The sequence below is a fragment of the Anguilla rostrata genome, chromosome 14 (genome assembly GCF_018555375.3).
Source record: "Anguilla rostrata isolate EN2019 chromosome 14, ASM1855537v3, whole genome shotgun sequence".
Classification (NCBI taxonomy): Eukaryota; Metazoa; Chordata; class Actinopteri; order Anguilliformes; family Anguillidae; genus Anguilla; species Anguilla rostrata.
In genome coordinates this window covers 17398253-17520148 of record NC_057946.1, presented here as the reverse complement: position 1 = coordinate 17520148, position 121896 = coordinate 17398253, and the positions used below count along the sequence as shown (strand labels likewise).

At 42.7% G+C, this 121896-nt stretch overlaps 2 protein-coding genes across 7 annotated transcripts; one reads left to right on the top strand and one right to left on the bottom strand.

The window, feature by feature from the left end:
- Positions 1–629: 629 nt before the first annotated feature.
- Positions 630–6118, top strand: uck1 (uridine-cytidine kinase 1). Its single transcript, XM_064308786.1, has 7 exons — positions 630–801; positions 1582–1741; positions 2449–2545; positions 2849–2991; positions 3138–3232; positions 3715–3763; positions 4379–6118. The coding sequence occupies exons 1-7, from the start codon at positions 643–645 to the stop codon at positions 4570–4572; spliced, it is 897 nt and encodes a 298-aa protein (XP_064164856.1). The 5' UTR covers positions 630–642; the 3' UTR covers positions 4573–6118.
- Positions 6119–6680: 562 nt separating this feature from the next.
- On the bottom strand, positions 6681–62340 carry rapgef1b (Rap guanine nucleotide exchange factor (GEF) 1b). Of its 6 annotated transcripts, none has more exons than XM_064308781.1 (26): positions 62052–62340; positions 34626–34771; positions 33985–34163; positions 32094–32250; positions 31408–31496; positions 31131–31283; positions 29192–29312; positions 28865–29045; positions 25534–26034; positions 22947–23149; positions 20723–20884; positions 16908–17054; positions 14913–15005; positions 13480–13568; positions 13215–13320; positions 11920–11995; positions 11291–11375; positions 10768–10860; positions 10002–10187; positions 9580–9664; positions 9399–9493; positions 9103–9181; positions 8827–8928; positions 8521–8618; positions 8120–8248; positions 6681–7996 (listed from the first exon to the last, which is right to left on the bottom strand). In XM_064308781.1, the coding sequence occupies exons 1-26, from the start codon at positions 62077–62079 to the stop codon at positions 7846–7848; spliced, it is 3534 nt and encodes a 1177-aa protein (XP_064164851.1). In that variant the 5' UTR covers positions 62080–62340; the 3' UTR covers positions 6681–7845. The 6 variants fall into 6 exon arrangements, with proteins under 6 accessions (XP_064164851.1, XP_064164852.1, XP_064164850.1 ...); XM_064308782.1 differs by lacking the exon at positions 62052–62340 and adding an exon at positions 60629–61120; XM_064308780.1 differs by lacking the exon at positions 62052–62340 and adding an exon at positions 53258–53619.
- Positions 62341–121896: the final 59556 nt, after the last annotated feature.

Sequence of the window (121896 nt, the reverse complement as noted above, 5' to 3'; positions counted from 1 at the left end):
TTACATCCTCTCTTGGAGTAATCTTTGCTTATTCACTATTGGGAAAGGAAAAGGAAAGAGCTCAAATAAATTATTTATTTGCTGAGCATTGGTACATTAGTGAATCAGATGAGATATCAACCACAAGTGTACCAAATGGAATTTTATATCCAAAACCTTTCGCATATGACAGTGTGTACTGTCATATGCAAAATTGCAGGGTCTACAGTTCTAGGCTTATGTACCTGCTAGTTCACTAAAGACCTAGATGCTAGATATCTAGATACTATTTATACAAACTTGCTGATGCTGCAAAGCTTCTTCTATCTCTTAAAATCCTAATTTTATGTCCCTTAATGCTCTAATGACATTACAAATAAATACTTGGCATTTTAATTTGGAAAGCAGCGGAATGGCAAATACAAGATTATTACTAACAAATGATGAAGTGTATCAGGCTCACGTTAGTTTTAATGGTACCGCACAGCATCGCGTCTGGGTGGCTCTCGTTATTCTCAAGGCATGTATATTTCACTTCAAAGACCAAGATTCATTTGGACAGCTTGCCAAGTAATGTACTTGGATGAGGATGTCAAAGATTTCTGGGAATTGTGGTCCATTTGTTCATGTCGCAAAGGCAAGACAGTGGAAACATTCTACGTTATGTCGCTAAGGCCTTTCTTTCCGGGAAGTTGTAAGGTTGCATTTCACATTAAATGTGACAGCACAACAATGGCTTCTGCTGGGCAGCTTTCAGAAAACGAGCGGCCGCGACACCGGCCTTTCTTAATAGGAGTGAGCGGGGGAACCGCAAGTGGAAAGGTGAGACACGGATAAGAAAATCATAAACAATTAACCAGTTTTCTAGTTATGTCATCCCAAATGTGTCGAGATACTTCCAAGAGAGATCGTTATCTGTTTTGCACTTGCATATTGGGAACAGTACGATCATCGTACCTTTGACAGGAGTTGTCACAATGTCTGTATATTGCTTGTCGTTGGATGATCTGTTAGATGATGTTACACATTGTTGGTTTATGCGTAGCAGCCGTTTCCAGTCACCGAACTTTGGCTTAGCTAACAATGATAGCTAACGTTAGCTAAATGACATGTGTCAAAATCAAGTTCAGCGCTATATCACATGATCCAAAGTCTACATAGCTAGCTAGCTAGTTAAGGTTGTCTTACAGTTGTTCGTTGCACTATGACTATTCTGATCATACGTCACATAAAAATAATAAAAATAACCCTAAAAATACTGTTGAAATCAACTTCAAATTAATACTATAAGCACTGCTGATTGGATTATGCAGCTTATCATCACGTGAGATTTCCGCCATTCATATTGGCTCCATTTGAATTTCTTTTCATTTAGCAATGAACATTTTGTATAGCTAGTTAGACCATCAGTAGTCCCCTGTACTAAGCTGAAAAATAGTATTTCTGCCAAGGTAGGAGGTGACCAAGGTCTGGTCTGGTATATCACAAATATCTATGATGTTCAGCTACATGTTATGACAGTCAGACATTACCTTACCTAGCTCTATACATTCAGGTTTTGATGTAATGGGTTTGTTCTGTGATTTTCTCTGTCCTTACCAGTCCACTGTGTGTGCAAAAATTATGGAGCTGCTGGGGCAGAACAAAGTGGACCATCGACAGAGGAAAGTCGTCATTGTTAGTCAGGACAGCTTCTACAGGGTCCTGACTTCTGACCAGAAGGCCAAGGCACTCAAGGGCCAGTACAACTTTGACCATCCAGGTATCAGGAATCTCACTTACAACCAATGTTTACTAGACATGAAAGCAGTGAGGTGTCATAGCATTAAAAAAACACACAAAAAAGACATATGGTATGTAAATTTCAATGAGCTGTATCTCAGTCTCAATCTCTAATCCATGGTCTGTTTTTCCAAGCGCATTCAAAATGTCCATGACACAGAGTATGAAATATTTATTAGAATTTCAGATTCTATAGAATATGTGCTGACTGCAGTGTGGTAGGACAGAAGCACATTTTTCTCATCAATGTGAATACGCCACTAAAGTAATGCACTTAATTAGCTCAATCAATAAGTTAATTGGTTGAATCAATTGATTTTGGAGTACTGGTCTTCCTTTTGGATCTGCTGTTCTCTTAATACATTCAGTGGCCACTTTATTAAGCACACCTGCAAGGTTAACGCTGATAACCTCCTCCAAATAGAGAATCATGTGGCTGCTATTCAATTTATAAAGCATGCAGACATGGTGAAAGAGATTTAGTTTTTGTTCAACCAAACATTATAATGGGCAAGACGCGTGATCTAAGTGACTTTGCGGTAATTATTGACAGACGTACCAAGCAAAAAAAAACAAAAAAAACATCCTTTTTGTTTGTCAGCACGCTATTATGTGTATTCGACTTAAATGTGGGCACTGCATTGTGCCATGTTACTAATTCTCACATTCCTCGTAAATGCTTTTCAGATGCTTTTGACAATGAGTTGATGTACCAAACTCTGAAGGACATTGTGGAAGGGAAGGTGGTAGAGGTTCCCACCTATGATTTTGTCACTCATTCCAGGTGAGGCAACTGGCAGAAAAAACAGGCAGGAAAAAAACACAGGAGAAAAAAGGGAGAGGGAGTACACCTGAAGTATTGAGGTCATTCCTTGACAGTATATAATTTTGGCCTAAAACATTTGAACTAAATACAAACCTTGCACAATGAATATTCTTTTATAAATTGCTCTTGGTAGTGGGGTTTTTAGTAAGTGAATAAATATTCACATTTAATCTGTCCATTTGTTTATATTGAATCTGGCATTCACAGGCCTGTCCCTATATTGAGTGACTAACTGTGTTGTGTGTGCGCGTCTATGGTCAGACTGCAGGAGCGGATCACAGTATACCCTGCTGATGTGGTGCTTTTTGAGGGCATCCTGGTCTTCTACACCCAGAATGTCAGAGACATGTTCCACATGAAACTGTTCGTAGACACCGACTCTGATGTGAGGCTCTCACGTAGAGGTAATAGCTTCATTTTCACCAATGATAACACGTGAAAGTTGATTGCTTTCATAAAGGCTGTGTGTACTGTTTATTACTTTCCAAATGTCTGTCTCAGTCTGTCTGTGTGTTCCAGGCCTGACTCTTTCTGATATTGTCATTTGCAGTTCTGCGGGACATGAAGAGAGGCCGAGACCTGGAACAGATCCTCTCTCAGTACACCACGTTTGTCAAGCCTGCTTTTGAGGAATTCTGTTTGCCGGTAATTAGAACTAAACTTCCTCTGGATACAGTACCTGCTTGTTGTGTATTTTTAGCCCTTTGATGGATGTCAAGCCTTATGGTAGTCAAACCAAGTACATTTAAATTAAATGGGCCAAAATGTCATGCAATTATTGTTATCAGTTACTTTTCCACATATGTTGGGTAGATATTAGTATCCAAATGGTCAACTATTGCCATTTACTTAGCATATTAGCGTATGTGCACATTTTGGTTTACATACACAACTTACATAATTACTCAAATAATTCAGGCATATATATATATGTATATACACACACACACTTATGTCACTGAACGGTACCACCCAGGACCTTCAGCTTTCTTACAAGTCATGAGCCCTGTACACTACTGTAGAATGCAACTGAAGTTAAATAATCAGGGCTATCCCTCGCATGACAGTAAATAGCAGAAGACACAAGTGTTGTCAAAATCAGTAAAGCATGTTTCTTTCATTTGAAGACCAAGAAATATGCAGATGTTATTATACCTCGAGGGGTTGACAACATGGGTAAGTAATTCTAGAATGAAAGTACAATTACAATGAAAGAAAGAAAATACCATAAAAACTTGAACAACTGTTTTCTTGGATAGTGAGGCATTTCCAAAATGTGCTTTTTTAAGTCAAGTCTGAATTCCTAAATGGTGATGACACGGGTGGACTTTTTTTGTCCACCAAAAAGTGTAACTTGCTAGAGAAGTCCTGACTTGTAGTTTTTGTAACATTTAGTGTTCAATGAATATTCAGATATTCATGAGAACAGTAATACTGTACATACGTTCAGTGTCTGACATATTCCATTATATCTGATAGGGAGGGCAGCATACACATTAACTGTCTGTGAAACCACATAAACTGAAAACAACAGGAACTTCCCTAAATTTGATCGTGAGATTGGTTTCTATTTTCTGTGTCTGTTGGAGCCATGGGTCTCCAATACACAAGTCAGATATTCAATTTATATTTGAAGATTGAAATATTGTAATCATAAATAAAGTGTAACTAGTACTGATAAAATTTTAATAAAAAGTAAGTGATTCAATGAATACAAACACTGTTGCTGTTATTAGAGCATTAAGACTCTGTCTCTTGCCTCCTGTGTATTCCTCCTCCTCATGCATTCAGTGGCCATCAACCTGATAGTGCAGCACATCCAGGACATCCTGAATGGGGACATCTGCAAATGGCAGCGTGCCTCGGTCACTGGGCACGGCCGCGGGGTGAAGAGGGCCATCTCCGAGCAAGGCGATATCCCCAACGGGGCCACCAACCCCGCAGGGAAGCGGGTCCTTATGGAGCCCAGCAGCCGGCCCCACTGAAGCGCCTCGCTGGGGGACTCCTCGACCCTGACCCCTCCCACTGATCGAGTCCTGGGCTGTATCAAATGCAGGGAAGGGGCACTGTGCTGGGAGAAATGGGGGTGTGGAGAAAGCTGAAAGTATAGCATTCAAACTGGTGAAAACAGTAGTTCCAAATCTTCCAATCTTATAGCCTCTTCAGAAGGAATCTCTGCATGGCCTTGACACCAGCCAACAGCAAGTGTGTGACAGAAAAAAAACATTAATTGAACAATCTGATTTGAAGAGCCACCATATTTATAGCTGCAGTTACTGTACGGGAAAAAAAGACTACAGCGGGGGATGTCAACAGATAATCAGACACCATGATGGAAATGGAAAAACACGTAGTAAACAATTGACATGCACTATATCACCCTGAGACCCTCACCTCTGTCTCACTTCCATCCTGTTCTTCCTGTCCTGTGCAGAGGTGACTGTAACTATGGGTGTTCTGTGTTTGATTATGCATCTTCATGGATGCGTGAGACTGCAAATTGGAAGACTTGGCTTTAACAAAGGCATAGAAGGAATGTTCAGTGTTAATTGCAGTGAGCTGTGTATCACAGATAGTACTGCACTTGACAAATATGCAGCTCACTGCAAACATGCGTAACAGTGAAAATTCCACTTCAGTTACTATTGAAGCTAAACCTGACCATCAGCTCAGCAACTCAAGAGTTGAAACGCACCAGGCTGTATATCTATCTGTTTAGTAAATAAAGCATTGAGACTTCGTTTTCCACCTGACTCTTCAGAAGATGGTGGTGAACACCTTCACATTGAATGTTCTGCTGTACAGCAGTTTTAACTGTTTTCAAAAAAGTTTAACGCGATAGTGTTTTTTTAAATTAATCTTATGAATACATTCAAATGTTAAGGCATGTTATATTGGTCTTTGCAAACATTTTCCTGGCATGGCTGTTAAGGAAAACATTGAAAAGACCTCTAGAGCTGTTTTTTTTTTCCACCAGTTGAATAACATGGTCCTGAACAGAGCTAGGTGTAATCCAAACTAGACAAGTTATAAAGTCATATAGCAGTACTGTGGCCACGGCCTGAGGTTCAGAAAAACTGTTCATGAAACATGATTTTGTGCAGAGCAGAACAGGCGACACATGCTCTGCGCCTGGTGAGAAATTCACTTCCTGTCTCAAGTTTTTGAGAACCTCAGATTTCCTAAAAATACATGAAGCCTCATACGTAACACGAGTTATAAACCCATTTCACATTGTGCCCATCCGAAGCCAAGAATTAGATTTTCTGTTCTATTTCCAATATTCTGCCTCAACTGAAAATGTGCTGAATCAGTCTTGCTTTCCTATGTAACATCTCTAAAATGTATATTTGAATTTTCCATGTGTATTAAGCTTGCTCACAGTAAGGAATATATATATATGAATGTTTGTAACTGCGTTTAACTTTTGTGATTTTTCTCGTTTGGGTATGTAATTAAATGAATTCGTCTCATGGGCTGAATTCATCACCTTGACTATTGTATTAATTTTCATTAAACTCTTATAATGGTCCCATGACTTATGTATCTTTATATGTACAGTATGAACACAAATCTACACAAATAATTGACCAAACCATACAGACTGTAATAAAGGAAGACATTTAGATTAATTTCAAGTGCAATGAACATTAACAGATACTTTACATAACAGAAACATGTTTATGGGGGACAAAAATGTATTTAGTACTGGAAAAGGATTTAAATTAACATGGCACTAACAAAATTCTTCTATCCCAGATATATCTTCAAGCTGCCTGAACCAGAGTGCCCAGTTTATGTTTTATGTTCATTTTTCTCCTTTTGCCTTTTCCACAAGAGCCTTCATTTATGTAAATGCCCAACACAAAATTCCACAAGTGCATTGCTGACAGATTTCTGTTGGTTTTGTGAGATCTTCCTGGGGTTCTGAAAGGTTTTGCCCATTATTATAGGTGCCAAATATGCTTTTTGTTTAAGCCTCCAATGACAAATACAAATACAGGTCCAATACCAGTTTCAAAGCTGCAGGTGGAAGAGGACACTGTGGCTCCCAGGTCAGGAATGAAATCAGTTCACACACGCGACTCAAAGATGTAGAAATACTGCAGAGCATTTTATTGGATTGCACAGGGTGATGTGTGTACTGGTAGAGCTCAATTCCAGAGGAGTAACAGGAAATGGATGCAAGTTACTGTATGCTACTCAAAATGGCTCTCAGTTTTGGAATCTTTGAGCCCTGTGAATGCCTGGCCCCACATTCATGAGGCATGGCAGAGTAAGAGAAGAAAAATACAGTCACTCCCCTCACACTCAAGGCCAAGGTGTACAGGCCTGGAACATGCTTCCAACTACCTTACCATACACTACTGTCAACAGCTCTTTCAAACCAGACTCTTGAAGTGAAGAGTGTCAGGTTTGACATTGATCACAGCATTTATTAATTTTTTTAAATTTCTATCTTTTTTGCTTTGCTTTTTAAGTGCGCCTTTGTATCACACTTAAGAGAAGATAAGATCTTCTGTTAACACCCTTTTAAAGAACAAAAGGAAAAACTGTACTATACATTAACCGTACATAATCGATACATAAAATGCTCCAAAACAAAACCTTTTTTTTTTTCTTCCAAAAATCATCTCACGTGATTATTCTAGGATATTGTCCCCACTCCCCACTCATTTCACTCAATTCCACACTTCTGTTCGTTTCACTCTGTGGCAGTGCCACCAATGGAAGTCGTCCTCTGACGGGTGTCATGATGTCACAGTCTGCGGCAGCTCAGTCTGTTTCTGAACACTGAAATGAGTGGAGGGGGGGGTGGGGGCAGGGATTCTCCCAGGATGGCACATACAGAGGGTTAAGGTTCATCATGGGAAAGAAAGCACCTTGTGTCATGAGCAAGTCCACAAAGACCAAGTACTCCTTGAAATGCACAGACCAGACGCACACTGAAATGGACAGGATGGGATGGCAACACAAATCTGCGAGGGTCTCTTCTGAAAGCTTTTTTTGTGCTCTGCACCGCACCTCCTCCTCCTCCTCCTCCTGTCCGTGATCCGAACCCAGGCCGGGACCTGGAGCGATCCCAAACGAATAAGGTTTAAAAAAATAATAATAAAATAAGAGTTCCTGTAAACTGTAACAGACAAAGGTTCCTCAGTCTCTTAGCTGCCGTCACAGTTTTTAGATTCCTTTGATTGTGTCTGTCTCTTGAAATGAAAGTCCAGTCCTTGTCTCTGAGGAAGGCAGAAGCTCTGCTCTTAGGTCTTCTCCTCCCTCTCTGTTTTGCGGCGTGTGATGTTGCGCGGTTTGATTTTCAGGGACAGTTCCCACAGCGCTTCCTCTGCGAGGTGGTCACTGAAGTCGTTGAAGAAGGAGACGATGTCGTCGTTGCGTTTCAGCTCGTAATGCCTGGACGAAAGGAAACAGAAGGACACAAGCATCACCACGAGCACAGGCTCAATCTCACGCAAGGCAAACTTCATGCGTACTGCAAGAGCACCCTCGTCTCACGGGCCCTGTCTGCACACGTACACTTGCTGGAAGCGCCTCATGCTGTCCAGGATGTTGAACTGCTGCCACCGTTTGGAGAAGTTGACCTTTCCATCGATGAGGTCAGGATTTCCAAGATGGACAAATGTCAAGTCCTGCAGGATGAGACCTCTGTAGACAGAGAGAAGCAGGAAGAGAGAGATTCATGACCATCTGAAACTTCTCAAAACAATATATCTGAACCACATTTGAACCCTTCCCATTTGTCTCAACGCAATGAAAACCACACAAAGTCTTGGTAACTATAAGCAAATTCTTGGTATTTATGAACTTGGCCTGATCGTCACTGATCCAGCAGTGCCTGTTGTAAGCTCTTCATCTACATCGGACAGAGAAGGTGTTACAGTGGACACAGGAGCTGGTGAAAGAGCATGCTCACTCACAGATAAGGTATACATGGAGGCTCAACATCTGCCAGTGCTGCCCGGTATGCCCGGAAAGAGGAGGAACTGTCAATCAATGTACAGTACTCCTCCAATCCCTGGAACAAAAGCGCAAGAAACAAAATAGAGCATCGGTCAAAACGTATCAAAAATGAAACACCGTGTAATAGTACAGATCCCTTATTGTTAAACCACAATGTTATCATTCAGCAAGCCTAATGTCTGTGGAAGACTCAGGGACCGAGTCAAGCTTTCCAATGGCAATGCAGTGTTCATATCAGTCACTGTGTAAGCAGTCCAGCTTACCTCTGAGGTTTGTTTTTGCCATTCCAGTCTTCGAATCGGGGCAGAATCCAACGCGGACAATATTGCCAAGTAGGAGTTAAAATTATTCAGCTTTCTTAAGTGCTGGAAACACAGGGAGGGAACAGTAGATAAAACTATTCAGAAAATGTCCTACTACCCGAATCACTGTGGGTGTAGCCCATGCAAAATGAACAGTTCACCTACAGGATTTCATTTCCATACTGCAGTTTCAGATCCATCGTAAAGTACAAGTACATCTACCATAAGGCAAATTACCTTCATAATCTTAATGAATTTGAGGAGCAGCTTCTCCCGATCCTGGGCTTTCTCCTGCTGGATTATTATTGAGCGCACCCTGAAGACAACAAGAAAAGAAAGGATTCTGTGTACAGTAGTGCGTACAGTAGAGCATAGGCCTGCTGGGTAGTGTGTACAGCAGTGCATAATCATGCTGGGTAGTGTGTACAGTAGTGCATAAGCATGCTGGGTAGTGTGCACAGTAGTGCATAAGCATGCTGGGTAGTGTGCACAGTAGTGACTATGTGCAGCAGAGGATGGAGTGTGCTGCTCACCAGTAGGACATGTTGTTAAAGTGCTCTGTGAACTGCGTCAGATTTGGGCTCTTCTCCTCATTCTGCTCCTTTGCCCAGAGCAAGACCTCAGGGATCTGCAAAGACAGAGGTTTCAGAACCCCATTCCCTCACAGGCAGAGCAAAGGAAAGCAGAACAGGCAGGGAGGATTCGGTCCCTTACCTCAATTTTGTAGAAAAGTTCTGCATCCAGGAGCGTGAGCTGATCAGCGACCTCATGGCTGCGGAAGTCGTGCAGCGTGCCTGGCCTGGAGACACACGCAACGAGATCAGCACAAGCGCAATTCAGGCTGCAGGGGCAGTACTCCACACAGCTAAGAGCTTACAAACACATTTAGTGTTATTGTGTATAATATGTCCCACAGTGTGTTGTTGCTTGATTTTGACAAACACCCAAACCACTGCACTTGATCTCAAAGCGGTTTCAAAACTGTTCCAACTATACCCCACCCAGTTTCCAACCAGACCCCACGCAGACTCAACCAATTTTCCAACTAGACCCCACCCAGGCTAAAGTCACACCTCAGCCAGACCCCGCCCAGGCTCCACCCCCCTGATCCAGGCCCAAGCGGACCCCGGGCTCACCTGGCAGCCACCCCGCGAGCGGCCAGAGGCTTGAGGGAGTTGGTGTAGCGCAGCAGCTTCTTCTGCTCCACCTTGTCCAGGATGTTCTTGCGCAGCACCCGGGCCAGGCTCAGCTCGCCGTTACACACCAGCCGGAACACCAGGTCCATCAGCTGCTTCAGGATGTCATCCGTCAGCTCCACCAAGCTGCGGGGCAGGAGGAGGAGGAGGAGGACAGGGTTACGGCTCCTAATGCTCCAACAGGGCCCGCATCAGCAGGGTCACCGGTCTGCTCAGATGACTGCAGTAACTCTTACTCAGGAACACCTGCCAAGCGCTCACACCTGACCTGCAAGCCTTTTTTTATTCCTCTGGATTTTACAGAGGTTCAGTTAAGGTGCCCTCTGCTCCGGTTTCAGAGCCCTAAACCCTGTCTGTTTATAGACAGCAGAGACATGTTCTACCCTCCATCTACAGCAGCATTTGCAGGAAGTGCAGTTTAAATATTCGGTTTCTGTATGAAAAAATGTGACTGAACACAAATGGACAACTGACAATAATAAATAACACACTCCACTGCTGAAGGTGCTGTACAATAATACTTCAGTGGGACGAGGCATGACGTTGTTTCTCTGGACAGACTTTGTCATTTGGAGTAATTCCAAACCAGGAATGGGACCAAGACTTGCCACACCCCCCACAATACAAGAACAATAAAACTCGTAAGACTTTGAGATGCTATCGAGAGCCACCTCTCTGAAACAGCAGGGGGGAGAAGTGCACTCACCACAGCTCGTCCACCACGCGCACCAGCACAAAGAAGGTGTTTTTACTGACTCGCTTCTTGAACACGTCTGGACTGTGGCAAAACCTGGTGTATGTGCGCTGGTGTTAAGGGGCAAAAACATCAAGCCTCCCACATCTCGCAAATTATCCTCCATTACAAAGACTATGCCTGGGAGGGCACCAGAGATCAGACATGCATATTTACTGCAACGGAACACAACCGCTTTGACATCTGTAAAAATGCAAGGCTGTTAAAAAAAGGTGGAGATGACTTTGCAAATTAGATTAGAGCCCTCCAGAGATTCAGTCAAACAGCTTTTCACAATGTTCACATCACAGCATTGAAAACGTGCTTTGAGTCAGACTAGAGCCCGGAGGCTGTCCAGGGCCTGTTTAACTTATTTAAATTCTTACGTGTGCAGCTGCTCACCCAACTTTATTACCTGTGACAAAGATTAATCAAGTACAAACAAGCAAGCAGTGAAAGTGCACTGCAGGATGTGGTTCTGCTTTGTTAAGGATATCTATAGTGAAGCTTTTTTATGAGATCTTCAGGGGTTATAAATGTCCTGTAGGTTGTCAGGAAGGCCTCGCAGTATAAGACAAGATCTGTAAGACAACAAAAACAAAAAAATAACCTATTAGAACTGAAATATATACTGACTGATTTGTGGCATGCTACATCATTTGAAACAGCAAAATCCACATTTAAAGGTATTACCGGCAATACCTTCAGTCAGGTAAAATAAAGTGTACATGCTTTGTCATTTATACAAGTATAAAGTTACTTCATTGCTCTAAAAATAACATGAGGAAAGAAATCTTAGTTGACAGCACAGGTTCCAGACAGAATTGATCTGCAATAGTACAATGGCAGAAATTACCCAGCTTTTTTTATTTCTGTGCATCTGACACCCACCCAGACAGAGAAGAAAAAGTACCATGCGGAAGCAGAACCACATTCTGTTATAATGGCACATTTAGAAATGCAACCCTGCCCCTCCTGCTGTGACTGGAGACAAAATTAAACCCACAGACACACATTAGTGAGAGTACAGGTCCACACACACACACACACACACACACACACACACACACACTTTACTGTGGAAGGAGAACAGAGACCATAAATAAATGAATGCAATATAAATACCTTTGCGGTCTGTCTCTGTGGCGTGGACTAATAAAATATCTCCTGAACCAGCTCGGACATCTGGACCATCGTCATTCTGAGAGAGGAAAGGACAGAGAGAGGGGGCAGAGAAAGGGGGGAGGAGGAGAATAAGAAAGAAGAAGGGGGAAAGAGAAAGAATGCCAGAGGATGGCAGAGAAAGAGGGGGAGGGAAACAAAAGGCAGTGAGTTCAGATCAACAGCACTCTGTCCGCATTAGCCCTCAGCTAAAGCACCTCAGACGGGGTCCCCCAGCCTTCCCCAGCCCCTCTCTCACGCTCCTCCCCCTGCACCACCTGCATACATTACTGGAGCCCCACACAGCCGGACTGGCATCTGCCACTGCAGGGAGTGTGCTGCTCAGGCAGGCAGAAGCCCCAGCCCTTTCACACTGAGACCCTCCGTCCCTTAACTGCCTTTGTTCCTGCACGTGTGCGCGTTTCTCACTGCGCACATAAAAGCTCGGCACCGCCTCAGCCGGGCACGCCACTCAAGCTGCTTCTGACCTTGATAGGCGTGGGCCAGCGCTACACACATAATCACTCAAGCCCGTCTGTCAGACTGCACCAAACAGGAGAGAGAGAGAGAGAGAAATAATTATGAAAATATGAGGAGGATGCAGTTACAGAGGACTGCAGACAGAGGGCAGCAGAAGATCTGCAGTGGAGGTGAGCGGGGGGGGGGGGGGAAGCTTGGGTGTAGCCTCCCGAAGCAGCACCCTCCATTGTTTCAGGCGGTTACCACAGAGGCTCCCTCTAGGGAGTCTGACATGCCGTGTGCTCAAGTGCACCTCTCAGCAAGGAACAACTGTTTATTTGCTGTTAGCTGTCAATTTAATGCAAATGTTTGGCAGACTCAAAGCAAAGGACTTGAGATTGCAATAAAACAGGCGACGACACACTTATTGCCAAAGCTGTTTACACTGTTTTAATCATCTTTCAACAACTATGGTAAAAGCAGGCAACGTGACAGAGTGACAAACTGGGCCCCTCCCACGCCTGGGCACAGTGCCATGGAAACCAACTCTTCAGCGTTCATCCCCAGGTGCTCAGACAGGCACAGCCGCACCAGACCTCATCCCCAGGTGCTCAGACAGGCACAGCCGCACCAGACCTCATCCCCAGGTGCTCAGACAGGCACAGCCGCACCAGACCTCATCCCCAGGTGCTCAGACAGGCACAGCCGCACCAGACCTCATCCCCAGGTGCTCAGACAGGCACAGCCGCACCAGACCTCATCCCCAGGTGCTCAGACAGGCACAGCTGTACCAGACCTACCTCCTGCTTTAGTGTTAGGCGGGACATGATCTCCTTGTGGTCGATGAGGGAGAGCTCGTCCACCTCCTCGTCACTCTGGCCCGAATCGGTAGACTTCTGCCTCCTGCTGCAAGTTTACAGGACAGAACAGAGTTCAGCACATTCATTGGTACAATGCTTGTTGCTGCTGTTTCTGTTGAATGCAGGCTCTGCATTTTGCTTACATGATGTGATATGTAATTTACAGCATGAAGGACGTGGGTACATTGTTATTGAGGTCTCTTACGTTTCCACGTCTGACGTCTCTTTGCTATTGGACGAGGCGTTCTGAGGGCCTGGGTCCTGGATGACGTCGTCGTTGGCAGTCGTGAGGTCCTGATGGTAAAGAGTGGCATGCTAAGGACGGAGTGCGACGCTAACACAGAGCCCACACCCACAGGTCACCAGGTCAACGGTTCAGAACTCAGAAAGCACGTGGGTTTAGGTCAGACAGCAGGGGGATAGCAGAACAAAGACACAGGTTCACAAGAGCGGACAGCAAGAAGTCATTCACCCAGTCAGGCAGCCAGTGACAGAACAGGCAGTGCTAGCTCACGTAGCATACTCAACGAGTATGTACGCAGGGAGACTGTGAGGAACCAAACACAAGACGCTCACCGTTGGGGTTACGCGAGAGAATGTGAATGAAAGACACCACACAACCCCATTCACATCCGAAAGGGCACCAACAGGACACCGTACCTGAAGCCAGCTCTGGGCTTTATCGCTACGCGTCGGAAATTAACTTCCCCGACGCAGAGCGGTCTGCTGAATAACCTTTGTACACCTCTTCCTATTACAAGAGTGTAAAGCCTAAAATCCCCAGAATTCCAATGGTATTAGGACTTCTTAAGAGGATCGAGATTAAAATATGATTATTAAACCTGGGGATTTCACTTGGTAGTGATCATAAAAACTGATATGAGATGTTCAATAAAATCATGATATAAAGCCACACACAGCTTTTGTGCTGCCCAATTTAAAAAGACGAATGAGTTTGGTGCTGTGGAGACACAACCCTTCAGCCTACTCAGGTCTCAGTACTGGATGCCCTCCATTTCTCACTGCAGCCTGCTGAGATCTAAGTACCCTGTTATTTACCATTTATTCTATTCCTCAGAAACCTTCAGTGACCTGTTCCTGAATGAATATTCCATTCTTCAATTTACACAGCAAAATTGTGCCATTTAACCTTCTTTGTGCCACGTTTCTAGTCCATGACCAAATCAGATAAGTTTAGAGTACCCTGGCTCTGAGTATCGTGTTCCCCCCAGCACCCTGCCACCAGCTAATTCCTGTACCCCACAGCGAAGTACAGAGTATACTGATCCTCACCGAATCAGCAAAAATTATTGTCATGTAATTTCATATTGTTGCAGACATGTGGGTGCTCTGTTGGCAGTGGTAATTACACATCATTATTTGTTATAATCCTCTGAGTGGAGGACCTTTGCCTTCTCAACATGCAGCTCTTGATGTGTATCGAGTGTGTCGCTTTGGAGAGGAAGGAAATCCACAGGTGAACCAAAACATCAACGGCACAAGCACAAGGTAGCATGCCAAGTAGCGCAAGAAGCACACGGAAGCCCCGATAAGCCGCCGCACGCCGTCGCCGTGGGCGACGCGGCACCGCATGCTCCCAGCAGCCTCTGCGCCTGCGTGGCATGCCCTCTTACTTACTCCGTGGGAGCGCAGCAGCTCCCCGTTGGCCTGGCTGGACGAATAGAGATTGACGTATTCCCCCTCCCCGCCCTCCTCGTTAGCGCTCTCGCTCTACGGGAAGAGAAGGGGGACAGCAGAGGACATGACGGGCGTTCGTGGAAGCGGCGGCGGTGGCGGTGGCGGCGGCGGCGTCACACGTGCATGCGCTCCGCAGCTGTGCGCCGCTGAGGGCTTCTCAGTGAGAGGCTGAGCAATTAAAAGGCCGTTTCGCAGACAGCGGCACAGCTGGCTGGCTTACTCTAGCAGAAGCCTCGAAGGAAAGAGCATTACAGCTTTAACAGCCCCAATAACGGTCACCTGTTCGCATTGGCCTGCATGTGTACACGCTGGTGACCAGTTTACATGAAATACTCATAAATGCCAAATGCTGGACAAGCAGTAAACGACCCCAATCTTTCAGGGCCTCAGTCCACAGACTTTTGCATGTTAATTCACACTTTCTCCAACCACAGGTGCAGAGGACTAGCGGAAATTACATAACGAATAACTGAAATGTAACGAAGACCACACAGCCTTATAGCACAGCTACTCTAGATGCTCACAAGCCAGCCCTGGTGCCCACAGGTTTCTGTTCCACCCCCAATCCCAGTAACCCAGTTTAGCAAACCATCCAGACTGAACAGCACCTCCCAGGCCAGGCTGATATGACTGTGACTTCAGTAGGTTACAATTTCAGTAGTGAATTTGTCATGACACAATTCTATCCCTGTAGATATGAAGTCCAATCAACCTCTAATATCTAAAGGTGATGGAATAATAGACTTTATTCCTCAGACATATGAATCCCGACCAGAAATAAACTATAATTCTAAGAAATGGAATTATTAAGGACTTGACAGGCACCCACAGATTAAACTATTCAAGATAAATGCTTCCCTAATGAATGGAGAACGCTTTGTTAGCTTTGAGTCATCTATTGTTCATGAAGAAATTACATTGAATCATTACTGCTTTGTGAAGTTGTGATTTGCCCATTTTTGATTTAAAAAAAGACTAAGGATCTCCGACAACAAAAGTCCTGCCAATATTGTGACACATGTATCTTGCCATTTCATTATTTCTTCAGACCGTCTTGTCCATGAAACATTTTATAACCAAGTCAAGGTTCTCCCCCCCCCCCCCAAATCATGAGCGCATTTTATATTATCTGGATTCCATGAGAAGTAGAGTACAGTACAATACACCGAAGGAAAAAGACTTCCACTGTCCACACAATTATACTATTTGTATAAACTACATTTACTAAAAATGCCCTTAGCAGTCTATATGTTTGTTTTCAGTCAATTCTTCATATTATGCTCTCACACTGTATATTGGTCCTATACTGTATTAATAGTCTTTTATTACCTCAAACAGAAAGCCATTGCAGAATGCACACTTCACCAGACAGATCCCTCTACCATACCCTAGGTCACATACACCCCCCCCCCCCACCTTTGGCCATATACACACACCCCTTTAAAGATGAGCCTCTATCTTTGGCTGTATACACACTTCCCTTTAAAGAGCAGCCTCTACCTTTGGCCACATACACACATCCCTTTAAAGATGAGTCTCTACCTTTTGCCATACACACACTCCACCTTAAAGATGAGTCTCTACCTTTTGCCGTATACACACTCACCTTTAAAGAGGATCTTCTACCTTTGGCCACATACAGGCCCCCCTCTAAAGAGTGCATACCTTTGGCCACATACACACTCATCTCTATGAAGAACCATATACCTTTGGCCACATACACACACTGCTCTAAAGAGAATCCTCTACCTTTGCCCCAGGCGACATACACTCTTTAACTTAAGCAGCGCCTCCTTGTCCTCATTGCTTGTGTAACACAAAATTTGCCAGGGAAAAGAACATGGACCGAATGACCTAAACTAATTTATATTCTATAACACTCCAAGGCCCTTCAACATCGCCCCCTATCTGTCACTGCACACAATTGGAGCTCACCACAGAGGGTTGAAGAGAGTCAGTGAGAGAAGATTCAGAAGGAAGGCAGACAGCAAAAGAGCCACCAGAGCTTTCCAGGGAACCGTTGGCCACGCCCCCAGGATCTGCTAATTGGCTTGCGTTGGCTGGCACCACTAGGTCCGAGCTCTGCGATTGGTGGACAGTGGGAAAGTGGGAAGAGACACATGAGAGGAAATGAGGAATGGGACCCTGGCTGTGAGACGGAAAGTCCTGGGAATAGGACCTGCAAATTGTCTTGTACTGGAAGAGCAAGGGCAGGGGGGAGAGGAGAGAGATAACAAGAGAGAAACAGAAAGAGAAATAGGAGGTGAATAAGGTCTGCAAAGGAAAAGCAGCATTAGATTGAGGACAAGATCCACCTCATCACTGGGACAGACAGCTCCCAATGAGACTTTACAATCCTCAGACAAATGTTTTCTGTCCATCTATATTTCAGATGTTCCACCGACACAAAATCACTGCAGGGATCCACAAAAATTCAGTGGTTTTCACCATTAATTCATCACTTACTCAAAGCACAGGTATTGTAAGAGGTCCCACATAGCAGTGGGGTAAAACAAAGTAGCCTTTAAGATGAATGAGTATAAGGTTGCAGAGGGCTGCCCTATTCCCTAGCTGCACACAGAAAGTCAGTTCAGCCTGGCCTCTCAGCAATCATGCAGACCCTTCCCCTGGACCCTGAATCCCCAGCCAAAATGGCAGCCTAACCCTCAGACTCTGCCTCAGGCTCCCCATAAAACCCAAAGACGGTCTCTAAGCTCTGCGCATTGCTCTACTGGCAACCTCTCTCAGATCTCTGCAAGACGCAACATGTAGAACAAAGGAGAGCCCACCATGATGCAGGAACAAGATTACCTCAAAGTATCTGCAAGCATACAGTAAATACACACACAAATACACACACATGCGCATGCACAGACACGCGCACACACACACTGAATCAAACAGCATAAGGATCAATACACAAGCACTATTTCTTTTTCACGGTGATGTTAGTGTGGAAGCAGGCCAGGGCAGTGAAAGCCGGAACCCGTGGGTGCGTGATGGGGCATGATGGAGGGCTGGGACTGGAGGTGATGAGGTCAGCCCCCTCACCCGATGCGCTCATTCCTGGCGGCGGAGCGCGAGGCGCAGGTGACCTGCTTCTGCAAGCCCCGACACTCCCGCTTTCTCTGTAACAGGCCAGCGACGGCAGGAAAACAGCCCCGAGCTCGCTCCCCTAAAACACAGCCACCGCCGTGTGCAAACACAAGCATAAACGAACAACACCAGCCACGGATTATGATGTTAAATCAGACGCATTTCTTTGAAAATTAGCAACGTCTTCCTGAACATCCCCCTCCCCCCTTCACAGCACCTTCGAAATATCATGCCCTGAGGGCTTAAAGAATGTGAAAATTCCTCTGGCATTCCAGGGGGTGAGAGTCAAGCATGAAATGCACTGAAAAAAGAGAAGTGAAGAAATCTGTTCTGCATTATGTCCATATGGCCTGCATTCCATACGATCCGTGGAGGAGCACGGATTAAGGCCCTCGACTGAGAACAGCGGGGCGGTTACCTCTGTCCCCTACAACCCTATCCAATGAAGGACGAGACTATGAGCACTCCGCGCTTTCACTAATCCTAATGGTGCCTATTTCCTCTCTTCATACTGCACTGAACTTCAGGATATCACATTTCAATAGACCGGAAAAATAAGCCATTTGGTCATAAAGCTCCCTGCAGCTGGTGAGCCCAAACTTGCTGCCGTATGTGACATCTGCAACACACAACATCTGAGACTTGCAACTCCGATTGTGCAAGTATTCAGAGATGGGGTGTTACAGCAATTGAGAATGTGAACTGTTTAGGCCTGCATACCAGAAGATAGCATGGTCACTTTGTATGGATATGTGGCATTGTTGCATTTTCCCACATAGGTTTCGGTCAAAAGGATGTCTGGGTAGAACATCGTGTTCCAGGTCTCTAAATATCTGTACTGCATAGGGCTTTAGTTCCACTGGAGGTCTTTAACTGCTGGCTGTAACTGCAGTGAGGCATTGGCTCCGTGCTGTACCGCTGGGTCTCGTTTTGACACAGACAGAGGGGTTCGTCTCGGACTCCATTCTCCACAGAGCTGTTTCTCTGTGGCATTTGTGTTGACCAAAAAAAAAAGGTGTCCTCTTCTCAGGCCGGGAACACAGTCAACTGGCCCTGTCCCTTTGGCAGCCAGCGACCCGATGCTGGCTGTTGGGCTGCAGTAGCTTGCGGCCGCTAGGCTAGACAGTCTAAAAGCCCCTGGGGACAATGAACAGCTTTGACTGTATTCCTCAGACAGAATTACTGGCACCTCTGGACCAAGTGGATAAACCTCCATGCATACAGCCCTCCCCCTTTCTTTCGGTACTCAATATACCATGTTGTCTAAACTAGGACTTGGTCAAAGGCTAGCAGCAGTCAATGCTATGGAAGCAAATGGTAACAGAACTAGAAGCAACAACTGTACTCTCCACGGTCAGCCACAGTAATCAATCTTAAAGCATAACATCTTTCCTGTAGCAACACAACCAAGTAAACCCTTCCGCAAACAAGAAGCAAACGAAGCCATGAGTACGATAGCTGACAGGTACACGATCTGACAGCTCAGGGGTCACAAGTGCCCACTTAAGCCGCATTTATGATTGGGCAACTCCTGCGCTCAAAAACAACTGCAGGCGTTTCAGCAGAAAGATGCAGAAGCACGCGGCAACGGAAATCGCCTTAAATGCATGACCCAGAAAGAACGAGCGGAACATCTCCGGCTGACCTGCGTCAGGCACAAGCATTTCCCCGTTTATAGCTTGAAGGTATGAAAAACACTCCACACCTTTATGGCTACGGGCGGGAGAAGCACACCCAGAGACCTGCCTGCCAGAAAGTGAGGAGTGGCAGATGAGGGGGGAGGAGCCCTAAGGAATCTAAAGCAGGATATGCTATAAAAACCTGGCTGGCTTTGAAGGGAATGGGTCAGCCACCCATTGGCTGAGGAGGGTGAAGCCAAATAAAGGCATGCTGAACCCTTGGGTTGCCATGTCAAAGGAGAGAAGGGGTAGAGGGAAGAGAAGGGAGACTGATTTGGGGGGGGGGGCATTGAAACTAGATACAAAATGACAGACACATCATGTTCCCTAAAAAGACATAAATAAAATTGTATTTAATCTCTTCAATGAAAAGTATTTCCAAAAAAGTACAATACATTTAGAGACCTGACAATGAAACAACAGCACTGTCAGACAACTATTTCTGAGGCTAGCTGGTACTGTAGGATAGAAGACAGAGTGTAGTGAGTTCATTTTGTGAGTCATAAACGTTAGACAACACTAAGACAAGCATGAACTTGTAGACTTCTGACTGCACATCACATCAACACCAGAACACAACAAAAACAGTCACTAGTCTGAGTCAGCCCAGAGACTCACCTACCTTGCTTTGACATATACTTCTAAGGTTCTCTGGAGTCTATTACAGTTAACTATGCCTCACAGCACACTCACACACATATTTGAGACTAAATTCAGAGCAGGCAACATGAGGCACACAATGGCACCCATGCCCAACCCTGGCTGACAGCGCAGTGCTCTTTATTTCATTAGCCACACAAAACTGGGTTGGCTGTGTGTTTTAAGACCTGGACTGGGGGAAGAAGAGGAGCACAGAGGACCACACGTGTACCGGCAGACAGGACCGCAACCAGAACGCAGGCGGGACCGTGACTGGGGGCAGGCGGGATCAGGCAAACCGGGCCGACCCCACGGGCCGGAGAGGCCGAGACTCACCGTGGGCGTGGCCAAGGAGGCGTGGCCGCTGAGGAAGGAATTAGAGACGGACAGGCTGAGGCTGAGCGCGGCGCTGGCCTCCTCAGCCCCCACCGCAGAGTGCTGGAGGTGGCAGGAGAGGGAGGAGGACGAGGAGGAGGAGGGGGAAGCAGAGTGCGAGGCCTGCAAGGGGAGCAGAAGAGAGAAAGGAAGAGGACAGGAGAAAGGGGGACAGAGAGAAAGAGCGAGATAGGGAGAAACACCAGGAGGGGTGAGAGAGAAAGAGAGAGAAAGAAGAGAGCAAGGAAGAGTTTAACTAAGCAGGAGGCCCAAGCAGAGTCATGGGAGATGTAAGTAGTAGAATCCAAAGAGGAAAACAGTGAGGAAGTGTTAACTAGGCAGTTTTAGTCAGATCGCAGACGCAGGTCCAGTGATTTATAACGTTACTGTATTAACCCTCATACAGCCCACTTTATGACAGGCAAGTGCTTTTGCCACCTCTCTACAATTCCCTGTAGACTAAGTTAGCAATGAGGGTTTAGCAAACCCAAAAATGACAGTAAACCGATACTTGCCCTTTTGTGGCAGAAAGAAAGTGGAGCTCAAACCAATATTAGCAGTATATATTTACTGAAAACAGCATTCAGCTTTGCTATCAATTTCACTGCAATTGCCACGAGTGGTGAAATTGAAAACTAAAAACTCCCAAATTATAAATCTGTCAAAATAATCAGAGGTCATGAAGTGGCACCAAGTGTCATACAGCAATTCTATACATTGCTACTCATTGAGATGCAATATACACGGTGCAGGTTTAGAACTCCACTCCATTCAGCAATGCATCTGTTCACAACACATTCCTTAAAGTCTGTCATTTTCTACAATTGAATATACTGAGTCCTTTAACTTATGGCCAATTCAGAAGTCCATCTCGTTTTGAGCTTGAGGTTCTGGCTATAAAATTTCATAAGATGTGAGACCTAAAAACATCAGATATGGACCATTCTTGCTATATATTTTTTCATGAGCCTGGCAGATTAAATTACTTCCCTAAAGCATGTAAGGCTGTAAATCTCCTAAATCCTATTACAGGCTTATGGCTTGTGTTTCTGAGGGGCAATGCAGACACCATACTCTTCAAAAACACCTGGATTAAACCTCATCAAATGAAGAACTTAAACATCTGGACAAAGATGTAGCCTAGATATTAATCCTGAAGTGGTGCACACGGGTGGAGCATGTCAGTTAAATGATATTAACTGATTTCAGTTCTCTGCAACTCTGTTAACCCACCCAATAGCAGTTTTAAAGTTCATATCTAAAGTTGCTTTTAAAGACCAAAAGCAAAACATCAATTCAGTTCTAATTCATGCATTCATTTTTTAAACTGTCGTTAAAAAAGAAATTCCTCATTCACACACATGGATTACACTCAAGTTTGGCCAGAGCTATGTGGACGACGAGTAATTCCATAATTAACAAAGCACCCTTGGTGGTCCACATAAACATTTTTAAACCAGGCAACCACCCTGGCCTACATAATGTGTAGAAAAATGACGCTCTAAAAAACCTGTTCAGCGTGAAGTTTTAGTTAAGACTTCGCTGAACATGCTGAGATTTAACCCATATGAACACTTTTGAGGCAAATATAGTCAATTCTATAAATGTTCTCACATGCTGGGAGTGAGCACCCAAATTATGCACATAGTTTAAGTGATATGCAGAGTTCAAAGGTGTTATTCAGACACCCACACTCGGCTCAACTGAACCGCGCAAACAACGGAGCTTTGAACCTGAGAGGTGAGTGAAGGTGAAACACAGCTAGCTAACGCACTACTCTGAAGACAAGGGAACAAAGCAGCCAAGCTTGCTATGCCTTCTCTCTCTCTTTGCACTGGGCCGGTGCTATTTAAAGGAGCACCCCGATTCTGACTCAAACATCCACAACGCATCAAAGAACCGCTATATTCATAAACATTGGGCAAAGTTTACAGCTGGGGACTTTTTCTAAAGTTTGTCACAATGCCTCTGCATCGCCGAGCGCTGGTTTCGTTCTGGCTGCATCTGCTCGTCATCAATGGAAACTCTTTGAGCTCTGCGAGTCACGGAAAAAGTTAAGGCGTGAACTAAAAACATCAGAGCGCACCGAGGAGTCGGGATGGCGGTGTAGGTGGGGAATGTGACCCTGCTGCTGATGTGGACGGTTGCGCGCAGCGGCCCCCGGGGGGCGCTGTGGCTCACTCACCAGCTGTCTCTGCTTGGGCGGCAGGGCGGGGGGCGGCAGCGGCTCGTGCACGGAGTCGGTGCTGCTGAAGGAGTCGTTGAAGCCGTACACCTCCTGGAAGCGCTTGTTGCGCTGCTCGTAGATGCTCTCGCTCTGGGGCGTCTGGTAGAAGACCGAGGGCTGGGGCTCCGAGTAGTCCTCCACAAACTGCATGTACTGCAGGACTGAGGGAGACACGGACAGTCAGCACGGGCTCCCACAGACACAGCACAACCAGCACAGGATCCAGCACTACACACTGAGGAGGACATCAGCACAGGATCCCACTGTGGGCCAGAGACACAGCGCGGCAGCCAGCACAGGCGTCCACAAACACTCCAACGCACAGCACAACCAGCACAGGATCCAGCACTACACAGTGAGAAGGACATCAGGATCCCACTGTGGGCCAGAGACACAGGTCAACACCGTGAAAAACACAACACAGCCGAAACTCACAGGCATAACACAGCAGCGGCGCTTCACAGGGTCCATTTGTGCGAAACCTGCTCGTACACGTGCTTCCAAACCCCGATTAGCACAGACCCTCGCTCACAGACATTAGGGAGGCTTATGTTGGGATTTCAGAATTTGCAAGATGGCTTTCCGCCACATTATTTGGTGAAATGACAACTGAATTGCAACACCAAGCGTGTAATTATTAGATTTAAAAGGCGTCTATCTGTTGTCTCCCTGTTGTTTCCTGTCACCTCGGCAGCCTAAACAGAAAGCGTGACTCGCTTCTCATACACAAAGTTTTGTAAGACCGTTTTACCCCATCAGACAGCAGAGCCAGCTTTGACCCAGTTGACAATAATCTGGCTAATGTTCAGACCACATCGTGACTGTAATGCTGAATTAAGGAGATTATGATTCAAAATAAATGCTGGGCAAAGTAATAGTAAAAAACATTCATGCATTCGGGGCCGTAAAAAGATGAATGTGAAGTGGAGAGTTTCTATCCATGTCAGTGGCTTAGTGCACCCCAGTGCATGCAGAGCATGTGGAGCACTGGGCCCACCAACTTTGCTGAGAAACACTGATCTTATCAAATAAACGGCTAACCTTCTGCCGCATAACAGGGGTACTAACAGAAAGACTTGAACATGCAATTCATTCACCCAGCAACTAAACGAATCACTTCTTAAAACTGAATGATGGAAACCAGACTTGTGTAATCAGTTTGTGCTTACTGCTGTTCACCAAGTAGAAAGAAAGCAGTTTTGTGCCGAACTAAATTGCAAAGTACAATGCTAAATGAAACTGTAAAACACAGCCTAGAAACCTGTCCAACGCAAAGTTTATATGATTCTTATTTTATCAACAGTTTTTTTCAGAGTTCCAACAAAGCCAGCTGCTACTCTTTGCGTCATAAGTGCCTTGATGAACAGCTGTAAGGTTGTTTAGACTAGCTGGCTAGTGATTACATGTTGTTACGACGAGTACAAAGCTCAGCTAGAACTCTCCACATCTTCCTGCATCAGCCCCGTCTGACTTTCAGCAAGATAGCAATCTCGCGATTAAGCAAGTCTGTGAGCACCTGTGAGTGACTGTACCAAAATGACATTCCATTCTATAAGCATCTTCACTACATACATGCATATCAACTTAAGATGTTAAAGGTATAGCCTAGTGTAAATAAAATTTAAATCACCAGGGGCAATGCATATAGTATTGTGGGCAAAAATGAGTGGAGTGGTTTTGAGTGACTCAGTGTGATTTATGTGATGCAGGGTGGAAAACCTGAGGCAGGCAGGTCTGCAGAGCCAGAATGGCGAGCAGAGCCAAACAAGCCTGAGCATTTATCCCTCCCTGCTGAATTTCTCTGAAGGCAGTAAGTTTGACAACACATGACATCATCAGTGCCCCTCCCCTCAGCTGCATCGCCCTGCACTCTGCGAACTTCATTTCCTGTGGGCTGAGAGAGCCTACTGCTCTCCTCACCCAGAGATCTCCCATACTGCACACGCTAAAGCACAATTCCACATGACTTAATCCCGCCTCCCCCCCTCCCCCTCCCCCCCTGCTGTTACAGCAGAAGAGCCAGCTGTGGATCTGGATCAGGATACTCTCTGTTCCCTTCCACACCCCACTGCCAAAGCCTAGCTCAGTCCATAACTTCAGTCCCCACCAGTTTGGACACCAATGCCTCCACCCACCTCAACTCAAACTCACAGAATCTCCCAGGGCCTTTATACCAAGCGCCTCCCCGTCTCTCCTTCACTCAAAGCCACTTCCCCTTCCCTATCTCCCTTGCTCAAAGCCACTCTTCCATCCCCATAACACAAAGCCACTTCCCCTTCCCTATCTCCCTTGCTCAAAGCCACTCTTCCATCCCCATAACACAAAGCCATGCCCCCTTCCCTATTTACCTTGCTCGAAGCCACGCCCCCTTCTCCATCCCCATCACTCAAAGCCACTCCCCCTTTCCTGTCTCCCTTGCTCAAAGCCACTCCCCCTTCCCATCCCCATCACACACAGCCACGCCCCCTTCCCTATCTCCCCAGCTCAAAGCCACTTCCTTTCCCTAGCGCGGGCCCCAAAGCTGGGCAGCTGGTGCTCCACTCACTGTGGCGGCTCTTCTTCTCCGGGAGGGGCGGGGGGCTCTCTGGTAAGTCGGCGCTGTCGCTGGCGAGGAACTCGGCGGCGAAGGCCCCGCCGTTGCTCTGGGGCAGGGGGGTGAAGAGGGGGAAGGGGGGCTCGGCCTGCAGGTCCTCCTCGCTGATGTTGTCGTAGTGGGAGGGCAGGCGCTCGTAGAAGACGGGGAAGAGGGCGGGCTGCGCGGCCGTGCTGCGCCGCTTCTTCTGCGGCAGCGCCGGGGGCGCGCTGATGCGCGACGGCTTCGAGGGCAGCGCGAGGCCCTGCGCCGTCCAGTACTCGGGGGGCTGCTGGGGGCAGGGCGCGCTGAAGCGGGGGTGCGGGACCTGCTGCCCGGGGCAGGGGGACGACGACTCGCTGTGGGACTCCGGCAGGGGGCTCAGGCACCCCCCCTGCACGGGGGGCATGTGCTCCATGCTGGACAGGTCCTGGTGCAGGAAGTCGTAGTCGGGATCGTAGCTCTCCGTGTTGTCTGCAAAGGGAGGGAGAGGTGCGATCATTAGCTCAAACCTGAAGCTGCCCTGCAGCATGCTGTACACAAACACATGAGAATCAGCATTGCCTGCTTCAAACGGCACACTTAAAACAATCACACGCACTGTGCCTGACAAAGAACACTCTGATCCTCCATAACAGGGATTAATAAGAGAAGCTCCAACGCAAACCCCAAACATCCTGCTCCATCGAAGACAGAACGAAGGTGAAGCAGTGTGTGCATATAATGACAAAGCCCAGCACCGTCCGGGAAACGCTCCAGAGAGGAACAGACTTCAGACCCCAGCTCAACTGGAATTATACAAAAACCTACCCGGGGCTTTTAAACAGCATGACACCAACTCTACCAGCAAGACCCAACAGAGAACAAATACTGCCCTCAATAATTATGCCTCTGCAGCTCACATGGTTTATTTTTTTAACCAACAGTCAAGTAACTCCAGTAATGAAATTGTAGCGTTCACAGACCCTGAGAAACCATTTTAAAAGAGGCAGACTCATGTACGCAGTTTTTTCCTGCTTCTCGATCGCACACAGAAACTCATTCAGCCCCCCTGAGAGGGAAGACACAGCGTTCCATCCTCCTTTCAGGATCACTGAATGATTTCTCCACAGGCTCAGTTTCCGTGACAACCGCTCACTCCCACTTTAACCCGCCCCCCCAAACTGCGGCCTCTGGCCGATGTATGAACTGTCCCCCCATTTCAGAGCCTTTCCCCCGACCCAGGACTGAAGGAAGCAGCCATTATTTTCCTCTTTCAGGGCTTGTTGGCTAGAAAGCTACCAATGGAAGCCTGTAGCTGGAGGAGCAGGAAGCCCATCTACACTCTGTATCTACTCACTCAGCAGTGCTGGGGAACAGGCACGCCTTTGTGAGACTTGCAGAGGTCTGAAAAAGCCCAGAGGGCCTACAAAGACCGAGCTCTTCACCTGCTGCTCCACAAGGGACATGACTGCACGGCTGGACAGATGAAGGCCACCAGAGCAGTGTATGCAGTGTGTGTGTGTGCTCGTGAGATAATACAACCGCTACAGGTATACTTTAACAAACCAACGCTCGTCAGTCCTGTAGCTGTCTGGTAAGAAGACGGACTTTGACCTTGTTAAAGTTTTTCCTCATTGTTCTCAACTACAGCTGCTAGGTGCTCCAAGTACATGGGAAGATAACAACTCACCTGAAGTAAGAATTTAAAAAAAGCAGGTGTAGTTGTAGTCAGGTGGTTTCATTTGGGGTGTAAAACAAAAGCCAAAGCCGAAAATACTAATTGAAAAAGTAGCAATACAAATAAGTTTAATAATAAAAGATTTTGTTCATTGAGAGAACACCTGTCATCAGTACCTCACCAGGTATGCTGGGCACTCCTCTCACTTTCACTGTGGCAGGAGATATCTTTCCCATGGTGCATCAGGGATACAGAGACCCTCACTCTTACTCGTATCAAACAAGTGCTTTCATTAAAGACTGTGCTGTTCAGAGACAATGGAAATCCTAATAATATCAGACTAATGGAGGTATGCCATGCATGTTTTTTATATTGCATACATACTGTATACAAAAGACTACTAATAAAACAACAGTACAAATAATATATATCAGACAAATGGAAGCATGTTTTAAAGAAACCTGATTGGGTTTTTGTAAGTAATTAAAAACTGCATTGGACAGGAGGATGATTGGCCAACTACCCTTCAAGGCAGGGCTGATATTCATTATGCAGCATGGATGCCATAAATCATTTTCATTTCATTGCACCGTCCACTAAAATAAACATCGCAGACATAAAAAAAAATTGTAAGCAGCCGACCGTAATAAAAAAAAATGTGACTTTTAATGTGCCGTTAAGCCTCCTCAACTCCATGACCTGCCATTCTAAGTGGGCTGCCCTGTGTCAATTACTGGAGCGATGAGAATGAAAAAGGCCATTCGCTTCAAAACAACTTAGTGTTAAAAATAAATACAATTCTGCTTGAATGCTAGCGAAGAGGAGAAATGGAATTCCCTTGGCTTATTAACCAAATACCTACCTAAATTGTGGAAGGATACATGCAATTGTCTATTAAGGTTTTGTATTTAAAATGGTTGTGCCACAGTCATCGGAGCCCATGAGGATATACATCATGAATACTGGCATGGGTTAGGGGTGTTCTTCAGCCCTAACACCCCCCTAGCTGTGCCAATTTTAACGACAAAATGAGTTCCTGTTCCAGATCGCTTTATCAAATTCTGCCGTTATTAAAGAAAAGCCCTTTAAGTAAAATCTGTCACAGTGGGTCCCTGTAATCGGACCAGGCTGTCTGGCATGCGTGCCCAGCGCTGGGGAGTGAAGGGCCAGGGAAGAGGCCAGAGCGGCAGGCTCCTCCTGCAGAGCAGCGGACGGGGTGAGTATCCGCTCTCTCACACACAAAGGCCCATTGTGACTGCGGCTGGGTCTGATTTCAGCCTGCTGCAGTGCGGACGCCCGTCTCCCCCACACGCCGGCCGCGCGGCTCTGCAGAGCTGCAGCAAGGACAAGCAGGGCCCCGGGGAACACGAGCACGCAAGCCCCAGACCAGAGGCGCGCGGGCGGGCGGGGGAAGGCGGACGCTGCGGAACGAGGGCTCTGTGCGCATGTGCTGCAGCAGGTGAGTCTGACTGAGAGGAAACGGGAAGTAAACACAGACTGTGGACATGCATGATAGGTGCGAGACCGAGCGAGAGCACGTATGAGGAACTGTCTGTGTAAGGACACAGCTGAGCGCTGGTGCAGGTGTGAGGAGGTGGAGGGGCGTGAGGGGCGTGAGGGGAGGGAGGGAGGCCGCCTTCTCACCCAGGGTCTCGCAGCTGGTGTTGCGGGAGCACTGCCCGCTGTCCTGCTCCAGAGAGGAGAGCTGCTCATCAGATTTGCTCAGCTTGCCCATGCTGTTGCAGGGGGAGAGGCGGGGGGACTCCCCTCCGTACGAGTGGCTCCCACCAGAGAAGCGCCGCTGCGGGAACTCCGTGTCGCAGTCCTGGGGTCACGTCGCCAAGGAAACGAGGGCAATGAGTGACATATCGGTCAGGGCAGATGTGGCGAGATTAATCAGAAACACAATAAGCATTCATCCAGACAGCTGGCTCACTGCTTCAGGCCAGTCCCAGCCCTGAGAGCTCCTACCTGCTTGTTAATGCCGATGGGGAGACTGGATCCGCTGGTGGTCCGGCTCATCGGGGCGACCACCGCCACCCGGGTCGGGGAAGGGGCCGACTGGCGCTTTTTCGGGGGCAGGGCGGGCGGGCTGGGGACAGACAGAAGAGAGCAGAGCTCGGTCAGAACAGCCCCAAGTCCTGACGCTCAGCCCTGACGTCATCCCCAGGCACACACACACACGCGAGGGCAGAAGTAAACAGGCAGGACTCATTCCTCCTCATATAAGGGCAGGGAGCCGCGCGGCGTCAGCGCTCCTGCGGCCCGGAGCCTGGAGCAGCATGCAGCAATCCTAGCATTCCTGGGCCAGGAGCGCAGCGCTGCGTCGCCAACGCTTCCCCCGCTCCTGACCGCGCGGCCCGCCAGCAGGTACTCCTGAGCCTGCGCCCTCACACGCCGCACCGCAGCACAAACAGGCGCCAGGAGGAGGGAGGGGGCGTGGGCAGGGAGTGGTCACAGGGGTCAGAGGTCAAACATGCACGCCTTTCAGCGCCGGCTGTGTTCCGCAGGGCGTCACCCGCAGACGGGCCACTCAGGGAAGCACATGCACGCGCGCCATTGCTCTCCTCCAATCAGGGAGCTCAAGTAGCAGAGGGGAGGGGTTGAGTGATGTCACGATGCACACCGATGACCCGCAGGGCCGACAGCAGCGGGCATCGTGGGAAACGTACTTCTCCCGCTGCGGCGCCTCCCTCTGCGGCTGCAGTCTGCTGGCGAGCCCCGGGGCAATCCCACAATCCCACACAGCATGGAAGGAAAGAGAGCAGGACAGCAGCTTTAAGACCGGGCCCAGGTGACAGGGCCCAGGCACTGCGCTGCAGCGCTCTCCTCCCGCCCCCCACCCCTGACGGACAGCTCCCTCTGCGAGGCTCGTTTCTAACGAACGCCCACGGGCCAGGGCAGGAAGAGGAAGTCAGGCTCCATTCGTGACACCGCGCTCAAAACTGCGCCTTCAAAGGCTCACTCGCCGAAGAACCGCGCTATTAATATCGCTGGACATTTTTGGTGCTCTGTTGAAGAGCTCTCGCAAAACGGTGATGTCAGACACCTTGAGCAACGCTAAACTCACTCGAGTGGCTTAGGTCATATTATTCTTTTCGCAACAAAGCCCTGAAGAAAGACAGAACTGCACACTCAATGAACTCACTAGGAACAAGAAGAAGTGGACATTTTGTACAGGTGTCAATGCATTATATACTGGTCTCTTGCGGCTGAATACTTGGAATATGCGTCAGCTGACAGAGATGAATATGAAGTACGAAGCGTCACCTTGATGGTAATGGCAGGCACAATAAACTAAGTTACTGAGTTCTCTCTCCCATGATGGTCAGCAGTGTCTCAATACACATCCTTAAGTCTGCCGTTTTGTTTAGTTTCCTTTCCCGATCCTCTTGGGGGGGAGAAAAAAAAAAGACGGAACCACATATTGTCGTACTCTGTCAGCAACTTCTCACGGAACTTTCTGAGAAGAGAGCTTCGGAAGCCAAAGCACACCTGACCAGTGAATTGCACTTCTGCATTTTGTCAAGAACTGAAGTGTGACAGAGCATGGCTGCATTAAATCAGGAGGCGCCACTACGCTACTGAAGGAAAAGAAATCATAGGCAGCCCACTGCAATCTGGTCATTTATAGCCAGTAACAGCAACATTTACAAGTACATCTCAGGTACTGGAAGATAAATATCCATACAATCTTCTATAAGCAGGAATAAATGGCGATTAATGGTTTTAACAGTTGAATTTTTTCCATGTTTAGCCTTTACATGAAAGCAGTCTTTTCACTGTTCCCAAGGCCACAGGAAGGAGAGCTTCCCCCGCAGGAAGCCCAGAGCTGTGACATCACTCGCGTGTGGTAGCGGGGGACGGCTGAAAGGGAGGGAGAACACGGCGCTTCATCCTCCGCCCTCACCTGAACTCTGGTATCTTCACCCCGGGCAGCGGGGGCTTGGGCGGGGCCACGTCCTCGTCCGCCGCGTCCGGATGGGCCTCCGCGGACTGGGCCTTGGGCGTGGTCTTGCTGAGGATCTCCTTCTCCCTCTCGCTGAGGGGCAGGTCTGCAGTGCTGAGGAGGGGAAAGACAGAAGTGCGCCTGGCTCAAACGGCCTGTCTGAGCTACAACGCGCCCCTCTCCAGTCCGCTGACTGAGACCTTTCCATTTTAAAACTGCCCCGGTCCCAGCGGCTCACCTCTCCGGCTTGGCCACTGGAGGCACAGGCTTCGCAGGGGACGTGGGCGAGGGATGGTCCTGTTTCTCTATGGTGAGCTTCACCAGCTCCTGCAAGCGCAAGACGAGCACATCTCAAACAGCGCTCACACCCGTTTCAAGAGCAGAGCGAAAGGATTCGAAGCAGCGAATGTGTGCCATTCCTAAGTCTGCTCCACAAAGACCAGTCAACACAAGATAAATAACAGTACATCAACAATATAGAGGCAAAGTGGTACGAAAATTATTTTTTCCAAATGTTATTTTAAGTAAAGCACTAACTTTATTTGTTTAAAAAAAAACAGAGGGTAAGCATGATTATTCCAGTGGAGGATGGGCTCCCCTCTAGCCGGGTTCCTCCAGAGATTTCGTCCCCGTGGGGATTTGCTCACCACTGTTTGGGTGTTTTTCTCCCCAATGGGGAGTTTTTACCTCACTTGTTTGCTTTTGGGAGTTCAGGACTGGCTTCTGCCTAACTCTCCTCCTGCTCTCTGTAAAGCATGTTTGTGACAGTTCTCTGTAGAAAGCGCAATATAAAAATAAACTGATTTGATTCCAGCCCAGTAGGTATTCTAAGCCCAGGGCAGTGGCTAATGTGTTGCTTTTTGAACAAAGTAACAGAGACCAATGTGACAAACAGACGAAAGGTGAGGAAGTGTTTGTCACTACCTTTACGCCGTCCAGCACTGCTTTTATGACCGTTGTGACCATTGAGATGGTCTCCTTGTCCTCCAGGTTGACGCCCTCCAGCATCACCTGGTCAGACCAGCGGATGAGGTTGGCCAGGCTCTGATACACACGGTTGTGGCAGGAGGACACCGCAGAGCTGGAAGACAGAGGAAGAGGGTTCTCAGAGTCAGCCTCAGTGGGACAGAGATCACTGTCATGAGCCTTCAGTCCACAAGGGAGCAGATTTAAAAGCCAGACGTGCACCGAGCTTCAGAGAAGCACTGTAGAACAACAGGTAGTACCAATAAAGTGTGTGTGTGTGTTTTTAGGCATTTTTTTCCCTGTGAGTATGTTAGAGATATTCACAGAAGATCGATTTCAGCCCTTTTAAAACAAAAACACACATACACATGTTCCAGTGAAATGGTATATAAATTACAAGTTGAATGCATAAGTATGGTTATACAAAGATGTTTCTTTTAGTGGGGACACAAATGTAGCCACCTAGTAATTATGTAAAACATCACTAGGTTAAGCACTAGGTTAGGTTATAATTAGTACAGGATTCACATAAAATATTTACAATGATTTATGAACAAAATCCGCTAAATGCAGGGTAATTAGCTGTTGTTTTTACTGAACTTACTCCAGAATGATAACATGACAAAAACTGACTTGGTCGATATCCCAACCAGTTAGAGGAAACAGGTTATTCTATTTACATATTCTCAAAACAGTAAAATAGAAGACTTGCTGTTCAGGCATTTTAATAGAAGAACCAGCTTGCCATTTAGGCAAATTTGGGGGGAACACTGTGTTTAAACTGGGTAGTGGTGACTACAAAGAGAAAACAGCCATCTTCCATTGCCTCTCACCCATCAAACAATCATCACTCCTTTTTTAGGAGAAAGGAAAGAAGCATTCAGCCCGCATAAGAGGGCAGAAAGAATGTGTGCCTCTATGCACGGAGCCCGCAGCTTTCCGGCAGCGGACGGCCCCTGCGCAGGGATTCGGGAAAGCACCGCGAGACGCAGGCGGGGTCCCGGCCTGTACGGGCACGCAGCAGCTGATTCAGGGCCCTGGAATATCCGCGCGGGCTTCCAGCTTTGTTCCGCACCGGGGCAAACCCCCACTGAAGAGCAGCATCCTGCTCATTCCCAAAACAGGACCCCACCACCCACCGAATTACATCAGGGAGGGCTGCTCTGGCTAAATGTCAGAAGGGAACACGTAGCGCCTGTCGTTTTCAGTCGACTCCTGTGCTACAGGTGTGAGAGCCACGTTGTGTGACGGCAGGAGATGAATACTGACAGGTTAAGCACGTTCAGTTTTCTGCCCTGTGAATGCCCCCATCGCCTCTGCATGCATAAAACCCAACAAATCAAGTTAATCTTCCAACAGACCAAAGCCCTGCTTAACTTTATACAAAGGACTTCATTGTATGCATGGCATTGTTGTGGGTTACCACATACAAAGAAAACTTCAGGTTTGTTGGGGGGGGTCCTCAAATTTTTGAGTAGCCAGGCAGGTGAGAATAGTATCCAGCTAGAGGATTGTTTGGTTGAATTAAGTTTTTTCTTTTAATTAGCAAACCTTAAATACATGTCTAAACGTAGCTGGCCAAACAGAGGTCTGTAGTCCTCCATTTAGCTGGTGCTTGGGTAACTCCTTGATTTGTGTGTATATCCATTCAGAACCACGTAATTGATACATTTACATGGTTCAGAATGGATATACAATATGTCTGTTACATAATGTAATGGTAAACTTACGATTAATTAATTGATTGATTATGAATATGAAACAATATCGCAGAAGCTGACAGCCGAGTCACACAACCGGACACAACCTTTGCCTCCCCCCCTTCTCCACCGGGCCATACTGCACCTACCTGTGCTGTATCCGTGGCTCCACTTGGACTAGTGGCAGGATGGCCTCCAGCACCTTGCTGGCGGAGCCTGGCAGCATCTCCAGAACCTTTTTGTCCACCACCATTTTGTCCACGATGGTTTTGAAGTAACGTAAGGCGCTGACAACTTCCTTCTCATGTTCCTCCAGCCGGCTCACCTTCTGCACTCAAGCACCAGTTAGGGGTTAGAACATTCTGGAACCTCACATTGAACACTGTAGAACTCCTCCAAAGATAAGCATCTACTACACTAGTGTCTATGACTCAGTCAAGTGTCTATAACAATTCCCATTTCATTCAGCTTTCTTCAATTAAGTTCTAACGCACTTCTAAGGCATAATTCCTCAAAAGCCATGGTCTGAGTTAAACTCAGGAAACTAGGGTACTCCCAGTAGAGTTCTCCCATTCATGGCCTGATTATTCCTTGGTGGGAGCTCTGTCAGTGCACCTGTACTGCAGCCAGCACAGTGAGTAGAGGGATCATGGGAAACACACTTGCAGACAATGGTAAAAAAAAAAAAACAAAGCAGGGAAGGAAAAAAATGAACAAAAACAAAAATAAGCAAACAGGGCAGCGGGACGGCCTGGGCGATAGGAAACTCAGTTTCCCACGATGCACACACCTTATTGACAGGTTTCTCTGTGGTTTTGACCGCCGGCTCTGGCTGCAGCTGCTTCCCTTTCTTGGAGGGCGTCCGCTTGATTTTGGGGGAGTGGAACTTGTCCATTAGCTTCATGGTGAAGGAGGAAAGGTGGGAGCGCTGGGAGTCTGTGAGTGAGAGAGAGAGAGAGAGAGAGAGAGAGAGAGAGAGAGGCGTAAGAAATGCATCATACTAAGAGCAGATGAAATTAAATTATTTAACAATAAATTTAAAAAATCATCCTTATAACAGCACACAGCTGGAAACCCCAGTGTAGTTTCTAGGAGTGTAAACCTCTAGCTTCACTCTGATAGAACAAGATTTTGATTCGTGGCAACAGTTCGATATCACAAATTTTGCTACAATTCAAAACAATCTGATATAATAAGAAACAATTAATACATAAGAACCAGGCTAGACAATCAATGTTACAATGTATATATACAACCAAAATGAGCTTGAGAGTAAAACCTTGACTGAAGAAAAATGGCACTAGCAGAGTGATGCGGTCGAGTTGGAAACATAAAAAAAGATGTTGGCAGTGTTGCTAGAGGGCAAACTGGCGTAAGATTATGGACAATTAAATAGTTGTTTTGCTATGATTCATAGCGACACGGATCGATTTTTGCGTATTGTATCGAGCGGATCGGATCTTTCCCCTTTGAACTGATACACTGTTCCAGATTGATGTATCGTTACACCGCAAGTAGTTTCACAGCAGATTAATTTATCTCCTCTTTGCTGCCATCTCAGAATGGGCTGTAGAGATTTAGAGATGCACGAGAGCAGCTCTGCCAGTCTGCTCCCTGGAGAATCTCACCCCACAATCACCGGACAGGAACAAGACAGAACAACGTGAGGATAAACAGAAAACAACACCTGAGTCAGGAATGACAATTTTACAGTGGAATTTTATCCATCTGTAGGGCAAGCTCTCATCCATGTAAGCCACTGGATAAGGTATTCTCTACAAAAAAGAGAAACAAAACACATTCTCTTTCTGACTCTCTCCCTCTGTGTGCCTCTCTCTCTCTTTGAGCTGTAGCTGGGAGAGGCATTAAAATCGAGCTTAGCTGGCACATGCCTGGCATCCACTGACCCCATCCCCTGAGTAAAGCTTGTTAACTGTCAGAAAATCAATGAGTGAGCAGAGTCGAATCGTGTTTACCGAGAACAGTCCCAGTATTACAGCCCCTGTAGTCTGCAAGCAGCAGTCACATTCGTTTACCGATGACTCGGTTCATACAGAAACGTGTGCGTTCTAATTAGTGAGGGCCACTGCTCACAAGGGCCAGAGCGAGCATTCACACACGTCTATCTGGATAACTGCAGGTAACATACATACCCATTTCGTAAACATAGTATGATACTGAGCATCTTTATGTGTATAAATAGCAAGATGTGTGCCTGTTCAAGACTGTGTAAGTCGTGCATGGTGGATCTCTCCATAATGTGTGTGTCAATGTATTTGAGCCTGAACATGCTTATGTTCATGTGTGTCTGAGCCAGAGTGTATCTCTACATGTGCATCTGTTTCAGACTCTGCAAGTATGTGTGTTTGAGGTGCAAGAATCTGTGTCTCTGGCCAAACAGAGTGCTCCTGCATGCTCTAAACCTCATCTCCAGCCCAGGCCAAACAAGGTCCAGAGGCAGCAGTGTCCAAGCCAGGCCTCACTCCACAAAGAGCAGTGTTCTTTCACTACCCAGTCTACAGAAAATACCTGAGACACTTTCAGAAGATCAATGAAGTGGGCTTTCTGAATGTTTGGGGGAGGTTACGAATCATCACATTTCTCTAGCTGCATGTTCCCCAGACCAGATGTCATTTCCACTCCAGCTTTGCCACTCTGTCATTTGTAATGCGACTCAGAAAGCCCCTTGTGGAAACCACAGAGCAGGAGGTGAGAAACGGGGTTATTTTCTATGTAAAAGAAATTCTCAGCAATGTCTTAATCATGTCTTCCTGCCCACAGCTACTCTTAAAGCATCATCACACATTTATTCTTATCTATTAGGCTATCTGCAGCCAGTAACATTGCAGATTTGACTATTGTTGTTCCTCTGTCGGCACAACTTCCTGTGTAACATCTGAATCATACCTTAATACCACGTACAACTGTTCTCATGGCAACTGAGAGACTGCCTTTCCCAATGTGGCCGTATAGCAGACAGAGACGTATTTACAACACAAGGGCCGGGACACAAAGAGGTGCAGTTCCTGTAAATGTGTGGGCGTGTGCTGGCTTGCAGTGGGGCAGCTCCCTGGGAGAGGGTGTGTGAGCAATGATGCAATGCCAAGCGAAGGCCTTGTGTTCGCTCCAGGCTGTCTCCTGTGGGAGGGCTGCTGAACCCCGCCCTCCACCACTCCCCTCAACCCCCCCTCCACCCCACTAACGAGCTGCCTCAAAGCCCAGTGTCCCATAGCAACCACAGCCATTTACTCTACCAGATGCCTCTACGCTACTGTAGCGCTCTGCTCTCAAACTTGAGTCCCTTTCAGAGACAGATCAACCGCGTGTATCTTTTTAAGTATTCACCAGCTCTGCCCAAACTGCATAAATAAGCTCCAGAGCCGCGGCTTTCCTTTTATTGCACAAGCTTGTCATCACATCACTTGGGGATACGGGAACAGCACAGCGGAGGTGCTGGTTCAGACATTCAGAAACTGTCTGCCTCAAGTCAAACATGCCCTCCTTTGCAGCGAACAGGATCACAGAGACTGCCTCCAGGCTAGACTTGCAGTAGGACCAACCCCTCTGCTAAGAGTGAAGTCATTTCTGACTACAGGCTAAATTAGTCACAGTGGGGCTTAGCACACATGCTTCAGTGGAACGAATTGAGCTCACACGACTGCCTAAAACGGGTTCAAAAGAAACAGAAAAAGAACTGTACCTTCGTGTGGAAGAGCGAGGCGGGTGCTGAGTATGTATTGTCAGTAGACATCCGTTTAATTTAGTGGAAAACATAATGGTGTTGTCGCTCACTTAAAGTGACACTATTAAACTACAAATATACCAGCAATAAAGAGTTTCTACGATAGATATTACCCTGTTTCTGAGAACAGGCCAATCTGACAAGCTACAGAACACTGACAAAGATGAAAAAAAAGCAGAGAAAGAAGTAAGCGCATGGGATTTCTATAAGGAGCAGAAAATGAAACGACTTGAAAAGCCCAAAAATACTCAACACAGCAGTCCACACATGGAAAGCTTAAGCCAGTACACCAGTATCTGCCATACAGAGAAAGCTACTAGATTTGGAGACATACTTTCAGAATACTTCCAAAATATGAAGACCTAGGCCTATTTATTTTCAAAATGGGTAAGATTACAATGGTTTAATTTGCAGTGGTTGGACAGAGCAAAGGAAGCAGGGAAACAAGCCTGACTGTCCTTCCTGTTTCCATTGGAATCAATGACCTTTGTGTCAAAGGCCTCTCCACTCACATAACTGATAGGAGGAACAGCGCAAAGACAAATGTGCATGTGTGGCAATGAATGCAGTCTAAAAATATCCACTGAGGCGTATAAAAAAAACCCCAACAAAGTGGGTGTGCTCAAGCAGGTTTGGCTGAGCAGTACGCCGTTTCACTGTTTTGCTTAGTTTTTAAACCAGTCTCAAATCTCCAGGGCAAGACTTCTAGATTCAACAATGATGATCTCATACTCCAAATTTGCCGCAATCGCAATATTTCAGTGTCACGTCTTACGCAAATTATTGAGACACTTTGTTTTATTAATGAGCCATGGTGCGGTAGACCGCTCTGTGAGAACGCCAGGAGTGCCATTTTGTTTGTTTTGTTCATTTTAATAGCAGGCACAAACGTGAACCACTAACTCTAGCTTCTAGGAGGTGAAACACCCAGCAACCACATAGACAAGCACACAAACGCATGCTGAAATTATCCCTACGGTGTACTGACTGATAAAGCTCCATCCACAGCTGGGATTTGGAGAAAACAGCCAGGGGTTTGGAGGGGGACTGTTAGACTTCACATCTTTGGGTGAAATGTCAGGGCCAAAGGGGTCCAGTTAGAGCAGATTTGGCAGGAGTGTGGTTTGCCAGATTTCTTCCTTACGGCACCCAAGAGAGAGAAGTCGCATCGGCGGCGCCACAGTAAACTACACAGTTTGCTGAGAAAACCCACGCGTTGCTTCACTGGGCTGGGGCAGACTTCCAGCAAGACAGGCCCAGACTTAATGTCAGAGGCTCATTATCCAATTAGGAGCATAGTTTCTATAGGGAAATTATTGCTCAATTAGCAGTAAGTGGGTGGGGGGGGGGGTATTTTATTTATTTTTTAAAGTGTGAAAATGCCGAGCACGGTTCTGGGGGGGGGGGGGGTATTTTATTTATTTTTTAAAGTGTGAAAATGCCGAGCACGGTTCTGAGAAGAGCACACGGCCCTGAGGTCTGTGGTGTGAAACACACTCGGCATTCGCAGAACACAGCCTCCTCCGCACTAGCCTTACGCCGTGTCACGGTTTGATGCTCGCAGAGCCTGTATTCTGAAACCACAAGACTGTTTCTCCTCAGCAAGGACTCACAGGTCTGCAACAGAGCCCCAGACTCACCCTTCAAACAAGGGCTTCTAGGGCAAAACAACAACCTCACTCCAGGTCTGTGGAGCTGCTGCTTCCTGTCCAGAGTGTCAGGAGGAGCGTGGAGGCCTGAGTAAAGCCAGGGGCTCAAGTTGTCTGTCATGCGCTGTTCACCCCCCAGGAACAGCCTGTTTATGTGGTGCCTGAGTGAGCACTCTGATGCTGAACAGGACTGAAGATGATGGGTGGCACCGTCTTCTCTGCCAAATCCAACAGGGAGGCCCCTCGAGGGCTGTACCTGGAAAAACGGGCCTGATTAAATGCGCTGTCTCTCGTTTATTACGACCTTAAATGAGCGTGCTCTAAATGAGCGTGTGCTTATTCCCTCTGGTTCACATTCACTGTGAGCCCATGTGCGGCATGCCTGCCGTTCACAGCTCATAAGCCAGCCTGTGCTACACAGCAGAGGAAATATGATAATGAGATGTGGCCAGCCTGGACACGGAAGTCATGATGACTCAGCCTCAAGAGAGCCAGGGCACCCTTACACACACTTACACACGCGCGCACACACACACAGCACATACATATATTAACACAGAAACACAGCACCAGACATAAACGGACACACCCAAACAGTACAGCAAAAAGCATGTTTTCTTTGAACAGTTCAATTTGAACGGCTTTTTACGAACATTCCAAATTGTTTGCATTAAACATAAACAGACATTGCGACGAGAGTGTTTGTACTCACAGCCGCTTCTGTGATCATCGATGATAAAAAACAATAGCTAGCTAGCGAACAATAATAACATTGGCTAGCGTTAGCAATAACATTATTGAAAAAACTGATCACACTTAACGGCATCTTCAATTGAAATACCCATCTGGGAATTGTTTGCGCAAACTAACTTTTCAGACCATTCGCTTATGTTTGCAAACGTTCGCGGCGAACACAAAGCTAACAGAAAAAAGTTTGAAATAGTTTGCAAACGTTCGCTGAACTTGAACGCACCTCTGCAATGGTATTACCAGTAACACACACAGATCTGAAGTCTTTGAGCTAAGATGATACCTATAACTGAATTGTTGACAGACTAGACGTGAAACTCATATGACTCCAAGGCAGACGCGTGGATTCTAAAATGCAACGTGATGTAAGATGTGACAGGAGTCAACTGAGGTCAGTCCTTCAGCAGAACTGGGACCTACTTCTCCTTAAGCATGACCAGGCTAATGCAACAGTAGTGATGGTTTGCCTCAGTGGTGCAGCAAGAGTGATTACACAGCACTGCCAAGAGCTTACAGCAGCCAGTTCCATGCAATGGCCATTTAAGCAGTCTTTCTGAAGGAAAGATGACGCTGAATGTAGAATATAGTCAGTGTGTGAAAGTACTGAAGAGTGCCTCACAATCTTTAGCCCACATTTATTTCATTTAGTAATACACTGCATAAGACCCCATTATCAGTCTCCCTGCCTTCCTCTCCACCTCTCTCTCCCTCCTGATTAACTCCACTCTCAGTGGGCTGTTGTCGCCCGCTGTCATGGAGACGCAGTGATGTCAGCACCGCTGCTTCAGGTCGGAGGGTGCGGGCGAACGGGGAGAAGCTGTGTAAAGTCTGACAGTGGGCACAGCAGCCTAGCAGCGGCCTCCAGTGCTGTGTGCTCTTATGGAAGTTACTGTGCAAAGCTACTCAGCTGCTGGTCAGCTGAGCCTCGAGTGGATCCACTTTGGAAAATGGGCTAACCCAAAATGCGCAAGGCCCGCATCCCCTGCTCTGCAAATGCGCTGCATTTCATTATTTAGGGAGCTTTGGGTCAATAGGACAGGCTGTATTGACCCTGCTGCTTAATACTGTGATTGCTGAACTCAAGACGAGGTAGACAACCATCTGATGTGTCCTTCAAATATTACACTACAAAGTTAATATCCTTCAGAATGCATTATTAACAATAAGGCTGAGTAAACTTGGCCTTCTGCTTACACCAGAATGCAGACTACATAAAGGGCCACTGGGGTTGATAATAGCAAGTTTAGCAACTCAGGAAGAATCTGTAGATTGGTTTGAAAAGAGACAGAAGTAACTAGAAGCAGGTAAAGTATGCAACAGGTTTCACTGTTATTTTTAACATTATAATATTCTTTTTTTACACCAAAATACACTTTTCAATTCAATTCAACAGAAATTACAGAGACCAATTCAAGTCTTTCAAAAAATATGCTGCAAATTAAGCACCGGAGTTTTGACTTCTGGGCAGCCACTTTATTTGATTTATAAGATATAACACTCAAGTGGGTTTTTAAATGGAAACACTGTCTGACTAAGTTTCCCTCAGTGGATTGAAATGGCAGGCTGTGCATAGAACTGTATAAAAGACCTGATCTCACATAAAGCACAAGGGAAAGACTAGCACATTTTAAACCAGAAAAAAAGCTCATTCCTCACAACCATTTTTGAATGAGTGAGATTTTATTAAAGTTATACTGCAGACGCTGTTGTTCAGTGGCACTCATTTTCCATAAAACTGGCAAGAGCGTCTGAAATGGGCACTTCTGCAGGCACAAGGTTTAAAAGAGTGTAAGTGAAAACCTGAGGTAGGTGAGCTTCATGCCAAGGGAACAGGTGACTGCAGCTCACTCTGCACACTCCTGGGGCACTCTCCTCGGGGCCCCCTCTTCACCACTGTTGCCATGCACAAGGGCAAAACCATGACAACAGAAGTTGCACTGCTGCTAATGTCATCTGCTGAGTAACTAAAGGCTGTGGTCTGAAATGTGATGAGGTGTCAAAACTCCAAACCACTTACAGCACCGTGAGAACGTGCAGATGCTTGCAGCTAAAATGGCAAAGGCTAAGCTTATCCTCCATTTCTCCTGATGGGTTAGGCTGGGGCCTTCCTAGGGACGGTGACAAACTGAACGTGGTGGCACAGACACTGAAAAAGGACAGGAAAAGGACGAAGCAGCTCAAAACTGCTCTCTAAACAGAGGCTCTAATCGCACAGGCACCACCACAGCCGGACAAAGCAGCAGGAAGTAAGGCGGCTGTTGTCATCACACCTCCTGATATACCATACGCAGAATGCAAGCAAAGAGTGGCTATAAATACTTGCTGTGCACCAGAGTGTCAAAGGGGAAAGATTCAGTTACACAACCGCTACGTCTCAATCTGAGCTTATGCAAAAGCACACATACCTGCAGACGTATTCTCAGGGAAACAGCTGCTAACCTGCCGAGCTGACCGGTATGCAGGTCCACATCAATGTCAACAAAAAATTATTTTCCATTAGAACAAATTACAAAAACCTACAAGCAACTTTAGATGTTGTGCATTTCGACACAGTCACTGACTGCTTGAATATCGAGCTCACAGGCAGCACAGAAATAGTGGGAAAATGCTCTCCCATCTCGGCCTCTGTAGCAATCTGGAAAGACGCAAACAGACCAGAGGACAAATGGACTGTTCTGCCTCTTTAGATGACCTCTGACCTTGGAAAAGACGGAATGCAGGCAAGGGACATGGATTAAGGGTTGTGCAATAAAACAACAGGAAATTGTTTTACCTCGTGCAAATTATCTGCACTACTGTTGCAATTTTTCCCAAATTAACAAAAATAATAGCGAAACCCTTCCACACAGTTCCCCCTTTTCAGCGTTGAAAGTGCGAGAAAGCAATAAGCTACAGTGGGACACAGAGGTGTAGAGGAAGTGATATTGTTGTGTTGGTGGATACAAATCGAGCGGCACGCCCTGCACCGCCCCCACTACATCCTGAGTGAGTCTTCCTCTGCTGAGGCTTCGCACTGTCCCGCCCACACTGCCCCCAAACACATCACCCCGCCCCACACGTGCGTACACAAGCCACCTCCCAATTCACAAATAAGAAAAGAATGTGTTGGCATAAACTTTGGGTTCTGTGCATCCGTTCCAGTAGGCAGCGAAGGAAATGTCAATTAGATGATGGTGTTACTCAAGCGAACAGAATCTAGTGACTCACTGGAGGTGACCAAATGGTAAAAATAACCGCAGATAAATCAATTATCCACATCACACAGATTGCACTTAGTGCCCGGAGTAGCAGTGCCATTTGAAAAGCAGTGCATGTCTATTTCTAGGTCTGGCGGTAGGGACTGGCGTGGAATTTTTAGTATGAAATTACTACATTCCCAATCAGTCAAAGCTTTCATCTCTGAACTGTGTGTGGGCTGAGGCAGCATTTTAAAATGGCTAGATTAATAAAAAGGCACAGGCTTACACACAATACTAAAACATGGGGAATGCAACACCTGCCATTTGATACAGGTCCATCAAATAACAAAAATAGGGTAAAGGTAGGTGTTTTGTAGAACTGGGGAACTCCAACTGGAGATGATAACAAGCTGATAACCAAGGTAAGAAAGTCCAGAGAACAAATCCAGTAAATCATGCAATTTGATTAAAAAAATGTTTGTTGAAAAAAAAACCCCAAACCATTAAACAAGCAAACCAGCACTCAATTAAGGAAACCGATTAATGTGGCCCTCCATCTTAAACTAAGATTGCACCTTGCCCTAGGGAAGTGAAGTAGATTCGAGATGAATAACACCAAGGACATAGCATCAAATAAATTTAACAAAAAAATGGAAAACGTCCCTGAGTTTAGATGACAAATTAATTAATAATAACTTGTACAGTGAAGAGTTGAGATGCATTTGACAAACATTCCTCTAGGCTGAGCAGGAAGGATGATATGCCCATTTACTCCAACTTCACCTATCGCCTTGTGGATTAAAATAAAACATTCACAAGGTTCGGTCTGCGTTACTATAAAAGGTCCTGGAGTGGTCAGAGACCATTCCAGAACAAAAGAGTCATTCCAAATCGTATTGGCCGCAGACATTTTGAAAAGGAAACATTCGACATTCTTGTCCCGAGCAAATACGTGTAAACTCTACAGTATATACAGCCAATGGACGTTCTAGTTCATCCAGAATTACATGAAATGATCAAACAAGAAGCAAATTCAGAAGCTTGCATTTCCTTCTGGGAACCCGCTATCATTCACCAAAGCTAACAAATTTGACAAAGGGCAAAGTTAAAAGGATTAGTAGGTGGGATCACGCTGGAGAGAGATGCTGCAAGGGAATCATATTTGAGGTATTTTGGAAAGAAGTGACAGCACAAGAGCAGAATGCAGACATAAAAGGTAGGCCCACTGAAGGACAACAACGTAAAAGAAATGAGACGAGGGGGAGAAGGTTCAACAGACCCAACATCTGAGACAGCATCGGCTCTAGGTGACCATGCTCACCATCACACTGAATAATACATGTAAGTATGAAAACAGAGAAAAACAGACATTTAAACCCAAAGTCAGCCTGCACCTTTGTGGGAATCACTGAAGGCACACACTGTGCCATCACAAAAAGATCCAGAGCGCGCTAAATCAATATGTGTTCTGCAGTGGAAAGTACAAACTAACAGGCCACCAACTGCCAGAGGCAGTGATGCTTCCCTCTAATGGCGTGTTGATTATCTGGGAGAGGGGAAAAGCAAAGCAGCACACTGAGCGCCTGGAGTCATGGTGCCACGTGCAAAGCAGCGTATGTCTACTGCATTTAAGGGCGTGGCACACGTAAGCCATGGCATACCATACTGAGGGCCAAAGGGAAAAACAACTGAAAAGGCATGCCAAATCTATTCAAACAGAAAAGAGCTCTCGTGCAACATCAAAGTGGACAGGTAGCCCCCCATTAAAGCGGTGCTCTTCACACTACTTGTTTTCATACACCTCCGTGTCAAATTATGATGACATCCAACAAGTTAAACGTATATTCAAATCGATTCTTTTCCACATGCTCTCCTTGTTTTTTTTTTGGCTCCATGTTTAATTGAAAATGGCACCAGGTCCCTTGACTCGTCTTTCATTTGAATGAGGAAAGCAAAACAGGACTGGCGGGCAGGCATCCTTTTAAAAATCTACTGCCATTTTATAACCATTGCCTAGCATATCTGAGTTGACAATGCAAGAATGAATGCATTCGTATAGCACTTTCCCAGACGCAATGCAGATGTGGATCTACCGTGGCTTTCATCCCCCAATAGCAGTTCCCTGTAACAGAAGAGCAATGGCAACAGACGGCAACACGCTGCGCTGCTTAATCCAAGACCTTAATTAAGACAGACCAAATTTTGTATGTCAGTCACACAACTTTTGAGGCAATCACACATTTATCGAGCAATCCGAGAGGATTTTCTGCAAGAAATCATTCTGCGCTGTCCAAACCACCAAGCGAGAAATTCTTCTTGTTGCGAAAGGGCACCGGAAACGGTGTTCCCCCGGGGTCCAGAGAAATACGGCTGGTGTTATGGGAACGCAGCTCAAAAACTGCTCTTACTTCTCCTCTGGCAGAATCAAGAGTGACTTCCTTCTTGCACCTCAGTCACCACCAGTGCTTGGGTGTAGTTATTCCAAAACTTGTCATTCACCCTCTCTGCACTCCTGCATGCTGGCATCAACCCCTGGATTGCCCTACAGCCTTTTCCCATTCTAAACCCTGAATGCAAAACTAGTCTAGTCCCCTGAATGCAAAACTCTATTGGGCCAGAGGGGAGAGAGGTGTGACACGAACAAACATAAACGTGCAAACTTATGATGTGCTGAGTACAGACACAGTGAGAGCAGTGAGATGAGGCCTTCAGACTATACATGTGAGGAACGTCAGTCTGCATTTTTAGGAATGACTTCGGCACTTAAAACCCTTTATGACTTATACACGGGGTTGAAGCACTTAAAATGCACATTCTATGATGTAAAGCCTTGTCAGACAGTGGGTGGTTTGTGTAAAGCAGTTGCCTCAGGGAAAGGCCACAGATTCATCTCTGGGTGTATTATAGCCATGCCCAAAGCATGCCGAATTTCACCCACCTTCTAGGGTCCCAGAGCACTTATCTGCACTGACACACATTTATTCACACACTCACAATCAGCCGAAATACAATGGTCTCCCTCGTTCGGCCTGGGCTGCCAAACAAACATCCCAAGCCCTCCGCACTGCCAAAGGGGTTATTAAAAGACATTAAGATAACAGCCTGAACAAAAAGGGCTTCAACTCAATTTCATGGCACATGCACCCATTCAAGGGATTGATGTTGTGACCCAAATCGCAAGATGCACACATCTTGTGGTTGCACACTGCCAGGCCTTCAGATGCTTTATGCTGCTTCACCTGCTCAACCACTGGGGTCAAAGCCAAGCTGTGATTTAACAGGAATACAACTAGTCTTAGATGATCAGGTCTGTGCCATCTAAACACAGAGAACAAACCAGGGAGCAAGAACATGCAATCTGAAGATCTGAGGCAATAGCTGGTTTAGACAGTTTTAAGGGTGGTGAGACCCTTTATGCAGATTCAACCACTGTACTATATTTTCATATTTAAAGAAATGTGATGCTTATCTAAGATGGCTTTCAATAGCAAAGCTTCAAAGTTAAACCCTGCACAGAAAGTTTCTTATAAATCAGTAGTTTCAAGTTGTAGCCATGACATATAAGCACACTCATACAGTGGGGCAGGAGTAATTAATGTGGAACCAGCCTTGTTCTGCTGAAACTCTGGGGGTTCAGAGCAAACAGGGAACAGCAGCGAGGGGCCATCCTCCCTGCTGAGATGTGATGATGCGCCTGGAAAAGCCAGCGCTACAGGGGCTGATGCCTCAACCGCTGCCATGGCAGGGCAGCAACAGTCATTATCAGGCTGGGTGAGCTCTGTCTAATGCCTCTTGTTGTTACTGTAGTTATTTTCACAGGGCAGAGTTCCCCCAGTGTAGATCAAATGTAAAAGCCTGGGAGGCGTTCACCGACTTCCCAGCAGGGAACTCCAAGATCCGCTCTGCAGTGGACCCCATTCTGGAGCGGGCTGCCTAGCATGTGCTGGCCCAGATGAGTGCAGTCCCCGCCATCTCCACACTGGGTGACAGTAGAGAGAGCAGGGCAGCTGTGAAGCCGGCAGGATGGGTCTAACAGAATGGAAGAGGAGTTCAATTTAAAACTCAGAGCCAAAATGGGGACCTGGGGCAGCGGGCTGCAATTCAACTCTCTGAATCAGCCTCAATTATGAGAGTGGGCAGCAGAGGAATGTGCTGATTTAACTGTCATTTAACACCCCAGAGATTCACAGATTGTTCTTAATATGACGTCGTACACATATTTGGCAGCCTCTGTAATGCCTAGCATGTTGAATACAGATGGTGAGGCAGTAGGATGGACTAAAAACCAAAGCTTCGTCAGACTGCAGAGTAACCTCAATGACATCCTCTTTCCATCCCAATACATTACTGCCAGTCAAAGCGAAACTAAAACTCATCAGCGGTCATCCACCACAGATAGTCATCTGAAAAGAGAAGATCCCCATGGCAATAGGGCTTCCATACCAATGGCTAATTTTCACTAGATTTAACACTTCATAACAGACAGTAAGTGCCAGTTTCCACATCATTCCCAGCCAGCTCACAGTGGAGGCTTCTGATTTAATTTCCATCACATTACTTCACAACATATGACCTACCATCAATTCACAGATCTATGTGCTCAATATCTTTTGCTGCTACATTCAAAGTGAAGACAGGATCGTAAACATAGCTTTATTGGAGGTGCTTGGTATGGGAGCTGCCTTAAGACATTTGCTATTTTGCGCCTGCTGGACTTCTGCCAGCGTTCCCTTTCACACAGCCCTCTCTCCTGCCATGGCTGAGAACAGTGGCAGCCAGTACTGCAGTGCCACGGTCTGCTCTCAACAAAGCTGGGCCCAAACTACAGTTAAGAGCCAGAGCGCCACACACTTCCTGCTAACTCGCTCTCCTCCAGTCACTTCTACCACCTTCTGGCACACCAAGGTGTGGTCTGTTCATGCCCCACGCACACGAATCCCCCTGGTAAGCTCTGCTAATGTTTCTTCAGTGATGGCCATGTCTCTCCATAAAGGCCCCTCTCAAAGGCCCTGTGGTACACACTGGCAGAGGAGACACAGAAAGAGCAGTTCACCATGTGAAAAGCTGGTCAGGGGAGCTTCTCTCACAGTCGCATTGTAACTAGTCCACCACTTTCTCCTCCCAGAACACCATGGCTGATCTACAGATCTCAAGTAATGTCTCAATATCCTTCTTCCATGCGCAGCATGCAGTGCCCTTGTGTCCATCAGGATGCTCATAAGCCGTGTGTGACTGCTGCGATTATCAGTCATGTGATCATTCAAGACGAGAACACTGGATAATAATGAGCTCTGCTACAATGCAAAATTAGATGCACGCTATGGACAGATAGGGAGGGTGCATGGCTGTACACAAGTTCTAATCTTAATAACTGATCTGACAGAGCCTGCAGACCCCACAGTCTGCCTTTAATTAACTACAGATGAATTTAAACTGGGTTTTGAGTAGGCTACTCCCTCCAGTAGTTAGTTATATATGTAGTCACATAGTTACATTAGTTACACATGACTTCTATAAATATATACCAGGCAAAATATTACAGGACATGTTATTATTGTAATTAATATAACCTTTTTTAAAATTACAATACTCTGCTGCTATATCATGGTGCTACCATGCTTATTTTTTCAGTTCGATGGAAGCCGTTTTAAAATTATGGAGGAGAAATCAAAACACATGGCTGTGGTGCAGCTCCCAGTATGCCTATATAACACTGGCCTAGCTATGGAAGTCTGACATCATTGCAGCCTCCATGGGCTTGGTCACTCTCACAGGTCCCAGGAAAGATTAATCAGCACCGAAGAATGACTGGAAGTGGGAAGCTAAATTATTTACTCTGCGAGGGCTCGGAGCCAGACTGCACTGCTGGAGTGAGATTATGTGGGTGGGACTGGGAGGGCTCACTGGGAGGGACAGCGGTATGTTCAAAATTCTCCCACCAACTGTGAACCCCAAAACAATGACCTCAAGGTCTGAGAGTCAGCAGGAAAGGCAGAAATTTATATGCCTTGCATCTTTATGGGTGAATTCAAAGGCTCCATCCATTCTTCTGTAACTAAGGAATGTTCTCTCCATCATGAATATCCTATGTACTGTATGCTGTTATCCTGCAACCTCTACACAATGCAGTTTGTCTGCTGCTGCATTTTTAGCCTGAACTTCCGCAAAAAATGGATTTAACATCTTAAATCATTAATACATATTAAAAATGAAACTGGTGGCATTTTATGAGTGAACACAGGTACATGACAGCCATGAGAATACAGATTAGCGTATTTTTATTTAAACCAAACTGAACTGAAAGTGAGTACGGAGACCATTAGCGCATGGTTTGACATGGGGGTCGAGTGGGGGAGGGTCACTATGCCTTGAGCAGGTGATAATTACACCCTTTACTGAGTGATACACACACACACGCAGTCATCGTCTGTGCGTGGTCCTTTGGAGGTGTCCAGTTGTTCAATAAAACAGGGCTGCCAGCCCAGGACATTGGGTCAGCAGCACATTCAGTCAGTGTGTCCTAGGGGAATTGCAAAGTTCTACTTCCTTATTCTATTTGAAGACTGCTTATTCCAGGGTCGGTGGTTCGGGTTTCGCGTCTAATGAACTCTGAGGACTGCTGGCGCATCAGTAAACTGTTCAGGGCATCGGAGCGCTTTTATACCCTCCAGACACACTAGCGTTTACTGCAGGAGCCCCTTTGAGTAAGGAGAGTTACAGGGACCTCCATTCCCCCAGGGATCCCAGCCACCACGCTGACGTCCTTTCCTTGAAGCTGCCCCTTCAGCTGTTGCCATGTCGTATTTCCAGGCTCTCCCGCCTGACTGGGGTGGCGGTGTGGAGCCGTGACCCCTCCGCCCTTCCTTCGGTGGGCCCCCTCCGCCTGCGCGCCGCGCCCCTCCCGTTCCTTCCCCCTAACAGCGAGAGGTCAGTGCCACTGCTTCCTGTTCCCTCCTGTCCCTCCCATCCTCTACCCAGTCCTGAGGCAGGCAGAGAGGGGGGAAGGGGGCCCGGCTGGGCCTCCCCAGCTCCGCCAGGTGGGACTCTGGCTTTTTCTGCTCCTGGCTTGATGACAAGCAAAGCTGGGCAGTGGGTTGAAGGGGGGGTGGGGGAGTAAAACAACATCTCACCTTTAACTGACCTCTGGCTGCATGCACCAGTTACAACTGGAAATAAGATTAAACATAAATCTTCAAAGCATAATTGGGTAACATACACACATACAACCTCTGGAGGCTAAACTGCGCAAGCTGCTTTGGAGTAAGGCCTACTTTCAGTGCATTTTCTTGCTTCAGACCACAAACCCCCTGATGCCCAAATAACAGCCACGGTAAATCAAGCAGGTCATCAGAGATTTCTGTAAATACCCAAAATACTCTTTGTGTACTCACAAACCAGCTAAACCATCCATAACATACACAAAAACTGAAATTGAGCAGTTGCAATCCAAAGATGTGAATTCACTGTGGGGCAAGAAGGATTCCAAACAGGTTGACTCTACTAGGGAGGAGGACTTCAAAATGCAAAAGTCACTCTTCAGTTACTCTTATGGAAGCTATCTGACATTTCATGTTCATGTAACCTTTTTTTTTTTGACAGATCAATGAGAAAGGCCTCTGCTACATTTGTTTTTATTTCACTTTCATTTTCAAATATTGACAAACATCCTGAACGCAAAAATTGCATTTGCCTTTTCTCTACCTGTCATAGACATGGATGGGCATGCTTAGAACATGGCAGTCTGTGTGGAAGCAGAGCTCACCAAACTGCATTCTGAGACCGGCTTTGTGAAAAGACCTATAATGCATCACTGTGCATAATGTTACTGTCCACCCCAAATGGAGCCCTCTCTCCAGAGAAAACCCCCCTGAGCCAGCTGGGGGCATTCAGCAAGCGGGCTACAGTGAACCCCTGTGCTGCGATGGAGGGGAATGGACAAAGGGGTGGCCGTGGGGAGCAATCCCTTCACATGGCAGGTAGACAGGCAGCAGAATCTTCAAACGAGGGCCCCGTCATTATTTTCCAGCTCCCAATGGAGAAATCAGCCTTGCGGTGCTTGTGCAGTCAAGAGTGCAGCCCCAGAAGTAGGTCACACGAGATGATGCATCGAGACTCTGGCCCTTCCTGCTCCCCGACCGAGAGGCATCTGACTGCTGAGGCTGAAAGCGGAAGAAGGGGGGCGTGACAGCCGTGGCGAAATCTGTCGCGCTCACCACCAGGACAGAACGACGCCCAAGTGATTTCACGCACTGACGGAAGGCACGGACGCCATGACAAAGGGAAAAAAAGAACCATGTTTAAGATAAACTGAAGGCACACCTGATTTAAGCAGATCGGGTTGCGTTTGCCTTTGTAAACTTCCTGCTCCTTGACACGATGCATGCAACCGCTACATGTAGGCTAATCTGTCTGCATCACTGTGCAGACACAAAACACTGAGGGATGCATTTCCAATGCCTTAAAAAAGCAGCGTGCTCAGGAAGTCTACGGTTCCAAATTGTGCTGTTTTGACAGTTCTGTACTTCTAGCCAGTCTATTTGTGAACTTCTTCTTTCGGTGGACGGTCTGCACACTGTGCATAGCATGGTTCAGATGGACAGATGGAAAAACTACAGCAGAACTAGTGCTGTGGTAAGGCGGTCAGAGTGCCTGTGGGCATGCATTTCCAAACAAACCATATTCTCAGTTTCCTAGTCTGAGGCACAGCTGTACATGCAGTTAACATATAAAATTAAACTAGTTAAGAGTCACCCAGCATTAGCCTGTGCTGAGTGAATAATGGATTTCCTGAATAATACAATCGCACAGGCGGTCTAAATCACTGCTAAACCTCACACCCTGGTATGTGCTATACTGACGCGAAATGTTAGAAATTCTGACAAAGAACTTTGTTCCTAAATGGTCTTTATGACCAGAGAGGTTATGCACTCAGAAATTCATTGGCTCCCTTTGGGTTCTTGTTTTGAAAAAAGAAAAAAAGAATTACCACACCATAATTAGCAATTACGCAATTACAGAGTCAGCACTGTAATTAAGGAGCTACACTCTGTAACTGTTACAAACACAACACAACTAAAGCTGAGGAAAAACCCTCCCTGGGCTAAGTGGAGATTCAAAAAATGGGGGGGGGGGGGGGAAATCGCTTTTTTTGTATTGCCTCTATTGTTCATATTGTTCTATACTATGTTTTCCTGTCGAACTATTGAACAAAATAGCCCCCATTCAATTAAACTGTGAGACAATAATACACTGGAGGAATTGACCAATGTATGAGGCAAGAGTTGTGATGCTGTGAAGTGCTGGGAACAAAATATTGAATTTCTAAACGAGTTTCACCATTCCAAAAAAAGTCTGCACACTGATTTGTTCCTGTCAGGGGTAGCCTATTTTTTATTTTTTTTGGAAGGGCGGCCGGCTCTTTTCTCCAAAGTGACATAAACTCAAAACCCCAAAAACATCTCAGAATAAGCCTCCCAATTGACAGAAAATTCTTCTTGAGGCAAACGTGTGCTTGACAGACTGTATATCATCCAAACACTAGCACCAGATGGGGATTCTGAAGGACAACAAAGTAAACAAAGTGTGCAATCCCTGCCACAATGCGCAGATCTACAGAATCCAACTCCAATCTCACGGATAACAGCATGGTCGACAGACTTCATAAGAAAATCTATGGACCTCTCTGAAAGAAAGCTTTAGTTGCCTCATAAAGTTCAACACAGCAGCTTTCTGTGAAGGATACTGGCCAACTGCCACTTCACTTCCTCCACTAGCTGGTTCCACCCTGGGCTACAACATGAAAAAATGAGCACTTTCATAAAAGCCACATTACAAAGTCTTATTTTGTCATTTTGGGTTTCTTTAACTTGAAATAAAATGAGAACTTCTTTGAGGGGTGTTTCTCTTCGAACAGAGACCTTTGTTTCTCACCATGTGCAGCAATGTAACAACTCAATGCTCTGAATATGAGTTTTTTGTGGTTTTACACCATAAACCAACACTGCAGTGGTAAAAAGTGTAAGAGAGTACTCTAGCAGAGCAAACCGCAGATGGGTAGATCTCTCTACGATCTACATGTATTCCTGGCCTTGGGTGACCTTACCTGCATCCTCCTCTGGCTCTCCCTGTAATGAGAGGTCTGTTTCCCCACATGCCTGCTGGCTCCTCCAGGTTATATTTCCCATTCAGACCTTGTCCAACAAAAGTTATACCCAGTCAAAACTCTGCTTCTCCCCTCCTAGAGTCATCAGTATCATGGTCATCTGTCACAAGCGCAGGGTCAGGGCTACTGAACGGCAGCTTCAGTCCGGTTACTCACCCAGTGCCCCATGATCCCCTGTCATTCAGTCTGACTCACAACAATACTAAAGGGAAGATACTAAAAAAGGAATGTATGAAATAGTCCAGGAAAAGAGAAGATTTACAGCTCTTGAGATTGGCAGTTTTCTCAGGAGTTCTGGCAAGCTCTGCGCATTGTGCAAAAGCCACTGAGAATTCCCAACCAGCCACAACAATTACTCAGTTATCTTGTCAATAGTAGGCCTTTCGAATGACGTCCAGAGAACTATCGATCAGGCAGCAGTGTCTAGGCAAACTGCAGGTCCAATAAGAAGCAGGGCTCTCTGTATCCAAAGCATTCTCAAGAGCACATTGTTGCTGGCATTCGCCATGTCCTCAGACAGACAAAGAAATGAAGAACCCTACAAAAAACAGGAGGATCAGGCAGGCAGCTGTAATTAGTGGTAGTCTTCCCTGTAGAGTGAGTCAGAGGCGTGGCTGGCCATGCCTGCTGCTACCTGGAAAAGCCACCCGCTCGCCACAGTCTCCCTCTCAGCTCCATCTGCAAGGCTCTGGGAGTCAGACGGTCGGAGCTCAAACTGTCCCTTCGGTTGGTTTTCTTGTATGGGCAAAACCTTCCCAGAACTCTCCAGCTTCTTGCGTGTCCCCGCCTACATCCAGCGTTTAAGAAAATTTTAATTACAGCACCTTTCAAAATGTCTTAGCGAGCAAAACATGTTTCGCATTCCAGCGAAAGCTACTTGCTCATTTCCACTAAACCTCAAATTACAGCGCAGCGGAGCATCCAGGCTTTCATTGGGAGCGTGACGGCCAGCGATGGATTGGCACTGGCGGTTCTCTGCTAGTGCGCACACACCCACCAATCACCGAAGACCAGCAGATGCTGAGCGCATGAAAACTGCGGCGGCGTCATCATTTAGGGTGTGGAGGAGAGAGACTCAAAGCCGAGCGATGGTGCAGATACCTACTTTTCCACATGTAGCGGTGCGCTTTTCCATCCACCGCCCTGCGCCGCTTGCCAATGCATAACCAAAAGTCATCGGCTACGCTACATTAGCTTCAAAATTTGATCATTTCTGCACTGCGTGTGCCTTTAATGCCTAACACAGAGAACAGCTGTGTTTCATTCTGTCAGCTGCTGCTAGCTTTTTTTCTTGGATACAGAAGACCTGTACTCTGGTTTCAGATGCACCTCTCAACCTATTAAGATTTTCACTGTACGTGTAGCCCAATGTTCCCAGGTCATAATTAAGATTGTCCTGACAGCTTTCTTTTATTATTTTAGTTTTACTTTATTTCAAAATAAATTACCTTTGTTACCTGGAAAGACATAAAAAGGACCAGTCAGATCCCCTTCCCCCCCCCCTCCCAATTTTGATGCATAAAAATATAACTACTCATTATCTCCTCTTACAAACTAGGCCCTATGAAAGTGAACTATGATTGATGGATGTAGACATTCCCTATTATCCTGAAAGCAGTCTTTAAAAATTTTTTTTAAAAACTTGTGACCCTGTCTGCCCTTGAGTCTTACTGTCAGGTATCTGAGCATATTTTAATGCAGAATGGCACTGTAGCTGAGAAACCCAATCCCCCAGCCCCAGTACGGCTGTCTGGTCTGTGCTTAATGAAGGATTAAGAAACACAAAAAAAGATTCATTGTTTTTTTCTACTTGTTGCAGCATCCCTGACTGCTGGCGTTATGCTGGGGGAACGGCCTCCAGCCAGCGGCGTCTTCCGACTGCTGCGCTTCATTTCAAAACGCAGCCCGCTAGCAGCACGGCTTTAAACGGAAAGGAAAAGGAGAGAATGAAAAAATGGCTGGAGTGCGCTCTGGATACTTTAAGTGTGAGGTAATGCTCCACTGGAAGAGAGCTCCCAGGTCACCATGGAACACAATGAGTATTCTACACATTATTTCCCGTCTGCACAGAATTTCACAAAGCGTGGCCCCGTCTTGCATCACACATTAAAAAACCAAAAAAAAAAATGAAGAGCTGTAAGAAAGGAAATGTGTAGACTGGATAAAAGGTCAGACGTGGGACGAAGACTCTGCGTCACGTTGATTGTGTTTGTATGGCACACACCTCTGCTTTTCTCATACCCAAAGTGCACAGGGCAAACTTCCCCCTGCACAGCTGAGAACCGGGCGCTAAAATAAGCAACAGATGGCATCGCTTCACTCAGGCCGCTGCACGGAATGACTCCAGACAGAGGGGGGGAAACGGGCACTAAATATAGCTCCTTTGCACCAGCACTGGGATCCTACGATGGATTTAGCATTGTGAAGCAATGGGGAAATGGATTTACATGTTCATTAGGACTGCTTGAGCAACCTTTCCAATCTATTTACACAACAGAAAATGCGGCTTACGTAGACGTGCATGCGCAGGATTGTTGTAGGCATGGCAGGTATCCCAGCAACAAAACAAAGCCCTGATTCTTCGGAGGTTATTTTCCACTATTCCTAATTTTCTGCAGATTAGGCTACATCATCTGAAATTAAAGAGATGTGATGACTCTACATGTGAGGTAGTAACAGCAATGCTACATTTACACCAGTTTACCTTGAGTATCTGTACTTTTTTGTGTTTGGAGAATGTAAAAAAAAAAACCCCAGGGTCTGACACCAGAAACTTTTCCATTTCCATTCTTTTACAACTACAGAAAGTGAAAAACAGAAAGCAATGCAGATATAGCACTGACAACTTCCCCTGGTCTATGCATCACTACTGCAAGAGGGAACTAATGACACTGGTGGCTGGAACACATTTATAATTAAAGTTAATATCCAAACAGGCCTCACCTGTTTACCAACCAACCAGCTCCTGCCCAGTGCACAGATCACAGATCTTCTGGCAGAGATTTACACACTACGTGTCATATCCGAGTATTTACCATATGTAGGCTTCATCTAGACTTCACAATCAAAAGAGTATACAAGGAGAAAGAGAACAAAAATAAAATAACACAAAAAAAGAACAGGAAAGGAAAGGACAAAAGGACTGGAGGTCTGATAAATCATATAGCCTACCTCCTGAGACACTTGGAGAAGGGCTATCATATTCCTTCAGTTTGATTCCTGCATATTTACTGAGCGGCTCCAGTTCTGCAGTACGGTCTTTTCAGAGAGACAAGGTCAGGCATTAAATTCAACTGCTGTGGTACAGAACTCACCTACTCTACAGTTACACAGCCACAATAATGATCCTCATTTTTCCTCCTTTTATTTCAAACAGCATCAAAGGTGTTGATTCAAATAAAAGTTTCTGGAACACCAAAGTGAGCAATGAATAAGTATTGCCCTTTCTTGGCATACCATCTTGCGTTTTGCATACGCTGATATGGTATTTGTATTGTGCTCTATTCCAGCTATTAGTCACTGGAAAAGCAGAAATGTCACAAGGTGACTCACCCACTGATTTCAGAAACCTTATAACATGATGCTTCAGTGTCATTTATTTAACTGGCTTTGGCCCATATTTTCAATTATTACTATCTTTAAATCTCAATGGAAATTTAGGTAATAATGAACACTTTTTCAATGTCAAATGTGCTTAAAGTAGAAGCATCAGCTTTTCAATGTGTACATAAGTCAACTCAGTTCACTCCACAGCTTCTTTCTGTGCCTCTCCCATCACGTCCTCCTCTCTGCACAGCCTCAGAGCAGATTCACGGACTTACTGTCTCCCATTTCCGCCCCCCACATCTGCATTAGGTCTCTCAGCATCTCAGCTTCTGTCTCGTCTCTCCCGTCTCTCTCTACTGACTCTGAGCAGACAGCTTTTACATACACTGCGCTCAGGTACCCGCTGGCTTCCTTGTGAATCCAGCCCTTTTTTCTGGGTCCTCCAGTGATGGGCCTGGCAGGCCTTTTCCACTTCTACAGTCAATATTCCTACTGTACAGGGGAAGCCTTGGGAAGTTGGCTTCACTTCCTGGTTTTGTTCCTTTTCGGGTGACACCAGAAGACTTGCGTGTATTCCTGCTGAACCACTCCCAATGCATCCCATGTGGGCCACTTTAGCGGAAAGAAAGAGACTTAGGTGGTGGGGGGGGGGGGGGGGTCCACATTGGCACATTCCCCACCGGAAAGAGGGAACAACCCGTTCAAATTTTATACAGGTGACAAAGCGGTACATGCTGATGACAAGTTTCCCTGTCTAAGCCCGCAGTGACAACAGAACACAGTGCCTGCCTCGATAAGAGACTTGTTAACCAGTGAGTGACGTCAATGTAAACATGAGCGGTGGTGCACTTAGACACAAGGGCTCGCTCCACTGCACGCTCAGTCCGGACCCCAGGATTAGCGCCGTCCACCACGCAGCAAACTGAGCGCCAGGTCAGAGGGAAGGGCCAGCATCTGCAGCCCGCCTCTGTCAATCAAACCTAAATCTGACATTTTTAAACGTCCCCTGTGCATACTCCAGCAGGCACTAATGTTATCAACTGAGACTCCATTATTTTGAATGATAAGAAACATTTTTCATTTCAAACCCAGTGAAATAAGGGTCATCCAGTTAATCTCAAACAAAGAACATTGAGTTTGCTACTTCAGACCTATTTCACATCATCTTGCCTTGGTGAATTTAGCAACAGTTCTTCTTTAGTAGCTGCATAACTGAAAATACATGCCTCTGCAAACTCACAAGGTGAATGCACATAAAGGAATGAGCCCCTCATGCAAGTAATAACCCTCCCCCAAAAACATATCTAAATTCATCAATATATTCAACAATACTGACAATTCAACAGTATAATACTGTTCATGATTTTAGGGGATGGAGAAGCAGAACCACTGAGTCACACCGATACAAGTCAACACAGTACAGGACATTGAAGGTTAACCAAATATCAAGATATTCAGCAACAGCCTTGCTCTTTCAAATTTTAGCAATGTGACACATATGAAACAAACTGTTCATATATTTGCTTAGCTCTGAAAGGCAAATTAAATCATCCCTTTTTGCAACTACATTCACTGAATGAATGAATATCATTAAACTGCTTGTCAGGCATTAACACGAACATCTTCCTCTCTCTCGCTGTGCAGTGAGATTCCGCACTGAAGCTGAACAAGTTATCCTAAACAGCCCCTCATGTCTGGACACATCTAGTCTGGGGGGGGGGGGGGGGTGTTCTCAAGGAATGCTCAACAGTGACATTTCTCAAGGGGCCACCTGCCACGCATTTGTGACCGGCCTTCCAAGTGAAAAAAGTGCCGACGACTTCAGTGCTGAAGACGCTCTCGTGGAGGGCTGCTTCAGGAAGAGGTCAGGCACGAGGTGTTCCCGCGCCGCCGCGCTGACACTCATCTGTTCTGCCTTGTTACTGAGGCCGCACATAAAAACCAGGGCTGCTCAGCCGGCCTCTTGTTCCAGCTCATTTTGCACAGTTCAGACTGACAATAGAAAACACGCCCGGAGGCGTCTGTTCCAGGATCAATGCGTGCATGTGGCAGCAGGCAGTGACAACAAGCTGACAGGTGACCCGGCACGCGCACGAGCCTCGGTAACTGGCCCCGCTCAATGCTAAGCACAGCGCAATTTACGACTGTCTTCGGGGGTTCTCACCAACAGGGTCACAGCGATCCAGTCTTATTGAAAACAACAGTTTTATATTCATTCAATATAACTGTAGCAGAGACAGTAGGAAGTGCCAGGAATGAATTTCCGCATTGCTGGACGCCGATGAGCTCTAAAAACTTCTGCTTTTGGGAACAGCAGAGCCGCATAAAGCTGCTGGACGTGACCTGGACAATGGCGACTAATCCCACATTGCCCACTCCCAGACAATGCAGGCTCTGTCAAAGTGACACACGCTGCACTTTACCATTCAGCCCATCAACAGCCCTGTGTCCAGACTGTCACTTATGCTGAGGGGAAAAAGAACTGCGGTGGGAGCAATGACCCTGGAGTCAACCCTCCTAAACTGGTAAATAAAGCAAACACTTGCAGGGAGTAGGCGATACGTCCAAATAAATCACGAGCAGGTCTGGGCTCTGGAACTTCATTAACCCAAAATATTTGACAAAATGGGCAATTAGGCAGATTGAAAAGAATGATAATTTCTGCAGAAAGACATAAACGGTACTGATCTACAGAGCTTGGTACAGCACATTCAACTAAAGCAAATGTCGATTTATCACATAATAAAGACCTAGACTTCAACTAACAGATTGGTCTCATTGAACCTCAGAGACCATCAGAAAAAAAGACAAAGTGAACATGTCCAACAGAATTGCTATTTCCACAGTGAGTAAATTCTCTGTGCCATCAGATGCTTTAAAATTGGAATCAGATGCTTTAAACAGGGATAAGGTTGATGTGAAGAGAAGCATTCATGTGCATGTTCTCCAATTCTGTGTCAATCCCAAAAGACCATTAAGCTGTGAGGCAAAAAAGGAAACAAGAAGCAGGAAGGCCAAAACCAAACACAACCACCACTGGGATCAGAGATGGTAAAAAGGACAAGGAGCACCGCAGGCATGATGCCTGCTTAATGCACTGGTGCGGTCTGAGACTCTCAGTGCAAGGAGAATGGAGAGACAGCTGGGACGTGAAGTGCTGGAGCAACTCAGGTTTCCTTAAGACAGCAAAGGGCCACATTCAGTTTTTTTCCTGAGAAGTCTTAGTCAGTTCACAGGGGCCATACATTTCATTTGCACACTTAAATGCAAGATGCCCATCTCCTTCTCCAGAAAAGGTTTATGATTTGCAGAAGACTGTAGAGAGAAGCATTGTTTCTACTGGCCTGTTCCATTCTTAAAAGAATAACAACTTAGTGTGCAAAGCAAAAACCAACAAAAAAAATGAAAAAATGAAAAAATAAAATGTACAGACAAATATGAAACCAACACTGACAACATTCTGCAAGCAAAAATGACCTGTTCTAAAACACATCATTGTTGTAGCACATGCAGTGTCCATTATTTTATGAATAAACACTAAAGAAGCCTCAACGGTACGGAGCACACAAAATTTTATCGAACCCACCAAACGAAGACAGTGAGGAAATGCCATTTCACTCAGAATTCCCTCTTGTCACTCATATAGCCAGCTGTGTATTTTCTTTAAAAAAATACTTAAGGTAATGTTATCCTTCATTTAAATTTTTTTTAAAAACCACACACACACATTTAAAGTCGTGCTGATGTGCTCGGCTATAGGCTTACCACATACTACTGAAACTCGCCACATTCCGTTTCATTGGCACCCCTCTGACCTAATGTTAGACCATCTGCAATTCAGCAGGAATATTCCATAATTGCAGCATTTTTTTCTCTTTTCAGCGGATTTTACGTAACGTCATTAATGTACTCAAAACTCAACCAAAAATGAGTGAGTCCTGTAAAGCCATTTCACTTAACCAGCACGGTAACGTTGTGTGCACACACAACTAGGAATCTGTTCGTTCACCAAGTCCGCGTGCTAGCGACTACCTAACTAACTGTAGATGTAAACGTCTACGCATCTCAAATTATTCAGTGAGTGTAAATATTATTCTATCGACAGCCAGAGCTAAGTAACGTCTCGGGCCAGCTAGTCTAGTGTATTTCGGTAAATATCTGCAGACGATATTCAACAACGTTAGATAACTAACAGTTAGCTACGCTAGTCAAGTAACTTAACGTAAACTTGTCTCACGGATGTACAGTTCGCCGTTAACTTCTAGTCAAGAATATGAACCATAACAACTAGAATACCATTAAACTAACCAGGCAAACAGATGAGTGTTTCAAAATAACCTTAGGTGGTCAGCATTATAATTAGAAATGCAGACAGCGAATTGCAGAGGGATATTTCGAGAATGGTTAGTTCATGTTTACTGGCCAAAATAACGCAAGCAATTTTATCAAGCTAGACTAATGTTAACCACCTTGATTCTGTCTTAAGAAAATCTTACTCGGTAGACTATTACAGTATAGTAACCAATCAACCTCTCAGTTAGCTGATAACGCGTAGTAGCCACCGTTAAACTAGGTAGCGATTCAATTTCTGGTTAGCTAGACACAATACACTAGTACCAATAACGGCAGTTGCCTAACATTAGAAAAAAGAATACTGCCCAACTACCTATCTAACGGTAAACATGAATTAGCTAACTAACTAAACATCAAGAAACAAGGACCAGTGCAATAACCAACTTCAACAACTAGACCAGAGAAAACGGTTGTCTTAGTCTAACTGGCTAGCTAGCTACCAAGCATTCATTAACCTGGCAACATAGCTAGACTACCTTCCGTGAGATGAATAGCAAGCATTCTTGCAAAATACAAGTATCAACTCGTTAGCAAATAGACTAACGTTATTCTAGATATCCAGCTAGCTAGACTATTTGACTAACGTGAGAGAGAACACTCCACGGGCCCCTGTTATATATTAGTAAAATTCCTAGCCAACTACATTTCGATCTTGTGACTTCAAGAGGGCAATTTAAATAGGTAACGTTAGCTAATATCGATCGATAGCAAAACGGCACTGCTACAGCAACTGAACTAGACCGCTAGCTACACACAAAACGGGGCCTACGAAATCCCCAGACTGGCCTGTCAACGCCACCGACACATTATGCCTGTAGTTGCCGGCTGTACTTACCTTGCTTGCTTTCAATTTTCCCCGACATTTCGTTCACAGAGACGGACTGGTAAAACAAGAAAACCCCCAATATACGCTGTTTTTCCGATACTGATACTTCTTCTTTTACTCCCGCATTATCATGCAACACAGGTGGAAAGCAGTAAATTCGACAAATATATAAAATCCGTTTATTCTCTCATACACATTGGCTAGCTACAGTTAGCTAGCTAGCTATCGGTAATTCAGCTTCCAAGTCCCAGTGTTCAATGAGGCCACAACAGCACTCCTGACCTGTGTGTGAACGTAACGCACAATACCACCCCCTTGTGTTTGGAATGAAACCTGTCAAGGGAAGGGTTCGGCAAGGTTTTTTTTTTTTTTTTTTTTTAACTTTCTTTTAAAATGCCTTCCGGCGACATATTTCATCAAAGGCGATTTCCAGGGCCCTGAACAGTCTCTCAAATATAAGTCAAATTCTATTTAAAAAAATGAAATCAAGACATACTAAATTACAACTTTAACGCTGAAGTTAGTTTAAGTTGGTATTTAATTATTTGTAATGGGGAACAAAGTACAAAGCCAAATGAAACAAAATTCAAATGATGATGATGTTCAGTAGGGGGCCAAACAGCGGGTACATAGGTACCCGATTGTTGTTATTACAGTTCCAAGTACACTGTGCTTGAATCCTATTGTTTTTTTCCCGGAATTCTTTCTTTCCTTCTTTTTTGCTCATGAAAGAAACCCTAAATCCTAGAACAACCATATTCAGCAGGTGGGCTGCTATGGTCCCCTACTTCTCAGTGAATGTATCACACATATATTGGCCAGACAGTGGTGTTACAACACAAAAATTAATGTATTGGTCCATAACTTTCATAGCACAAGTCAAACTGATACCAAATTTAATACCCACATTTGAGTGTTTGAGATCTACAACTTTGCCTTTGGGACTATCCATGTCTGTCATCATGATTTACCACCATTTTGTTTTATATGCAAAACAGTTTTTTAGCTAAGGATTTTTTATTATTGGTTAAATTTGCATCAAAGTTTGTATACAGCTACAGGAGACTGAGATACAACAACATGCTATAAACCAACTGAATCACACAAACCATTACGTTACGATTAATAAATTCTTTTTTTCTTTTCTTTTTTTATTATGGCAAACTACATAATTGTCAGAATTATTCCTTGGCGGTTATTTTGATTATCATGAAAAGTGGTAGATATGTTAATATGCATGGTTTAACTTACATGTCATAATTTCATTTAAAAGAGTAAAGAATAATAATCTCATAAGACCATGATTGGACAAAAGTTGATGCTATAATCAAATCACCTTCCAAAATCAAAATATAAAAGGATAAAATGCGTAACAATCTTCAGGACGTTGGCTTACGTGAGACAAATATTTCATACGCTGGCACCTACCACTGATTCTGAAGCTCACCCACTCTGGATATAGCAAAACTGTTTGTGATCCCACTGCATTGTCCTCCTAAACCATAGGTCACAGATAAAAACCAACCTGATTTTTGAAATTCTCATATGTTCATTAGCACACAAGCAAAAAAGTTTAGTGATATATTGAAACCTGGGCATACATTAAGCCAAAGTGTCCAGCTGCAGTTAATCAGCCGAATTGACAATGAGAAACTTTCAATACACTTTAATCAATTTTCTTCAAACTAAATACCTTATGTCTGGACTCTGAAGATGATGCATGAAAAGCCATTGTTAAATTGATTGATAGAAGGGACTAATATATGTAATATTCTTTCTGAAGCTTTCAACATAACTTGGACTGTCATGACACTCCTCCCCATATAACCCCCTCCACCTTCCTTCACATACAACTGGGGAGAGGCCTAGTGGATAATAATTCGCCCTTTGAAACACAAGGCTGTTCACTATCCCCAAGCTGCAATCTCCAAGAAATGAGCAGTTAGCTAACAAAAGGCTGCCAGTACAATCAGGATGGTTTTTATGATCCCACACATGGAAATCCAGTCACACTATGATCCTACCGCTTAACTTGCCAACTGCCTGTCCAATCCTCATAAAACCTTTGCCTATTTGTCTGTCTGCCTTGTCTGTGTTCCATAATGTTCTCTCTGTTTTGCAATTTGCACTTGGAACCCTATAATTGCTCCTTGCATCTATTATTATTATTATTATTATTATTATTATTATCCACCTGTAGCAGCTAGGTAGTATATTGAAAACTCATGAAACTCTGGATCAGATTTTAAATGAAACAACATGGGCTACAAAATAATCTTCATAATATCTTTCAGATTAAAATCAATTTTGTGGTATTGTTTGAATTTGAGTTATATTAAATTATATTCATATAAAATGACATGCTTTATTGCGATGGTGTAATTATTTGAGTTATGGTTGGCTTGCAGCCATTGCAGGAGGACATTATGTGTCAAAAAAAATGACTTCATCACTCGGCAAACACTGTAGACCCCACCACAGCTTCTGGGTGTTGGTGACACAGAGACAGAGGCTGACATGCAAAGTTAAACATGTGATTCCCCAGTGCAAACAACCACAGTTATTTCAAAGGAGTACAGCACGACATATGCATCTGGTGCAAACAGACAGCAGTGGCCTGCCTGAGGAGTCACTACCACGCAATCAAGGAGTATTTTGTTGACTATACCCTCTCTTCCAGGGTGACATTGGGGCCAACATTATGATTTTCCATATAAGAATCCAGACCACTGTCAGAACTGGCATGGTTAGGATATGGGGGAAATGCAAGCACAACATTTCACGTCATTTAGTACAAACGAGCCAAAGTTTTCACAGCAAGTATAGATCCATCTTAAGAGTAACTTTTTGTAGCTCGGTCTGCCATCTGGGTGTCACTAGTTATCATTTTTTATGATAAATTGTAGTTACAAGCAGTAGCAATGGCTTCTAGTACCAATACAGTTTAAGATTCAATTTAAAATTCTACTGGGAATTAACGCGTTGCGTGGCCAGACACCAAGTCATACTCTGGACCTATTAAATCCCTTATAGTAGTCCAATGCAGTGAGGGGTACTACTTTGACAACTTTGTCTTCACAAATTATGCACCATAGCTAGTGAATGATTTTCATAATAATATCAGAGACAGTTACAGGGACTGTTGCAGGTTTTAAAAGTAATAAGACACATGCTTCCTGTATGGCATTATTCTTGTAAAAATCATAATTTATTACAGTTTGTAGCTTGCTTGTATGTTTATGCTCTGCATAAATTGATATTTTTGATGTTGTCTTATGTGCATGTATAGTGCTTGGCACAAAAATGTACTATTCACAATGATGTACAATTCATAAAAATAAAGCAACTAATTAGCTTAAAGATGATAATTATAACTAATAATAATAATAATAATAATAATTACTAGATTATGAAGACTGTTACGCCCATATGTGCATCCCTCCATCCTGCTACCTTTTACATTACATTACAGGCATTTAGCAGACACCCTTGTCCGGAGCAACTTACACAACTTTTTACACAGCATTTACATGTATCCAATTAAACAGCTGGATATGTACTGAAGCAATGCAGGTTAAGGTCATCTGGTCGTTCTCGAAAATAAGAATTTTTCTTAAGTGACCTGCCTGGTTAAATAGAAAGAAAAGAAAAGCCTACACTCATTTTATAACATTTCAAGACAGTTTTGGTTGATCTGTTGTGACCATTTAAGAATACCATCTTCCAATATGTTATTTGGAGCTAATGTTCATTCTGGCTTATTTTTCATGGAATAAAATTACTGTCATACATAATAAATATCAGTCCCATATTCACAAAGAGCGCAAAACATCAAAATAAGAAATAGCAATTATGATAAAAATCTAATAAGACCAGTATTAACTGCAGTAATACTGAGCATCATTTAAATCATTCTACAGATCGCGACTCTATGTCCACTGTAAATCTACTATGATATTGTTCTGAAGGATGGTCAGGCACTTTATTGTTATCTGTGTGTTTAGTTTGAACCTGATTTAACATTTTTAAAACCTGTTCACTGTAAATCTGGCCCACTGGCTTGTTATTAATGTCCTTGTTGTGGTTGAAATGCTGTTTTAATGTATCATGCCATTTTACTCTGTTAACCATTCTGGAACAGTGCAGAAATATTCACAAAATAAATAAAATATAATATTTGTTTATTATTTATAAGCACAATGTGTTACAACACAAGGTGAAAAAACCTGTCACTAACTGCTCAGTGCCTGGGAGGCAGGGACTCCACCCATACAACCACACACCCTAAAATGTCAGAACTGTAAGAGCTGCTTCGTAAAAAAAAAAACTGGTTTAGCGCCTCCGACTTCGGAATGTGTCTTGGGGCTATGGATAAATTACAGAGAGCTACATCCCAAGAAACAATGAGATCTGCGGCAGTGTGCGTGTTGCAGCAGGAAAAAACATCATCAATACGTGCAGTTGAGGTAATTTCCGGTGCACACTTTACATGCATTACAACAAATCATCTACTGTCTGAGGAACCTCAATAAAGATTTCTAGTTTGATAATTCAGGTTCATCATAATTATGTACTGAATTCTTGCATACATTTCAGAACAGGTGTGAATAAATGTTACTTATCTTCAAAATGGATATATAGAGATTGGTATGTTTAATAGTAAGGAGGTGCTGTTATAGTGAGAATTGCACTTGGTTTCTGGTAAAGGAAATTTTTCACATTTAGGATCTCTCATGGGTATGTTGGTTAAAAGGGCTGGATTTGTGTCACAGAGGATTTAGCAGTACTTAAAGATGCATGCTTTCCTATTGGATTTGATCCTATTTTCTGAACCTCTCCTTTTCCCTATTGGTATAAATAACATTGGTATGACATAGCAGTGTGTTTTGAATTTAATGAGATCAGCATTCTGTTCATAAAAGCATTCATGAATATTGGCAATAGTGATCATTTTTAATAAAAAATGTTTTTTTTTTAAAACTCACAGATAACGTAAGCGAGTTATAATGTCATACACTTGCAAAAGTTGTACTGTAAGAATCCTGGAGAATCGTTGACATGGCTTCAAATGTAACAAATGTTAGACGTGCATCTAAGGCAGTATGTCATTAGTGCCATCCAGTGGTTTGCACTCGGAAAGACAGGGACATTAATTGTAGAACGCTAGGACATTAATAGTTTACAGCAGAGCAAACTGAATTAAAATGCATTTCAAATGAAGCTTAAAACTAGAGAAGAATGGTCTTCCAGCTCTATCTTCTTAACACTGCCACAAGGAGTGTTTGTCTGAACAGCATTACTGTATATTTTAGGTAATATTTTACTGTGGACCAGAGAGTATAACCAAATTCACAACCATCCAGGCACACAAACACGCACACACACACACACACACACACACACACTGTATATAGACAGTGTATATAGTTAAATTTGTTCGAATAGTGTACTTTAAAAGCTAAAAGATACGACACAAAATATTATACAGCATATGTTAAACAAAGTCGTTAAAGGCATTTAATGGCATTCTGAATTCTGCCTCATAACCATATGAAATACAAATGCGAGTAGAGGAAAAACAACCAATACCTTTGCTTTCAACTGTGTATATATACTCATAATTAATTATTACTTCTAATTAATTATATAATTTCTTCTGAAGCATATATTTTCAAATGAATGATAAAATGTTTAACATCTTTAATTTCCTCAGCATTTCTCAATCATGCATGTATTTTTATTGCTACATGTGGAATATGACAATGTTTTTGATGCATAGAAATGTTTTTCTATATTTTAATGTGTTCTTGAATGTCTAACAGATGGTGCAAAATGCCCCAGGAAACATGCATTAATGATGATGCCACAAAAATGTCATGACTGCCACAAGAGGTCATTAGGATGCTCAGGATAGGACCAGTGTAGCCAAACACATTGCTGTGCACCGACTGACAAAATCATGGTGTTGGCAAAACATTACTATGGAGTCGACTCATGTCAGACAACAGCCTAGCCGTCACGCATCGCTACCTACAATGAATTGCACATGCAATACTAATGGCTTAACAAAAAAGCCGCCATTTCCATTAAAAAGCAGAGAAAAGCCAACTGGGATTCTGAGGCCCAACGCTTCTGTTTCAAAGAAACCAAGAGCACTACATTACATTACATTTATTTAGCAGACGCTTTTATCTGAAATATATTAGATATTAGATGCGCTAGATGGGGTGCTGAAAAGTATGTGGAAAATATTTTTCTAAAATTTGAGGTGTTTAGGTGCAACTTCCACCACTGGAGGGATTGAGCAGCAAATAAAACTGAAGCCTTGATTTTACATCCCAAACAAACTAAGGGGGAGGAGGAGTAATCATCTGACCTTACTTTAAGTATTGATGGTTGTATATTTGGCTGTAAAAGACCTTGGTGTTACTCTTTACCCTGATTTTACTTTTGATGTATAAAGTGAAAGCGTGGCCTTCTTTCACTTATGGAACATCAGGCACTTCCTATCATTAGGGATGCAGAGAAATTGATCCATGCTTTTTTCACATCAAGGCCAGACAACTGCAATACCCTTTTATCTGGCTGCTCCATACCCCAAAGAACCTCTCGCTTGCTCAGAATGCAGCTCATCTATTTGGATTAAAACAAAGATGTATGAGCATTTTTAGCAAGTGCTAACTTCACTTCACTGGTTGCCCGTTAAGTATAGGGTTGATTAAAAGATTTTGCTCCTGACATTGTAAACTGTGCTTGAACTTGCAGTAATGCATTTGACAAACTTGTTTCTCTCTTACGAGCCTAAAACATTGCTTCATTCTCAAGACACAGGCCTTCTCGTAGTTCAGAGAATAACCAAGAACTTAACAGGTAGTAGACCCTTCTCCTACTGAACTTCACTTCTGTAGAGCGACCTATTGAAATATTCAAGGGAAACAACAACAAAAAAAAAGCTCTTTATAGTCAGGCTTATAATGACTGATAGTGTAGACATAGGGCAGTAGAAGATTGTCGTAACAAAGTAATGTGGGGCAGTACCCCCTAATCGATGTCACCTCTCAACAGCTGTTACCCTGCTTTTTGCAGGCAGGCTCTTGATATGTGGATTTGCTTCTTGCCCTTCTCATGACTGTGTACATTATATATCTCTGTCCTAGTTGTTGCGCTGCCACAGAAACTCTTGGCAGTGTTACCTGTTCCCTAATCTCTCCATGCAGCTCCACACTGTGCTTCCCTAATTGCCTGTTCTGGGTTTTGTCTCCCTCTCTTGCTGGGGAAAGAGCATGCTGCTCCCCCTGACGATGCTGTGCTCCCCACTGATCAGTTTAATGGAAACATTTCTGCCTCCTCCATTTTCAGCTCACTTGCCAATTCTATTATTTATCATTACAAATTAATGTTTGGAGGTCAGATGAAAGAGTGTGGTTAAGGTAGCAATATCCAAGAGGCAATGTCTTGAAATGACATGCAGACTTTGACTGCCCATTGCAAGGTAGAGAGGACAGAGTCCTATGGAAGGGCAGGGAAAGAAAAACACAAGAAGCAGTTCTCTGAGTAAATTGGAGGGGCATGGAAGGCCTTTTAGTGAAATCTCTATGGAGATTAAAATTTTTTTTTTGAAAAATCTATTCCGGGGTCTTTCCAAATCCCTTACCAGCTGGTGGGGTGTAGCTCCATGACCCTTGAAAACTCATAGCCAGTTCAGCGCACACAGGCTGTCTCTAAATATTGTGGTCTATCCCAGTATTCAAGCAAAAAGGATTCAAAGAAATAAAACATTAAATGGAATTCCCGTAAAATAAATAATTACATTGCTGTCCATAGTGTCTTTGCCCCTTTCCTCTTTTTCATCAGGTGTTCCCATATTGTAGAAAATTGGTACACAGTCGTTTTGAATCCATAGCAGTTGGCATTTTAAGTTTTGTGTTTTGTAAACCATGTATTTCTCTGCCTCAATTAAATGGCATCTGAGTTAGCCAAAACCTGGGATAATTATGCCATTCATCGCAGCGGGCTTGTTTGTTTCCTCTCCAGTCTGGAAGTAATGGGGACATCAGATGCAAACTGCCGTTTCATGTGCAGGTTTGAAGACTTGTGGTGACTTCAAACAAGCCTCGCCGTGCCTTGTGCAGGCAGACTTTGAAAAACACACCGTAATGAGCTGGATCAATCGCCGCAGAGCCCTGTGATCGGCTGGAATCCGAGGCTGTTTCTCAGCCAGCTGTTCATTCTCTAAACTTAGCTAATCATCCCCACTGAGCTTTTAGCAGCTTTGTTCAACTGTCACACCCCTCATTTGTTGCAATGTAATGGGCTTGGATGACTGCAGAATCATCGTGTCTAAGGGGTCTGTCTATGTCTATGTTGAAGATATATTTTGTCCACTGTGAATTAGCTGGAATGAAATCTCTGGTCTAGGTCCACAAGTCACCACCTTCACTGAAACTTTTAAAAATGAATTCTGTTCTCCTACTGTTTTATTTCCATACATAATTTGGCAGGATTTCAAAAAAATGATTAATTGGGCATGCAAATAAACAAATTAAAATTGGTGGTCTCTCATAAAACATAATTTCAAAAATTGACCGTGAATACAAGCATAAAATCAAAATATACATAGAACCAAGCCTCCGATAGTCTGTGAAAAACAACATTTGCATTTTAGGTGATTCCATCACACTTGCAGACAGTGACTTTCAATGCATGTCCACTAGATGGAGATCAAGAGCTTTCCGCTTAGGTGCTCTATGGCATTAAACAAGTTTTAAAAAAACCGTGCCCATTGATGACCCATATCATATGAGCAAACACAGAACTTACTCAAAAAATGGTCATTACATATGCAATCAATCACTAACTGACCTCATTCAATTAGAGTTTTGCATCAACATTCATAATACTTGTTCATGAGAGAAAAATTACCACTGCAATTCTAGAACTGATTGATGAAAAACGTTATGAAAAACTATCAACTTTCATACTTACAGCTGCTGCTGATAAATATGATGCCTACTACATGAACCATTTTCTGGTACCTGGCCAACAACGGGCTCAAGTTTTTATATTCTAAATATGTCACAGCAATATGCCAAAGTGGCTTTTGGGTACAGGAGTACAGATTCAGATCCATGTGGAACACATCTATTGCAATCTTCAGTGGGCCCATCAGTAAAATTTAAAATGTAATTCTATAATTCAATAATGGAGAGACTTTATATTTCACCCAGGAGGTTGGCAAAAAGTAAAGCAAAGCATGCCTTATAACAACAATGGCAAAAGTAACACCACCAACAACAACAATAATAATAATAATAATAATAATAATAACAACAATAATAATAACAATAATAATAATAATAATAACAATAATAATAATAATTATTATTATTATTAATATTATTATTATTAATAATAAATTAATATTAATATTTTTGAGCATAAGGATATGACCTTTCAATTGTATTTACAGTTGTACTGGTTCTATCAGGTAATTTTGCTTCCAGGAAGATGTTTTGATGAACAGCTTCTATGAAGCCCTTTTCTTATCAAAATTCAAGCTATTCCATTGAATATCTCAGGAAAATGTCCTCAAACAATTGTTAGCACTAACCAATAATAATCTCAAAATCAAAATGATTTAATTTCAATGACTGTGCTTGTTAATGCCTTGCCATGAAATATATTATCCAATTTAGACCTATTTGCAAAATTATATGTAATTATTGTAAATGCCTTGGTAATTTGTGGCCTTTTTTGAATACAGCAATTAGCTTAATAAATTATTTTAATAAACAATAATTAGTGGTTTCAATGCGTTTACACATACAGGAACATATATTATGTGTCAGCAGGAAACCTGCCGGAAGCCCTGATTTTCAAGTTGAAGTTATAAAAATAAGCAAGAAAACAGTCGAATGTGTGCCCAAGTGAGTACCAAATTTATAACAAATTTCCCAAATGGTGAATTCAGTGTGCTCATCTGAATTTTGTTCACAAATAGACACAAATTAATTGGCCTGTAATGTGATCAAGGTTTTTCTCTGCAAACTATTGCTTGTTTTTCAAATTGTTTTATGCACATTGGACCAGAAAATTATTTTGTAAAATATAATAAATGTATCCATCATGATATTAAAATTCAGAAAACCTAAATATTTCTCTTTTTTAAAAATTTCATTTTAGCTCAGTCAGATTTCAGAAAACCATAACCGTGGGCTGCTTATGAACACACAAAACTGTAGTCTTATTAGGATGATAAATTTTACATCAGATTTCATCATCAATCACAACAGCACTTTTCCAAAGGCATGGTGTGTGGTACCAGACTAAAGGAGATCATAATTTTCCCAGCCATTTAAAGTGTTGTGCTGTTGCATTAGTGTGGATGTGGTCTGACATGTGAATGTGAAATAGACATACTACCTTATAATCTGGTCCAGAAATTGCTGTGATACTTTACATCAGCATAGAGGAATTAAGAAGCTGGTCACAATGCACCATTTGAAGAGGCAAGACACACTTTTTCCTCAGATTTTAATCCTACTTTAATCCTAATTTCAATTTTAATCCTCTGATTATTGCAAATGGCAACTTCTGAATTCTGCACAGGATGATATACATATAAAACAAAACAGACTTTACAAAATGATGTACAGCAGTAGAACTGAAAGTCTTATACAGTTAAAGGTCTAATATAAGACAGCAAATTACTCAAAACACTGGTGACAAATAGAATATAAAACTAAAGACAATTCTGTAAATTTCTCACAAATATATGTGCTAGTTTTGAAGGACTTACATTTAAATTTTAACAAATAAAAGTTGTGATTATGAATTCAGCTATGAACTCACCTAATTTTCTCTCACTAAAAGACGGCAACAAAATTCTAATTTTCTAATTTTTTTAATGCTTGTGCTACAGTCGGAATGTAGAACACACAGAGACAATAGTGCTTTCACGAAAAGCTAATGAAGTCATGCCTGATTCCAGGCTGATTTTATCCCACTAGTCATGACTGTGGCAAAGAGAGAACTGCCTTTGTCCAAATCTTAATCAGAGGTTTTTGCATATTTCAATGAAATTTCCCTATAGCCGATATTTTGAAGGTGCCATTGAACAGATGGATTTTAGATAGTGAGAATAGTCAGAAGTTAGTTAGATTAAATATATTTGTGGTAACACTTTCAGAGTAGGACATGGCACATGTACATGTTTAAACCCCTAAATGCAGTTGACACTTGAAGTGATTATGTTTGTTGATTTTCAGTTTGTAGTGCATTAACAACAACACTCCGCCCAGAGCACCCTTCCAGCCACCGCACCCACCCACCGAACACCCCATCTAAACAGCTCCTCACAACAGCCCAAACCTCGCCAGCCCAACCCCATAGCATCCTCCACTCTCCTGACAGACAAAGAATGGCAAGACTTGTTTTGAGAATTTCACCCAAGGATAAGAAACCTTAAGAGAAAGATTCAAAAACTGAATAATTCCCTTGAACTGCTGAGGTCTTGTCGTTTGTGAAATAAGAAATTATAATTCTATTGCTTTCAGGTTAACTGAGTTAAAAATTACGGAAACTAAATTAGAGCTCCTCAACTGACTGCTACTGTGATGATATGACAATAATAAGTATGAGATGCATCCTTGCATACTGAGAAGAACCCTTGATTATTAATCTCTGCATAAAAAAATAAAATGTAAATATTTTTTTAAATAATTATTTTTTTCCAATTATTCTTAAATTTGGACTGCATAATTGCAATGGCGGACCCCTGCAGCATCCTGTCAATTCAGCAGGAAAAGTACATACACCCTCAAAAATGCAAAGTCAGCTGACCACTGCTTTTGCACTCTGCAATCCACCAGCTAAGCCATTAAAGCAACTGTGCTGGAGGACTGCACAACTGACACAGGCAGATTGCAGGTGCCTGATTGACTAGAATAGTCACTAATGTATAATGAGTTTGGGGTTATTGTGCTGACTAATACCCCAGGGGAGTCCTAGCCTCTGCAGAAGCAGACACCGTCTGGGTTCCATCCGGGGAATAAGACATTACGACACTGCGCACAAGTGCTTTAATCAGTTGAGCCACTCTGGAAAACTATATAATTAGCCTTAAAAACCTACAATAACAGGAAGTACCTTTGGAGATGATTAGGTTTTACTCTTTATGGGGTGGGGGGTGGGGTGGGGGGGTCATCTGCAGGACACTCTTGAGGAAGAACATCACTGTGAAGTTGACGACAACCATGGAGATGACTGTGTGATTGTTAACTAACAAAAATATGAAAACAATGTTAAGCCACCACACTGCAGTGCAAAGATGTGCCTCACAGTCTCAGATTGAACCCGATCTGTGCCAGTTCTAACTGTGGCTGGTAGCACCACAGGGCAACAAAAAATTGCAGATTCCTGATTGCCGACAGCTCAGTCAGTAAGGGGTCTGTGTTTCATTGCTCTCTAACAAGCCCCACTGGCCACTCACATGCCAATGGACTGTTTGGCAAAGCCGCATATGGAAGGTCTTCATGTCCGTTCTATGCAAGCTAATCTGTAGTCTACAGGGTGACAAGAAGCAAACTGGCGACACCATGTGTTTTGGAGCAGAACCATGGATATCTACACTCTCCCAAATCAGCAGAAGGGTTTGTGTATAAGCCTGGCTGCAGCTGCAGATAGTTGGCCATTCAGAATTAGAATGTATTCCCATATGTAGTCATTCATACCAACATAATTTAGCAGTCTTACTAAACTTACTGGTGAAAATTTTATAATCAGTTTGAACATGTATTGCTTTGTCCAATATTTTTCTACGTAAAATGATAATACTCATGCAAAGGGAAAAAAAACTATTTTTACTTTATTTCAAATGACTATGGTCACAGTGTCAGTACCACGTATGGTCAAGAAAATATTTTTCCTAGGGAAGAACTGGCAGAATTGTAACAATTCTCAGTTTTTACTGAATTATGTATATAAAATGCAGTCATAAGCTGTGAAATTTCACTGCAGAGAGTGTATACTTGTCTGCTACAATAAGTCATATTAAGTTTGTGGTAATCACAAATGGTTCATGTACAATTTACACATACCTTAACATAGTCCGATGTCACAGCTGTGAAGTATGTGTGAGACAGTTGTGACAGAGGTGTGATACAACTGTAACAACAACAAAAAAAACTGGATAAATAGTTAATACCTTCAATATTTACAGGACAAAAAATGCTGTTCGTTCAAAAGAACGTACTGTGCATGGATGTTTAAATCAGCAACCAATTAAGAAGGTCATGTTTTTTTATTTATTGCCAAACACAGGACGTGTGCAGGATTGGATGAGTTGTGGTTTTGTCATATTTTAAATACACTTATTTTGTCTATGTAGTCATGTCAATAGGGAAGAGTAAAGAAACCTTTTCCAGCCAATCCTGATTTTCTGTAGGCTTTACGTAATTTGTTGGCCACTAATCATGTGTGAGGTGGAAACCAGATTTTACCTTTTAATCTATACCCTTCTATATGTATGTTCTTTTTACATTGTATATGTGGATGTTACAACCATGCTGCATGGGGATAGATTTGCTGTCTCGTTTCAGTGCTTAGCAATGTCTATGAATAAGCAATACAAGTTGAAGCTATACTGATTTGTAACCAGGACATAAATGACCAAATAATAGTATTTACAACATGATGAAACCACAATTCATCCAGCCCCCCTCAGTTCAGTAAAGCCATGCCATTTTTGTCAATTAATGATGGACTTTTGTGTAATAATTTTTCTTTCTTTCGTTTGAACAACACTGAGTCATTTGCTATGCTATGATCTACTATGAACGAAATCACTGGCATTGTATGATCTTCCCTGGTTTTGTTTGTTACATAAAACTTTAAGATATTGTTGTCATTATTTCTTACTTATAGCATAGCACGTTTAAATTATTTAGCTATAGGACTAATGGGAAATTAAAACTGGTCCAAAATAAACTTTTAGGAAATGTTTTATTTTAATTCTGATAGAAGAAAATTCTAACAAATTTGAAGAATTGTTCATATTTATGAGATTCATTTGAACTCAATTTTTGAAGAAAAAAAAGTGACAGCCCAACTCTGCACCCACTGGAAAAGAACATCTTGTGAGAAACATCTTATTAATATATCATTATCCTCCCATTCCATTGCAGCAGTAGACTATTGAAATTGGCAGTGCGCAATGTGCATGGCTCTTAAAGAGAATTAAAAGAGGTAATTTGAATGGCTATTAATGAATCCAGCTGGACCACACCCACTGATAATGTATTCTATATAATCCAGCCCATTTTCCAGGTGCACCACATGCTTTTATCTGTGCACTCCTTGGGTATGGTCATGAAAACGCCAACATTCACAAGCCACACCCACTGCGCCCGCATGTTGTGTTATTTTCTGTGCTGTGGCATGCAACATTGATTCCACAAAATAGAGCCCCAAATGTTAATTCAATGTCATCAGACTAAAGAAGGTTTCAATCTTAAAATTTGTTTATAGAGGGAACTTAACTGGCAAGCTAAGTAAAATGCATATATTCAAATACTTACATACAATAATGCAACTAATGTTTTTTTAATGGTATTTTGGTGATCACGATGATTGAAGGCAAATCGCATAACATTTCAATCAAACCTGTGTTTCACTGAGCCTTATATTTCCATAATGCAAATCAGCTAGTTAACTGTAGGTTAAGTATAAGCACTCTCCTAAAGATCATTCTAACCACCCAACTTATGAAAGTTCCTTATTCTAAAACAATATTGTTCATATTAATAAGGTTTGGAAAGATTGGCCACAAACCCACTGATTATTATACTGTTATCTGCTTAGGTACTGCTGCACTCTGGATAAATTGGACAGTCCATTCATATTTCCCAAAAAAACATGCCTTTCTGTGTCTCTTGAGTGTTGCTTCACACTCAATCTACTTTTATCTACAGACCTTCAGGTGCACATGGTGAGTGCTACCTTGTTTTTATTTTGTAGGAGCTACAAGGCTTGTGTAATGGACATAGGAGACATGCACACAGGAAAAGTAAAGACTATGACAGCACACAGGTGGCAACAGTCTTACACCTTGACCTTTATGAGGAGTCCTTTGAATGAATGGAAGCATGCGAAGGGAATATATGAGAGATTTTTGGGGGGTTATGATTTCTGCTAGAGTGTTAGAGTAAAGAAATTTAAATAGAAAGGAGGTATGGAAGTGAGCAGGTTTGTACAGGAAGGAGGTGAGGAAGTGAGCAGGTTTGTACAGGAAGGAGGTGTGGAAGTGAGCAGGTTTGTACAGGAAGGAGGTGTGGAAGTGAGCAGGTTTGTACAGGAAGGAGGTGTGGAAGTGAGTAGGTTCATACAACAGGGATGAGTGAAAGTAAGCAGGTTAGTACAGGAGGGAGGTGTGGAAGTTAGCAGATTTTCAGGAGACAGATCAAACAGAGCACAGGGAATCCTTTGATCTCCTTGAGTGTAGGAGTGCAGCAGAAAGCTCAAACACAGTTTAAGATGGCAATAACCTTGGAATGGATTCAGGACTCTTTGTCCATTGCTGATCTGAAAAAGAAGAGAGGGATGGATCACAGGAGCTTAAACGATTGAATAAATGCAAAAAAATGACATTGGGAGGGGAGCCTTCTGTCTTACGCCCTCTGCGATGGCATGCATTGACTGAGTTTCAACTGCATTTTTTAACTGTGGAATTAAAACAGACGGCACAGAGATTACCCAAGAGGTTCAACCTAAGTCAGAGCATTCTGAGGACAAGACAAGGGGGCAGGGAGGACAAGGGGTTAAAGTGGACCCTTGTCAATATTGTATGAAAATGTAAAAGCACAATGCAACCTATCAATGCATGCAATGTGGATGTGGTCAAAAGGAAAAGAAATTGATGAAGAGTACATACACTTACATACAAACATCAAAACTCACAAATACTCTCTCTCTCTCTCTCTCTGTCTCTCTCTCTCTCACACACACGCACACACACACACACACACACACACGTTATTATTTTTATTTAATTTTATTTTTGCTGTATTGTGCCTGAAAGGTAGGGATTGTTGTGCTGGATTAAGGGGCTCTACAGGAAGTCTGCCCTGACTTTTGGGGACCTGCTTTTGAGGAGGCCTACCCCTGCAGCCTTCACAATGGGACTCGCTTTCTCCTCTTAGCTTTCAAAAGCAAGGGATAATTTCACCTTTCCAGGGGCAGCAAAGCCAAGTTTAAATTAAGATCCGTATGACATTTTCCTGGAGGTTTGCCACACAGTGCATACTGGAGGGGCCAGCGCATGAATTGAAGGTGAATACAGGTGGGCAGGATTTCCAGTCAGGCACTCTGTCTCACTCTTTCCCCCCTCACTGTGCTATTGAAGCCACAGGCCCTCCATACTGTCAATAGGTGAATAGATCAGCCGGGAGGTGGAGCAGGGCTCACTCTCTTTTCTTTTACAATGAAAATGTCACCCATTCATTCCAGCTCTTTATTCAGTGCCTGCCTCTGAAAGCCAGCTGAAAGCTCCTCAGGACATTCCTGGAGTGGCACACACATGCCGTTCTTACCAGAGCCTTCCACTTTGTTAATCATTGTATTCCTTCGTTCATTTATAGCCTATTGATTGCCATTTTCAAACCACAATATGTGTGTGTGTGTGTGTGTGTGTGTTTGAGTGTGCATACAGCAATCTGTGTTCTGCGAATACCTCAGTGAGCTGTTGAATAAAGAGGGTCAGATATTCCAGTCAGGCCTGCCTGTGTTTTTGGTTTCCGAGCTTGAGGCTAATTAAAATCTCACTTGCTCATTAGTAGATCAGCTTAAGCCCATGGCAATGGTTTGCGGAGGTCTACTCATGTCATGGAACCAGGATAAATATTCTATAATCACAGAGACCATCTGTTTTAATTATAAGCAGCACTACAAAAAACCGCCTTCTAGTGACCCTTTATTATATGTAACAATTGATTTTGAAAACCTCATAAGCTCTCCTGCAGTGATTATATGAATCCTTCAAAGAACAGCTTTAAATATAACCAGTACAACATTATTAAATATCAGGTACTGTGGGCTCATATGGAATATATAGCATTGGACTGCGCATATGATATATCAGGTAATTTGGATAACTATTTGTCATTGTTCTACTTTTCACACATAAGTTTTATCAGAATGCTGCTTAGTCAATTGATGTTTGCATTAAAATTGTTATTCCAGCAAGATATTTGGAATTTCACTGATAAATAAACATATCCTCATAGATTCTTTGACTCAGTACGACAGATTTGGAGTAAGGTAGAACAGCGGATAGTAGTCAACAGTTTTAACCTGTGTTTTCAGCCTGGGAGAAAATAAGAAATCATATTTGAATGTAAGTGGGTTATTTGATCACATGAGTGACATCCCTGTGAGATACAAAAAATGCAGGGCATGAATTTCACTGACGTCTGGCTGAAAACCACTTTTCAGTAAATACTGAAACTCACAAATTTAAATGATGAAAGTGACAGTCAAAAGAAATCCATGTAACAACCATAGAGATTATATTTATTTTCTTTCTGGGAGAAGTCAAATAAGTGCCAGAGTTTAAAAACCAATAGGCATAGTGTACAAAAGGGGCATACACACACACACACACACAAACATGCACGCACACACGGTACAATTTAAAGGCACCAGTTAACCAAGTGCGTATACAGTACCCAGAGAAAACCTGGTCACAAGAAGCAAATCACTGTGCAGCACAGCATCCCTTTGGGAAAATCCTGCACTGAAAATGTGAAAGTGACGAAGTGTTGACCTTAGCAGGAGGTGCTATACTTGGTAAAATGGCAGAACAAACAAGCAAACAAAGCATGAAAAACCTCTAACCAACAGGAAAGTTATTTATTCTTCTTCCTTGTTCCGTTTTGATTGACTCATTAACTATCTCTAGGCTTAGCTAATGGGGATACTTGCCCTAGAGACAATAAGTCTATTTTTCTGTTCTGTATTTGAGAAGTTAAAATTTATGCATACATACACCCTATGTTAACATTATTTAATGAACCTAAGCTAGAGGTATTATTCCTTCAGCAAGAAAGATAGAAATAGCAAGGAGAGAGAGAGAGAGAGAGAGAGAGAGAAAGAGAGAGCTTTGCCTTTATGAATTCATGAAGAATCTCAGAGATATAAGTGCAAGCACTGCTTTTTTCTTTAGTTCATTTCATGTGTAGGGCAAACTGTCACATGCAGAGCAAGCTGGGCCTAATCACTGTGACTGCTGGTAGAAAATGCAGGCTGACAGGCCATTACCAGTGCAAACCTGGCCTACCTGTAAAATGTGCTGCGTTCCTTCGCCTGCTCTAACAGGACTTAGGGGAAACCTGCACACCCAGAGTGCAAAACCAAGTCATCTTTATTGTCTCTCCTGCAGTGGAGTAGTGACAAAAATATAAAAACACAACAGGCGGAAACACGCTAATGCTGCCCAAAAGACCTGACTTGACAAAGTTACCATTTCTGACTTAAAGAACAGTTTTTGTAGTTAAAAACTACTAATGGCAAGAGCCAGTTTAAGTGCCCTTTGTTGTGCTCTTTTAATACAGTTTCCCTTCCAGTTATATAAATGGACCAAACATTGCTTAAGATTTCTGTGATAAGAGCTCATTGTGAATTCAAACCTATGACCTTCTGGTAATGAGTTCAGATCTTTTGGTATTCTGGGTTTTTTTTTGTTCTTGGTATTGATTTTATTGAAAAGACAAGTAACACAGAAAGATGCCCTGAATTTAAGGCTAGAGGAGACAAAATAAATCCTGTGTGTGAACTTGTTGACTAAAGTGAAAACATTCTTTGAAAATGAAGAGGACTGGTCACATGGTTACCGATCATCAGTGACTTCATTCCCCCCTCCATCATTGTGCCATTGAAAAGGAGACTGCCTAAAACTGCTTTAAATCATCATTAAGCTCTGGGATCCCCACTGCACACCCCAGAGGTCACCTCCCCACACCACAGTGGGACTGTGTCTGTCACAGCTGTCCCAAACTGCTCATCCATCAACAGCCGCCACGTCCACTTTGCCACCCCGATAACAGGGGAATTAGAAACAAGCCCAGAGATCAATACATTATTTAAGAGCCAGCGTGCGGATTGGTGATGAAAATTAATGAGCGACGTTCCGTGTCCATGTGCACCGCTATTGCTGACAAATTCTCTGGAAAATGCAAAAACAGCCCGCAGGCGTGTGCCTGCCGGAGAGATGCTCTCCCATCTATTATTGATGTGGGCCTTGACAAGCGCACCGCAAAAAAAGCGGAGCGTTAAAAAAAAAAATGTGCCGATGAAAAAGGAGCATCTCATTTCACGGCCCCCGTTCTGTGGGGTTGCACTGTTTCCTTCCAGGTGACAAGGCCTGTGATGAAATAAATACTTCTAAACTGGGGGCTGTCCCCGTGCACGCTCCCTCCAGCGGCACTCAGCGCGTGCCTCCCTGCTTTAAAGCACAGGCCAGTTCACCAGGCTGGCTTTCACCCTCCCCTGCCTGCGGCACACTCCTTAACCCCCCACTCAGTCTACACCACCAGTTGGTAAGCATTATGAGCAGAGCCCCAACCTACATCTCAGGTAAACATGAATGTACCAAGGGGGAAATATAAACAAGATAAATAATATAGATAATCAAACATAGTACATTATGTAAGACAAACTAAAAAATGGATTTGGGGGCTAGAAGTGTGCTGAAGTCTATTGCTAACCCACTCAGCTTTCCCCTGTCTGCCTAAACTAAAACAAACACATAAGGACACAGAAGGAAAGCAGACTGTCTGCTCTCCTTTTAATGACAAAAAATGAATAGGGAATTAGAATTACTGGAGGAAGTGTCACTGTGCAGCACCAACATAGTTGCACACTGCCCCCACTGCATCATGGAATTGATTTTAACAAGGACACACAGAAAAATATTTCTCAGCCATTAACAAGTGAAGTGCTGTTCTATGATGGATAGACACCGTCATATAATTCTGTGTGAAATTTTAACAGGGCTGATTTGTAATGTACTTAAAGAGCTCCAAGTGACACAAATCACCTGTGCAGTGATGGTGACACTATGCTTAAGGGGAAACTGCCATTGAAACATTGAGATGGTTGTGGAGGTCTGGCTCAATTGTAAATTCAAAATCAAGAGCAGTGCTAATTATCTTTCTCTCTCAATTTGGCTATACAGTGATTCCACAACATCTGAAAACCATTCCCCAGAACTGGAAACTGGTGGAACATGCAAACTGTGTCCTGTCTCAAATCTCAAACACATATATAAAACAATGGTAGGCATCCTAATGTAGGTAGGCTAAATGTTTCAAGTCTTCTCTAGGACTAGGAACCGTTGGAACCAGAACCGGAGGAACCCATTCTAAAATTGCAAGAACCGACCGGATTGAAACATGCTTCCCTTATTGATTCCCCATTTTTGCATCGCTATTTTAGAATTAAGTTAATCCAAAAAATCATTATCTCACTTTTGTATTCTTCCTGTGTTTGCATCTGTTGTGGGTGCATGTAACCGTGTGGTAGGGAGAGGATGTGTGTATGCACAACGGAGAACAACTATGTCAAGCAGACCAAAGCAATCAAAAGGGTGGATACAGTTTGATAATGGTGTAAGTGGAGAACATGCCCGATGCTTGGAAATTTCAGCAAAATAACTTGTAAAGATGGCAACATGTTAAATACAGTTAAGCATTTGCTGATACATGGCATTAATTTGGGGTAGTGTACCATCTTTGATGTGTGAAAAATCATTTTCTGAATCAGGAGCAAGAAACATAGCAAGATGAAGGCACAGGGTCATCGAGTCAGGCAGTTTATAAAGAAAAGGAACGCCAAAACCCAGCTTAGTAAATGGCAAATGGACTGCATTTATTTAGCGCTTTTATCCAAAGCGCTTTACAATTGATGCCTCTCATTCACCCATTCACACACACACACTCACGGTGAAAGGCTGCCATGCAAGGTACCAATCAGCTCCTTGGGAGCAATTAGGGATCTTGCTCAGGGACACTTCGACACGCCCAGGGCGGGGGATCAAACCGGCAACCCTCCGACTGCCAGACAACCACTCTTACCTCTTGAGCTATGTCGCCCCTAGTAATACAACTATTTAACTAACATACAAATGCAGTACAACGTGCTGGTCAATAACCAACACTGCTGATTTGTATTAATTAAAACAAGCTAAATAATGTTCTCAGTTAACATAGAGAATGTTTTGAGCAACGTTAACATTCAAACTGTATTATTGTATGGCATTGTTAAATGTTCGATTCTGATTGGTCACTCAGGCATTCTATGGTCAAATATTTCTGAACAATGACCACTGCTATGCGTAAGAGATCGCTTAACTTAGAAAGCTTTTCATATCACTCTGCATATCACTCTGAGTGGTTAATTTTCAAATTAAAAGAAGTTACTCCACTGTTAACACTGTTAGCTTTGTATCTTGCACCAATACTCTCATTACCCAGCACTCCTGTGTAGGCCTATATTATATGAGATGACAATGAAATACTTGTTTAATAATAATTTCAATTTATTTGGACTAATGAAATTACTTTTAATATTATATTATATATGTTTATCCTTTCTATGCTCTTTTACTACAAGAACTAAGAGTAATCTTGCACTAATAAATATATAAGTTAAAGGCATGATATTTTGCCATGCTACTGGCCATTGATCCAGAAATAGATGGTAGTGGGTGAAATATGCAGGCCTACATTTGCTCACACATAACACAACATGAGCTACATAAAGCATATATTTACTGGCGCATACAGAAGCCGAATAAACATACTGAGACTAATCGCAATTATAAAATAGTGTACTTTGTGACTGAAAACATAAATACAAATGAAATTATATAACATAGTAACACAACTAAAAGTAACATGTAAACTACTAATATAAACAATCATGATCTTCGTACGCTGCTGCTTCTACTGAGTCGAAGCTCTCCAAAGTGACGGTCGTTATCACTGTCGCTACTGTCACTCTCTAATTCCTTCAGTAAGTCTCTCTTACTTGCTTGCTTGCCATGATTTGGTTTTTGCAAGTATACGCCAATGAACAAATCCCTTATAAACAATAGATGGTGCACATGCAAAACCATCCTCCTGCAAGTTCCTGGTTGCACAATAAAATATCTCAGTGATTATTTTAGCTAGAAGGAAGCTGTAAATTCATTTTAAAACTGTGAAAATGATGAGATGAGAATATCAGGTGACTGCAACATATAACAGGGTTTCCAGCAAAGAATCGAGTCAGGATCGGTAGATCATAGAGAGAGTCAATTTTCCCAGGTAGTAGCTTACTTTCAGGGGATTTACTCAGAACTGGAATGTCTGATTGAGATTTTTATTCACTTTTTTAAGGTAAGACGTTGCTTATTTAGAAAGACATCACTTTTTGCATTTGAAATTGTATTTACTTATATTGAAATGCACGTTTTCAAGTGCTCCTGAAAAGGCATTCAGCTCAATGGGAAATAATGCATTGACTTTTTCTAGCCTATGTATTGCACAATGAGTGGATTTATTTGTTTTTGCTCCTGGGTTAAGTTGTTTATATAAATCCCAGGACAACAGGATTAGCAGCAGTTTGTCTTGTTGCAGACATTTTTTTTAGATTATTATATATCATAATCACCAACCTGGGATATCTATTTTAGCCCACCATTTAGACGGAGGGACTGCCTTGTTATTTATTTTGTTATCTATAATCGTTTTACTGCTCAAGACTGGGTTTTTTGCATAAAAGTACAAAGCATTTAAGCTTTACAACAGTATACAGGTTATAGTGCTTTGAATCAATGACCTATAAAAGCAATAATTAAAGCAGACACCAGTTGTTAGACAGCAGTGCCTAATTTAATGCCCATTGGGTTTTAAGGGTTTAACAGCAACAAAAACCAGCAAGGTTTTGACAGGAACAGTGAAAGAGAAAATTGTGGGGTGCCTTCATTCAAAGAAGCCTGCAAAGGAAACACAGAGGCATGGTGTTCACAGGTGCCTCTTCCACTATCTGGCTCTTGATAAATTGAGGGTAATGAAGACCATGGAGAGGGATGCACATGGATTCATTAGTCTTCACCCATGTTGAAAAGGGAAGGTATCTGCTTGTTGTTACACTTTTCACTTAGCAATAGCAATAGGGAGTATGCAGTTAGCATAAAGCATCTCTGCTTTGCTACCCCAGGATATGCCTGGCCATGGGACCAGGAATAATGAATTACAGGTGTCGGCTGAAGGAGGGGTTTGCTCTGGATAGGAATTTTGCTAGGATCACTGAGGAGATTAGATTGAAAGATAAGAAGGAAAAGCATGTTTCATATTTCTTTTTTTGGCATCCAATATGGGGTTGCACATATCCAATTCCAACCCTAATTTGGAATGACAAATTTTCTGCAACTGTAGCTGCGTTCATGCGTGAGTTCCACTGTCAATGTGGGAGTGTAAACATTTTGGTTCTCCTTTGAAACACGTGGTGTCTCCTTCTGCTTTACACATTGCAGGCTACAGCTAAGCATGTATAGAGTGGAGTCAGAGGAAGACCTTTCATATGCGACTTTAACATGCAGCCACGGGCATCCAATCAACCATTGGAGGCCATGCCCTGGGCAATGCAATTGGCAATTGTGCATTGCCCTATGAAGCTACCAGCCACAGATGGGACTGGCACAGTCCGGATTCCATTTAGCAGCCCCATGTTTCATGTTTCTAATGTAAGGAACATTCTTTATTAAGAGTGGGAAAAGGTAGTAGAAACAAGAAACTCAGAGGTCATATAGCCCCAAAGACTTAGCATATATATTTCCCCCATATATTTTACAGTTAGAAAATTTGGTGGAAATCAAGAGTATAACATAATTTATATAGTTTCACATGATAACATTACAACACACACAACATGTTTAAAATGAACAATTTAAATACAATGTTAAAGCTTCCCATAAGTGGCACTGAGATTTATTACACCTATATTATATATTATGGTTTGGGCATATATGGCTGCCACAGGTACTGAATCACTTGTCTTCACTGATGATGTAACTGCTGATAGCAGCAGCAGAATTAATTCCGAAGTGTACAGAAGAATCTTATCTGCTTCAAGTTCAACAAAATGCCTCCAAACTCATTGGACAGTGCTTCATCCAACAGAAAGACAACGATTGGTGATTTCTATGGGACACAGACCTTAGCGCAAGCAAAGAATTGCAAGAAATTACTAAACATGTCTACTTTCCTTTATAGAACATTAATATGTCCCAAACATTATGGTGCTTTGAAATGTGAAGCTCTAATAACTACTGTAATTTCAACATGTTGAACCCTATGTGTATAAAAATACCCTTAAATAAAAGCTGAGAAAGTGCATTTTAACTACATGAAAAATTGTGGAGTATAGAGCCAAATAAAGAAAAAAATATTATTGCCCCAAGCATTATGCAACTCACTGTAAGTACTGTATTACAGTTTTATCCATCAGGATGAAGAATAAAATAGTGCATTTGAGAGCAAAGTTTTACTGTTAAAACACAAATTATTTCACTAATGTTTTCCAAACCTTAGATACATTTCCTGCTGAAACCCTATTACAGACTAGCTGGTGCATGCTGCCCAACAACAAATTCCTTTACCCAAAGTACTTTCAGTTGAACACAGAAAAGCAAAGCAAAGCAAAGACAGAAAACAAAACAGTGCATGTTCCCTAGCAGGAAACCCAACAAAAGACCCAATAGACGCATTAATTAACAAAGCAAACTAGTTAAAATAAGCCACTGTACTGTGTGTGTGTGTGTGTGTGTGTGTGTGTGTGTGCGCGCGCGTGAGAGTGTGTATGTGTGCGAAAGAGAGAGAGATTAGATATGTGTCACCCAAATTGTTTGGTCCAATGATACTCTGCGACATGATGTAGTATTGAATGGTATTATTGGAAAACTGGTGTCGCTGTCTGTAGCCAACCAAGCATGAATGAGAGATCTGGATGCAAATCGCCCACAGTGTCCAGTTCAGTTGTGCTTTCATCTCTAGCTCTAATGAGCTTACAAGCAGTGTAAAAGATGAAAAGGTTGGGGTTCAAACACCTTTTTGATTTTTTACAGCATTATTTTGGAAAGACCTGGGGGGTCATATGACACAAGAAATGTAAAGATCCAGTGCTCTAAGGCAAAGAGGGCAAGCCCATCTGCAAGGTTAGATTAATCATTATATTAAAATAATTACTGTGGAGAACAGTCTAAAATGCTTTAAAATATTTTCCTCCTCTCAAAAAAATGTGTTCCTCATCACTGAATATTACTTCCACCTCCCAATCAATTAGTCTGCATGGAATGCCTTACAGTATTGAAACAGAGTACCTGTAGGGCGAGTTCTTGTTAGATAAATATTCACAAAATCAAGTATGTGTGTAGATTGCTTTAAATAAAGAATATATCTCATAACATATTCAGCTAGATTTTCTATCAAAAGGAATTTTTAATGTACATCTTCATTTGAATGCATCATGTAACACACTAGAATTCCTTTTCACTTATATATTTACTATTGACAGGGAGGGCTATGTTACTCCAGTAATGAGGAATCAGGAAATTAACGCATGAATATTTAAACAAGTAACTATGATGCAGCATTTTTACCAAGATGAATCTGTTCCTGTTTATGCTTTTAGCCAAATAAGGAGGCATTGCTAAACTGGTGTGGTCACGTTAATAACAGTAAAACCATTTATCTCGGCAGCTGATGGGACATTTAAACAAACTTTGTCTTGATGGTGATGAAAATTGGTGAGAATTTGTCCTCATCTCTGCAGTGATTCTCATTGAAAGTGCCTAATGATATACAAAACCCCTTGAAGACTATTGAAGCTTTGGGACTTCAAAGCTCATCTGACAGACAGACTCTGCATTGCAAGATAAACCGACTCCTCTTTGCATGAGAAAAAAAATCTAACCATTCCCCAAACTGGTATGTGCTCCATGGTCTGTTGCAAATATTCAACTTCAGGGTGTGTATTTTCTCCCTCCATGTACGGAGGCTTCAAACAGCACAGACACAGCTAATCACATTTAAGCATCATTAGGGAGCAGCCCCTGGTGTGAGGGGCTTGTGAAGAGATGTCCTTCATTAATGAAGGTTAGAGTTTCATTCATATGAAAGTCAAGTTCATTCGAAAGGCTTAAGTTCAGATCTTACCAAGGATGTGCCCTTATCAGACATAAAGATAAGCTCAAAATTCAACATAGCACTGCTACGTGAGACATTGATATTACATCCATACAAAATTTCCACTGACGTTTCATATCACACAAGCAGAATGTGTGTACCGTACATATGATTTCACCAAGGGGTTTGGCCTTGCAGTGATGAGTGTGACCTGGAAATAATCTCAAGCATGTGACTGTCTGGGCTGTCAAGCTAAATTTCAGCAGTTATCCTCCAGGTGTGCCTGGGAGCTCTCCGAGTTTAGCAGTTGTTTTGAAAGAGGCACAGACAAATGACTAATTATACAATTAGGTGTTCATTACGAGGTGGTCAGAACAAGAAAAGGAAGCTGTTATAGGTTATTGTGGATGAAGGGAAACATGGATGCACAAAGAAGGTAAAGATATATTTGAGTTAATGTAAAGGTAAACCAGTATTCTACGGATACATAGTACTGCAAAAACACATAATTCTTATATTGAGACTGCACATCAAAAATTACAATAGACTGCCACTTAATGACACAAAAACACACAAAAGTGCAACTTGAGACAGACATGGGTGAGGGGGAGACAGCTGTCGAAAAGGAGGAAGAGAGCAGAGCTTGTGCGAATGGATAGGCCTACACATTTTTTAAGTTACACCCCATATTTTTTTTCTCATAAAGTGCCCATAAGTAGTGGGGAAAAAGGTGGAAACACTTGGATAAATGAGTGACACAAAGCATATAGAAAGCAGGTGATTTCACACAGGTGTGGTTCCTGAGTTAATTAAGCAATTAACATTCTAGCATGCTCAGGTCCATGTGGAAAAAAAAAACGTGGATTGACTTGGATGCCTATAATAATGGCTAGCATGGTTTGAAGATGCACTTGCTCGCTTTCTCAGCAATGATCCGTAGAGAACTCTCAGCTGGTTGTAATAGTTGACAAGCTACTCATTATACCTAGTATTGCTGTACATGCCAGGGCCTCCTCAGTCACCATGATCTGAACCTTATGGGGCATTTATGGGAGATTCTTGAACCATGTCTGACAGTGTTTTCCACCTCCATTCAAGAAGGGATGTCTGACTTTCTTTTGGAAGAATGACATCGCATTCCTCTTTTGGATTATTTTTGCATAATAAGTTTATAGGTTATATTCTGATATATTCCAATATGATCAATGCAGCAGTATACTTGCTATATTAAAAATGTATATATATATATTTTAATGCATAATTCAATATATTTCTCAGTAAAATTGCAAAATGTATTACATTTCAAATAATAGTTTCTTATTTCACAAATAAGTCAGTGTAATGTCCTGGTATTATTTTATGTTATTGTTTAAAGTAATAATCTCGAAGATTTTCATTAAAATAAATGTCTGTTAAGTCACTATCTATCGCTGAATTAGGTAACACAATGGTGACTGAGCCTATTATTATATTCATTTATATTATTATTATTATAAACATTTATGATTAAAGAACTGGGTGTCTGTGGCGACATTCCCGGGAAAAATTCACAAGCGGCGCATAGTTAGTGACGCGTTTTCCATCACCCATCAGTGGTTGTTCCGCCAGAGAGGGTAGGCGGAACAGGCTCGCTCTTCAACTCACTTGTGTGGGAGCGGCGTACTGTTTTTTACGGTGTCTGCTAGCGTTACAATAACAGAGAAGGGGTGGGGGGGGGGGGTTTATGGAACCCTAAAAAGTTTTTGTGTAACATGAGAGGTCATATTATTTGTTGATGTAGATTTCGTATTACATTTGATGACAATGTAACGTTACTAAATTACATAGCTATTTGCACAGCTAACGCTAGCTACCGGACCATGTCAAGAAAGGCAACATTAGTTTAGACAACATTGTGCTCAGTATCCATCTCTCATATCAGGTACTGTTGCGTTAGCTAGCTAGCTAATGTAATTAACACAATCTAATGTCAGCTAACAATTAGAAAAAATGCTAGCTAACGCTACCGACCGGTACCGACCTCGCAAACCGTCTCTCGAATGCAATGCTACCTTGTTGCAACGTTGCAATGTAGCTAACTAAAGGCCAGTTCAGATCAATGATTCGCAACGAGACTGGATGCAACTTGCAAAATTCCAAGACGTCTGATTGTAAACGTTCTAAAACTGCACTTGGCGATTTGACAAGGTGGGTCTTTTGAGACCCCAGGCAACGGCTTCAGACGCTCTGCAACTAACTAGTTCACACCGCTGCAATTTTCTCTGCAACACTCTAAAACCGTTTTGTCTCTTTGCGAATCATTGATCTGAACTGGTCTTAATGTTACCGTTATTTACATTGCCATCAAGTTCATCAATATATTGATCGGAGTAAAGCCGGGGTATAGGTGGAGCACAGCCGGGTCTGATTTCTGTGTAAAGATGTCAAGTCGGAGAAAACTAAATAAAAGAATATGGCAGTATGGATTAGCGTTGTTATTATTTTATTACGCTTCCTCATATGTTCCTTCAGCCTTGATGCCCTTTTTTGATGAAATTTCCTTTGTTTTTGTTTTATTCTTCTTGTTCTGATTGCTAATTTAACACCCAGCTCAGCTTTATTCTCGAACAGTTTAGCTAGCAAAACCAGAAACACCAGGGGTAACATTTTGCAAGGCAGTTGTTTCAAAAATATCACACAACAATCATTCACGAAAAACACTGTTTATCGTGCACGAGATGCTAATTGCACGAGCCACAGCGAATCCTGCGAATTCTTCTCTGCAGTGTAAAGATGTTCATACCGGGCAAAAGGTGGACAAAGAACATTTGTGGAAATTGATCATCTCTAATTTTACCCCAGGTCTGCTATAGCATTTTAACCCGGCTCGGCAGTGTAAAGACAGCTTAAGTTAGCCTAATGTTAGACAATGAATGAGTATGTACATGACGTTACTTTTATAACAACCATTTTTTATTCAGTAAGTGTTATAGTTGGCGTGGCCCAGGTGCCAACTGACTGACGTCACACAGGCGACACTGGTTGGATCCGGTTGGATCTATGGGAAGTGAGGTCCAAAAACACACCTGCAATTACCGCTACTCGCCATTGGCACCGCCAAAGAGAACGAAGCGGAAATCTTTGAGATTGTAACTTTAACTAGTTTATGTATTATTAAAACTGAAAAAGACCAATATATTAGATCCTATATGGAGAAATGTATTTTTGTTGTAATAGGTTTAGTCTGTTCTTGAACACGTTGTCAGTCACTATATAGCAGCAGCCATACCTCCATGCACTCTGCTCCTGCCGAATGGCTGAAGCTAAGCAGGTGTGGCCTTGGTTAGTACTTGGATGGGAGACCACCAGGGAATACTGAGTTGCTGCTGGAAGTGGTGTTGGTGGGTCAAATAAACTCCAATGCCCCAGTGCAGTGACGGGGACACTGTGCTGTAGGAGATGCCATCTTTCGGATGAGACGTTAAGCCGAGGTCCTGACTGTCCTGACTCACTGTGGTCATTAAAGATCCCATGACACTTATCGCTAAGAGCAGGGGGTTCCCCGGTGTCCTGGCTAAATCCCAGATCTGGCTCTCGCAAACTTGCCACCAAAACCATCCCCAGATTGAATTGGTTAAATAAATGTTTTCTCCCTCTCCACCTTCGCTAATGTGTGGTGAGCTTTCTGGCGCAAAATGGCTGCCGTGCATCACCCAGGTGGGTGCTACACATCGGTGGTGGGTGAAGTGAGTTCCCCTTCACTCTAAAGCACTTTGAGCATTCGGAAAAGTGCTATATAAATGTAAGGATATTCTATTCTATATATAACAACACTGGGTATTTATGATTATTTTAAAATCAAAAACTTGTTGCTTGTTACCTATACTTTCTGCTGATCACAACTGTCTTTACATTTACTTTACATTCAATTTACTTTTTACATTGACATTACATTACTATATCACTTATCAGACTTATCCAGACCAATGAGACTTACAAAAGTAGAGAACATCAGTGTTTGTCTCAGGAATACAAAATTGCAACTTCACCATGAAGAAGACCCATTTATAATCAATATGTGAAAGTTGACTGGACAAACAAACAATTAACATCCATCCATCCATTATCTATACCTGCTTATCCTGAGCAGGGTCACAGGGGATGCTGGAGCCTATTTCAGCGTGCTCTAGCGAGCAGCAGGAATACGCCCTGGACAGACCGCCAATCTATTGTAGACAATTAGCAAGCAACGGTAAATACCACTCTACAGTCAATCTTTACAGAGATAGATAAACCTGTAGATGTATCCCAAAATTAAATCCAAAAAGAAAAAAGAGGATAGCTAAAGAGGATGTTTTGTCATATTCAGCTATCATATCCAGCAACCACTTGGTCCAGAAGGACAGTAGCCCAAACGTTACCTCACCATGCTGCTCACCCACTGATCGTATGACCCTTGCGGGGCGATATCTTTGACTCGACCCCGATGCTGCAGACAGCTGCCAGCTGTGGGCTCTCTGTGCTGCTGCTCGCTCCAGTACAGCTCCTCCCTGTCAGCCTAACTTGTCAGCCTTTATATTGTGTCTGAACACGCTCCATTGGAACGCTCCGGAGGAAAGTCTCCACACGCAAGGCCACCACACCTCTTGATTCATCTCCAGCATGGCTTGATCCTCTCGAGCTGATTGTGAATGAAAGGCAGCAGATTGCCCTTTGCTTTGCAGGAAGAGAGACATGCACGACAGTAGACACACAAATTCTGCAATTGCTGTGTTCATTTCAGTGTAAACAGCAGCAGATTGTGTTTGTATGTGTGCGCATGGACGTATTTACATGCGTGATGCATGCAAATACATGTCTCATAACCTGATGTGTTTGGAATCGCTCAAAACACGAGTGTACTATGCTCTTACCCATTTTGTGAGAAATTGATCTACAAAATAGTTCAGAAAAATCATTACAACATAGCAGTATATCTTTCATTTTGAGCAAAGTGTACGACATTGAAATATTTATTTAAAAACTTTGAGAAACATGATTATAAACACAATGTGTTAAAAAGTGCAAAAAAAAAGTAGGCTAGTTCTGGCAGAAGCGCTGGGAATAAAGATGAGCCCATCTTTCCTCTCAACAAGAACACAAAAGAAACTAAATTAAAGTAGATCACACAGATGGGGGAATGAACACCTTGACTGGGGACTGCGTGTTTACCTTTTATAAGCAGGATGTTAACACATGATTTTATTCATTTCTTTTGCTATGAATCCGAATCAGCAAATATTTACAGCGGCTCATAAATACAGCCTCCCGTGGCTCTGACAGACACAGACGGTTTCAGCGAGACAGATTAGTCAGTAATATGAACTGAGCGCCGCTCTCTCCCACTCTGACTGAGCTGTGATTGAACCCAGCAGCCCTGCGCAGTTTCATTTTGAAATAGAGGTGCGCCCAGTACAGTCACCCAGCAGCAAGCTGCCGTCCCTCCATCGTTTTTATTCCGGATTTTTCTCTAAGATTAATTCTTTGCTTCCCTTCTCCTGCCTGTCAATTCAGGGATTGGAGTCATTTTTTAAAAAAGCGCTCCTGGGGAACGGTGGCTGGGTGGAAAACAGATTGAGTTCCGCCATTTTTCTGAGAGGTTAAAGAACAGGATTAATGTATAACCCCGAAACTATCAACGCGTGCCTGTGAGTACTGAGTGGAGAAAATTGGTACACTCCAAATCCCTATGGGGCAAACAGCAAAATAATAAAAGTTAATGAACAAAAACCAATTATATTGGGTCAGTAGTCAGAAAGCTTTGCAAACATCTACAGTAGAAAGATTTCTGTGGACAGGGACACATGTTTCCACAAAATCCCAGAATCTCTGATTGAGTATGTCCAAATAGTTGAAAGTCTCACTCAAAGCTTAATGAATTTCCAGTCACGCAATGTACCGCACGGACAATGTTGACCTGATGGCTACCCACAGAATGCGAATGCTAATTCTCTTAAAGTATAGGTATCCCCTTAAAGTAAAACAGGGAATATAATTAGGTTGAAAAATCAAGAAAAATCGAGAATGACTCCAATGACAAGCATGATACTGCCCTTGTAAGAAAAGTAGAACACTGCAACATGGTGGCAGCACATGAAAGGATATGCAGGACCCAGGTCAGGAGCCGTAGAGGGGGTCACTGCCTCTTTTCACAGGGTGCTGCTGGCATTGTCCGTTAGCTGTTAAATAAAAGAGCATATTCCCAAAGGAGGAGAAAAAATAAACAAGAGCAAATAAAATGGGAAGAAACAAAGAGGCTGGGAGTGTGAACCGTAGGCCAAGTCTGCAGTTTCTCACGGCACTGTTACCTCTCCAGGCCCCGGCCGCTTGCCAGCTGCAGTGCACATTGAATGGCTGATTAAGCACAAATTGATTAGCGGGCGCTCATTAGCATCCCGTTAGCGATGACCTATACCTCCTGAGCCCCACCGTGCTCCGACTCAAATGGATTAACAAGCACGATATTTCTGCCAGGGACAGAAAATCAGTGAACACTTGTCAGAAAGCCCGAAATCGATGGAATTCACATCATTGACCCCCCACGGACCCACGGCAGCACTTTCTTGTCGAAGGACCAATACCCACAACAGATTTCATATTTGCATTTTATTTACATTTACAATCAGCCCTTTCCTTGCTTTGACTTGCTCAGATGTCCTTGTCCCACACTGCCTCCAAGTCCTCAAGGTGCATTCTTGGCCAGTGAGGAAAGCCACAGCCCCCCCCCCCCCCCCACCTCTCCCAGCTTTTAATCTACCACCCAGAGTATCGATAGCAGCTTTCCCTCCAAGGGCCTCTCCTTCCCAGATGAGAGAGGAAAACACAGCCCTCATCAATGCCAGCATTCTTCTGGGTGGTTGAAATGCCACAGAGCTCTGGGGTTAAATTAATACATTACACTCTGCAACCACTCGACAATGAGCTAAATACACCTTTCAGTCTCAGGCAGAACTCACAATACATGGGTTTGTATACAAGATTTTCTTGCTATACATGTTGAAAAAAAGATGTTTTTATGTCTCTGTTGCCATTGTTCTTATTTGCATCTGTGTGGTTTTATGTGTTATACAGGAAATATTCCCTTCTTCACAATTTTCAGAGAAAAGAGAAAAGAATCTCTTTTGTTTAGAATTTTAATATTACCCTGAAAATACTATAAATGGATGAATTTATCTTATAATCCTTAGAAAAAGCTTTTGCCAGAAGGCAAAAGCTAAATAAATAAATAAATAAGTATAATGTGTCGCTCATGTTTCTCTGAGCCATCTGTTGCATATCAGAAAATTGTACCAATGCCTAAACTGCAGATGAAAAAATAAATAATGGATGGGAAACGAACACTAAGAAAATTTTGAGTTGGTGTCTGTGTCTGCATGTGTGTGTCTGTACATGTCTGTGCGTGTTAAACAAATCATCATCAAATCACATAAACTTCACTTAAAAGCCAAGCTTTCCACTCTCTAAATAAGAAATGACCTAATCATTCTACATAAATTTCCACATTTGTGCTTCTGATGTAGCATTATCATTGGAATAACTCAGTCATCCGTGTTAATAGGAAATGCTGCCATTAAACTGGACTAACGTAATACAGAGAATCAGCATGCAGAAACAGGTACTCTGGAATATAATTTTAGATGATTTGCATAGATTTAATGAAAGTAAAGCAGTGAAGAAGCAGTGCATTGTGGATGACATTTGCTTCATGTCATAAATATTTTAATAAGGTATGGTCCAGAAGGTCATCATCTTTTATTGTTTATTTTATTGTAAAGAGTTAATCCTTAATAATGAAAATATTGTCATGAAAGGAAGTCACTGACTGCTCAAGCAGATTAACAATGCGCTTTGATTACCTGTTTATGGCGATTAAATACAATTTACCATATATAAAATTTATATAATATTTTAGTAAAACCACAAATCTGTGCAAATGTATTAGATCTGAAAGTGTACAATAAAATATAGCAGATCTATTTACACATTTAAGTACTTTAATTGAAATACAAACTACCTGAGACAGAGGTTAAAAGTTTTAATATCAATATGAATTTGAACTAAACTCAAACTCATAGGATTTATGAATCTATCTGGCCAAGCCTAGGACATCTAGACGTTCCCCACTCCACCCTATCACTGATGGGGCGTCAATAAAATGGGACATTATTTCATTAGAAATAAAGGTCTGCTGGTGTTCCTGTAGAAGGGCAAGAACTGTGGAAGGCCCATCATTTCCATCTGTGACATCACCGTTGACATGGCAACAAAAAACCTCCCCCCACATATTGGGATGTAGAGAGTTAACACAACACAGAGCCTTGCAAGTTTCTGGAGTGTGAAAAAATTCCACCAGGACCTGTAAAGTACAGCTCAGTGAGCATTCCAACAATGCCATATTAAACCATTAATATTTAAACTTTAATGTTTCTTTAACTCGCATTTAGACAGCCGGGAAAAGACCGTTTTAAAAACATGTTAGAGTCAAAGATTGGAACTTGCAAAATTGTAACTGACAAGAAGCCTGGGGATAAAACTGGCCACAAAGGTGAAAGTATAGCCCTTAATATGGCAGAACATGTAATACATGTACATAATTACAGTGTATCAGGTTAAGTTCTGCCTAGCAAATCATTACTGCACAGGTAGTGCTGAAAGAAATGTAGAGCTTTTGTATAACATCATTCATAAAATGAGACTTTTTGGTATTCTCTACACAAGATGTTTATTTTGTCACTTTCTGTTTTCTTGTGAAAAGTTTCACCATCTGTGATGGAGATGGGTTTGTGCTCTATTTCTGTCCAAAAGCCTGCTGAGTATGTGAATCAGAATATTGTTGAGACAGCCACGTCACCAGTCCTGGTGAATGTCCATTTACTCGAACTAAGGGTCATCTGAGTCATCTCTAGAGAGAATTGCAAGGTCACCACCCTATCGTGAAATTCACTGTATGCAGGTTGTATAAAGTGTGGTAATGGCAACAAATAAATGGTCAACACATAAATAATAAATAGCATAATTAGCTGGGGTCATGGGGTAGAGCTACCATAATTATAGAGACAAGATTTTAGTTTAAGACCTTAGTCTTAGGGTAAAACCTGTAGGACATTTACACCGCAAAAATTAAGACTGAAGTCAATGCAATATCTCAAAGAACAGGAAAGCTAGTTTTTAATGACACAGAGGGAGGCTTGCGGAAACCAGTTTTAAATGCACAGGGCTCTCTGCTCCCCTCTCCCTACCCCATCTAGAGACGCGCACAGTCTGGGTTTGAAAAGAAGGCTAAGCTGGCTCCGGGTGATGTCTGGGCGGCAGAGCTCAGAAATCCACTACTGAGACTGAGGACAAGTCTTGTTAGGGATTTGGTAGAGGAGCTGTGAACAGATGGGACGTGGATATAGTCTCCTCTACTGAAGACGGTACCGATGTAAGCACCTCCCACATACGCCCTGGGCCGTGTTGGATGGAGCCGGTCCAGACTGTTCCTGGCATGACATGGAACTCATCACCATCTGTCTCCCAGGACAGCAACCTCCCTACACAGCCAATCCTGCGCCCCCTCCTATTCCTGCAGGAAAGGATGAAGGCTTATATACTTCTGATTAAACAAACACCTGCTTTTACATAGGAACACAGAAACCATTGAAATCCAGCCTTTTCAACTGTAACACTGCACTGTACATTTTCATCTTCTGCTGAATGCAATATTAGAATCTTCATGTCAGTCAAGAAAATCTACGATATTTTAGAAACATTAATTGCATTATTTATGAGAAAAATTATGTATTGTGATGACCTGTATGTTCTGGTTTTTGATGAGAAATAGGGGAAGTGATTAAGGCACCTTCCTGACATGACACGTAGAATTAAGAATTACTCTCCTGTGACACTTCCAATAACATTCTTCTTTGACACTTCCAGGAAAATTCTGACTCAGGGTTCATTAAAAGATATTTCAGAGACTCTGAAACAATTTTTTTAAAACCAGAATATTCAGTTGGCACTGAAGAAGCACCTTGAAATGTGTATGAAATTACACCTCCTGCCCACAAAGGTGAGCTACAAACACTTGGAGAGTACATTGTATATATATATATATATATATATATATATATATATATATATATATATTTGTGTGTGTGTGTGTGTATACAGTAATCTTTTTGAATGCCCATTCTTGACAATTAGTGAATGTGTTTAGTGTGCTATTAAGTCAAACACATTTTTAGCATATTTCATTAGCAAAAATAGACTCATAACTCACACAGAAAAATACTAAGAAAATGACAAAAGTATGACCCCACAAAGTGAAAAGCTGAATAGTTTTTTGCTGGTTATAAACGGCAATGCTTAAATATGTTCGATAACTAAGCAGAAAAAAATAGTTTTCCATGAGGCATCTCTCTGGCAGCTATTGTACTAATTTAAGTTCTTAATTACCCATCTCAAATTATACACATGCTGTACATATTTGGCATGTTTTCAATTTTAAACTCATTCAATGAACGGAATTTTTTTACCTCATTAAAATAATTGAGGGGCTGAGAACTGACGTATTTTCCCCATGCAGAGAAAATTATGCGGTTCCCATGCACACAAAGCATTTGGTTACCAAACAAAACTGTGAGGGTGTAGTAGGACCCAGTCCATAGGCAGTAGAATAGGTGTGCAGTAAAATGCAGCAGGTGGTTACATTAGTAACTTGCAATCTATGTGGCTAGGTTGTGACTTAATTAAAATGTACCCCTAAATAGGTTCTTCTTGTCACAACAGACGGTAGAGAATGTGTTACTAGAATCCATTGCCATACATTTGTTTTTACATAAAAGTACCTGTCACAATGCATCAAGAGATTACACAAACATCTTACCCCAGAGAAATCTCCAGAATCCAACTGTTTTTTGAGTGCCAGTGTGCACCCCTTTACAAGACTAAGTATGACTCAGATGATGGAACCCTTAGTCTTCCAGCTGGGCTCAATTGACAAAAAATGTGTCACAGCTGACAATGCCATGTGCTAACATCTGCCATTCAGACAAACCGGAATGGTATATTAAATTTTTTTTTACAAAACAGTACTACTATTTTTTCATTATTATTATTATTATTATTATCATTATTATCATTATTATTATTGCTACAGTTGTTGTTGCATTTTAGGGATTGATTGCCTTGAATGAATGCTTTGATTCTCATGTAGTTTACTGCTCCGTGGAACAGTACAGCACACAGTGGCCCTTATTCCATGCCGCAGACTGGCCTCTATACCCATACGATTCCCTCATACACCTCCAAGCTCAAGTTTTCGTGTCAGCGATCTCGCATCAATACCGCGACAGGCAGCCCGAGGACCGGGGGTTTATCACCTGATGTGTTTATTTCCGAGCCTGTCACCCAGTGGTCTGTCCGCTGGAACAAAGGGAGTGCTTCCCAGGTCCCCAATAACCACCATTAGCGGTGGTCGGGAGCAATAATGAGGCATTCAGATGAGAACGTGTATGAGTTGGGGTGGGCAAGGGTGATGGGGGAGGGCGTGGGGCTGGTGGATAATGAGGCCCAAATGCTGAGAGGGGTGAAAGGGGCACAGCGGGGAGGTTCACACACAGAGAGATGAGAGCAGGGGAAGAGGAAGACAGCGCAACAGAACAAAGGGAAACAACAAAAATAAGAGAACTCAAAGCAACCTGAGTATGGAGAAAAAGCAGAAGTGGAAAAAAAATCAATAAGCTGTGATACAGAGTTGAGGGATAATGAGACAATTAAAAGCAGGGCAGTCAATATTAATGCATTAACATGAGTGCTAAATTAAAAAGATAAGTAACATTCATTTTTTGGTTGTAATCAATCATAGATGACTTCCCTGTTTAAAATGCAGGTTAAATGCAATATGGTTAATTTCTGCTGGGATGAATTGATTTTGTTAGGTAAGTTTTGCAATTGATAGCGAAATGCTTATGAATGTTCATATCCAGCATGTTCTCATGGGATGTCTGCTACAGCAGTGCCTTTGAATATCTTCTCACTCTCTGTGAACCGGACATTTTATAGAAAAGGTTAGCAACACTGTACGCTGAAAGTGCCTCATTGTTTCTGTGCAATGCCTAAGAAACAGAAAAACAAGGTTCAGCTGGTGTCAGAATCATACATATTTGTCAAACTGTGTGTGTGTGCATGCATGCATGCGTGTGCCTGTGATTCAACATGAAAGAAGAATTTAGTGAAGGGACAAAATTTCCCTTCAGCTGGCTTTGCACACAGGTTAATTAAGTCCAGGGACAGTTTGCATTTAAATTCTACATATTTTATTATTCGTGCCTCATCTTCTCTTAATTCTAAGCAAATTTTCAGGACCCCTTGAAAATGAAACTATACATCTCAAGGGGGTGTATCCTGAAAAAAAGGTTCTAGTGATAATTAGCTGTTCTAATAAGAAAATGTGACTCTCTGTTTTTATCTATGTGTATTGCGAGTAAAATAACTATTAAATAACTATTACATAAGCATTAACAAATATTAAAAGAACAGATGCTTATTAAGGAGTATTTGATGTCTTACACACCTTCATTCTGAGCTTGTGGTTTTCTAGTCACATATTTGGCAACCTGAACAACAGTTATGTGATATCTTTTTTTTCTTTTTTTCCAATTGTTAGGTATTGCAATTTCTATTTTCAGGTACATATCAATGCTGCAACACCCTCAGCTGACCTGTAAATTTATTCTCCTTCAAGGATTATGCTACCAGCCACTGCTTCTTTTCTCTCTGCAGTCACTATTTTGGCTGTCAGAAGGTAAAATATTAATTGCTTTAATATGGCGTCCCATTGCTGAGAGTATTTATTTTATTTGAGCCAATTTAAAAATTTTGTATGGCCAATTCAGGTTGTTATCTGACTAAAAGAATACATTTTGAACAATTTACAATCATCACTGAAGATACTTTTTTTACCTTATTCATCAAAAAGTACCATTTAAGAAAATGCCATCCATAATGTTTGTATCCCCCCTTATGTCTATTTGATGATTCCACCACTGAATATTGATTCATACAATTGTAAAATCATATATTTTTCTATCTCTTAAAACATGAGAAAATAATACACACAAGCCATATATTGCATTAAATGTATTTAGGTTTTGTGAATTAAAATGGTGACACCTTTAATTATATAGAAAACATCTCGAAATTCAATTATTTACTATTAATGGAACCGTTAAATGATAAATGGTACTGTGAACTGTCAACATTTGCAAGAATGCAACAGTTTCAAAATCAAATGGAACAGAATTTTTAAAATGTACATCTTCCTTACACACTCAAATTATACAAATTTTTCTTTCTTTTTAAAAAATAAAATCAATTTGGCACCCAACAAGGGGTCTAGCATATTCAATTCCCACCCCAATTTAGCATGGTTAATTATCTGACTCATAGAGCAGCATCATAGGAAGACCTTGAGCACCTTTGACTGCAATCTACAGGTGCTCCATAAACCAACGGGGTCTGTTCTATTGTGGAACTATTTGTTTGAACCTTCCCATTCCCTGGGCAATACACTAAAATTAGTTAATATGTCACATTACTTTGCACCTAATGTACTGTATTTCATTTTCACTAGCTCTATAATTATTTTTAAAAAGAAAGTTAGGTGCATTCTGAATGTGTTGGAGAGCCCCTCACTTTGTTAGTGTCACAAAATCTGATCTAATACCTAATATCAAATCTAATATCATTGGGCTCTCCAGTGGCTCATTTGGTAACGAGACTCATCCCAATTCCAGTAGGGCCCTATATTTGCAGGTCTGAGCCTTGAGCAGGGCCATATTATCAGCTGGGTATGAGTAAGAGTCCACGGCTGTGGGATATAACTGGCTATGCTATGGCCTGTCAAGGATAGGATAGAATGAATTTTTTGACCAGTATTTACTGGTTTGCCACTACATTGGTTCTTCCCGGTGACGCACTAGGCATATACAGGCCGTATCAGGAGTCATCAGTTAGAAATATGTCTCTTGGGTGCTAGTTCTCTCCTGAAGTACTGCCTGTCCTTTTGTGAGCAAAACAGTCACAGGCTCGCAAGAGGGTGAACTAGAGAAGAGCATGTGCTTCAGTTTGCAGTGCTTCTGGTGTGTGGGTACAGGTGGTATAGCAGCAGTTTGAGTCACAGTTGGCAGTACAAAATTTGGGAGAAAAAAGGGAAAAAATGTGTTTAAGTAAATGATTATGGATGCGTGTGTTCTTGTATACATAGATACAAGCAGGTGACAAATAAAAGAAAAAACCAACATGAATGTGTCTTAGTGTTGGGCCACCACGATTTGCCAGAACAGCTTCAGTGCTCCTTGGCATAGATTTTGCAAGTCTCTGGACCTCTACTGGAGGGATGGAACATCATTCTTCCTAAAGATATTCCCTCATTGGGTGTTTTGATGATGGTGAGGGAGAGCATTTACTAACACGTTGGTCCAAAATCTGCCATAAGTGTTCAACTGGTTTGAGATCGTTTTCATACTCATCAAACCATTCAGTGACCCCTCATGGCCTGTGGATGGGGACATTGTCATCCTGGTAGAGATGACTCCCATGAGGATAGAAATGTTTCATCATAGGATAAAAGTGATCACTCGGAATAACTTTGTATTAATTTGCAGTGACCCTTTCCTCTAAGGGGACAAGTGGACCCAAACCATGCTAAGAAAATTCGCCTCACAGCATGAAAGAGCCACTGGACCCCCTCACTGCTGAGGTTGAGCATTCAAACCTGTACTGTTCTCTGGGTGTATGCCACACATGCACTTGTCGCCCACTTGTCAAGAATATGGTGAAGGATGACAAATGTGCATCCATCTTTGTAATGAGGGATTTATGCACTGCAACCCTACTATAATATCCCTCTCTGTGTGGTTGTTTACTGACTGTTCTTGCTGACACAGTCTGATCACATCCTGCATTCACATTCTCAGTCACCTGAGGAAAGAGTTGCTCTTCTGTTTTTCCTTACATACCGCATTAATGCACAAGCATCATGGTCATCAAAAGTGCCCTTTCGACCACAATTTCTGGTCCTATTTACTTCCCATAGAACTAAATCTAGATGTCACTTCAGTCACTGTTTCAATTGAAACACTAGCCAGTTGAACAGTCTTTGTGACAGAAGCTCCTGCCATCCGTGCCCCAGTAATGAACCCTCTTTAAAGTCACTTACTGTAGACCTTTTCCTCATGCTCTCCAGATTTTCAGTGGGTGGGGTTAGCTGGGTACAATGTAGATCACTAAAACACTAAGACCAGTGAAATCCTTTCTACTTGTAATATGTGAATGATGCTCTAACTACTTTTGTGCGGGCAAGCTAAGTAAGCATTGCCTAAGCATTGCACCTTCTCTGGATGCAGCAAAACACTTTCTTTTCCAAAAAATGAAGTGACTCGCAAGAAATGGGTTTCATTACTGGAGGCCCATGGGCACTGCAATATTACAATAAACCCAACAGATAATATTTGTAGTGCCCATTTTCGTGAGGAGGACCACGATCACACCAACGATCTACAAAAACAATGTGGCTTTGATAAAACGTTAGTGCTGGTGCATGGTGCAGTGCCTTCATTCCCTTCACCTCCCTCCCAACTGCTGCTGCTAGCACTCTCAGTTGTCGCAGAACAGCTGCGTGATGGATCGGTAAGCAGGCTAACCGTTAGTTAGTGATAAGATAATTAAATAGCTTTAAAGCTTAGATATATAGAATCAAAGCCTTTTTTTCTTCTGGTGCAATGTCAGTTTGAGACTGCTGTTGAGTCTAATGTTAGTGTACAGTAGCTTAGTGTTACAACATTGAATGAACTGCAGGTTTAACCATATGATGGTAAAGCCTAGCTTATGTTGCTTTCTTGAAAGAATGGAATCGTCACTTTGTGGGAATATAGTCACAATTTGAATCAAGTCATTCAAAAATGTAATCTAATTCCATCAGAATTCTAGAATGTACGTCCAAATTGAATATGCTCATAATTTCACAGAGACGCTTAAGGCCGTTTTATGGTTATGCAAAAACAACATGGAGGAGGGCTGCACAGGGTTGCGTCACTGTTGCAGAGGAGATTTCACAAGGTACTGAAACCTCTCTGGATTTATGACTGCATAACTGGCCACGAAGGTGTCATGCCAGCAATGATTGGTTGATTAGTGAACAGAGGTGGGACTTCCTGTAAAATGACTACTGTCAACGCAGCATCACCGCCTCGTGGAGAGAAGTGAAATGACATTAGCGTGCAATCAGTGCAGAAGCATAATTTTCCCAGCGAGTTTGACAGTGTTGCACAGTGTTGCACCCACAGGAGCCACATTGTTTTCACATAACCATAAAACAGCCTTCAGACTGTGTGAATGTCGCACAAACACACAAAAGCCACACTTTTTTAGTGATTGAGATGGTAACCCTTGTATCAGTACTGGTTCAATCCCAACCCTTTGTGTCTTACAGCCCACTCCGGCTCCTGTTCTGTCACTGTTGTTCTTAAACTATAGTGAAAATAAACTTCTCACTTTTATGACTCTAAAAAGAATGCAACTCTTGCATGCAGGTTCTAGCCTACTTTATCTAAAATCTGCCTTTCCAAATACATAAAGATTGAAAACATTCATACATTGCATTTTCACATATTAAAAAGAAACACCTCTTGGGCTCTTAAAATCTTCAAAATACAACACAGCCATTATTATTCAATAAATAAGTTTAACAGAATATAAACAAACCTAACCTCTCAGTTGTATTTATATATCTGTGAATAATCTCCCATGGGGGACATGGGGCTGTTTATGTGACTGCCTGCTTCTTCCATCTCTCTATGCCTGGCTTTTGGAGAAACGTGAATTAAAAAACAGCCCGTCTGCTCTTGGGGTAAATAAGAGAAGTTCAGCCTGAAACTCTGTGCTGGAATGTGGGAGCAGGACGGGAGGAAGTCCCTTTGGGTCCATGCGTTACAGCAGGATGCGGATAAACCCTTGAAGTCGAGGCAAGTCTGTTTGTTTTACATGGATCACCCGCAGCAGACTCTTGTGGAGAGCATGCTACACAAGCTACTGCAAGGAAGACAGCAAGTGCCTTATTTTCTAACTCTACAATAATCTCCATATATCAAAGAATGGATTCTCAAACATTTCACATAGAGAATGTTAAAAAGAAATTCAGGATCACCACCAGGACATTTCCTGACACAGTCCTGAAAAAAACAGAAAACAGTTAGATTGTTAGGGTGGCAACTCAATGTTTGTCTATGTGCGTCCTGCAAACAAGACTTATTGCTTGTTATAGCAGATCTTTTTGGATCACAAAGAGGATACTTAAATGAGGGAACACTGATGCGAATTGTGTCTTGGGAGGGCAATGGGGGTTGGAGGTCCAGCCCACTGCTGCCTACATTCAACATGCCTGACTATTTTTCCTTTGCTCAATGCCCACCCCCATCCCCACCTGAGCACATTTGTTCCATGTCTGCCACAATTATTTTGACCCCTGTGGAATCCAAGTCATTTTGCAGGGTTCTAGTTCAAAGGGAACGCAACTCGGTGTGGACTAGAAATAAAAAAAAAAACAAGCAAACATTGAAAAAACCCCTGGTGGTCTTACAATGTAACATGAGGGAAAGGAACCGAAGACCAGATGGTTCCTGAGGAAAGAAAACTTTTCACATGAAGGAAATATTGTCCACCAATACTCGCTGCTGAAAAAGGACGGAACTGCATAAATATTTTACCATGCCTTCAAATCAGTTTTTCAGCATGAATTCATCTGAGAGATCAGAGGCTAACAGAACAAGATGCTGAATGTCATCTAGCCAAGCAAAATGTTTTGAAAAATGAAAACGCATGGGAAAAATGTTTTATATATAAAGATATTTGAATAGCTTTTGTATATATATATATATATATATATACTAAAGTATGTGGACACCCCTTGGTCTGGGGCTGTTTTTCATGGTTTGGGCTAGGCCCCTTAGATCCAATGAAGGACAATCTTAATGCTAAAGCATACAATTACATTCTATACACATGTGCTTCCTCAACAGTTTGGGGAAGGCCCTTGCCTGTTTCAGCATGACAATGCCCCTGGGCGCACAGTGACATCCAGATAGAAATGATTTTGTCAAGAACAGTGAGGAAGAACTTGACTGGACTACTCAGAGCCCTGACCTCAACCCCATCCGACACCTTTGGGATGAATTGGAAAGCCAACTGCAAGCCTGGCTTACTAGCCCAATCAGTGCCCGACCTCACTGATGCCCTTCTGGTTGAATGGAGGCAAATTTCAGCAGCAGCAATGCAACGTCTAGTTTTAAGCCTTCCTAGAAAAGTGGCCTGAATACTTGACCCCAACACTGAGGTGGTTCTGTTATGCTGTGGGGGGCATTTTCTTGGCATGGTTTGGATCCACTTGTGTAGGAGGGATGGATCATTGCAAATCAATACAAAGTTAAAAGAGTGATCACCTTTATTTTAAGATGAAACATGTCCATCCTGATGGGAAAGGTCACTTCCAGGATGACAATTCCCTCATCCACAGGGCATGAATGGTTTGATCATTGGCCTGGTGTATCAGCCAGCATTACAGCCAGTATGCTGCTGCATGCCTTGGCTTTATCCTATCCAAATTCCTGCATGTCCTGCCACTTAACACCCTAAGCAGCTGCCTGCATCCAATTCAAATCTCTTATACTGGCATACTAAGCTGTGAGAGGGACTGCTGCCTCCTACCTTTGGACACAGATCGCACCATAAACTCCAACAAGATCTTTCCACTCAGCCTTCTAGGGCCAGCTGGCTTTGGGCACCCAGCAGCCACTTCTTGTGGCTCCAGCTCTTCTGTACCCTTGTTCCCTGGAGGTGGTACAACCTTCCCACTCAGTCAGGAAGGCAGAATCACTGGCTATTTTCCACAACAGACTGAAAGCCCACCTTAACAGAAAACTGTGCAATTAATGTTTTGTTAAAAAGATCAAAACCTAACCTTTCTTCATTATATGCTATCCTAATATCTGAGCCAACAGGATAAGAGATTGCAGAGGGAAAAACATCTCCGTTTCTCCCCCTACCCCAACTGACATTTTGTACCCTGCTTGGTGCGGGGGGAATGAAGCTTTGCAGACATTACCATGAGCGGTTTTGAATGCCGCAGTGCATCTGTTCTTACTGTACCTCCTAGATCCGGTAGGGTGTTCCAAGGTTCTCTGGCGCCACCTGTGTTTGGATTGACCTGATGAGAGCAACCCAGCTGGGGAGAGCCCCAATAAGTTAGCCTTAAACTGGAAACACATACTCCAGGACAGGAAGGGCACAGCCACCTGTCTCTTGCACTTATGTTCCCTCAACAAGGTCATTGCACAACCTGCTCCTTGTTTCATAGCCTGTCTTCTTAAGAAGTCTTTGTGGCAGTTGAGTGATGAAACCTTCAGGACAATGTTTTTGGGCTCTGTTTGTAAAAGTAACAAAGCTCAAAGTGAGGTACAGGACAGAATAGATAGAAACATACCCTGTTTCACACAGTAAACAGTAAAGCCACACTAATCCCCCAGACCCTCAAGGGAATGTATTGATCTGCCATCAATCGGGTTTGTCAGGGGTGATTATCCAAGGCCCAATGCAATTCAGGCATAATGAAAGAAGTTTGTTCACCATAAAAAAAACACTGGAGAAGAAACAAGGAATATGAAAGGCTGAAAAAATAGCCTGGGCTATTATTAATACATTTAAATCTCAATTACATGCCTGTACTATAATTAAAACAGCATGGCCAAAGTTCAATAATAATTGCCACAACCTTCATATTTGTAGTTGTTTAAATGGATTAGATTAATAATCAGCACCAGAACTGGTTCAGAAATGTTAATGGGGAGATAAAGCTGTGGGGCCTCACAATCACACCTGCATATCTTTACAAAAAAAGCATATTACATTGTGGCAACTGTAATTATGTGTGGCACAGTTCATTGGAGAAATCAAGCATTTCTCTAGCAGCCTTCATCCTTTTTACCATTAATCATCCCTAAATGCAGAGTCTTGTCTTGGCCTTTCTTTGCTGGAGCTCAGGTGAAGGTAATTAACGATGAGACAAAGACGTCTGCGGGTGCCCTGATTCACACCCCTGTGGGATGCCTGCTCTTACTCAAGGTTAACTGAATGTGTCCGAGTTCAGCCAACACAGGCCTAAAGCCCACAGCAATGTGCAGGCTTCTGCAGCTCAGGCTCCACTTCTCCATCACAGTCACATGACTGCATGTGACGTAAACAAAATGAAATGGCCAGAGGTGGGGAAAGGAAGTGTGTTGCATTGGCAAGGATGTGGAGAGAAGGGTGTTTCTGTTGTGATCGAGTGCTGTTATCCAGGTGGGAGCCCAGGTTAGCGTTCTGCTAATATTCAGGAATACCACAATTTGAGATAAAGCCCCACATGCTGATCCCTGTCTGTTCGAGGAGCGGGGGCCAACTTCGTCCCTGCCCATCCACCCTCTATCCACCCTATCTGTTGCCCCCTTCTTATCTGCTTGGAAGCTGAGGTGTGAGAGGACAGTGGTGGGGCCTGGAAACCCTCCTCAGGCTGGCCCTGTATTACAGCCCAGGCCATTCTCACCTCTAGTGCCTCTGAGCCGTTAATAGAGCCACTTATTCATGCGCTGGTGACCCGTACAGAGTGTGTCGTGACACCGCAGAAATCAGCTAGCATTCTCTGCTGAAAGTGGCAAGGTCGGATGACTTTGAAAAACTGTGCAAATTTGATAATGGTCATTTGATCTCCAAGCACAGGCACCGGCCTTTAAAAACATTTTAGTGTCAATAAATGTTAAAATATGAACTGCAAAATGTAAGGAATACTTTCAAGCTGAAGCTTAGCAAGCTACATATATAAATATACACCAATCACTGCAATTTAGGCTACATTACTAAAGCATATGATTAAAAATTACACTTCCAAATTATGCGTTTTTAAGTTGCAATAATATATTTTCCAATTGCTAGAATATTTATCAAGTGTCATAAGAGCTTTATATATCACATATTTCTATTTCAATAAAGGATCATCTGCTCTCAACATAAGTAAGTCATTTGGTGACACTGCAGTTAAACCAATATTTGCTCAGTAGAATGAATAGTATGAAGGGAAATGCAACTGGGAAAGCAGTGACTCTTGTTAACTGATTTGAACACTGGTGCACTGGTGTGCGTGACAGCGACAACAGCAGCAGGTAATGAGGCTGTCACTGGCTCTGGCTCCTTTGGCTGTATGGCTAGGTAACCATGGCAGGGCAGGGAGACTGCTGTAGAAGGGGATGGGGGTGATCCAAATATCCTGTGGTATAAAATTACCAAAACAAAACATCCAAAGTTAAGGGATAAAAATCATTTAATTACACCTGATTAACCATGATTTTCAATGTTTCAAATTATTCCTGTATGTGCTCTTTTAAATTGTTATGTGGCACAGTCATCCCATTAGCACTATTTGCCATATTGATGCCATAAAGAAATTCAGTTACCCCTCTTAATGTCGGCTATTTTAAGAAACTACAATAAAGGTTCCAACTTTCAATTGTTCTAAGCACAGTTAAGTGTAGGGCATTTCCACAAAATCCCAAAAGGAGTGGGATCCCCTCAGTGTAGTTTACTATTTATGCCAAACGCTAGCTGACATCTTTACATGAATAAAAATACGGAAAAAGACATATCTGGGGATGTCCCAGTTCGGGCTTTCAGACAGCAGTGAAACTCTCCTCCCCCACCCCACTGACCTCTACAGCCTGGAGCCCGACCTCAACCACAATGTAAGGAGAAAAAAAACATTACAGTCCGTGCTTTTCGCTATGAAACATTCATACATGACCCTGATAAAAGCAAAAGAGTGAAACTTTAAAACAATAAGAGTGAAATGTTAATGTGAAAAAAAGAAAACGTTTTAAAATATTAAACTCTTTATGGCAGTTTGATGGCTTAATCACGCAATCAATAGCATTGTGCGGCTGGGGGTAGTGGGAGACCAGAGCGGCTAATGAAAAATACATGAGGGCTGAGCTGCACTGGGGTCCAGAAAATTAAAACCTGCTCGGCTGCATTTGTTCAGTAGCCACAGGAAAAGCAGGCAAGTCTCTTTTTCTTCTCTCTGTGGAGGGCAGCAATGGAAAAAAAAAGTCTTTGAAGGGCAAACCGAAGGGGGAGCGAAGAAAATACATAACAGGACCTTAAATACAGTATTCCCAGTCCTCTATGTTCAAATAAGTGGGAGGAGAGGTAATAATGCTTAAGAAATTTAAAGCAAACAACAGGAGCAGCAAAGAATTATAATAGAAAAAATATGAGAGATATCAGGTGAGAGTCACATTGTTAATTTTGGATGAAGGAAGCATGCAAATTTAAGGGAAAGGCAAGATCAGCAAGGGTAAACTGCGGCTGAAAGTGCACACTCCACGACTGTGATGTCCATGCATTGGTTTGCGAAGCAAGGCAAAAAAAAAGACAAGCAACGCTGATGCTACAAATATCAACTTAGGTCATGAGCTGGCAGTTTCATTAAAAACATTCCATGTAGTTCTTCACAGAGAGGAACACTATGGTTGATGTTTCCTTTATTTTGGCAGTTGCTGGTACATATACCAGTTTAGTTCGTATAATATGTATTGCATATCATATGCATGATGAGTCTTTAGGACACAGTCATAGCACCACAGAAACAACATGTATGTGTGTGTGTGTGTGTGCATGTGTGTCTGTGGTTTTTGATGACAAGTTGTACTGCCTGTGTCTTGTGGATGACTGTCTTTATTGCATATAGCTGAACAATGTTGTTAAAGATCACAGATTTTCCCCTTTCCACATGATAGTGGTTGTTTATTGATCTCCAGAGGTGTTCAGCACATAGTGCTGAGGCCAGGGGGAAATGTAGGTCTAGAATCAGACCTAAAACATTGCACCAAAATTGCATTTAATGATTGTCCATTAAGTGTTATGTGTTTTATAGTCTAGACTGAGGTAATTCAATGTTCATGTTAAACATTCAGCAGGTATCAAACAGGCCATTAGGGGAGATGGTTATGGAGGACATTCCTAGTCTCAACATAATAATAAATGTTTTACGGCTTTATATGCTGCTGAACTGCTCTCAGCCCTCATCTAATTTGCAGTTTATCAAAACAATTAATCTAAACAGACCCTATGTTAAACAACAATTTAACATAGCAAAAAAAAACAAAAAAAACTAAAATCCATATATATCTTTACTACACATGTTGTATCTTTATCACAAAATAACTGTCACTTAAAGCATAGCCATGACATGCACATGGTATGCATATATAACAAGTCAAAATATGTTTTTGGTAGTTAAAGTAAAAAGAGTCAGTTTTCTTATAGTACAGTTTTTTGCATGCTGTTAGGAGGACAGCGGACAAATGTGCATCACATTAAATTACATTAAAACCACTGAACGGACGTTCTTATCCAGAGCAACTTACAAAAGTGGAAAGCTCCAGTGTTAGTCTCAGGAATACAATACTGCAATATCACCATGAAGGCACTGAAGGCCCATTTACACTCAGTAAGTGTAAAGTTACCTGAACATGCACAAGAATAAATGTAAAAGACAACTGGAGGGTGAAAACTTGCCCCTTAATAAGACAAAAAGAGGAGGCACAGTCTTCTGTGGATATAATTATCACCACATTGTAGAAGCAAGATGGAAAAAGCCTTGTCAGAGAGTAAGGGTTTAAACAGAGCTCTCTTTCCCTTCAGCGAGAGAAAATGCTCTAGAGCTCTGACATGTTGAACTGAGCCAGTCAGAGCCCCTAGGATTAGTACAATAAGGCGTTCTCTATGGGGCTGCAATGAGTGCTTTCTGTTCACATCATGTATTAGGTGTCAAGCCAGGACATAACAAATAAAGAGTGCAGAAAAGCAAATTATCAAAATTTCATCCAGGTTCTCACCTAAGGCTATTAAAAAGTGTGAATTCAATTTAAACTTTAAGTACAGTACGGATCGTATGTGCCCCAGCAGAGAGACCCTGAACTTAAAAGCATTGAGTTCCTTGGGGGTCTTTGTGTAGCCTTTGACTGCATTTTGGTTTCTTGTGGAGAGGCTAATGCAATTGCGTGTGTGTGTGTGTGTGTGTGTGTGCATGTTCGTGTGACCTTTGATAAGAACTTGTACTGCCTATATTTTTAAAAATTATATGTGTGAAACTGCAATATGACATGGCAGGTACCAACAGGGTAGTTAGAAATAGAGAATGAGAGATACTTGTATATCCTACAACTGGTGCAATTGCTCTCCTGTATTACTGTGTGGCCTGTAGAGAGTAAAATACCTGATAGAAGAACAGAATTAGATTTTTTTTTAAACTACCCAACCTCGGCATCTAGCTACATAAGGTAACTAGCTAAAAGTAATGTTACTTACAGGTCCAACAGAAAACAGGCCAAACTCCACATCACTTTTCATCCCCTTGATGAATTTCAGCTGACGCCACCAGAGAAAAGTAATTCCAAGGTTGACTATAGTTTTTGAAGGAGCCCTGCCAGCTTGTCTTTTTGCTTTGCTGTATCTAGGCTTCTTAGGGTCTGCCATCGCAGCAGACTAGCAACAAACACTTAATTGGAATCTGATCCCAAACCACAGGCTCTGTAGCCACACCTCCACCCCCCACCCCCCCACCCCACCCCCCACACCACCACACAGAAAAGAGCACCACGCCCAGAAAAGTCCCAAACACATTTTACAGTAATAAATACAGGTAAAAAGTGCACGAATTCAGAAAAACAAAGTAAAGACGTATATTGTCAGTGCATCATAGATCTGCCTTAGCATGGTCATTTCATAATATTTTCAAGTAAAAAATCCTGCCTTTAAAATTATTTTTGACATTACAGACAGATTTTGCAATTTACATATTTTTGGTTTGTTTACAGGACACAGGGGTTCAAGTAAGCCCCAGACTGGTGAGAACACAGTATTAACGACCTGGTGAGGTGATTTTGCCAGTGATGGAGCTGTGTGAGAAAAACAGCGGACTTCATTGAGGCGGCATTTCGTGTGAGATGAATCACTCTTCTCCTTAGCCTCTGGTTATTGCACCATTCGTCTCGACACCTCATTACTCCCTGTCCATCAGTCACACGTCCCGCGTACGGATTAGTGCAGGGGACCGCTGCAATGGCCTGCAAGCGGAGCGGAAAGGCTAGGAACAAGGCGACCATGTGCACCTTCACCTAAATTATGGGACACTCACACCTGACACGGTTTTTCTTCACGGAGTCATCCATTGTGCAGGATATTGCATGTGAGGGGTATGTCAGCTCAGCTGATGCATGGTGTGTTTTGTCTTTTGTTCTGCCCCAGTGGACAGACCCCTCACCTAAAATGATCCATTTCAAATCCAATCAGGCTGAACACATTGCAATACAACCTAACGGACCCTTTTCATTTTAAAAGAGTTTCATTTGAAAGAACTCTCATCAAGTCAGGCAAAAGGTTGTCCCATTAACCTAAAAAAACCATCTCAGTTTTTTTTTTTTTTTTGGAAATGTGGAAAAAGAAAAATCAATACCATTTTTTAATGTTGCCATATGTAGTGGTAACAGTAAGTCTGGATTTATTTATTGAGATCTGGGATTACTCCACAGCTGATCTGATGAGCATCGTATTTTGGCAATGATTCATTTAACACAATCACCATAATGGTTCAGATTACAGTAGAGCCAAAGAGAGGGAGAGAGTCCCAACTCCAGCATGAACAGTCTAAGAACCTTAATATCTTTGGTCTATTTATACACTTTCTCTTAATTCTTCACTTGCAAAAAAGAAAAAAATTCTTGGGTCATGAAAAATTGAAAACTCTTTCCAGCACAGAGGAACTAAACAAATCACAGTATGCTTAAAATATGTTTGGTACATAAATCTGTAGGTTGCTCATTGCTGGTGCATTAAGTGGAAAGTACTTTGTATTCGGAAAGTATGTTAATGAACATGAAGAAGCAATCTGTATTAAAGGTATCTCCTTCTGTACTACCTGGTTCTCTGCATTGTATATGCCCACTTGATACCACACCTTAACTAAGACTAATAATTTGATAAGGCTTCAGGCACCCTTAATTTTCCCCAATATAAAAACAGGTTTTTCCACAAATTGGAGATGTATTGAGAGTCAGGACCCAGTACCCGGTCGAAATGCACCTTCCATTCCATGTAGGATTTGTGGTGTAGTGATTCCCCTAGATTTGGTTGGAATGGTGTCTTATGGTCATGCATAAAACACTTCCAGATTGGTTGAAATAGAACCTCAACCAAATTTGGAAACTGTTGAACGTTTAACACTCTATCCCAAATGGATATGTGGATAGTGGGACTAAGGAAAGACCAACCAAGTATCTGTTTATAAACCTCACAGTTCACTTTGCATATGCATAATGTCCATGGTTATTATATTTTCACATGACAGGGAAATGCTACTGCTATTATGTCATGATGTTGGCATTATAGATGAGTGGGGACATGATTCATAATGTTATATTGCTTGAACCTATAGCAGTTTTTACCTATAGTGTCCACAGCGTCTGTAAGCAGTCCACCTCCCATGGAAATAGCACAAGGCATGGGTATCACCCTGGCTGTGTGAGCTTAAATATCACTGGCGAGAGAGTCATCATATCGACACATCAGGTCAGCACCCAGTGTGGAGCTGGCAGGTATGCACAGTTGTTCAGCAGACATTGATTGGACACACGGGCAGATTTGAGGCGTGTTTCTCCTCTCTGTAATCACATGATGCTACCTGCTGCCGTGCCACACTGGGAGGCTATAATCACGCCTGTCTGAACGCATTTTCTGGCTGATGGGTTCATTATCCACCTACAGGCATTAACCTCATTTTACACTTCATCAGTTTGCTTGGCACAATGTGCAAATACCTAGCTTGTGACCTACTGTAATTGCGTAACGGAGAAATGCCACTAAATAACAACAAAAGTTTTTTTTTTTTTTACGATTGCTTAATATTCTTTCATCCTGCTATGTTCAATCAGTCCCAAGGCAGACATTTTGGGTGCCAAAGGATAGTCCATAATGATGACATTGAGTAATATGCAGATTCATATGTACAACAAAAGAAAGCAGTGTATGATGCACATGTACAGTTTCATATTACATCACCCTTTGTTATCAGCCCTTTCTATAGTACATTTATAACACCATTAGAAAGTGAAACAGCCCTTGTGATTTACGTGCACCTTTTGTGGTGATATAGCCAGTTTAACCTGAGAGAATAAATACACACAGAAAAGGCAGATCTGACAGAGACACTCTGGAGCAAGCTGGCCTTGAAGCAGAGCGGTTCATCTGCCAGGTTTAAATCGGGCTGTGCCCTCGCATTCAGGCATGATCAAAATAGCTTCCCATTGATCTTAAATGCAATGTTAATCAATCTCTCTCTCCTCAGCACCGGGAACAGAGTCCGGCTGAAGAATGAGGCTATTTAAAGACAAAGCTGGTGGAACCCTGGCCATGACATGAGATATAAATACATAACCCCACACAATACTTCAGAGGGAGGTGCAGAAGAGATTTGTACACATTCACAATGCTGATGCCTACTATTAACTTTTAATATATATTCATTTAAACTGAAGCTTTTAACTGCAATAAGACATACTTCAACTTTAGACAAAATGCCATCTAACAAATTTCCCAAAGACTGCTTCCAAGAGGACTGGGGTGATATATTCACTCAAAGCACCAACTATTTATGCAGTGATTTGCCCACAGATCTTAAATGTGTCAGTGTAGTAGTGTTGTATAGCCTTAGGCCTGTAGGTATTACCCAGGGAGGGAGGTTTTCAATTGGCAGTATACTGTTCATCTCAATGCACCCTGGAGTGGGCCACTGGATTTGACCCTTCTAGTCAAAAATTAGTTTTTATATGGTAAAACTCTGAGCTTAGTGGCCAAATTGTCTATACTCAGTAATATGCTGCACATCTGAGGAATATAACCACACAGCTTGACTTTGATGGGACAGCTAGTTTAAATGTGTCCCAGTTAACACTCAACCAAACTCTGAAAATCTCTTGGATCCCTAAAATAGTCAACATAGAGCAATAACAAAACCAAGTTAGGGCAATTACTTAGGATACAATACCCTATTAAGTCACTTTACATTTTTTATTCTTCACATGTCATACACTGAAAACTGCATATTCAAAAACAAATTAACACGCGTGCAGTTTTCAAATCTCTACACCTTAACCTCTATATTTTCAACAGGAGTCTACCCTGAACGGACTATTGCATCCTATGAGGCTCTTCCCCAATATACAATTTAGTTTATTAGACCGCTAACCAAAATGATCAGGTGCTGTGGAGTTTTCACATGACCTGCTGGCCACTAGTGCAAAGGACTGGGATGCCACATAACCAAAAAGGATCACTAAAAATATCAAATCAGGGGTGATCAGGCATCATGGGACTTGCATGAAAGTTCATCCATTTAGGTCTTCCAGGTGTGAATATGCTTCTGGTGCATTTTTAGTCTGCAGAGTTGCAGCTGCTCAAGAATCAGCTTACTGGCATACTAGACTCTTACTATTGAATTTTTACACTACTTAGTGACTACTGCTTTCATTTCTTAATGTGGTTTGAAAAATATCCAGCTGCATAAATTAATAACAAAGTCACAGAGTACAACGACAGTGTGAGGGAGGGGAAGTGTGAAGACCAGACGCGACCAAACAGGGGATCTATAAGTTACCGAAGGGCACTCCAGTAACCACCAAGTCTCGTGAGAGACGAAATAAGGGAGTGCTATACTCCTAAGGGACGTATTCCAAATAAAGAATAAACCCCTAAACGGGTAACTGAGGAAGAAGGAGTATATAAAAAAATAAAAAATAAAGGAACAGGGAAACGAGAAATAAAGAACAATAAACGACTTCAAACCGAAGCTAAGAAAGAAAATGTCCTTTCACAAACAAACATATGTTCTGAGGCCAACTAAAACCAGGGGGAAAGCTGGTTAGTAAGGGGCGGAAAGATTTGTGCCCCGAAGGTAACCCCTAAAAACCGCCAACCTCAGAATCTGGACAAATACCGTCCTAATACCTTTTTCCCAAAAAACAAACTGAAGTCAGAATTCGTTGGAGTTCCTTGGTTCCTGAAATACTTACACCTTGCTCAAAAAAGCGACAGAGAACTGGCTAGAGCAAAACATGTTACACTCAAGCACCGTTCCACTGCCAACTGAGGCTTTAAATACCCAGCCACAGGTGTGGCTGGTAATCAGCGGAAGATGTGAGCAACCAACAGGTGAAACAAATCAGTGGTAATCCTGCTGGAATGCAAGGAATGTTAGAGCGGGAACAATCATCCCACAGGAACCAAAAATAACGATTAGCCGAGTGGCTAATCTGCAAGCTCGAAACTAATCGTCTCCAAACAATCTGAATCTGAATGCTAACCACTGAGCCGGTGCAGGCACGGAAAAATGATCTACCCTGCACAGAAACCGTGACAGACAGTGCACATCCTAGAAAGTGAACCTGCAACCTCTAAGTTGCACTGCCACCCTCCCCACTCATAAGTTCCACTGATGGCATCCCTCTATCACCCAATTCATATGCAGGTTGTTGTACAGCCATTCTTTCCAGAGGGGTCTGGCGCTATAATGGAATCAGTGGGCATACATCCAAGGCTTACATATCCTTCACTACCTTCAGCACTCTGTGTCTCAGCATTCTGATTAACATCACTGAGTTAATGCTTAACCGCAAACTGATTAAACAACTGAGCCACCCACTGCTGCCCAGTGGTACCTAACCAGGTAGTTTCTAAATAAATTAATTGAAGAGTTTTCCATATTCATCAGGAAGGCTGTGCCCAACAAGGAAAACATATCATTTGCAGCCTATAATTTACATTTAAAATCTGAGTTTAAATTACTATAATTATGAAAATTACACTCCTGTGCCTGTAAGTGTAGGCTATGACTAGTATTGCTGATCACCTCCCCTTTCACCTCCAAGCCCTCCATGGTGGTTTAAATGCATAGGCCACTCTTAGTGCTCGCAGTAAGACCTGACTTGGAGTTACAGAATACCCAATACATCCATTAATCCATGTTTCTGGAACGTAGCATTACAGAGACAGTAGCACTACAGGGCCTGAATGACGTTTGTTATAAGCTTAAACATATAAAAGCTAAAGAGTGTTAAAAGCAGTCTTTGATCAGTGCCTGGAATTGACAGCAACTTCCAGACATGCAGCTGTTAGATCTAAGGTCAAGTACTAGGCAGCTTACTTGAGTTGAACAATAGACATAAATCCTGGCGAGGAGTAGGGGTCTTAAAACTGTGGTGGTTGCTGCAGAACTGCAATATTGTTTTTTTTTTTTTTTTTGGAACGTGAGCCTGGCACTCTTCAGCAATGCAGATGTCCAATATCTCCCACAGAAGGACCTGCTGCTCTGGGAAAGGTGGAGTGGAAGCTGAGAAAAATGTATTTTGTGAATATTTACAGCACAAGATCAGTCCCCTCAAGTGCTACACATTGGGCCTCATTCACAAAACATTTATTTAAATATTCTTACTTTTATTCTTAAAAATGTTCCCACGAAAAAAAAGAGATTCATGACACACGTGCAGACCTTTGTTTTTGTGCATATCCCAAGTGTATCAGATGATGAATGATAGCTGTTTGTAAATTTTATGAGCAATCATGTTCATGTGATTTACACAAGGATACAGCCATGTACAAATACAGATAAGAAAAAAAAATGATGAGTGGCGAAATGTTCTTGGAAAAGTTCTTACATGCAGTTTACATTCAAATGTGATCATACACGTGTTTCGTGAATGAGGCCCATTGCATCCTGTTACTAAGGTCATAGAGTCCTGCTGCAGTACATTGGCTGTCTGTGCCCCAGTGGTAAGAACCTGAGAGAGTGAGGTTCATGCAGGACCAGCCTGCATCTCCACTGGACCTGTAGAGGATTGATACAAAAAGCAGCTGAGGGAGTCTGGGAGCTTGACCAAGTATCGGTTGAGGTTAAGGCAAGTTAGTGTCAAATACCCCCTTCATCCTGAGCAATTCCTGAACTCACTGCCAAGAGGTGTTTCTCCCAAGACCCTCTACTAATTCAGTATAATCTCCCCTGTTCCCCCACCCCGCTGCCCACCCACATACTTTAGCCCACAAGAGGATTATCCTAGGAAAGATAAAAGTCTGGGACAGATTGTGACAGTGAGCATGTAGAGATCATAGCTGGTTCTGGTCCTCTAACACAGCCCTTGCACATCATGAATGAAACTATATGTGCCTGATCACAACAGGCAAGATTTAACCCACAATCCAGGCATTAAGACAACTAAAGAGAACAGAATCTGAGAAAATATGATTAATGTGGAAATCCAGCTAGTGACTCACTTTAAGAATGTACTGTTGGTGAATATGGGTAAAACACATCAGGAAATAAGGTACTACAGCATCAAACATGGGGCAGTGGACAGTGCACACAGTTTCATAGACACACCTCTCACAAAGGTATCAAACAAGCTTTTTCATTATGGTCACTTTTAATGAAAGTGAAGTAATATATCTTTGCTGCATTGTCAAACTATGGCCCCCCTCTTTGATTGCTAATTAACTGTTAAGTGGCATATTTATAGAGCAGGACCTAGTACATTGCTAAGTATAATCAGTATGTCTAAGAATTATGGAAGTTTATAAACTATTAACATGTACCACTATCCACCTCGAGTTCACTTGAAAGACAGAGACAAACTATTCAGTCAAAATTTTGGTTACAACTGTTTTTAGATCAATTAAAGTAATTGAAGGCATGTGTTAAGGTTCTGCAGGTTTGGCTAGTTTGCCAGGTTTTGCTTTGTCTTTGAACTTTTCATTTTGCACAACTGGTTTGATTTCAGTGAACAGGTGTCCACGCTTTCAGAAATCAGAAACCCAACTGATTTCACCTGCTAGCCCTTAATTGAATGTGGCAAAAATTTATGTTAAAATAAATGTATTTTTACCTCACATTTTTATGTCCATGAAGAAAAAAATAACTGCAGGTGAGCAGGGGAAAAAAAGTGGAGGAACAAAACAAGGAAAAATGAGGAAACTATGTCAGGAGTAAAAAGGTCAATCTGCAGTGTGTGAGACATAAACATGAACAGCAACGCAAGGGGCAAGGGAGTGACTGGGGTGGCTGAGAGGGGACCCAATGTAAGTCTAGTGTCCTTGTACGAGTGTTGGAAGGTGTGAAATAAAGAATAAACACATTGTCCTTTGATCTTCTGAGGTAGATGCGAAAAGACACTTGAAAAGCAATCTTTTCCTTTTTAAAAACACAGCAGGAATGGTAGGTTGAAGCACCCCTGAGCTCCTACTGTTGTATTGCAATTCTAATGAGATTTGGGAAGGTGGTAGTGATGAAAAGGCCACAGCACATTGTGGAGCTAAAGAAAGGTAGACATAGTGATAACACATTAGCAGTATTAAAGTTGTGTGGGATGGGAAGATTAATTTTAGAAACTATTCTGCCATTTGGGAAATAACAGCTTGAGAGATGTGTTTCATTGTCCTATATAACGGACCTTGGCAAAGACAATATTTGACTCAAGAGTAGTGACTCTACATGTAGGTGCTCAAGCATACTAAATTTCTTGCAAAGGAATTGCAGGAAATTGTGATTCAGTTGGATTTAATCATGGTCCTGAATCTACAATCAGCTGACAGTTAATAGTTAAAACAGATGTCAAATTGCAGAACAAGACTGGGTATTTCTTCAGTTTTTAGAGATGCATGCTAAAAAGTATTTTACATTTTCAATTTATGCACTCAACCATTTTCATTTAATTTCTTGATGGTTGTGATCTCACTCTCAATTGAAGTTAACGTCATTACTGAATGCAATGGACCTTCCTGCAAACCATGAATTGCTATTATAATTCAGTAACCCAAACACAACATACAATTTAACAGGTTAATTGGTAATTGCTGAACTCATCAAACTGTACGGATAATTCCTCATTGCTATGAGAGGAAAAACACAATAGAATTAAAAGCAAGCAATGATTGCTTTTATATCTAATTCAGTTAAGGGCAAACAAAGAAGGAGGTTTGACTTATCCAGATATAAACCAGTATTTCTTCATTCCCTGATGCTTGCCCTGGTAAACAGCACATAATATACAAGAATTATTTTAATAGCTGTCTCGCAATATCCGTAAATATGTGATCAATTTTGCTATGAAGGAATGCATAGGAAAACATTCCTCAACAATGCTGTCTGTTCAAAATGTTACAATTGTGATATTTATAGTTTTGTGATATTTAAAAGATGGGATGGACTTAATTTAAACAAATGTTGGCCACATTTATACTATTAGAACAAATACTGTGAATGCATTGACGCTGAAAGTCTGAATTTTGTGTGACTGAGTTTGTAAACAAGTTTCACGTATTTTTCAAATGCAAGTTTAGATTTGTTTTCCAAATTAATTTCAGGTCTTAAAATTTATATTTACTGGCAAAAGTTCTATACCACCAGCTTTTCTAGATATTTACTACAGTCATATTATGTATAAACGAATGGT

Excerpts from the sequence above, each read along its gene's own strand:
- rapgef1b (XM_064308780.1), bottom strand. The coding sequence starts at position 53,339 with ATGGGAAATATAACCTGGAGGAGCCAGCAGGCATGTGGGGAAACAGAC. Across the intron at positions 11,376-11,919 it reads CACAGAGACAGACCGCAAAG|ATCTTGTCTTATACTGCGAG; the intron begins GTATTTATATTG and ends GTTGTCTTACAG. Across the intron at positions 10,861-11,290 it reads ATAAAAAAGCTTCACTATAG|ATACACCAGGTTTTGCCACA; the intron begins ATATCCTTAACA and ends ACACCAGCGCAC.
- uck1 (XM_064308786.1), top strand. The coding sequence starts at position 643 with ATGTCGCTAAGGCCTTTCTTTCCGGGAAGTTGTAAGGTTGCATTTCAC. Across the intron at positions 802-1,581 it reads GGGGAACCGCAAGTGGAAAG|TCCACTGTGTGTGCAAAAAT; the intron begins GTGAGACACGGA and ends TGTCCTTACCAG. Across the intron at positions 2,546-2,848 it reads GATTTTGTCACTCATTCCAG|ACTGCAGGAGCGGATCACAG; the intron begins GTGAGGCAACTG and ends GTCTATGGTCAG.